Source organism: Choloepus didactylus, chromosome 5 (assembly GCF_015220235.1).
Source record: "Choloepus didactylus isolate mChoDid1 chromosome 5, mChoDid1.pri, whole genome shotgun sequence".
NCBI lineage: Eukaryota > Metazoa > Chordata > Mammalia > Pilosa > Megalonychidae > Choloepus > Choloepus didactylus.
This window is the reverse complement of record NC_051311.1, coordinates 51537267-51681445: the sequence shown is the minus strand read 5'-3', so window position 1 is coordinate 51681445 and position 144179 is coordinate 51537267. Positions and strand designations below refer to the sequence as shown.

The 144179-nt window shown below is 36.3% G+C and overlaps 1 protein-coding gene and 1 pseudogene across 1 annotated transcript; both read left to right on the top strand.

Moving 5' to 3' along the window:
- The first annotated feature begins 30883 nt into the window (after positions 1 to 30883).
- UBN2 (ubinuclein 2) lies at positions 30884 to 129656 on the top strand. The gene is made up of 17 exons (XM_037836060.1): positions 30884 to 31663; positions 36314 to 36406; positions 49440 to 49541; positions 55636 to 55773; positions 56469 to 56572; positions 59754 to 60246; positions 96196 to 96266; positions 98996 to 99125; positions 102006 to 102124; positions 102565 to 102678; positions 103225 to 103368; positions 104581 to 104631; positions 107216 to 107258; positions 110778 to 112325; positions 118285 to 118516; positions 118965 to 119054; positions 124615 to 129656. The coding sequence occupies exons 1-17, from the start codon at positions 31193 to 31195 to the stop codon at positions 124662 to 124664; spliced, it is 3993 nt and encodes a 1330-aa protein (XP_037691988.1). The 5' UTR covers positions 30884 to 31192; the 3' UTR covers positions 124665 to 129656.
- On the top strand, positions 89092 to 90667 carry LOC119534034 (annotated as a pseudogene).
- Positions 129657 to 144179: the final 14523 nt, after the last annotated feature.

The following is a 144179-nucleotide window of genomic DNA, read 5'->3' as shown; positions in this document are numbered from 1 at the left end:
AGAGAGGTTGGAGCACTTTCCCCAGGAACTGGGGAGATCCTGGCCATAATCTGCCCCACCCCCCTCCCCCCCGCTTGGAGAGGGGAGAGACTTTGTCCCAGGGAGACAGAGTCCAGGTGGCACACCAATGCTTGAGGAAGATGGCTGAGAAGAAAGTCGTCTCCCCATTGGGTGGATATGTTGGAGCATTCACCCCAGCATTTGGAGAGAAAAGGGTTTCTGTATCAGCCACAAGAGACACAAAATTTTGAGCAATTAATTAAAGAAGTACAAAACAAATCTCCAAAACAACTTCAATGAGACAGCTAAAGACATAGAGGAAATCAAGACACTACAGGAGTATAAAGAATAATTTAAAAGAGTAAATAAAAAAATGGTAGACCTTGTGGAAATAAAAGACACTTCTGCTCAATTAAAAATATGTTAGAGACACGATAGCAGATTTTAAGAGGCAGAAGAAAGAATAAGAGAACTTGAGGATAGAGTAATTGAATATGAGCACAGAAAATAACAAATGGGAAAAAAATCAAAACATTTGAAATGGATATCAGAGAAATGATGGACAACATGAAGTGAACTAATAGAATCATTGGTGTCACAGAAGGAGAAGAGGAGGGTAAAGAATTATGAAGAGTGTGTCAAGACATAGTTGAGGAAAATTTCCCAAACCTTCTAAATGATATAAATATGCAAATCAAGGATGCCAAATGAACTTTAAATAGAATAAATCCAAATAAACTTACTCTGAGATATATACTGATTAGATTGTCAAATCCTGAAAGCAGGAAAAGAGAAGTGACTCACAACATACAAGGGAAACAACATAAGACTAAGTAGTGACTACTCAGTGGGCACCATGGAGGTGAGAAGGCAGTAGTAAGACTTATTTAAGATTCTGAAATCTAAATATGATAAAAGGCATATATGAAAAACTCACAGGCTGAATAGTACTCAATGGTGAGAGACTGAAAGCTTTCCCTCTAAGATCGGGAACTAGACAAGGATGCCTGTTGTCACCACTATTATTCAACCTTGGTCTAGAGTTCTAGCTAGAGCAATTCAGCAGGAAAAAGAAATAAATGGCATCCAAATTGGAAAGAAAGATGCAAAACTCATTATTTGCACATGATATGATCTTATACTTGGAAAATCCTGAGAAATTGATGACCCACATACTTGAGCTAATACATAAATTTAACAAAGTGTCAGTATATAAGATTAATGCACGTAAGTCAGTAATGTTCCTCTACAGTAGAAATAACATAACTGAAGAGAAGCTCAAGAAATAGATTCCATTCTCAATAGCAACTAAACAAATTTAGTACCTAGGAATAAACTTAACCAAGGATGTAAAAGACCTTTACACAGAAAATTACATAACTCTACTCAAAGAAATAGAAGGTGACCTAAAGAGACAGAGAGAGATTCTGTGTTAATAGATAGGAAGGCTAAATTCTACTGAAACTGATCTACAGATTTAATGCAATTCCCATCAAAATTCCAACAACCTACTTTGCAGTCTTGGAAAAGCCAGTCATCAAATTTATTTGGAAGGGAAAGATGCCTTGAATTGCTAAAAATATTCTAAAAAAGAAAAACAAAGTGGGAGAACTTACACTGCCTGACTTTGAAGCCTACTATAAAGCTACAGTAGTCAAAAGAGTATGGTATTGGCACAAATATAGATATATTGATAAATGGAATTAAATTGAGAATTCAAAAGTAGACCCCCAGATCTATATTCAACTGATTTTTGATAAGGCTCCCAAATCCACTGAATTGGGACATAACAACCTCTTCAACAAATGGGGCTGGAAGAATTGGATATCTATATTTAAAAGAATGAAAGAGGACCCCTACCTCACATCCTACACAAAAATTAATTCAGCATGGATCAAAGATCTCAATATAAGAGACTGCACCATAAAACTCCTAGCAGATAATGTTAGGAAACATCTTCAAGATCTAGCATTGGGAGGTCGCTTCTTAAATATCAAATCTAAAGCATAAGCAATGAAAGAAAAAATAGATAAATGGAAACGCCTCAGAATTAAAAGTTTATGTACATCAAAGGAATTTGTCAAAAAGGTAAAGAAGTAGCCAATGCAATGGGAGAAAGTATTTGGAAACCATGTTTCTGTTAAAATCTTGATATCTTGCATATAAAAAGAAATCCTACAACTCAACCACAATAGTGCAAACAGCCCAATTATAAAATGGGGAAAGATATGAAAAGACATTTCTCCAAAGAGGAAATACAAATGGCTAAAAAAAAAAAAATAACAAATGTTCATCTTCACTTATTAGGGAGATGTAAATCAAGAAGACAATGAGTTATCTCACACTAGTAAGAATGGCTGCCATTAAACAAACAAGAAACTACAAATGCTGGAGAGGATATGGAGAAATTGGAGCTCTTGTTCATTGGTGGTGGGACTATATAATAGTACAGCCACTCTGGAAGGCAGTTTGGCAGTTTCTCAGAAAACTAGATATTGAATTACCCTATGATCTGGCAATTCCACTTCTTGGTATATCCCCAGAAGATTTGAGAGCAGTGACACGAACAGACATTTGTACACTTATGTTCATAGAAGCATTGTTCACAATTGCCAAGAGATGGAAACAATCCAAATGTCCTTCAACAGACGAGTGGAGAAACAAAGTGTGGTACATACATATGATAGAATACTATGCAGAGTCAGAAGCAACAATTTCTTGAAACATATGGCAACATGGATGAGCCTTGAAGATATAATTCTGAGAGTAATAACTCAGACACAAAAGGAGAGATATTGTATGTTACCGCTTCTATGAACTATCTGAACAATGTAAAATCAATGTCTTATAATGTAGAATATTGGGGACCTAGTGATAGACAGTAGCCGGTGAGGGGGAGTGATAATCTAATATGCTCAGATATATTAATGTTGTGGATGGGGAGACAATTGTTTGTTAATGGGATTATAAGTATCAGAGATGTATTTAGGTGAATATGATTGAAAGGGATTGTTTAAAGGCATGTTTCCCACAGATCAGTGTTTGCATGATATATCTCTAAGGCAATGTACTAGCACAGAGAGTTGACAACAGAAGGGTATATGGGGAAAATCTACATATTTAATACGAGGGACTATAATATTACATGACTTCTACGGACAAATAATTGAAGGCTGACAGGAGTTATGAGATGTTTTGGGTCATGAGAATTGTTTAAAATGGAGAATGATGAGGATTGCACAGCTAAGTGATGATAATGTGAGATACGGATGGATTATCATGGACATAACATATGCTATGTGAACTTAGGAACCACCTTCTTTATAAGTCAAGCCCTCTATATTGAGGCTTGCTTGGGTGAAACTTATGGTTGTAAAGGGGAGGAAAAGCCCACCTATAATTATGCCTAGGAGTCATCTCCAGGGTACCTCTTTTGTTGCTCAAATGTGGACTTTCCCTCTCTAAGCCTAACTCTGCAAATAAATTCATCACCTTCCCTCCAACATGGGACAGGACCCCCAAGATGAATAAGCCTTCCTGTCAATGTTAGACATGGATTCCAGGAATAAGCCTACCCCTGGCATTGAGGGATTGAGAGTGCTTTTTGACCAAAAAGGGGGAAAAGAAAGGCAACAAAGTAAGGTTTTAGTGGCTACAAGAGTTCAAATAGAGTCAAGAGACTGTCCTCGGGGTTACTACTATGCAAGCTTCACCTAGATATGCCAAATGACCACAGTATGATAAGCCCAAGTCAGCAGTAGTTCCAAAAACCTTAAAGAATACTCAGATCCCTATCTTGGACTCTATAAAAATTTCACTCCTAAATTTATTCTTCAGTGACTTAAATCCTTTAGAGTGCTCCTATGCCAGCTAAGTCCGAAAACCCAGAGGCAATAGCCTCTTCAATAACATCAACTAGATGTGTCCCTTTGCTCATAAAGTTGACACCTCCTTTCAACATGAACAGGTTAGGGTGGTCACTGCCTAGATATCTTTGAAGATCAGGAAAATGATTAAACTAGAGGAAGGAGTAGCAACAGACAAGATGGAGTTTAACAAAGGATTATGAATACTGAATCATAATATAATTTTCTTTTTCTTAGTTGCTAGGGTTCTAGAACAGCTAGAAGGAAAGAATTGAAATGGTGGAAATGTTATCCATAGCATCCTTTCAAATTTGTTCTATAGCTACTTGTTAAATTGTAATTTGAAAGCCATACCTTTTTGTATATATGTTATATTTCACAATAAGGAAATGACTGAAACTATGGTACTATAACTCATAACAACTTTGGAAATTTCCTATATATCTACTTTTTAAAACTTACTTGGAAAGATATTCCCTTTTTGCATATATGTTTTCTTTCATAATGAAATAACTGAAACTGTAGAACTGTAAGCTATAATATTTCTTGAAATTTGCTATTTGTTGAATTGCACTTGGAAAGTTATCACTTCCATGTATATATGTTATATTCAACAATAAAAAATATGATAAAAAATTGTGAGGAAATAAACTCTTATTTTTAATCCACATAATTGCATGGTATTTGCTTGAGCAGCCCAGGAAACAAAAAGAAGCCCCAAATGGCCAATATAATCTTGAAAAAGAAGAAAATGTTGGAAAATGCACACTACCTGTACCAGTTTGGTTGTGTTGTCCCCCAAAATGCCAAGTACTTTGATGCACTCTTGTGAGGGCAGAGGTATTAGTGTTGATTAGGTTGGAATCCTTTGAGGGAGTGTTTCCATGGAGACATGAGTCAATCAATTGTGAGTAAAATGTCTGATGGGATAATTTCCATGGAGGTGCGGACCCCACCCATTCAGGGTGGGTATTGATTTAATTACTGGGGTCCTATAAAATAGCTTACAAACATAAGGACCTTAGAACAGCTGCAGCACAACAGAGATATTTTGAAGATAGCCATTCAAAGTAGACTTTTGCTACTGCAGAGTTTGCCTGGGAGAAACTAAGAGAATACCCCCAAATGCTAGGGAGAAATATCCTGGGAGAAAGCCAATTTGACACACAACCTGGGAGCAAGCAGGCACCAGCCACATGCCTTCTGGGCTAACAGAGGTTTTCCAGATGCCACTGGCCATCCCTCAGTGAAGATACCCTATTGTTGATACCTACCTTGGACACTTAGTGTCCTTAACACTGTAACATTGTAACCAAATAACCCCCTGTTCTAGTTTGCTAATGCTGCCAGAATGCAAAACACCAGAAATGGATTGGCTTTTTTTTTTTTTCTTTTCTTTTTTTTTTTTAATCATCATTTTATTGAGATATATTCACATACCACGCAGTCATACAAAACAAATTGTACTTTCGATTGTTTACAGTACCATTACATAGTTGTACATTCATCACCTAAATCAATCCCTGACACCTTCATTAGCACACACACAAAAATAACAAGAATAATAATTAGAGTGAAAAAGAGCAATTGAAGTAAAAAAGAACACTGGGTACCTTTGTCTGTTTGTTTCCTTCCCCTATTTTTCTACTCATCCATCCATAAACTAGACAAAGTGGAGTGTGGTCCTTATGGCTTTCCCAATCCCATTGTCACCCCTCATAAGCTACATTTTTATACAACTGTCTTCGAGATTCATGGGTTTTGGGTTGTAGTTTGATAGTTTCAGGTATCCACCACCAGCTACCCCAATTCTTTAGAACCTAAAAAGGGTTGTCTAAAGTGTGCGTAAGAGTGCCCACCAGAGTGTTCTCTCGGCTCGTTTTGGAATCTCTCTGCCACTGAAGCTTATTTCATTTCCTTTCACATCCCCCTTTTGGTCAAGAAGATGTTCTCCGTCCCACGATGCCGGGTCTACATTCCTCCCCGGGAGTCATATTCCACGTTGCCAGGGAGATTCACTCCCCTGGGTGTCTGATCCCATGTAGGGGGCAGGGCAGTGATTTCACCTTTCAAGTTGGCTTAGCCAGAGAGAGAGGGCCACATCTGAGCAACAAAGAGGCATTCAGGAGGAGACTCTTAGGCACAAATAAAGGGAGGCCTAGCCTCTCCTTTGCAGCAACCGTCTTCCCAAGGGTAAAACTTATGGTAGAGGGCTCAACCCATCAAACCACCAGTCCCCTATGTCTGTGGTCATGTTAGCAACCATGGAGGTGGGGTAGGCGAATACCCCTGCATTCTCCACAGGCTCCTCAAGGGGGCACTACATCTTTTTTTTGTTCCTTGTTTTTCTTTTTTTCTTTTTTTTTTAACTTTCCCTTCTTTTTTAAATCAACTGTATGAAAAAAAAAGTTAAAAAGAAAACAAACATACAATAAAAGAACATTTCAAAGAGACCATAACAAGGGAGTAAGAAAAAGACAACTAACCTAAGATAACTGCTTAACTTCCAACATGTTCCTACTTTACCCCAAGAAAGTTACATAATATAGCAACATTTCTGTGAACTTGTTCCTACTATATCCATCAGAAATTAACAGACCATAGTCATTTCTGGGCATCCCCAGAACGTTAAATAGCTTATCTGTTCTTCTTGGATTATTGTTCCCCCCTTCCTTAATTGCTCTCTACTGCTAGTTCCCCTACATTCTACATTATAAACCATTTGTTTTACATTTTTCAAAGTTCACATTAGTGGTAGCATATAATATTTCTCTTTTTGTGCCTGGCTTATTTCGCTCAGCATTATGTCTTCAAGGTTCATCCATGTTGTCATATGTTTCACCAGATCGTTCCTTCTTACTGCCGCGTAGTATTCCATCGTGTGTATATACCACATTTTATTTATCCACTCATCTGTTGAAGGACATTTGGGTTGTTTCCATCTCTTGGCAATTGTGAATAATGCTGCTATGAACATTGGCGTGCAGATATCTGTTCGTGTCACTGCTTTCCGATCTTCCGGGTATATACCGAGAAGTGCAATCGCTGGATCGAATGGTAGCTCTATATCTAGTTTTCTAAGGAACTGCCAGACTGACTTCCAGAGTGGCTGAACCATTATACAGTCCCACCAACAATGAATAAGAGTTCCAATTTCTCCACATCCCCTCCAGCATTTGTAGTTTCCTGTTTGTTTAATGGCAGCCATTCTAACCGGTGTCAGATGGTATCTCATTGTGGTCTTAATTTGCATCTCTCTAATAGCTAGTGAAGCTGAACATTTTTTCATGTGTTTCTTGGCCATTTGTATTTCCTCTTCAGAGAACTGTCTTTTCATATCTTTTGCCCATTTTATAATTGGGCTGTCTGTACTATTGTCATTCAGTTGTAGGATTTCTTTATATATGCAAGATATCATCAGTCTTTTGTCAGATACATGGTTTCCAAAAATTTTTTCCCATTGAGTTGGCTGCCTCTTTACCTTTTTGAGAAATTCTTTTGAGGTGCAGAAACTTCTAAGCTTGAGGAGTTCCCATTTATCTATTTTCTCTTTTGTTGCTTGTGCTTTGGGTGTAAAGTCTAGGAAGTGGCCGCCTAATACAAGGTCTTGAAGATGTTTTCCTACATTATCTTCTAGGAGTTTTATGGTACTTTCTTTTATATTGAGATCTTTGGTCCATTTTGAGTTAATTTTTGTGTAGGGGGTGAGGTAGGGGTCCTCTTTCATTCTTTTGAATATGGATATCCAACTCTCCCAGCCCCATTTGTTGAAAAGACCATTATGGCTCAGTTCAGTGACTTTGGGGGCCTTATCAAAGATCAATCGGCCATAGATCTGAGGGTCTATCTCTGAATTCTCAATTCGATTCCATTGATCTATATGTCTATCTTTGTGCCAGTACCATGCTGTTTTGGCAACTGTGGCTTTATAATAAGCTTCAAAGTCAGGGAGTGTAAGTCCTCCCACTTCGTTTTTCTTTTTTAGAGTGTCTTTAGCAATTCGAGGCATCTTCCCTTTCCAAATAAATTTGATAACTAGCTTTTCCAAGTCTGCAAAGTAGGTTGTTGGAATTTTGATTGGGATTGCATTGAATCTGTAGATGAGTTTGGGTAGAATTGACATCTTAATGACATTTAGCCTTCCTATCCATGAACATGGAATATTTTTCCATCTTTTAAGGTCCCCTTCTATTTCTTTTAGTAGAGTTCTGTAGTTTTCTTTGTATAGGTCTTTTACATCTTTGGTTAAGTTTATTCCTAGGTACTTTATTTTTTTAGTTGCTATTGAAAATGGTATCTTTTTCTTGAGTGTCTCTTCAGTTTGTTCATTTCTAGCATATAGAAACATTACTGACTTATGTGCATTAGTCGTGTATCCCGCTACTTTGCTAAATTTGTTTATTAGCTCTAGAAGCTGTATCGTTGATTTCTCAGGGTTTTCTAGATATAAGATCATATCATCTGCAAACAATGACAGTTTTGCTTCTTCTTTTCCAATTTGGATGCCTTTTATTTCTTTGTCTTGCCGGATTGCCCTGGCTAGCACTTCCAGCACAATGTTGAATAACAGTGGTGACAGCGGGCATCCTTGTCTTGTTCCTGATCTTAGAGGGAAGGCTTTCAGTCTCTCACCATTGAGTACTATGCTGGCTGTGGGTTTTTCATATATGCTCTTTATCATGTTGAGGAAGTTTCCTTCAATTCCTACCTTTTGAAGTGTTTTTATCAAAAAGGGATGTTGGATTTTGTCAAATGCTTTTTCAGCATCTATTGAGATGATCAATTGATTTTTCCCTTTCGAGTTTTTAATGTCTTGTAATACATTGATTGTTTTTCTTATGTTGAACCATCCTTGCATGCCTTGAATGAACCCCACTTGGTCATGGTGTATGATTTTTTTAATGTGTCTTTGGATTCGATTTGCAAGTATTTTGTTGAGGATTTTTGCATCTATATTCATTAGGGAGATTGGCCGGTAGTTTTCCTTTTTTGTAGCATCTTTGCCTGGTTTTGGTATTAGATTGATGATAGCTTCATAAAATGAGTTAGGTAGTGTTCCATTTTCTTCAATGTTTTGAAAGAGTTTGAGTAAGATTGGTGTCAGTTCTTTCTGGAAAGTTTGGTAGAATTCCCCTGTGAAGCCATCTGGCCCTGGGCATTTATTTGTGGGAAGATTTTTGATGACTGATTGGATCTCTTTGCTTGTGATGGGTTGGTTGAGGTCTTCTGTTTCTCCTCTGGTCAGTCTAGGTTGTTTATATGTTTCCAGGAAATTGTCCATTTCTTCTACATTATCCAGTTTGTTGGCATACAGTTGTTCATAATATTCTCTTATAATTTTTTTAATTTCTTCAGGATCTGCAGTTATGTCACCTTTTTCATTCATTATTTTGTTTATATGGGTCTTCTGTCTTTTTGATTTTGTCAGTCTAGCTAGGGGCTTGTCAATCTTGTTGATCTTCTCAAAGAACCAACTTTTGGTGATATTTATCCTCTCTATTGTTTTTTTGTTCTCTATGTCATTTATTTCTGCTTTAATCCTTGTTATTTCTTTTCTTCTACTTGGTTTACGATGGGTTTGCTGTTCATTTTCTAGCTTCTTCAGTTGATCCATTAGTTCTTTGATTTTGGCTCTTTCTTCCTTTTTAATATATGCGTTTAGTGCTATAAATTTCCCCCTTAGCACTGCTTTTGCTGCATCCCATAGGTTTTGGTATGTTGTGTTCTCATTTTCATTTGTCTCTATATATTTAGCAATTTCTCTTGCTATTTCTTCTTTAACCCACTGATTGTTTAGGAGTGTGTTGTTTAACCTCCAGGAATTTGTGAATTCTCTTAGTCTCTGATGGTTATTGACTTCTAATTGTATTCCATTGTGGTCAGAGAATGTGCTTTGAATAATTTCAATCTTTTTAAATTTATTGAGGCTTGTTTTATGTCCCAGCATATGATCTATTCTGGAGAAAGTTCCGTGAGCACTAGAAAAGTATGTGTATCCTGGTGATTTGGGATGTAATGTCCTGTATATGTCTGTTAAATCTAATTCATTTATCAGATTGTTTAGGTTTTCAATTTCCTTATTGGTCTTCTGTCTGGTTGATCTATCTATAGGAGAGAGTGATGTGTTGAAGTCTCCCACAATTATTGTGGAAACATCAATTGCTTCCTTTAGTTTTGCCAGTGTTTCTCTCCTGTATTTTGTGGCACCTTGATTGGGTGCATAGACATTTACAATTGTTATTTCTTCTTGCTGAATTGCCCCTTTTATTAGTACGTAGTGGCCTTCTTTGTCTCTCAAAACATCCCTGCATTTGAAGTCTATTTTATCTGAGATTAATATTGCTACACCTGCTTTCTTTTGGCTGTGGCTTGCATGAAATATTTTTTTCCATCCTTTCACTTTCAGTTTCTTTGTGTCCCTGTGTCTAAGATGAGTCTCTTGTATGCAACATATTGATGGTTCATTTTTTTTGATCCATTCTGCGAATCTATATCTTTTAATTGGGGAGTTTAATCCATTTACATTCAATGTTAAATCCATGAAGGCATTTCTTCAATCGGCCATCTTATCCTTTGGTTTGTTTGTCATATTTTTCCCCTCTGTCTATTAATATCCTTTATTGTACCCATACCGAATCTCTTTAGTACTGAACCTTTCTCCAAGTCTCTCTGTCCTGTCTTTGTTTCTCTGTCTGTAGGGCTCCCTTTAGTACCTCCAGTAGGGCAGGTCTCTTGTTAGGAAATTCTCTCAGCATTTGTTTGTCTATCCCTCAAATTTGAAGGAGAGCTTTGCTGGATAAAGTATTCTTGGCTGGAAATTTTTCTCACTCAGAATTTTAAATATATCGTGCCACTGCCTTCTTGCCTCCATGGTGGCTGCTGAGTAGTCACTACTTAGTCTTATGCTGTTTCCTTTGTATGTGGTGAATTGCTTTTCTCTTGCTGCTTTCAGAACTTGCTCCTTCTCTTCTGTGTTTGACAGTGTGATCAGTATATGTCTCGGAGTGGGTTTATTTGGATTTATTCTATTTGGAGTTTGCTGAGCATTTATGATTTGTGTATTTATGTTGTTTTGAAGATTTGGGAAGTTTTCCCCAACAATTTCTTTGAATACTCTTCCTAGACCTTTACCCTTTTCTTCCCCTTCTGGGACACCAATGAGTCTTATATTTGGACGTTTCATATAATCTATCATATCCCTGAGGTCCATTTCGATTTTTTCAATTTTTTTCCCCATTCTTTCTTTTATACTTTCATTTTCCATTCTGTCATCTTCCAGGTCACTGATTCGTTGTTCAACTTCCTCTAGTCTTGTACTATGAGTGTCCAGAATCTTTTTAATTTGGTCAACAGTTTCTTTAATTTCCATAAGATCATCCATTTTTTATTTAGTCTTGCAATGTCTTCTTTATGCTCTTCTAGAGTCTTCTTGATTTCCTTCATATCCCGTACTATGGTCTCATTGTTCATCTTTAGTTCTTTGAGTAGCTGCTCTAGGTGCTGTGTCTCTTCTGGTCTTTTGATTTGGGTGCTTGGGCTTGGGTTATCCATATTGTCTGGTTTTTTCATATGCTTTATAATTTTCTGTTGTTTTTGGCCTCGTGGCATTTGCTGAACTTGATAGGGTTCTTTTAGGGTTTGTAGACCTATTGAAGTCCTTATCTCTAATTTATCAGATCTACAGCTTCGTGGAGTACACTTTCTCTAACTAACCAGCAGGTGGCGTCCACGAGCCACCTGTTCTCCACAAGCCAGTTCTCCCCTGCTTAGCCTTTTTGGTGAGTGGGAGAGTGAGTCTTGTGGGGCCCAATTGGTGTATGTGTAGCTTGCATGTGTAGTTGGTGTTGCCTGCCCTGTATGTGGGGTGTGTTTCTGGGCAGTCGGTGAGGGGGGGTGGCCCTAACAATCAAATCTCCCTGATGATCCTAGAGTTTTAAAGCTGCTGCAATAGTCTAATCCTTCAGTTCAGTCCTGCCACAGTTTGTCTCTGCCACTGACCCACAAGTCTTTGGTATTGGCGTATGGCTCCTGAGACTTGCAAGTGGGCCCCTCTTCCAGGCTGTGCACCCCGGGTCCTCTGTTGAGGGATGACTGTGCTATGTCACAGGTGAGTACCGTCCCCCCAGGGCAGTTCTGGGCTACTGGGCTGTGTAGGGAGGCTCCCAGTCTGCTCAAATGATGGCTGAATGGGGCTTTGTTAATTCACACTGCTCCACCTTCCCAGCTCTGGGACAATCAGCTGAGGTTGCAGGGAAGGCTAATGTCCATGCCCAGTTTTGTGGTGTGTGCCTGTTATTTGAAGCGCTTCCGTCACACTGGGTTGTCTGGGGCAGCTCTGGGCTATGGGGCTGGCGATGGGCAGGAGTGTTTCCTGTCCACCAGGATGGTGGCTGTGAGCAGACACCCCCCTTTTCTTGGGAAGTTGTGGTGTTTAGTGAATTTTCTCAGCCACTGGATTATTGCCTTTTGTCTCAGAGCTCTCTTAGTTCTGCTCTTGACTTGACGTGCCCAAATTGCAATTCTTTGAAGCTTTCTGTATTGGGCTTCTTAGAGTAATTGTTTTAGAAAAAGAAAAAAGGATTAAAAAAAAAACAAAAAACAAAAAAGGGCCCTCCTCAGAGATCTAATGGGTTATTGAAATGCTAATAGACAAAGCAACCAGGGCCATTAAGGAAAGGTCCACAGGGCAGAGAGATCAGCTTTTCTTCGGGATTTGCATATGCGCCTCAAGGCCTGAGCTCCGCCCTTCCCCTTTCTGTGTTCACCAGAACTCCAAAAATCCTCTGCTTTTATTTTGGAGTTTTTCGTGTTATTTTTTTTTTTTTTTTCTATGCCTGTCTCCTCTCTGCTGGGCTGGCAGCTCTCAGATTCTCTGGTGTCTGGTCTCAGTCTATCTATGGTTGGAGTATGGATCAGTAGAATGAGTTTCCGAGAAGGGCTACCACTGCAGTTCTCCCTTCTCCTTCCCGGAGCTGGCAGCCCCTCCTCCCACGGGACTGACCCTGGCAGGGAGGGGCGCGGGTCCCCTGGCCGCAAAAACTTACAGATTTCGCTGATCTCAGCAGTTCAACATTTTCATGAGTGTTGTATGAAGTATGCCCAAAGACAGATTGCTCTGTGGTGTCCAGTCCACGCAGTTCCTGGCTTTTTACCTACTTTCCTGGAGGAGTAACTAAAACTTACAGCTCACCAGTCTGCCATCTTGCCTGGATTGGCTTTTATAAAAGGAGGTTTATTTGGTTATACAGTTACAGTCTTAAGGCCATAAAGTGTACAAGGTAACACATCAGCAATCAGTTACCTTCACTGGAGGATGGCCAATGGTGTCCAGAAAACCTCTGTTAGCTAGAAAGTCAAGTGGCTGGTGTCTGCTCCAAAGTTCTGGTTTCAAAATGGCTGTCTCCCAGGATGTTCCTTGCTAGGCTGCAGTTCCTCAAAAATGTCACTCTTAGTTGCACTTGGGGTATTTGTCCTCTCTTAGCTTCTCCAGAGCAAGAGTCTGCTTTCAACAGCCATCTTCAAACTGTCTCTCATCTGCAGCTCCTGTACTTTCTTCAAAGTGTCCCTCTTGGCTGTAGCTCCTCTCCAAAACATCACTCACAGCTGCACTGAGTTCCCTCTGCCCGTCAGCTCATTTATATGGCTCCACTGATCAAGGCCCACCCTAAATGGGTGGGGCCATGCCTCCATGGAAATACCTCATCAGAGTTATCACCTACAGTTGGGTGAAGCGTATATCCATGCAAATCTAATCAGCACCAAAACTTCTTCCCCATAAGACTGCATCAAAGAATATGGCTTTTTCTGGGGGACATAATACATTCAAACCAGCACACCCCCCTTATAAATCCAATCCATTTCTGGTATTTTTCAAATGGCAGTATTAGAAAACCAGAACACTACCCAATAGCAAAACTTACTACAAAGCTACAACAATTAAAAAAAAAAAAAACATGATATTAACATAAGAATAAACATATAGACCAATGTAATAGAAGTTCAAGCTCAGAAATAAACCCTCACATCAATGGTTAATTGATTTTTGACAAGGGTACCAAGGCCATTCAATGCAAAAAAGCAGACTCTTCAACAAATGGTGCTGGGAAAACTGAATGTCCATATGTATATGAAATTGAACACTAACCTTACATCATATAAAAACAATTAACTCAAAGTGGATCAATGACCTAAATTTAAGATCTAGTGCTATATAAGCCCTAGAATAAAACATGAGGGAAAATCTTCATGGTGTTGGATTTGACAATGGAGTCTTAAATATGACACCAAAACCACAACAAAAGACAAAAATAGATCATGGACTTCATTAAAATTGAAAACATTTGTGCATCAAATCACACTATGAAGAGAGTGAAAAGACAATCTACAGAAAGAATGAGAGAAAATATTTGGCAATCATATATCTCTTAAGGGTTAATGTCCAGAATACGTAAAGAGCTCCTACAACTCCACAATGAAAAAATAACTCAATTAACAAATAGGCAAAAGAGTTGAATAGACATTTCTCCAAAGGAAACACACTAATGGCAGATAAGCACATGAAATGATGCTCAACATTATTAGTCATTAGGGAAATGCAAACCAAAACTTCAGTGAGATACCACTTCACACCCACTAGGATGGCTATTATTTTCAAAATAGAAAATAGCAAGAGTTGACAAGCATGCAGAGAAATAGGAACCCTTATACATTGTTGGTGTGAATACAGCCACTATGGAAAACAGTGTGACATTTCCTCAGAAAGTTAAACATATAATTACCATCTGACCAGGAAATCCCACTTCTAGGTATATACCAAAGGAACTGAAAGCATGGACTCTAACAGACATTTGTTCACCAATGTTCATAAAGTCATTATTCACAATAGTCAAATGGTGGAAACAACCAAAGTGTCCATCAACAGAGGAATGGATAAACAAAATGTGGTATATCCATAGCATAGAATATTATTCAACTGTAAAAAGGAATTAAGTTCTTTTACATGCTACAACATGGATGAAGATGGAAGATATCATGTAAAATGAAATAAGCCAGACACAAAAGGACAGATACTATATGATTTTATGTATATGAAATAAATAGATTATGCAGATTCATAGAGACAGAAAGTAGATTACAGGTTACCAAGGGCAGGAGTTGGGATGGGGGGATGGACAGTTAAATCTTAAAGGATCCACGTTTTTTTTTGGATTAATGGAAAATTTTGGTGATGAATGGTGATGATGGTAGCACCATATTGTGAATTTAATAAATGCCATTGAATTGTATACTTGAAAGTGTGTAAAATGGGAAATTTTATGTTGTACATGTTACTACAATTAAAAAAAACACATCAGCTTGGCAAAGATAAAAATGTTTGACAATATGTTGCCAAGCGTATTGGCAAACAGAAACACTCATAAATTAGTACTTTCTATGAAGGACAATTTATTGAAGTTAGTGATGCACATATTCCTTGATTCAGCAGCTGAGTCAGGTTAAGCATATTTCATTTGCTTAAGAGATATTTGTATTTCCTTTCCTGTGAACTATCTGTTCATACCCTTTTCTCATATTTCTATTAGGTTATTGTTGTTACTTTTTGATCTGTAGGAGTTATTTATAGATTAGAGACTGTTCTAGTTTGCTAATGCTGCCGGAATGCAAAACACCAGAGATGGATTGACTTTTATAAAAGGGGGTTTATTTGGTTACACAGTTACAGTCTTAAGGCCATAAAGTGCCCATGGTAACACATCAGCAATCAGGTACCTTCACTGGAGGATGGCCAATGGTGTCTGGAAAACCTCTGTTAGCTGGGAAGGTATGTGGCTGGCATCTGCTCCAAGTTCCAGTTTCAAAATGGCTTTCTCCCAGGACGTTCCTCTCTAGGCTTCAGCTCCTCAAAAATGTCACTCTTAGTTGCACTTGGGATATTTGTCCTCTGTCAGCTTCTCCAGAGCAAGAGTCTGCTTTCAACAGCCGTCTTCAAACTGCCTCTCATCTGCAGCTCCTGTGCCTTCTTCAAAGTGTCCCTCTTGGCTGTAGCTCCTCTTCAAAACATCACTCACAGAGTTCCCTCTGTTATGTTAGCTCATTTATATGGCTCCACTGATCAACTTAGACCCACCCCGAATGGGCGGAGCAACACCTCCATGGAAATTATCCAATCAGAGTCATCACCCACAGCTGGGTGGAGTGCATTCCAAAGAAACACTCAAAGAATTATTCTCAAATCAACACTGATAATGTCTGCCCACACAAGATTACATCAAAGATAATGGCATTTGGGGGACACAATATATTCAAACTGGCACAGGGACATTAGCCCTTTGTGAAATATGTTGCCCCTTTTCTTCAAGTCTGTCATTTGTCTTTTGACTAACGCTGTCTTTCTGTCTTGTAGATATTTATTTTAAATAGTGAAATTTTCAATCATGTCTGGAAAGGCCTTTCCTACTCTGAGGTTATTTTTTGTTTGTTTGGTTTTTGTTTTGTTTTGTTTTAAATTCAATAATATTGAGATACATTCACATACCATAATGTCATCCATGGTGTACAATCAATTGTTCACAGTACCATTATATAGTTATGCATTCACCACCACAATCAATTTTTGAACTGAGATTATTTTTAAAAATCTCATCTGGTTTCTTCTAAAATTTTGTATAATTTTGTTTTACACTTAAAACCTTGATTCACTAGAAAATTATCCTTTTGTAAGATGTGAGATATGGTTCCAATTTTATTCTTGTCCAGAATGTTATCTAGTCTGTCTGAAACTATTGAATAATCCATGCTTTCCTCACTGATCTGAAAAGCAACCACTATCATATATTGAGTGTTCATATCTATGGATCTATTTCTATATTCACTGTTCTGTTCCAATGATCACTCTATTTGTGTGCCAGTACAATTTATTCTTCAGCTCACTCCAATATGGCTTCCACTCCCACCTTTACACTGACGTTGCTCCTGTCCAAGGATGCCCTGTCTCACTGCTGTTTAACATAGTACTGGAGTTCCTTGATATGCTGTATAGAAAGAAAAAGAAATGAGATGTGTCAATATTGGAATGCAAGAGATGAAGCTATCATTATTTGCACATGTTAAGATTATGTAAAAAACTAAAGATTTCAACAGAAAAATTATATGAGCTAATAACAACCAAGATTGCCAAATAAAAGATAAATTTACAGAAATCAATAGCATTTCTTTTTTAATGCAGTTTTATTGAGATATATTCACATACCATTCAATCATCCAAATTGTACAGTCAGTTGTTCACAGTATCATCAAATACCTGTGCATTCATCGTGATCAATTTTTTTAACATTTTCATTACTCCAAAAAATAAGAATAAGAATAAAAATTAAAACAAAACTAAAAAAGAACACCCAAAACATCTCATACTCCTTCCCCCACCATTATTCATTTACTTTTTGTCCCCCTTTTTAATACTCATTTGTCCTTACACTGGATATTGGGAGTGTGAGCCACAAGGTTTTCAAAATCACACAGTCACACCATATAAGCTACATAGTTATATGATCATCTTCAAGAATCAAAGATAGTGCATTGCAGTTCAACAGTTTCAAGTATTTCCTTCTAGGTATTCTAGTACACTAAAAACTAAAAAGGGATATCTATATAATGTATAAGAATAACCTCCAGAATGATGTCTCCACTCCATGCGAGATCCGTCATCCACTGAAACTTTATTTTGTTTCATTTCTCATCCCCCTTTTGGTCAAGAAGATTTTCTCAATCACATGATGCTGGGTCCAGACCCATCCCCAGGAGTCATGTCCCATGTTGCCAGGGAGATTTATACCCCTGGGAATCATGTCCCACATAGGGGGGAGGGCAGTGAGTTTACCTGCCAAATGGGCTTAGAGAGACCTCATTTGAGCAACAAAAAGATGTTCTCTCAGTGTGAGTTATAGGCACCATTAGAAGTAGGCTTTCCCTCTCCTTTGCAGTAACAAGCTTCATAAGGGCAAGCCCCGAGATTGAGGACTTGGCCTGCTACAATGGTGTTCTAGTTTGCTAATGCTGCCAGAATGCAAAACACCAGAGATGGCTTGGCTTTGATAAAAAGGGGTTTATTTGGTTACACAGTTACAGTCTTAAGGCCATAAAGTGTCCAAGGTAAACTCATCAGCAATCGGGTACCTTCACTGGAGGATGGCCAATGATGTCTGGAAAACCTCTGTTAGCTGGGAAAGCACGTTGCTGGCATCTGCTCCAAAGTTCTGGTTTCAAAATGGCTTTTTCCCAAAACGTTCCTCTCTAGGCTGCAGTTCCTCAAAAATGTCACTCTTAGTTGCTCTTGGGGTGTTTGTCATCTCTTAGCTTCTCTGGAGCAAGAGTCTGCTTTCAACAACCATCTTCAAACTGTCTCTCATTTGCAGCTACTCTCTCAGCTTCTGTGCATTCTTCAAAGTGTCCTTCTTGGCTGTAGCTCCTCTTCAAAATGTCACTGTCAGCTGCACTCAGCTCCCTCTGTCAGCTCATTTATATGGCTCCAGTGATTCAATTTAAAGCCACCCCAAATGGCTGGGGTAAAATCTCCATGAAAATTATCCAATTAGAGTCATAACCCACAGTTAGGTGGGGCACATTTCCATGCAAACAACCTAATCCAAATCTTCCAACTTAATCCCCACTATTACGTCTGCCCCACAAGACTGCATCAAAGAATATGGCTTTTTCTGGGGGACATAATACATAGTACATAATACCAGCACAAACAGTATTCCCCAATACTTGCAAAAAATATCAGGAATTTTCCAGGTGGGGAAGTTTAATGTTGCCAAATTTTTCGCCAGGCCCTCAAGGAAGCTTTGCAGACACTTTTTATTATCTGCCCAAATTACTCTGGGATGTATCAGGGTTTCATGCTACCTTGTACAAACCAACTAGATCTCTCCCCCTATTCAAGGTTCCATGTAATTATGGTATTTGAATAAACTGAACATACAAGTTAAATTATGTAGCATAGATTTTGCACCAAATAAACATCTCTTCCTTTGGTCTCACACAGAAATTTTAAAATACAGTCAATATCATCCTTTTAGTTTACCTTAGTTTTAATCATGTCCATTTTGTTCATATCTCTAATTGAATTCTGAACTCTTTTTTCAGCTTTTTAAACATTTGCTGTATGGGGTAATGCTAACATTCATAGCTGCAGAACTCTGGCTCTGAGTCTCAGGTGTCACACAGGTACCCGAAGTTACGGGGAATGACCAAGTTATACACAAACAGCTCAGCATCTCAGAATTTAGGGATAACCACTACAACTCATGAAGAGATGTGACTACTGTAAGAATTTACAATCTAGGAAACTTTACCATAAGCCTTCTGATAACCTATACTCTCAGATTCAATTCTCAGATTTTGCACATTATAGTTAGTCCATATTAGTGAGGCGTTACAATGTTTGTCTTTTTAATTCTGGCTTATTTCACTCAACCTACTGTCTCAAAGTCCATTCACCTAGGTGCATACCTCAAAACTTCATTTCTTCTTGCCACTGCTCAGTATTCCATTGTATGTATACACCACAGTTCACCATTTCTTTTATCAGTTGATGAACCGAGGCCACCTCAATCCATTGCGAATTGTATCTGGCTGTCATAAACACCAGTGTGCAATATCCACTTATGTCCCTGCTCTCAGTTCTTCCAAGGATATACCCAATAACAGGGTTGCAGGCAACCCCATAGTTAGCTTCCTGTGGAACCACCACACTGCCTGCCAGCTGGGTTGCACCATTCTACTTCCTTACAAAAAAGAAATAGGTGCATCCCTCCCTCTACATTTTCTCCAGCACTTGTATCCCTCTGATTATTTTTTTAACAGTTTTATTAATACAATCCACCCTAAGTAAACAATCAGTGATTCCCAGTGTGCCAGTTTGGATGTATTATGTCCCCCAAAACATCATGTTCTTTGATGGAATCTTTTGTGGGCAGATGTATTAATGTTGATTAGGTTGGAACCTATTGATTGTTTCCATGGAGATGTGACTCAATCAACTCTGGGCAAGACCTTTCATTGGGCAATTTCCATGGATGTGTTATCCCACCCATTCAGGGTGGGTCTTAATTAAATCACTGGAGCCATGTAAAAGAGCTGTCAAACAGAAGGAACTCAGATCAGCTGCAGCTTAGAGAGACATTTTGAAAGACAGCAGTTGAAAGCTGATGCTGACATTTTGGAGAACACCATTCTGAAATGCAACTTGGGAGCAAGCAGATGTCAGCCATGTGCCTTCCCAGTTAACAGAGGTTTTCCAAATGCCATCAGTGTTCTTCGGTGAAGGTTACCCTACTGTTGATGCCTTTGTTTGGACATTTGCATGGCTATAAGACTGTAACTTTGTAACCAAATGTACCTCCTTTATAAAAGCCAATCCATTTCTGGTATTTTGCATAATGGCAGCATTAGCAAACTGGAAAACCCAGTATAATCACATAATTATGTATTCACCACCACAATCTATATGAGGACTTTTCCATCTCTTCCCTGAAGAAAGAGGAAAAAGAGGGAAAAAATGAAGAATAAAAATACAATAGAAGAAAATAAAAATAAAATACAATGAAAAGTTCAGACATCACCACCATCACCAAGAATCCTATATCACTCCCTTATATCCCCCTGTTATAGACATTTAGCTTTGGTATATTGCCTTTGTTACAATTAATGGAAGCATCTTTTAATGTTACCATTAACTATAGACCCTAGTTTGCATCAACTGTGTTTTTCTCCTATACCATCCAATTTTCAACTCCTTGTAATGTTGACATTCATTTGCACTCCCTCATTTAAAAACGTTCTTATATTTGTACATTTAATCACCATCATTGACCACTCTAGGTTTTGCTAAGTTATACAATCTCAGTCTTTATCTTCTATCTTTCCTTCTGATGTCATACATGCCCCTAGCCTTCCTCTTTCAACCATACTAATACTCATCTTTATTCAGAATGCTTACAATATTGTGCTACCATCACACAGTATTGTTCTATCCATTTCTGGATCTATGCAGCCAATCCTGTTGAACATTCTGTATTCCTTCAGCATCAAATGCCTAGTCTCTAACCTCTTTCTATCTCCAGATAACCTGTGTTCTCAGCTCTCAAATGTACTCATCATTATTAGTCCATATTAGTGAGATTATACAGTATTTGTCCTTTTGTTTCCTGGTAATTTCACTCAACAAAATGTCTACTGTCTACCATTTTGTCTTTGGGATTTTATATGTCATGTCTTACTTATTTTAATTTCTACCCTCTCTCTCTTTTTTAACCCTTACTTATAGTCTTCATTTCTACATTCTTCTCCAAAAGTCTCTCTCCTGTCTTTTCCGATCTGCCTGTAGTGCTCCCTTTAGTATTTCTTGTAGAGCAAGTATCTTTTTCACAAACTCTCTCCATGTCTATTTATCTGAAAATATTTTAAACTCTCCCTCATTTTTGAAGGACAGTTTTGCTGGATATAGAATTCTTCGTTGACAATTTTTCTCTTTTAGTATCTTAAATATAGCATACCATTGCATTCCTGCCTCCATGGTTTCTACTGAGAAATCTGCACATGGTCTTATCAAGCTTCCTTCGTATGTGATGGATCGCTTTTCTCTTGCTGCTTTCAGAATTCTTTGTCTTTGACATTTGATAATCTGATTAAGTGTCTTGGTGTTGGTCTATTCAGATCTATCCTGTTTGGGGTATGCTGTCCTTCTTGTAACTGTAAGTTCATGTCTTTCATAACAGATGGGAAATTTTCAGTGATTATTTCCTCCATTATTCTTTCTGCCCCCTTTCCCTTCTCTTCTCCTTCTGGGACATGCATGACAGGGATATTCATGTGCTTCATGTTGTCATTCAGTTCCCTGAGACACTGCTCATATTTTTCCATTGTTTTCCCTATCTGTTCTTTTGTGTGTAGGATTTCAGATGTCCTGTCCTGCAGTTCATGAATCCTTTCTTCTCCCTTTTCAAATCTGCTGTTTTATGTCTCCATTGTGTTTTTCATCTCTACTATTGTGCCTTTCATTCCCATAATTTCTGCAAATTGTTTTTACAAACTTTTGCATTCTTATGTTTGCCCAATGACTTCTTCATATCCTTCATCTCTTTTGCCATATTTTCCCCCAACTTATTGATTTTTGAATTGATTTAGATTTTTTGATTAATATTGTTTCAATTCCTGTATCTCAGTTGAAGTGTAAGTTTTTTCCTTTGACTGGGCCATATCTTCATTTTTCCTAATGTGATTTGTAATGTTTTGTTGTCTAGGCATCTGGCTTTTGTTCATTACCCCAACCAGATAGTCCAGACCAGACAGGTCCAGGTCTCAGGAGGAGGCTGTATTCAGTATCAGGTTTCCCTAAGGGGGAGACCCAGAACATTGTCCGACTTTACTGTGAGGACCATAAACTCTGTGCTTTTCATATCCTACCCAGCAGGTGGTGCTTTTCTGCCTGCAGCTCCTCACTGGCCTAAATAGATGCAATGTATTTAATTTCAGTGGGCCCTGTCCCATCCAGGGACCAAGAATGTTAGAAGCCAAGCTTAAAATGTTTCTGTTCCCACCACCCCCAGCCCCAGAGTCAGAGTTCTCCAAGGGAGGGCTACCACATGAGCTGGGCCTCGCACCCCTCTTTTCTTAGGGAAGATAAGCCCTTTAGGGAATTGTCTCCTACACTTGAGTTTTTCCTTTGATTCTCTATCTTTTTAAATTCAGTTTTATTGAGATATATTCACATATCATACAACCATCCATGGTGTATAATCAACTGTTCACAGTACCATCATATAGCTGTGCATTTGTCACCCCAAACTATTTTTTGAACATTTTCCTTATACAAGAAAAAGTAAAAATAAAAGTAAAAAAGAACACCTAAATCATCCCCCCACCCTATTTTTCATTTAGTTTTTGTCCCCGTTTTTCTACTTATCTATCCATACACTGGATAAAGGGAGTGTGATCCACAAGGCTTTCACAATCACACTGTCACCCCTTGTAATCCACATTGTTATACAATCGTATTCAAGAGTCAAAGCTACTGGGTTGCAGTTTGATAGTTTCACATATTGTAGCTATTCCAATATCTTAAAACCTAGAGAAAGGGTTATCTATATAGTACATCATAGTGCCCACCAGAGTGACCTCTTGACTCCATTTGAAATCTCTCACCCACTGAAACTTTATTTTGTTTCGTTTTGCATCCTCATTTTGGTCAAGAAGATGTTCTCAATCCCATGATGTCAGGTCCAGATTCATCCTCAAGCGTCATATCCTGCATTGCCAGGGAGATTTACACCCCTGGGAGTCAGGTCCCACTTAGGTGGGGAGGGCAGTAAGTTCACCTGCCAAGTTGGGTTAGTTAGAGAGGGCCACAGTTAAGCCACAAAGAGGTACTCTTTTAGGCACAATTATAAGCAGTTTTAGCCTCTCCCTTGCAGTAACGCGTTCCATAAGGGCAAACGCCAAGATAGAGGGCTTGGTATACAAAACTGTGAGTCCTCAATGTTTGTGAGAACATCAGCAACAACCCAGATGAGGAAGTCGAACACTTCCGTATTTTCCCCCAGCTCCTCAGGGGCCCTGCATATATATTTTTATTGTCTGCCCAAATCAGTTTGGGATGTATCTTTGATTATCTTAACTCCACCCTTGCTGGGTCAGTTCTGACAACTGAAAATGCCTGAGGCTTTCCTTAATGAGCTACTTATAGATAAAGAAAAAGGGAAAAAAGCATGAAGTCACCTTTTCAGAGCCAGTCCCCAGCTTTCCAGTTCACCAGGCAAGTACTGGAATTGGTACCCATTTCTATGTGCCCCTTTCCTTGGGGCACAGCCCTTTTCCAGTATTCTGATCTCAGTGGACTCCAAAAGCCTCTGTTTTTATTTATGTATGATTTTTTCCATCCGCCCTGCCTCCTCTCTGCCAGCATACACCTCTGGGTTCCTCTCCTGCTTGCTCCATGTTTATCTGTGATTGTAGCCTGTATTCAGTAGTCCAAATTTGTTAAATAAAACCACAGTTGGAGCTTGCTTGAGCTACATTCCCTTGCTTCAGGCAGGGACTGCTTCTGTTTTTTTTTTTTATTCTTTTTTTTTTTAATCTTCATTTTATTGAGATATATTCACATACCACGCAGTCATACAAAACAAATCGTACTTTCGATTGTTTACAGTACCATTGCATAGTTGTACATTCATCACCTAAATCAATCCCTGACACCTTCATTAGCACACACACAAAAATAACAAGAATAATAATTAGAGTGAAAAAGAGCAATTGAAGTAAAAAAGAACACTGGGTACCTTTGTCTGTTTGTTTCCTTCCCCTATTTTTCTACTCATCCATCCATAAACTAGACAAAGTGGAGTGTGGTCCTTATGGCTTTCCCAATCCCATTGTCACCCCTCATAAGCTACATTTTTATACAACTGTCTTCGAGATTCATGGGTTTTGGGTTGTAGTTTGATAGTTTCAGGTATCCACCACCAGCTACCCCAATTCTTTAGAACCTAAAAGGGGTTGTCTAAATTGTGCGTAAGAGTGCCCACCAGAGTGACCTCTCGGCTCCTTTTGGAATCTCTCTGCCAATGAAGCTTATTTCATTTCCTTTCACATCCCCCTTTTAGGGACCGCTTCTTTTTCCCACAGTGTTTTGCAACTCAGACTGCCATGCCAGTGGGAGAGGGGGCACCAACTCCACAGTTTGGGGAGCTTTACTTACAGTTCTATGCTGCAATCTCAGCTGTTCCACCCATTCCTTACTGGTGTACAATGTTGTCCAGTCACAGATGTCCCCCCTCAGTTGTTCCAGACTATTTCTATTTGTTCCTGGCTATTTACTAGTTGCTCTAGTGGACTAACTAAATTCCACACCTCCATATGCTGCCATCTTAACACAGTGAGTCTTGGGGTGGATGATGACTGTGATTAATAGTACAAACATAAAAAAAGTTCTTTCATGAAATTGAACAAATGTATGACACTATTACAAGGATTCAATAATAGGGTCATATATGGGGGGAAATGTACTGATTGCAAACTATGAAGAATAGTTAACAGTACTATCTTAACAGTCTTCAATCAACAGTAACAAATGTAGCACATCAATATTAGGGGTCAATAATGGGGGTGGTGGATAAAGGGTATGGATGTTTTGGAATAAGGAAAATGTTCTATAATTGTGTAGAATGCACTACTTTGTAATGATACTGTGAGCCACTGATTGAATACTTTGGATGGATTACATGGTGTGTGAATATATCTCAATAAATTGCATTTAAAAAAAGCCTGGCAAAAATTAAACTGAATTTATTGGTGGCTGTGGGGTGAGAGGCTGGAGATGATATAGGAACCCTCATGCACTGGGATAGCCATTTTAGAGCGCAATCTCTTAATTTTCTCCCATGCCCCAGGACCCTTTGTTTCTCCCCTGGGTAGATTGCCCAAGTAAATTTTTACTCAGATCCAAATTGCACATGAATTAAGGTGCCAATTAGTTTTCTTTGTTTTTCTGTGTCTTTTGCTATCTGTGTCATGACTTGATGTGGATTTGTGTTTGTATAAATTTTATTTGTATGATTTCACATTAAACCTCACATATGCTTCCTTATGTGAGAAAAAAGGAATTAGGGTGGAAGGGTGAGACTGAGGGGTCTTGCACAGACCAATGATGATAATGTGCCACAAAACATGGATTATGATCGATTCAACCTTCTTCATCTGAATTAAAAAAAAACCACAATCATCAAGGTCACCAATAATCTCCATTTTACCAAATCCAGGAATTGTCTCTCTGCCCTCATTTTACTAGACTTCTTGGTACATTTAATACAGTTAGTTGACTACTCCCTCTCTTCTGAAATGCTTTTCTGCTAAGATTACATTACTTGTCTACTTAAAAATTTTCAATGGCTTCTGTTTTTATTTATAATAAAATCCAAATTCCTTAAGCCATGACATGCCCTGGCCCCTACCTCCCTCTCTGATTTCATCTCCTACGTTTCTCTCCACCTTTCTCATTGCACTCTGGTCACTTTGGTCTTTATTGCAATTGACCAAGTTCAGTCCCTCTGCAGACTTTCATACTTGGTGTTCTCTGTACTACACTTCCTTTGGATCTCCACAAGGCATTCTGTTCTTAACTCAAATATGTCTTCCTCAAGTCTTGAACTATGGATTCTTACACCTATTTATGTTGATTCTGTATGTCTTGGTTATTTTCAATTAAGTTTTTCCTATTGTTTTAACTCCAGAGGGCAACTATCTTATCTTACTGTTAAATTCATTGTGTGTGGGTGTATATGTGTGTGTAGCAATAAGGGCAAATCTTGCTGCTCTATAAGATATAGGCATTAAATAGTAGTGCTGGTTTATCCCTCTTCTATAAATACACTTCTCCATGGGTGCAAGATTACCACACCCTGGACTGAATATTACTCCTTGTACCAGTTTGTATGACACCCTGGATTGAATATTACTCCTTGTACCAGTTTGTATGTTATGTCCCCCAGAAAAAGCCATATTCTTTAATGCAATCTTGTGTGGGCAGATGTATTAGTGTTGATTAAGTTGAAACCTTTGGATTAGGTTGTTGCCATGGAGATGTGACCCACCCAACTGTAGGTAATAACTCTGATTAATTTCCATGGAGGTGTGGCCCCACCCATTCAGCGTGGGCCTTGATTGGTTTACTAGAGTCTTATAGAAGCTCAGACATAAGGAGCTCACTGCTGTAGCTGAGACAGATATTTTGAAGATGGCTGTTGGAAGCTGATGCAGACATTTTGGAGAATGCCATTTTGAAATGCAACCTGGGAGCAAACAGAGGTCAGCCATGTGCCTTCTGAGCTAACAGAGGTTTTCTGGATGCCAATGGCCAAATAAACCCCCTTTACAAAAGCCAATCCATTCCTGGTATTTTGCATAACAGCAGCATTAGCCAACTGGAACATTTCTCAACATTAGATTTAAGAGTTAGTGAGACTATCAAACTATCAAAATTAATGATAATTAACCAGATTGGTTGATCTGATTTTGCAGACGGTAATTAATTATTCAAAAGGTATGAGTAGCTTTTATCATGGGAGATACATATACAGTAGCTTTTATTATGGGATATATACACACACACACACACATATAAAAAAAGAAAGTATACCTGATCTTATAGTACTGCAGTTAGACAACACTATTTTAAAATGTTCTGACTTTGCATTCAATAGGAATTGATTTTGACCTCATCTGAGCTTGTTTGAAGGACCCCACTGTTCAATAAAAGCATTAGGACTCTTCCTAAAGAGAGTCTAGCAACAAAGTTACTTTTTCCTCACCTCTCCAGTCTCTAACTGCTAAGGTGGCTATCTATTTCAAATTGGTGATTGTAACCAACTAGAGGATTGTGAAATTAATTTTGAATGTCATAATCAGCATTTTTCAAAAATGAAATAGACAACAATACTACTTAATAGAAAATATCAGAGTATATCACATTTCTCCTTATCCAGACTGCTCACATTTCAACTGATGGTGAAGAGCAGGGTCATGGAGGGAGGAGGAGAGATGACACATGCACTGCTATCTCACTGGAACTCCTGGAGCTTGTTGGAGAGATAACGTTGCACATCTTAACTTTATATTATTACAACTAACTGTGACTTTGCAATGAAGCAGAGAGAGAATTTTTCTTGCTGATAGAAAACCAGAATTTTCAATTGAGTCTAGTGAAGAACTTTAAGTGTGTTTTGGGCAAAAGATGTCAGCAAGTATAATTTGTGTGTGTGACAACTATCATATCTTAAGCAAACTATTACAAATTGCTCTCAGAGAGGTTGTTTTATTACAACAAAAAGTAATAGTAATGTGAAAAATACAGATGAATATTCAAGTTCAGCTGCTGGATCTGGAAGTGTGAATAGTGAAATACTGAAAAAATTGTTCACTCTAAAAAGCAAACATTGATTTTGCATCTCATTCTAAAAAGAAAACTCAAGGAAACTTTTTAATATGATACTTATTTAAAATGCAGTTTTATATATAGCTTTTATTGTATGACCATATGATTGTGAAAACCTTGTGACTGACACTCCCTTTATCCAGTATATGGCAGATGAATAATAAAATAAAGACAAAAAATATATAAATAATGGGGGGGGGATAAAGGGTATGGGATGTTTTGGGTGTTCTTTTTAATTTTTTAATTTATTTTAGAGGAATGAAAATGTTCTAAAATTGATTCTGGTGAGAATGCACAACTACATAATGATACTGTGAGCCACTGATTGTATACTTTGGCAGGATTATATGGTGTGTGAATATATCTCAATAAAATTGTATTTTTCAAAAAAATCAATAAAATGCATTTTATCAAATGTTCAAAACCCATTATAAATGAAAGACCCCAACATATTATTTTAATGATATGCTTGCAAATCAAAGCTTAATACCTTCAAAAGTAAGAGGACATTTGGAAAATATGAGTATGATGAATTTGTCAATAAGCCCTTTGAAGACGTTCTTTTAAAAAACTGTAAAGTTACTGGCACAATTTCTCAGTTGTTCCACAATTGTAATGGGAAAGCCAATCTTTGAATTTAGTTGCCTATTAATGTGTCAAAAGGGAAATGTATCATACTAAATGCTAAGAAACTTCTTCATCCAGTATGCATGGATATGGAGCATACAACTTTTGGTAACAAATCAGCTGGTAACTTAAAAACTGTACTTCTTTGTGATAACACAGTATTAACTCTGTTATCACAAAACATTTAGTAAAAGCCATGATCATTATGCAGTTACAGTCCAACTTTATGAGAATTCTAATATTGCAAGTTGCATAAGACTTTTATGCTAGGTATGTGTAGCAAGACAATTTTATACAGGAGTTATTGTCTATATGGATCAAAATATATATTCAGAATTAGAAAATAGCATTGTAAATTAAACTATACAAATTATAAAGGAATTACAAGTGATGGAACAGCAAATATGACCAGGAAATGGAATATATTTAAAAATTGTTAGAAACTACTAAAACCAGAAGATAATTTGAAACATTAAAAACAACTATATATAAGGTTCATTTTTCAAAACCTTAACTGAATTAAACTTGGTGCTCTATGAATAAAAAAAAAATTAGTGCAGCCTAGTACTTCAGTTATACAATGAAATGATTGCCATGTATGAAATTATTATGTTGGATTAAGATTAAAGAACTTTTTATTACTAAGAAGAAAGTGGACTCACATTATTACTATTCACAACAGATATACATATAGTACATATCAGACATATGTCCATGGTATTATAATTTAATGAATGTGAATTAGCATTTTCAATTTTGACTTCTAAAAATTAAAGATCAGGCTCAATAGTAGATCAGATGCACTTGTAGCATTGTCCTGATACATTCTGGACAGGAACAAATTTATGAATAGGCAAGGACCTCCATGGCATCAAATACATTCTTTCCTAATTTGCTTTTGAATTATTTACATTGAAATTTGTTTCTACATTTTATTATAAAATATGGTTCTATCATATTCATTTTTACTTTATCCTACACAGTAAGATAGGCACAATATAAAATCTATTTCTTACTGCAGGTTATGGTTCAAAAAGTTGGAAAAACACTCAGTGCCTAAGAGGTTAGCAAGGATAACACTGAATAAGTAACAGGTCCGCAGAATGGTTTGATTCACAGACCAACAGTAGTTTGCAGTCTTCGAGCTAAATTGTGGAGGACTTTTTAGAAGTTACTTTGTAGGTAAATTGACAGCTAGGACAGAGAATGATATAACAAAATAGTGTTTTAGAAGCGTTAATATGGCCATATTGCAAGACTGGCAGGAATAAAGACTGAGGGCAGAAAGGTCAATTAAACGGAACTGCGACCATCCAGAAATGAGACCCCAGTGAGGAATTACAAGAGAAGCAATGGAAAAGGAGATGATGGAGGTAAAAGAGTGTGCCAAGGAAAAATAATAGCATTTTAGGGCTGGGAGGGACCTCTGAAACATCAATTCCATCACCATCTTCGTGCAATTAAGTAATACGGGAGCAAAGAAACGAAACCTAGTTGCAATGTCTGTGCCGTCCGCTGACTCAATCGAGGAGTCATCCGTAGGAACATAATTAACCCGGTTAATGTAATTAACCCAAGGCGTGGATTCTCTTCAGGATGAGGACAGCGAGCCCTCAAAATTACTTTCTATTGAATGGATAAAAACGGACGGTAATTCTCATCCTTTTAAATCTTAATGCAAATTAGTTTATCACAGGTGTGCCCTACAAGGCTTGCCTAATTAAGTCTCTTCTCACATCCCGAAATGGATCATTTAGCATTCCACTTTCAGAGTATTTCCCCTAAAATACCATCTACCTCCCTTAAGAGGTTTTCTATTAACTTCAACAGTTTAGGCCTTACAAACGTGTCACACACAATCGCCATCGCTGGGCGAGAAAAACAGGAGTAGGTCTAGGAAGCAGGATGCTGAGGTCCGGAAAGGGAGGACTCTGGGATTCAGCGTTGTACTTTTGGGAAGGGAGCAGCTGAGTCGAGTCTGGTTGGAATTAGCTATTTCCTTTCTTTCTTCGATACGTCGTGCTGTAGTAGCCAGGCTGAGGGGACACTGGGCGGGCAGGTACAGTGGCAGATCCGCGCGTCTCTCTACCCCTCATCCGTATCCACCTTGAATAACCCTATTCCCAACTCTTTTCAGCCGAGAACGGAAGGCAACTGTTTGGCGGAAGCCGGCGCCATGATTAGGTCGGTCCCAGACACATCCCCGACGTTCGCCCTCGGCGAACCACCTGAGCGCCTAAGGTTTCCGGGTGCGAATAGGAAGCTACTCGGAAAACCCCAGGCCCCTCCCTTTTAGGTAGGGCGCAGACAGCGTCTCCGTTTCCAAGGAAACAAGCAGAGCCCTTACGTCATTTCCGCGAATCTGTCTGGACTCTAGGCTGTTGGGAGGAAAAGAGAAAAACTGAGCAACAGCCACGATTGTGGACACGAGCGTCTCTTGTCTGCGCATGCGCCCGCTAAGCGGCCTGCTTCTATTTATGTGGGGGATCCAACATGGCGGTTGCAGCTACCCGGGCGATGGCGGTAGAGCCGATCAGAACATAGTAGCGGGGAAGGGGGAACGGTCTGCACACACGGTGGAGTCGGAAGAGACGGCTGAGCGTGGTGGAGGGAAGAGAAACGACGGAGAGAAAAAGGAAGGACGGGCAGGCAAACAACTCGGTGTAGAACCGAGCGCCGGCTCCATCGAAAGCACAGGGCCAGAACAGTGGGGATGGCGGAGCCGCGCAGAGTAGCGTTTATTAGCCTGTCACCCGTGAGGCGGCGCGAGGTCGACTACCCGATGGCAGAACGCGAACCCGAGTACCCCCGCGAGCCTCCCCGGCTGGAGCCGCAGCCCTACCGCGAGCCGGCCCGGGCGGAGCAGGCAGCCCCGCGGGAGGCCGCCTCCCGGTCGGACGCGCAGCCCCCGGCTCGGGAGAAGCCGCTCTCCCAGCGCGAGGTCAGCCGCGTGGAGCCTCCTATGTCGCTGCAGCGCGAGCCCCCGCGGCCCGAGCCGCCGCCGCCGCCGCTCCCGCAGCTGCACTTGCAGCCGCCCCCGCCGCGGGACTCAGCCTCCCGGGCCGAGCAGCAGCGGAGACCGCCGAGGGAGACAGTGCGCCTGGAGCTGGTGCTCAAGGATCCCACCGACGAAAGCTGTGTGGAGTTCAGTTACCCGGAGCTGCTGCTGTGCGGAGAACAACGGGTACAGAAGACTCCTCTCTCTCATTCCCCGTAGACCCTGGGAACCTCAGGACCCGTCCGCCTCCCCCGAGCTGGTTTGCGCCTTTGGACGCCCAACCTGCGCGTCTCTGGTCGTCCCAGAGGGTGGGGTGGAGGGGGCAGAGAGAGTGGCCGGTACGGTTAGTGCTGCTTCCCTCCTCTCCCCAGTGCTGCCAAGGCTCTCACCCGGCTCACTGACCCACCCCACCCCCCACTCGCTCCACACAATGTTTTTCTCTGTTCCTAGCCTCAGATTTTTCTCCTTGTCTTTCTGTCCCTCACCCAAAATCTTGGGGTCCTGCAAGTTCTGTGGTTGGGTTTTCCTGTGGAACTCCAGCTGTCGTTTCGATAGAAAGGAAGAGAAAACCTTGGGGGACACGCCCCCAAATCTGAAGCGGAGAGATTGTGTAACCCCTTTGGTATCATCCTCATCTTCATCAGTATTTGTTAATGCATGGCGCTGTGGCTACTGAGATGTGCTTGTGTGTATTTTTGTGTGGTATTTCTCTCAATTGAAGGGGATTTAAAGGTAGTCTTTCAGAGACCGAGAATTCCGCTTTAGGAATGAAGGAGGAGTGAGTTATCTGAATATTTTTCTCTTCCGTGTTGTTATTGGTAAATCTTTTTAGCTTTGCTTTCTGTGGCGTTTGTTCATATTGTTTTCGAGTTGGACGGTGTCTCTCCTATCTGTTTTATATGGTGCCTATCATCATATTCTTATTTGATTGTAAATAATTAGTTTATAGCTCCAAGTTGGAGGATATTGCACTTGACAATTGCAGTTTTTGGAGAACGATTTTTTTAAATGTTAGCTTTGACCTTTTAAAAACTTACTGAAACAATATAGCTATGCCTTCCATGGAACTGGTAAACAATGGTGATAGGAAAGGGGTTTGTCAATAATTGTAATTTTTATTGTTGTGGGCTGTTGAGCTATAGAAGTTAGAAAGGGAAACTGTAAAAAGACAACAGTTTTCTCTGTTGTTTAGAGATTATGGCCTTTATTAGATTTTGTTTAGCATAGGTTTAATGGACTCCAGAAGTCACTTGTTTTGTTTTCATCCTCAGTTGTCTTGAGTGTTGAAATGAATGGCTCCTTAGTAAAAAAAAATATATTAGACAATATCACTAGATTTTGACTATTTTATGGCCAACTAATTTTGTGATCATTATTTACAAGTATTGTCTTATCGTTAAATCATTGCTAAATGTTTTCACTCTTAAGTGAATTGTTAAGGGTAGGGATTATTTTGTTCACTTTCACATAGCATTTTGCCCTTAATTTTCAGTTTTAATCTACCTCATGAATTATAGGTTAAAAAATATATTTGGGTAAAAATATATAATACATAATAACATTTATTGACTCCTTACTATGTGTTAGACACAGTTCTAAGCACTGTACATTGCTTACCTAGTTTAATCAGAACTCTTGTGAGGTAAGAACTATTATCCTCATTTTATACATGAGGAGCCTACCCACGGAGTGATTATATATAATTTGTTAGTACTATTTTCTGTAGTAGTGCTAAGTCTGAGTAAAACAAAATGTTTCATAATTAACTTGTGTAGTTTAAATTTAGATGATCCTGCTGAAATGAAGTAGAAGAGTGGTAGTAGAAATACAAAGATCTTTCTTGTGACTCTCTTTGTTGTAATATTCGTGCCATGATAAATTAATAGATATGTATCTTATAATTATAAAAAAGAAGAAAATTTCATTTTGACGCCCTAGCTTTGTTAACCTGATAATATCAGAATCAGTACTTTCAAGTAATAGGAAAAAAAATGAAATTCAGTTTAATTTTTGTGTTCAGTTTATGCTATCAATTTAGGGTCCATTTGGACCAATAATTGATCCAGTTTTCTCATTGTGTATTCAGTCATAAATGATAATTTTGGTGAGAGCCCACATATCATTTGTTATATGTCACTGAACGGAAAATAAGTTGTTTATACAGTATGCTTTTGCAACAAAGACTTGCCAGATTTTCCTATGATTACTCCCAATGAATATATTTCTTACATAGCAAAATGTAGAACATACCCTTACAAATAAAGTAGTCTTGCTTCCATAAAAGGAAATCCTAGGAGGGAAGACCATCAAAAAAGCAAAGTGTGACCATTAGAATTATTCTGGAAAGTGGTGATTCCTGAATTTGGTTTTTCTTCCCCTCTGGGAGTGTCTAGTTATTTTTAGGGATTTGTAATATTTTCTAATTAGATTTAATTTTGAGTTATTTTAATTGGACAGTGTATCACATAGCAGGCTGAGAGTAGAAAGAGAAAAAGAGATCTTTAAAATTGAAAGAAAAGGCTATAAAATTTTTTCTATCACTGAAAAAAGATTTTAGTTTCAGATCCTCAGGTTGATAGGTGTGGGAGTATTAGAAAATGTTTGTTGTTTGTGAATACCATCTATATTGGAGTGTATTTAAATCAGCCCCTTCATAAATACTAAGTGAACAGTCAAACCCTGATTATCTGAAAGGCAATCAGAATTATTCTGTACTCTTTTTATTAACAAGGAAAACCACAATTAACTTAACATGTATTAGAAAATATGAAAAACAGAACCATTTTCCTTGTTAGGACAAAGTTTAGCTAAATCCTTAATTTTGTCAGTCTCTGTACAAGAGATGATTGAGGTTCAAGATGATGAGTGAGGTATTACAATCATGCCTGTCCTGAAAGATTAATTTGGTCACCATTTTTGGGTAAATTGTAATAGTGCACTTTACAAATAAGTTTTGTCAGTGATTGATACGTAAGAAATTCTTTTTTAACTCTTAATAAACCAGAACACCCATATTTGAACATGATTAATTGAGCATATACTGTAAAAGGAAAAATAAGTGATTGTAGTGTTAGTATAACTGTACTATTTGAGAATTCTGTGGTATTTCATTGCTGGTCATATTGCATATTTTGGGTAAGATATATGAAAGCATTCTTTAAAAAATGTTAATTAAGATCAGAGGGCAAAATTATTGCATTAATTTTGCATTGATAATTTTAATATTTTCTAATTTAAGATCTTTTTCTTCACCTGAAAAAACATAAAGAAGTTATGTCTAGATTTGGGGGATGGTGGGCAGGGGAGTGGAGTTCTTTCTTGACTGTGAGAGAAAAATGAGTCAGTTTTCTTAAATTTATTTTCATAAACTGTCAAGAATAAATAGATTTACTTTTTGATACCTTTGTAAAGTCTGTATAAAATATTTTAAAATGGCAAGTAAGGTGATTCTTATTAAAAATATATACCATGTGTTTATATTTGTACTTATAAAATGGGTCAGACCAGTTAGCAAGACTTAGTATTTGGACTTCACAGTGATGTGAAAGAACGATTTATAATGGCAAGAAGTGATGATTTCTCACTGTCCTTAACTTTAGCCTAAAGACATGCCCAGTATTCCTCATTTCATTTTCAGTCTATTCCTGTTAGTTTGTTTCTTTCTGGACAATATTTCTATTTTCCACTAGTAATACTTATTGGAATAAAGGATTCTATATATTTATTACTTTTTACAACAGATAATTTAAAAAATGAGCTCCTTTAAGCTTTAAGGAGTATCCTTTTGTTCTAATGTTCCAGGTATAAGAAATTGGCTTACATTCATTCTATCCATATTTTTCTGTCCCTGTGTACAAATCTTCATTCCTTCTGGAATTTTTTTCATGCCCTTCAGGGTCAGCCAAATCTGACCCTGTTATGTTTCAGCTATAACATACTTTCATTTTTAAATACTTGAAGATGCTATTTCAATAACAATATCTGGCCTTCTTTTTTTTCTTTAAATTTCTAGCCAACTATCCATAATAAGTAACTCCTTGTTTTGGCTTTTTTTTTGGTATATTGAAAAACCATATATATGAAATGTGTCTGCTAAACTGGTAAACTCAGGTAAAGGATGTGATTTCTCTTTGTTCTGGTAAATAGATGGTGAATGTGAGATCCTGGTTCTATGTGTGTCTGTTTTTTGAATCATGTATTATACTGAACTTTAATTCTCTGCCTTGCTAGAAGGAAGCCATGGTAATGTAATCTTTTTTGCAGCTATTTCACGTTTCTTGCTTTGTTTAAAAGTAGTGTGTATTCCCTAGATGGATATCTATTGACAGGATGTAGGTGATATAGAGGGTGTTAACAACTGAGTCTCAGCTACTGATAAACTAGTGGCAATTCAGACAGATGATTAAAAGTTGACTCTAAGTAATGATCTAGAAATTCTTTTAGATGCATTCCCTGACCAAAGCAATTAATCTTTGTTAGGGAAGATAACAAACTAGAGTTATAAGTGGGTTTTTCATTTTTATTTAATTTCCTTGTTTTTCTTTTTTTTTTTTTCCCAACATTATTATTTTGAATGGGCTGACCAGAGGATCATTTTGCAGAGACAATTTAAATAATGTTGAGTTCTTAGCCATCAAAAATCTGTGGAATGTGTGTAAGAGTCCATGAAAACCGAATTTTTTTGCGATGAATCAACATTTCTTTCTAGTTACTTGTAATGTTTCAGACTTGTTTCAAAAAATTGACTTTAATTATTGATTAAATTTAAGAATATATTCAGCTCTGGTTGAGGTAATACTAATACTTCTATTTCTTTTCCTATTCACTTTGAATCAGAAAAAGCCCAGTCATACAGAAGATCCATTTAATGATGAGCATAAGGAGAGGCAAGAAGTGGAGATGTTGGCTAAGAAGTTTGAAATGAAATATGTGAGTATAATAGTGTTCGCTTAGGTAATTTTATCCTATCAGCCTATTTTCTTCCTAGGATTGGTTGGGAAGGATTATTAAATATCCATTGCTCACTTAGCCTTATTTTCACAAATCAAGTGTAAATGAATGGTTAGACAGTCAAAAGAAAATTCTGATAGATTTGTGATGGTTATAGTAGTAGCCATCATTTATTGTTCTCCTTTATGGTCCAGACTGTTTGCTTAGCATATATTGCTTCAATCTTTATAATAAAACTCAAGCTAAGTATTATTTGCTACATTTTATGGATGAAGAAATTGAAACGCTGAGCTCAAGGTTCAGTAAGATCTCACAGTGACCAAAATTAGGCTTTATATCCAGATCTGTCTAGCTCAAACCCTTTCCCCTGGCCCCACTGAGTATGCTATTTTAATTCCTTTAGGCTAGTGGTTTTTAATCCCACTCTGGGATCAGAATCAATCAAAAGCAGCATGAAATTTCTTTGAAAGTGTTCTATTTACCTGAAAAATTCATGTACATTTTATATTCTGTGCTATAATATATTGGTTTTCATTCTAATACAAAATAATTTTTAATTGCCTTTTTAAATTGCTTAACATTTTTCTTCAAATTTTCTGGTAGGACAATTCTTATAGGAGGACCCACTCCCTACCCAGTGTGTATCCTATTGCTTTAAGCACTCTTGGCACTTTACCCTACCATGAAGAATTTTTCATATCAAAGCATAGAGACTTTCTCATTCCTTTTTTTAAGGCTTCTTGATAGTTCTTTATATGGAAATATCACAATTTATTTAACAAGTCCCCAAATGATTTAGGTTGTTTCCAAAAATTTGCTCTTATAAATAGTACAGTAGTAAATAACTTTGTAGCATAGCATTTCGTACATTTTTAAATATATCTCTAGGACAGATTCCTAGAAGTAGAATTTTTAGGTCAACAGCTACATGTATATGTAATTTTGGTATACATTGCTAAATTATCAGTTTCCACTCCCTTCTGCACTGTTGGAGTTCCTATTTTTCCACAGGTCACAAAACTAAGGAGGATTAGAATTGCCTTTTGCAGATGGGAATCTCTGTTATCACCTCAGAGTTAGCATTAAATCTTACTGAGGAGCCCTAGGAAAGTACTTGACATAGAAAAACCAGTGTTCACAAGAAGTTGGTTGACGTGTAAAATTGAGTTCTAAACAACATGGATATATCCAGGCACTAGAATAGAGCATTGATAAAATATTACTCTTGTTGTAATCCAAATTAAGTGTAAATTTTTCTCTAGCGTTTTATTTTGGCCACTCGTTTTCTTATTTCCATTCTAAATGGAGATTTAAAATGTCCTGTATCATGAAGGTTTTATGTGCGTAAACCTAAAAACATGACATGAGTATTATACCTATGAATAATAAACATACTATATATTTATATTAAGTAAAATGAAATCTTTTAAATATTGAATGTGGAATCTTGCAAATTGTTGACTCACTTCAGTTGGTTAATTCTTTGAAACTTAGAAAACAAAAACAAAACTTACGTCCCTAGCTACGTTTTCTTCTTCATACTTTTATTTCATTCATTTTATAATCTATATGTCCTTGTTATTATGAACATACAAAGGGGTATGGCACTTGTCTTCTCCTGGATAAACTTGAAAGATAGTTGGGAAAACAAGACATTTATATGGCACACAAATACAATGCCAAACAGTGCCTATAGAAATGAGTGATTCTCCTTTGGAGGTTTGAAAGTGAATAGAAGTGTCATGTTAGTTGCACTCTTGGAATTGGAAGGAATTTTTTGAGACTCTAGTGCACAGTCATTGAATGGTTATTTCCAGTACCCTGTGGAACCACATTTCTCTGTAATCCCTGGAATAGTTTTCTACCCTTTGTAGGATAGTGGTAGATGAGAAGGAGTAGAGGCAATGAATTATAGTGGATGGAGCACTACATTATGAGTTAGGACAACTAAATGTTGATCTCATTTTTGCCATATTAACTAGCTCTGTGACCTTATTTAAGGCTCTTGGTTTTTTTATGCTTTGGTATCTGTCAGAGGAAAATAATATTTGTCCACCCAACTTCACAGCACAGGGTTTTTGTCAACATGAGATGAAAAATAGATTGTGGTGTTTGAAATATGTAAGGTACTATATAAATGTGTGATACTGTGTCTTTTCTTATTCTGCAACCATTGTGGATACATTTTAACATAAATATCTTGTGGGGTTTTTAACCTCTGTTAACTCACTCTACCCCACTGGTTTTGATCCTTTCGCTCAGGTATTCTTTTCCAAATGGCCTTTTTCTTTGATCCGTGAATCACTTTTTCAGATTTTTCTTAATTAAGTGGTTTTTTTAAAGACCACAACAAATTATTTGAAGTCTTTTAAGAAAATCATAGGCCAAAAGTGACCTTGGAGAGGATACCTCATCCAACTTGAGCCTCTCACACAAGACTACTCTTAACAAATGAAGATCGTTTTTGGTATCCTGTAGTTCAGGTGGAACGAATTCAGATGTCCACAGTCTCCTCATGGAGAATGAGAAGTGTGGGGGAATGTCCCAAACTGGTGATAGCACTTGCACCATCTGAAGGGGGCAGCTGCCATGCGCAACTCCAGTCTGTTATTACTTTGCAAGAACTTGGGCTTAGGGTTGTTGGATCTTTCCATTTCTCAAAAGAAGGCAAAAATCTGGATTTTCCTCTGGCATCTCTTATTTTTAAATGTTGACTTCTACTTAAGCAATTCCAAGTGAACCAAACCAAATACATCCGTGGGTCAAATTCAGCTCTTGAGCCCTAGTTTGGGACTTGTTTCCCTTGTTCCCCCCCTCCCCCCAATATATTTAACTCAAAAATCCATCTACTTTTAAATTTTATCCTTTCTCTTCTGCAAGCAGAGTTGGTGGTGGTGCATGTGGGAGGATATTCCATTTCCATTGTGGAGGGGAGTGTATTTGTAGGAAGTTTCAGATAAATGAGTGAGTTAAATTCATTTGGGGTTTCCAGGTATAGGAAGAAATAAGATACATTGAGATGTGGCTGGGTCTGTGGGTGATGTTAATGATGAATCCTGTGGTTTCTTGGAAGTCCTGAGAGGAGAGTTTATGGGCTTTTGTGGTCTTGCAGTATGTACAGCTATTGCCTGTGCTGGAGAGGAGTTGCATGAAATGGAGTATGCTAGCCACTTGAGGGAGTGAAGAAGGATAAGCATGGAGTGTAGGATGTGTCCTTTCACCACATTTCAGCTACAGTTCGGGTAGTTGAAAAGTGGTGATATCAGAAATTCTAGAGTATAAAATAGTAAAAGGAGCACCCTTATTTATTTATGGGTTTGTTTTCTCTATTCTGTCCTATTTTTACTGCATTTACAGGCATACCTCAAAGATACTGCGGGTTTAGTTCCAGACTTCTGCAGTAAAGTCAATGTCATAATAAAGCAAGTCAAATGAATTTTTTGGTTTTCCAGTGCATTTAACAGCATTATGTCTAAAAAACCAAGGTACATACCTTAATTAAAATGTGACACAGAGGCACAAAGTGGGCGCATGCTGTTTGGAAAATTGGCACTGATAGTCTTGCTCAAAGCAGGGTTGCTACAGACCTTCAATTTGTAAAAAATGCAGTATGTGCTAAGCTTGGTAAAGCAAAGCATAATGAAACAAGGTATGCCTGAATCCTATTTCCTGTTGTGCTACTCTGTGTGCTCTATGTGACAGTGCATATCCAGTATCAATTGCTAAATGTGTGTGTTTTGTTTTTTGATAAAAGGGCATACGTCTATTAAGTGTTTATTTTTACCTGAAGTATGCTTAACTTGTAAATAAATTTTATTAAATAGGTAATTTTTATTACTCTGTAGACTCTGCATTAGTCTTGTTGGTTACTGTAGGAAGAAAGCAGGCTATAGTTTGAAGAGGCCATTGTTCTTTTCCACATTCCCAATTTCAAGATTCCAAATGTTTAAGCTAAATATCTCATTTCCAACTCAGTTTCCAAATGGTTTCTAGGTTGTGTATGCTTTTTCTGAGGCCATGTTATACTCTAGAGTGGGGAATGTGGTTCATTTTGATGGATATAGACTTGTTCTCATAGCCTTCTAGGATAAAGGATAACCTGTGATGACTGGAAGATTTGTGATTTTCCTCACCCTGTTACCCTACCCATCTTGAAAGATACTCTCCTAAAACTGGATATAAATTCAATAACCTAAATGAAAGTGCCTAGCACCAGCAGTATCTGGTGCCTAGCAGGGGCTCAGTTAAGGCTGTTTGAATCTGAATGATTTTCAGAAATGGAAGACATGTATCCTGCCATGCACTTACCAGCATTTATGAAATCACATTATGACTATAAAATCTGTTTACTGTACAGACTTTGAATACTACCTTCGATGGTTAATTCTATATGACTTTGCAGTTTCAGAGATCCAGTAGCTTCTTGCTTATTTTTAAATGGAGGATAAGGATAGATTTGATGGTAAAAATAATTCTTAGCAGTTTTACAAAATGAAGTCCATCAAATGGAGTAATGGTGTTTTACTCAGAAACAAAGTATATTTATAAAATGTCTTGATATTCTTTTGATGTTACTTTTAAAACTGATTTTTGATTTAAAGAATATGTTTTAAAGAATTGCAAGATCTTTAAGAAACTATGATTTCCACTGGGAGATTTCTTCATAGTTAATACTACTCAATTTAATAGAAAATATGTTTTTGTACTTAAAATAATTATGGGTTGTTTTAAAAAAGTGTTCTCAAATACGAGACCAATATACAAAGTGGCTGATAGGAGAGCATTTATACACTCTTTCTGAGAGTTTTTAAATCTGTATCTGTTACTCCTATTATTAATTGTTCATCCACATTTGCTGAGAGATTAGAGCTTACTTGTGGACTTTCTTGGCTAGTTTTCTTCTTTTTGTTTTGACATTATATTAGGTTTGGTGTTTGAGGATCAAGTCAATTGGGCTTTGCGTAAAGGAGTTTGTTTGGGTAAACTTATTAATACCACCACAAAATAAATTCTAGTTACAAAGCATAAATACTGGTGTATTTAAGGTTCTTTAAACCGGTAGTAATAATACAACTACATATGCAGTAGAAACATAAAGTAACCTTTTAAAAACAAACCAAGGTGTGGGGGAGGGGGTGGTTTACATAAAGGGCAAGGAAGAATTCCAGTATAAGTAGTAGTTTCCTTTATTACCATTATCAATTGTAATCACTTGCCATGACATGCCCTTTTAATTCCTTGACCTCTCTGAGCTAAATAAATTCTCCCTTCAGCCTCCCTTTAAGTCCTTTAGGAACAATTGAGAGTAAGCAATTTTAGGGTATTTGGGAGGAAGGTCCTAGATCTGTAAGTGGTGATTATAAAAATCTGTGTCTGCTGTTTCTGTGCTATGAAGTCAGCTCTTGGCTGACTTTCCACTGACTTAAAACTATTCTTCTATTAGTAGTTTGGGGAAATCAGCAGAGATAGAGAAAGATAAGGCTGGGACAGGGCTGGGACAAATAAGGAAGCTTTGAGGCAAGGGATTTTTTAGTCTATAAGACTGAAGTCTTAACAATTAGTATCATGCTCTGTCTACTGTAGGTGATCAATGAATGTTGGTTATTGGTTAGGTTTACTGTTATGTGGAGACAATAGGGGATCCTGTAGTAAGAACATCTTGTTTTCTAGTTCGGTGTTACAGTGTAACTAGACTGCATTGGCTTAAAACAGTGATTATCAGGTTAAGCAGATACTAATGACTCAGTAAGTAATATTATTCTGAGTTATAGTGAGCTAGTACTTTGAGGAATAGATTTCAAGGAATTTCTTCGTTTTAGATGTAACAAAATTAAAAGTTTTTTTTTTGGTTGGAAAATAAATTTTGAATTTTTATAAGATATATTGAATATGTAAACTGTAGTATAAGCAACTGCAAAGACCCAGAGAGTCTGTCACGTTAGACTTTGTACTGCTTGGAGTATTCTTGCTAAGGATGTTGAAAAACCAAGCAGTTCAAAATAGGCCCCGTAGGGAAGACACTGTGATATAATCCTTTGCCAATCTTGAATTCCTTTAGGTGAAATTTTAATAGTTATGGATTAATTTATAAGTGACTTTTTGTCAGCTGCTGAAAATTTGGTTCCAGTTTATTCAGTTTGCACCTCATTGCATCTCAGCATAATTAGGGAACTAGAAAATTGGGGTTGGAGAATGGCAAGGGGAAAATAAGACAGAAGGCAGGCTAAGGGTAGATGTTTTCCCAGTAAGGTCAAAGGGTAAGGAACAGTAAACTGAGGCCAGAAAACTACCCTGTTGGCCTCAGGGAGGAAGAAGGGAACTGGGATGTGCCTTACAGCAAGTGCTTTGCAGAAAGCTGTTAATAGGTAGAACAAAAGCCTGACTATTGGAGAGGGATTTGAGAAATAGCTACTCAGGTATGGATGTGTTTCCCCACAGTGGGCCTGGAAAGCAGAACCTTATAAAAAGGAGTTGAAAAATCTGACAGGTATTTAACATTTGGTGGATCAGAACTAAGAAAGTAAAATTTCTTGAATGGGTAATATATGAAAAGTAAATCTCCCTCCTATGCTTGACTGCCAGCTACACTGTTCCCTGTTGAGAGACAATCACTGAGTTTTATCATCTTTGTATATGTAAAAAGTTACTTTTGTTTGTTTTGTTCACTGTAAAATAATGTGTAAATACAGATTAGCCAAAAGAAAAAAATCATCTAGACATCTGTAAGCCCGCTGCCAGATATAACCACTGTTAATAATTTGATGTATATCTTTTCAGGGCTTTTTAAAATACATGTATACTTCTGTACGTTCTCTTTTGGACTTATTTTTCAAATTTTTAATCATCTGAGTAATATGTGAATACATTTCTTTTATTAAAATTATTTCCAAATAATACATATTAAACCAAAGTCTCCATCACCACCTCTTTAAATTATATTCCTTCCTCCATGGTAATAACCACAGTTATCTGCTTATATATTCTTCCAGCTTTTATATATGTCTGTAAACATGTATTGCTTTATTGTATTTTTCATAAATGAGATCATACTGTGTGTTTAATAGTTGAAAAAGCTGTATCTTGTGATTTTAATGTTGTCTCCTTGATTACCAGTTAGGTTGAGCACCTTTTCAAATGTTTAATGAGCTTACCTTTTCTGTGAATAGCCTGAATTATACATAGCATTTGGTAAATTGCTTTTTTTGCTTTGTATATTAATAAATATTATTCTACCACATTGTTTTAAAACGGCTGTTTCCATTGAATGGATGTGTCATAGTTTACATAATTTATGCCTTTTTCATTGTCGTAATGCTGTAATTGTTACGATGCTTTCTGAAGATTCTATACTTTTAAGATCCTCTTTTGGAAGGCATTTGGTCAGATAAATACTATTATAATCAAGTAAAACTTAAGCCATTTTGTTTATTATGATTGATAAGATTCACATTTACTTATTTAACCAGCACTAACCATTTTACTGCAAGTATTAACAATCATAGTTTCCTGTGGAAACAAGCTGGTCACTTTGATTAGATATTCCTAATTGTCTCTAGTTACCCATAAATTATTTGCACTTCTGTATATGTCTGATGGTACCTGTATTAGGGTTATCCAGAGAAACAGAACTGAGATTTATTATAGAAATCGACTCGTGCCAGTAGGGATTGGCAAGTCCAAATTCCATAGGGCACGCCACAAGTTGGAAACTCAGTGAAGGTAACAGTGTATTCCCTGGGAGAAGCTATCCAGCTGAAGTAGAGATAGAAGTCCTTCTTTTTCTGAATAAAAGAAATCCTTAATTCTGCTTAATCTGCTAATCTGCTAAATTCAGCTGCAATACTTAGTTCTCTCTTTAAGGCCTCCAGCTGATCGGATGAGGAGACTCCGCTCATGGCTGAAGGCAGTCGTCTTTGTAGATTGTAGATCTAATCAGCTATAGATGCAGTCGATATAGATATAAATCCATCTATGAAATATGCTTACATAGGCTGGTGCTTGCTTGACCAAACTGGACACCATAACCTAGCCAAATTGACACATGAAATTAACCATTGCGTTATCCATTACAACAGAACCTATTTGCTTTTTAAATTTTTCCTAGGTAAATCTTGTAGGCAGCTGGTTGTGCTTAGGTAAAAAAATATATTAGAAGAATAGAAAAAGATCACTGTGATTTTAATTAGAAAATTTCACAGAGAAAAGGTTTAAAACCTGGGCTGAGCTGTCAAGGGTAGGATTCAGAGAGAAGAGACTATTCCAAATAATTGGAAAGGATAAGGAAAGATAAACAAGCATGTTTTGGGAAGAGTAGATTGATAGTTTGAATCGATCAAAGTGCTCAACTTAGAAAATTATAAGAGAAATGTTGGAAAGGTAGTTTGAGTCAACTTATCAAAGGCATTTATTAATGCCCTATTAAAGAGTTTTGGTTTTCCTCATAGTAAGTGGGATGCTTCTGAAGCATTTTGAACAGGGGAATGATATGACATCATATAATAGAAATATAATAGATATATAACAGAAACATTAATTAGGTGGTATTATGCAGGATAAATTTGAGGGGAGGAGAGACTAATTAAGGCATTCATTGCATTTAGGTGAAAAACAAGGGGCCCCATTAGAACAGTGGCATTAACATGGAAAGGAGGCAATAGATATAAGCACTTATATGAACAAAGGTTTGAGGGGAGAGAGTTGAAGTAGAAATTATAATGAGGTTTTTTTTTTTTAAATCAGTATTATTGAGATATGTAAATATGGTTCATCCATTTTAAGTATACTGTTTGAAGAATTTTGACAGAAGCATACAGTTGTATAACTGCCACCTCAATCATAATATAGAACATTTCCATCAACCCAAAAAGTTTGCTTTGCACCCCTCTGCAGATAATCCTCTCCCCCTAGCCCTGGCCCCTGTTAAATGCTGATCTGCTTCCTGTCACTACAGTTATTTGTCTTTTCTGGAATTTCCTATAAATGGAATCTTACAGTCTTTATGTGTGGCTTCTTTTACTTAGCATAGTGCTTTTGAAATTCATCCATGTTGGATGTACCACATTTGCTTATCCATATTCACCAGGTGATGGGCATTTGGGTTATTGACAGTTTTTAGCTATTATGAATGAAGCTGCTCTGAATATTTGAGTACAAGTATTTGTGTAAACTTTTGTTTTCATTTTGCTTGGGTAAATATGAGTAGGATTGTTAGGTCATATTATAAGTGTGTGTTTAACTTTATAAAGAGTGCCAAACTATTTTCCAAATTGTCTGTTGTTTTTCATTCCCACCAGTGATGTATAAAAGTTCCAATTACTCCATAGCCTTGTGAATATTTGGTATCATCACTTCTTAAAATTTTAACCAGTAATGAAGTTTTAGGCAGAAAGGTGGTAAGGATGAACAAAATGGGAATATCAAATGGGAGAAGCTAGTTTGGCGAACAGTGGGGACACTGATTTCAGTTTTGGTATATTTAGCTTAAGAGGTCTTTAACCAAAAATGACCCTGTAGATACTATAATGTCTTTTACAGCACTTTTAGAAGGGCCCTTTACAATCAGATGTCATGGGTTTGAAGATTAGCATTACAACTTTTTGACTGTGTGATCTTAGACAAGTTACTTGTCTTATCTAAGCTTCAGTTTTTCCCATTCATCAAATGTGAAATACTAGATGTTGTACTTAGAATAGTATCTAAAACAGAGTTAGCACTTAATGAATAGTAGCTATCATCTTCATCCTAGATACTTAAATATGTCTTTTATGTCCCCAGTAATTGTGACTTTCTTGCAAGTCTCTGCATTATCTTTCTAAATGATTTCCTCCCCAACTGTGTTCATTCTCCATATAAAAGCCAGAGTGATTTTGTTAAACACTAGTCTTTTAGGTTACTTTCCTATTCTAATCCCTTCATTGCTTTGCAAAAGTACTTAACTCCATTTATCCTTGTTTTGGTTTGAATGTTTTAGGGAAACCTTGATAAGGTCCTCTGTTGAAAGCTCTCAGTACAACCTGTATTTTTCCCTTTACCATTTTATCATTGTAATTATTTTTTTAATCTTTCTCCTTTCCATCTGTTTTTGTTTGCTAAAGCTGCCAAAATGCAATATATTAGAAATGGATTGGCTTTTACAATGGAGGTTTATTAGTTCACAAATTTACAGTTCCAAGACCATGAAAATATCCTAATTAAGGCATCAATGAGACAATACCTTCTCTGAAGAAAGGCTGATGGCATCTGGGGTTCCTCTGTCACATGGGAAGGCACCTAGACAGAATCTGCTGGTCCTCTCCTGGGTTTAGCTTCTGGTTTCTGTGGCTTTCTCCAAAATGTCTGTGGACTTCTGTCTTAGCTTCTCTCTTAGCTTCTCCCAGGGGTAAATTCTGGATCACACAACTTAGCTTCTCTTGGCTCTGAGCACCCTTCAAAATATCTCTGCCTTTTATTCTCCCATAGAGGACTCCAGCAAGGGGCTTAAGAGGCACCTTGAATGGGCAGGGTCACATCTCCATGGAAGCAACCTAATCAAAAGGTCTCACCCACAATAGGTCTGCCCCCACAAGATTGGATTAAAAGAAAATGGCTTTCCTGAAGTACGTAACAGATTCAAATCAGCACACCACCATACTATAAAATCCATGAAGGCAGCAACTGTGTCTATATTTATCATTGATTACCTAGTACAAAGCACAAGGTGTGGCTATTAGTTTTTGTCTGTGGGTTTTTATAAACTTCTTGGATTTCTCTCTTTTTTATAGGGTGAAACCACCCCTCATGTACTTACTGCTTGTGTGCATCTTTTTCTCAATGGAATAACTCCTATTCTAGAAATATTTCTTTCCCTCTCCTGACCTCTGATTCTTACTGCAATTTTATAGCCTGGTATAAAGGTCCCAGTTTGCAGACCAGGCAAAATGAGAAAAATAAGAACATATTAGTATGTGTGTTGCGTTCAATATGTGTATATATCTATTATACACATATGTGTGTATGTATGAATGCATATTGTTAAGGTTGCCAACTACTATTTCTTAAGGAGTGTCCTTGTTCTCAAATTAAGCCCTCAGTGCTTTACTTAGCAAACTAAAAGGGTTGCCACCGTTGGTTTTGAAATTTACCTAACTTGTAAAATCCAGAAATATGGGAGCTGCTACTTTATTTCAGGCTATAATGCCGCTGTTAGTGGTGGTGGTATAGTGATAGTGTTTTGTCCACTGAAAAGCATACAGCTTTTGTGGGGGTTAGGTTTTTAACATCAGTATATAAGATAAACATAGCATTTAGTCGAAGTTATCTTTGTAAATTGCTTACAAAGGGATGGCGTCTCTCAGTAAGTCCAGCATTGCCATTTTTTTCCTCTAGCAGTGGAACAGATTAAAATGAGACAGGGTAATTTGCATCCATTTACAGGCCATGTTGCACAAAACATTTTCATCTTTAATCATTAGAATTCAATCACATTTTGCATTGTGAGGTTTGCACTGTGAGAACTGCAACCAAATGAGGTAATAGCAGATTCATATCTTGTGTTTCATGCTCTATGCAGGGATTACTCTGGCTCAGTGGTGGCAGGTTGGTAGACAAAATTTTTAGAACTAATTGTTTTCTTTCCTCTCTCCTCTTTCTGAGTATTGTCCCCATCTCCCTATTCCCACACACATATATGTATATATATATATATATATATGCAGTTGTTAAAAAAGATGCTCAGAAAGTATAGTTGAATTTAAATGAATAAATTTTAGTATCTAAGATGCGTTGAGGAGACTGAGCTAACATTCTTTTATTTTGTAATGTCACAGTATTAGGCTTCCTGTTCATTTAAACTACTTAGAACAAATTTATGCATTGCCTTCAGAATACATGTAACATTTTAAACCTGAGTACAGTGAGTTCTTTACACTTGTAATTATTCAGAGTTGAAAGGCTCTGGAAAGCAAGACCTGACTAATGGAGTCTACACTAACAGATTTGCTTTTGTTTTTGTTTTTACATTTTAAAAACTTTTTATTTAAAAAGAATTATAGACTTACAAGAAGTTGCAAATATAATCCAGAGAAGTCCCTTGTACCCATCATCCTGCTTCTCCCAATGGTAACTTACCATTACGTAACTACCATTACCAAAAATAGGAAATAGACATTGACACAATGCAATTAACTAGATTACAGACCTTATTCAGATTTCACTAGTTTTTGTATGTATTCATCTCTCATTTTTTGTAGGTCTCTGTGGATAGTTCTATGACATTTAAAAAAAATTTTTTAAGAATAGTTTTAATTTTACGGATAAGTCTCAGAGATGATACAGTTTTCCATATAGCCCTCACTCACTTTCTCTTTTTGTTAACATATATTTGCAATATCCCATATGGTTACATTTGTTTAGTACATTTATTATAATTAAAGATCTACATTCTTATTAACTGAACTCCACACATTATGTGAATTTTACTAGGTTCCCCCTAATGATCTTTTTGATTTCTAAATCTACGTTATTATATTTGGACATTATGGCTCATTAGGCTCATCTAGAATGTGACAGCTTTTCAGATTTTTCTTGTTCTTGATCATCTTGACAGTTTTGAGACAGTTTTGATTATTTTGTAGAATGTTCCAGAATTTGGGAATATATGATGTTTTTCTTATGGTTGGATTGGGATTTATGGGTTTTGGGTAGGAAGACCACACAAGTAAAGTGCCATTTAATCACATCATATCAAGTGCATGTGCCGTCAACATGACTTATCACTGTTGATGTTGACATCAGTCATCTGGCTGAGGTTGGTCACATTTTCCACTATAAAGTTACTTTGTCCCCCACTTTCTCTTTTCATGCTCAACTCTTTGGAAGCAAAGCATTAAGTGCAAATTATATACAAGGTGTGGGGGAAATTAACTTCCTGAAGGGGAGGTTTATCAACAAAAATTTGGAATTCTTCTAACAGGTATTTAACTTGATGGAAAGTAGCACAAGTACTGAATCAGTCTAACATATCTGTTCTTTGCAGGGTGGGAAACCCCGTAAACATCGGAAGGATCGCCTGCAAGATTTAATTGACATTGGCTTTGGCTATGATGAGACAGATCCATTTATTGATAACTCAGAGGCTGTAAGTATTTTTAATATAGCAGCAAATTCTTACTTTGTTGGGGATAGTAGATGTCAAGGGTAAAGTAACTGTAGTTCAGTTTTTGCTTTGCTTTTTAAATCCATTTTCAGTGCTTAAAGACTTTGGACTCTTTTTTTTTTAAAAAAAAGAATACTGCATATTTAAAATTTTTTAATGTTTGGTTAGTCCATGATGAGTCATTCTTATGCTATTATACCAGACCAGGATTTGGCCAGCTTGTTCTGTAAAGGGCCAGACTTTGTAGTCCATATAGTTACTGTCACAGCTACTCAACTCTGCTGTTAAAGTTTGAAAGCAGCCATAGACATTCCCTAAACAAATGAGTTAACTGTGTTCCAATTAAACTGTATGTATGGACACTGAAATTTAAATTTCATATAGTTTTCACATGTTGTGAAATTTTGGTCTTTTGATTTTTTCCCCAACCGTTTAAAAATGTAAAAACCATTCTTAGCTCGCAGGCTGTTCAGGAACGAATGGCAGGCTGGATTTGGCCCACACACGATAGTTTGCCAATCCCTGTACTAGACCATTATTTTTAGTATGCTTTGTTCAATTCCAGGATTCTTGAAACAGTCACTAAAGTTTCTTTAATAGTTGCTCGTTTTCAGACATGTATAATTAACATTGATTCCATCATCTCTGCCCCTTGCCCAAACTGATAACAAAAATTAGTTTTGGCTAAAAAGAAAAAGAAAAGAGGAAGTTGTCGCCAAATGCAAAAGAAAACCTTCCATTAGACTAATGGTTCTAAATCAGGGGTGAAAAATGTTGAATCACTTGTCTTAATCCTGACTTATTGGGTTAGAATTTCTGGAGATAAGACATAAACAAGAGGTTTTGTTTTCTTTTTTGTTTCTTTAATTATAAAATCAATTAGTGGTTATGGTAAAACAACAATAAAGTATAAAAAGGATATGAAATAGAAAGTAAAAGTACTCCAAGTTTCCACAACCAAAAAGTAAATACTATTAAGCTTCTTGCCTCATCATCCAGAAATTTCCATGTATAAGCATACATACCTATATATCCTTTAAAAAAATTAACACAAATGAGATCATAGTATATATGATAGTTTTGAAACTTGCTTTTGCATAGTTTTAATGATATTTCCATATTAGCATATAGATAAATTCCTTTTAATAGCTGTTAGAGAGTGTGTATATGTATATATTCCCTAACAATGTGTTTTAATGATATTTTCATATTAGTATATATATAAATTCCTTTTAATAGCTGTTAGGGAATATATATTTTATATATATATTCTCTCTCTTTGTATATACTGGTTATAGATCAATAACCAGTCCCTTATTGATGTACATTTAAAGTGTTTTCAGTTTTACGTGCTTACAAATAATTGAGCATCTGTGTACATTTACTTTTGCCTACTTCAGTAAATATGCAGGATATTTATAGAATGCAAATATATATGCAAGATAAATTTCTAGCAGTGGAATTTATTGGTTAAAGATTATTTACATCTTGAATTTTTATTTATATTTGTAAGCTTGGGCAGGTGTATTCCAGATGAGAACCACACAGTCTTGAATTTTAGTACTGGGTTAAAGTTAATCTAGCAGACATCTTTAAAATGTATTTACTTTTCTATTGCTGCCATGCCTTACTACAGTGTGGTATATGGAATGCCAGCCTTTGTCACCAATCTGTTTTGATCAAGCTTACACCTTTTTTTCATGGAATACTCTTTCTCTTATAAAATTTAGGAGAGCGTTTACGGACTGTAGCAGTCCATTGATCACATGAGAAGTGAATGAGGGCATGTCATGTTTTTGGGTAGATGAGATTTTTAGTTTGCCAGGGCTGTTATAATAAATACCACAAAATTGGTTGGCATAAACCACAGGAATTTATTTCCTCACGGTTTTGGAGGCTAGAAGTCCAACTTCAAAGTAGTGACAGGGCTTTTGCATTCTCCCAGCATCTGTAGTGTTCTGACAAATCCTCCATCATATGACAATCTCTCTCTCCTTGTGTCTGATCCTCTGATTTCCTCTGTCTTCTGACTTCTACTTCCATGTCCAATTTCCTTTGCTTGTAAGGGCTTCAGTTATATTGGATTAAGGCCTGTGCCCTTCAGTTTGGCCACAATTTAACTAACAATAACATCTTCAGAGTTCCTATTTACAAATGAATTCATACCCGCAGGAATGCAAATTAAGACTTGAATGTATCTTTTATGGTGTACATGATTTAATTCCCAACAGTGAGTGTATGTTCTTCCATTCTTCTCAGTTTACTAGAGTAATCTAAACCCTGGGATTACAATATCCTCTGCAGTTTGCAGTGATTACTCAAAATATACAGAAAGTGACGCTAAAGTGACTGTGGTACAACCCACAGATCAGTATGTCTTTTTCCTGTTGCTACAGTGCTTGGTTGTAAAGACAGCAAAGCATATAGTAGTAGGAGAGTAATAGGAAGGACTTCCAACATGAGATATACTGGAAACCTTTTCATATTCCTAAATTATTTCTGGTGTCCTGATATAAACTGGTTTACCGTAATACCAGGCAACCTGATCTGTAGAAGTAAAATGTTGACAATGTCCTTTGGAGTAGAGAGGCCATCCTGTCACCAAAATGGTTGATAACTAATAGGTTAGGGGATAGGATGTTTTCAGTAGTCCTGACCTTAATTTGGAACTCAAGTTGGAATTCATGTCAGAAGACCTAGATCCTAGTCCTAGCTCAGTTTCTAATCCACAATGAGACCTGGAGTAAGTTTATAGCATTACCCAGTTTTATTCTGCTGTGACCTGCTTGCCATACAGAATTGTCCTAAGGCTCCAGAATACCTTATCTGAATAAGATAATGGATGTAAACATGCTTTGAAATGCATAAAGAAGTTATAAAGCATTAGTGTTAGTGTTAACATTGTGTAGAAAGTAGATTCTAGAATTCTAAAAAACCAAAGGGGAACTCAGCTATATATAAGTAGGCATTGCATGTATTCAGGCTTACATAAGTAGTATTTTCAAAATCTTATTTTGTAGCATTGAGAATATTTGAATAAAGTATTTTTCAAAGTGACTGTTACAATCAATACTGGAACATATATCAATTTAGAAGGTGTGACAAGCATTTTTAAAGAAAATGAAATTATGAAACTATCATAGTTCATCATTGGTAGTGAGATTATGTAATTTTGTGTGTGAGTGTGTATGGCCTTGTGCACATGCTGGGTTTTGATGTGTAATGTGTTTTCCATTGTGAGTTGTGGTGAAGAAAAGTTGAAAACTTTGTGTAGGTATGAGTGATTGGGTTATATAATTAGTTTCTGATATTTTTAGGAAAAGATAGGTTTCTGTTTTATAAGAGGAAATTGTACGAAATGTAGGTTGTTTATTGACTTGCAAAATAATTTAATATCATTGCCCTTAACATGTTCTTTGGTTCTTTTTGTGAAATAGTTCAGACGTATAAAACAATTATAATCCAGCAACAAGATTCTCTGTTCTTTTCGTTGCTTGAATTATGAAAATAATATGGTTCTAATTAATTTTCAGAATCATGTGCTATTTATGACTACAAATTCTTTACAATGAATGCTTTTGAAGATTATTTTTAGTTTCACATTTATGCTGCCAAACTTTAAAAGGACTGAAAGAAAATGTTATTAGTAATAAATACTAATACCAGGGACTAGTTATACTTTTATTTAGATTGTCTCTTTTAAATTTCACTAGAATCTTATGAAGTAGGTCATATTGTCCCGTTTTACAATTTCCCAAAATTGAGGATAAGGATTTGCCCTGAATTACAATAGCTGATTATTTCATAGGCTCTAATCCAGGCCTTTTGATTTTTTTTTTTTAAATGAAGATATATTCACATATCATACTATCATCCACTTTCTATGATCAGTTGTTCACAGTACCATCATTTAAATGTGCATTCATCACCATAATCAATTTCTAAACATTTTCATTACTCCAAAAAAACAATAAAAATAAGAATAAGAGTATAAAAGAACACCCAAAACATTCCATCCCCCCACCCCACCCTATTTTTCATTTAATTTTTGTCCCCATTTTTCTACTTATGTGTGTATACATTGGATAAAGAGAGTGTGACCCACAAGGTTTTCGCGATCACAAAGTCACACTGTGTAAGCTACCTAGTTATACATTCATCTTCAAGAATCAGGGTAACTGGGTTGCTGTTCAACAGTTTCAGGTAATATTTACTTCTGGCTATTCTAATATGCTAAAGACTGAAAAAGGATATCTATATAGCGCATAGGAATATCTTCCAGAAGTGACCTCTCCACTCCGTTTGAAATCTCTCAGCCACTGAAACTTTATTTTGTTTCATTTTGCTTCCTTCTTTTGGTTGAGAAGATTTTCTCAATTCCACAATGCCACATCCAGGCTCATCCCCAGGAGTCATGTTCCACTTTGACAGGGAGATTTATACTCCTGGGAGTCATGTCCCATCTAGGGGGTAGGGCAGTGGGTTTACCTGCCAAGTGGGCTTAAAGAGATAGAGCCAGGCCTTTTGATTTTTAAATGCAATACTCCATTGCCTCTTAACACATTTTATGTAAATGGATAAATTAGATATTCATAAAGAGTTTATTCTTTTGAGGAATGTTCCAATAGGGAAAGTTCAGCAGAATAGTATATGAGAAAACAGACTTTGAGTAATCACAGTTTACCTATAATCTGGTGGTAAGTATGCTTCCCAAACGAAGAAGGTACTTCGTTTAGTAGACAGTCTGGGAGTCAGCCAGTGACTCTGCCGTAAACTAAAAATGTTGTTTTGGCAAGATACTTAACCTCTCTGACCCTGGTTTTCACTTATATGATTGGAATGGTATTTATCTTCCTTGCCTCACCAAGGGTATCATGAGAACTAACTGAAATAATTCATATAAAGAAACATTGAACATGATAATGCATTATACAGTTATATATATAAACAAAAAGTACAGTGCATTTATGTTAACACAATTAAACATTTTCAAAAAATTACTACAAAGTCTTTTCACTTTTAATTCTTTACTTACATTATTCTCTTATGGATCTTATCTGTAAATCTTTATGGTAGTGAGAGTGGAGCACTAAGGAAGTAGTATTGTTCATTTCTTTTTTATTCAATATGATTCTTTTTCCATTCTTCATATGGTTAAAATTACAACTTTTGTTTTTATCCTCAATATTCTTACAAAAACTAAGAGGCTATGCCTATTCCTTGCCTATGATAAAGAATCATCCTTAAAAATCTTACTTAAAGACTGATTATATAATGTGAAGAACTCCAGAAGTAAAGTTCTGTGGACTTCAGGTATCAGGTAATTTGATAACACTAGATAAGGTCTTCCAGTTATGAAGACCTTTATATGACTAAGACTGGTCTTCCCATTTAATGTTTGCTTTTTGTCCATCTTTATCAGGTGAGATAATGATAAACCTTAAAATCCTGACTCTGAGGACATAAGCTTTAAATGGTATTCTAAATCAGGCCATTAGTCTAAGGGAGATAATCACTTGCTCTGTGCAAATTGGCCAGCTCATTATAGGCCCACGTTTATGCTTATTAAACTGGGAAAATGTTTTTCTCCTTCCCTTTGAAACATATGTACTATTTCTCTTTTAAATATTGTTTTTAAGATTTCCCCCACTTAAAAGCTTAGACAGAAGAAATAGCATTGTTATGTACTGATGTGGTGGGAAATGAAATTTGCTCCTTGTGGAACATTTAGTCATCTTTAACTTGTTTCAAATTCTCATCAGAACCATTTGTCTTTAGGAATAGTAGCAGCGATCCTTAAAATTTTCTCAGCAGATAATATATTTAGAATTTACTTCATTATTCCAGAAATTCCTTTCTTAATAAATACTTAATGATTGGAGCTAGTTTTTATTCCAAATATTAACTTTTTCTAAACTTATTCTACAAACATCCTCATTGTAGCCAGTTTAACAGAAATTTTCCAGTTGGAAGCTGAGGAAGATGCTGATATGATAAATGGAGTTTCTCTGATATGTTTTTAGAATTAAAGAGAATGGCACATACCTGAAACTTTGTGTTTTTTTTTAAAATCTAGTATGATGAATTAGTTCCTGCTTCTTTAACAACAAAATATGGAGGCTTTTATATCAACACGGGCACTCTACAATTTCGCCAAGCTTCAGATACTGAAGAGGAAGATATTACAGACAACCAGAAGCACAAGCCACCCAAAGTGAGTTTATCCAACATTACAACAGTAATGAAATTTTTCAATTAATAGGATTATTTTTGTATCTTATTTGTGCCACAACTGTGAATGTAAGGAAAAGCAGAATGCTAATCCTTGTTTAATGAATCTCTAGTTAATTATGTGCTTTAAAATAAAATTAAGTAGATACAGGAAATTTTAATATTTGCATCATAGAAGAATTTAGTCTTCTTTTAAAGATTCTTCTCCATATGTCACTAATAATCTTTTGTTTGTAGGAGGTGAAGGCTTGTCATAAAAATTACTAATAGCCCCATTATCTTTCCTAAGATACAATTTGTAAGACAAATTCTATAGAATTTGTATATACTGTATTTGGGAAATGGATAGGTAGTGTCTTAGATAAATGTGTCTTGAAATTGTATTCCAAGCAGTATTGTAGAATCACCAAAATGTTTGTTAAGAATGATGATTATAAGGTCCTGCCCCAGACAACTGAATCAAAACCAGGGGTGATGGTGCTCTTGGACCCCAAGAATCTCAAGTGAATCAAAACCAGGGATGGGGTTGTTTATGGACCTCAAGAATCTTCATTTTTAACAAGCAGTTCTAATGCACACTGAAATTTGAGAAAAACATTTCCCTGAATGTAGGATTACTAATGTCACTGTGAAGCAGTGGTACTTAGATAAGTGATATATTCTTTATTCATTTTTCAGGTTTCCAAAATAAAAGAAGATGATATTGAGATAAAGAAGCGGAAGCGGAAAGAGGAGGGGGAAAAGGAGAAGAAGCCAAGGAAAAAAGTACCTAAACAACTAGGGTAAGTTAAACCAAACGTATAATACGGGAACTATCATCATGGTCTGACTATCTTTCCTTTTAAAAGACAGATTCAGCATTAACTGATTCAACATAACCTGGATCTAATTTAATACAGTGTTTATTAATGACCAATTAGCTTGCATTTATTTATTAATAAGGAGAAGACTTTGTCATCTTAGGGCCTCAGGGGGTTTCAGATCAAATTCAAAGATTGTTTCATTAAATATTTTGCTCATTACAGCTTTTTACCAAAGAAAACCGGTTTGAGAAGATGGTATAAACATCGAACAAATTCTTTTAACCTTGTGGTGCTAAAACTGAGTTTAGAAGCCTAGTGTTGAGGATGGGCAGTATCTTACGTGTGAGCAATTTGTAGTTGTTTAATATAAAAAATTTTCATTGATTTTATTTAGCCATTTTTAACACTTATGATTTAAGTAAAAATATTGCTTCTGAAAACCAAAAGAATTTCTCAGAAAACCAAACAATTTCTCAGAAGCCCAAAGTCAGAGAAGTAAAAATATTTGCACCATGCAGTTGTAAAATTACCAATAGTCCCTATTTGTCTCTTGACTGTTGTTGCAGAACTAAGGAAAAGAAACTTATGAGAGCCTGAATTTTCTTCTCTTCCTTAGAGGGGCAGGGGTGCATCTGAATTTTAGGCTATCAGTATCTAAAAGGTTGATGTAGAGTCATTAAGAAATTATTTTAAAATATATACATGTTACTGATTGTCTTAAATGTTCATTATTTTCAAGTATACTTCTTCAGGAACAAAAGATGTAAGTAATGCCTTTTTATTGAAATTATTGTTTTCTCAACTTTATAACTTCTTCATTCAGCAAATGTTTATTGAGCACCTACTATATATCAAGCACTGTTTTAGGTTTTGAGTGTATAACAATAAATGAAACATGTGCCTGCCTTCAAAGTAATCTTTTAGGTTCTATAGTGCATATAGATGCATCTATGTCTTAGGATTTGGAGAAGCTTTCTTGGTGAAGTGATAGCTAAACTGAGACTATCTTTTCCCCATAGCTCCTGTAGGTGAAACCTCACTGAAAATTACACATACCTGATTGCCTAACACTGGTGTGCCTATTACTGGAATGGAAGGTGAAAAATGATCAGAAGGAAATAGCAGATAGAGTAGGGACCTAGGAAGACATAATGTGATAGATAAAGTTTCACAGATTGATACAGTAGGTTTTATATTTTCTTTGCCAGTTTGACGCACAAACAACTTGGGGTACCACTTTGAAGTTATATGATGTGGGCTTACCTCGTAAGGCAATCCTATTTTCTGCACAAGTACCATTCTTTATTTAGTTAATCATGTATTTTTGGCATTCTTTTTAAATTTTTTTTGGTCAAAATATATAAAACATAAACTTTACTGTTTCATAGCCATTTTAGGTGTATAATTCAGTGATATTAATTATACTCACAATTTTGTCCTACCATCATCACCATCCATTACCAAAACTTTTTCATCACCCAAAACAGAAACTCTATACACATTAAGTAATTACACCTCATTCCCACCACACACCCCCAACCCCTGGTAACCTCTAATCTACTATCTGCATCTATGAATTTGCTTATTCTAGATACGTAAGTAGAATGATACTCTCTTTTTCCTTTGGTGTTTGGCTTCTTTCACAGAGCAGTTTTTGAGGTTCATTCCTGTAGTAGCATGTATTAGAACTTAATTCCTTTTTACAACTGATAAAGATTCTATCTTATGTTTATACCACATGTTGTTTATTCATTCACAGTTGGGGTGCTTTCACATTTAGGCTATTGTGAATAACGCTGCTTTGAACACTGGGGTACAGATATCTGAGTCCCTGTTTTCAATTCTGATTGGTATATATTTAGAAATGGAATTATTGAGTCCTATGGCAATTCTATACTTAACTTTTTGAGGAACCATCAAACTGTTTTCCAAGGCAGCTGAACCATTTTACGTACCCACCACAAATGCACGAGGATTCCAATTCTCTATAGCCTTGCCAACACTTGTTGTTTGCCAGTTTTTTTCTGAAAATAGCCATCCAAGTGGGTGTGAAATAGTATCTTGTGGTTTTGATTTGCATTTCCCTAATTGCTAATAATGTTGAGTATCTTTTCATGTGCTCTTTGGCCATTTGTATATCTTCCATGGAGAAGTATCTATTCAAGCACTTTGCCTGTTTTTAAATTGGGATGTTTGTCTTTTTGTTATTGAGTTGTAAGAGTTCTTCATATATTCTGGATATTAAACCTTTATTGGATATATGATTTGCAACTATTTTCTTCCATTTTTAGGTTGCCTTTTCATTTTCTTGATAATGTCCTTTGAGACACAAAAGTCTTAAATTTTAATGAAGTCTAATTTATCTGTTTTTTTTTTTTACTTTTGTTACTTGTGCAAATCCAAGATCATGAAGATTTCCCCCTATGTTTTCTTCTAAGAGTTTTATGGTTTTAGTTCTTACATTTAGGTTGTTGATTCTTTTAGAGTTAATTTTGGTGTATGGGGTGAGGTAGGGGTCCAACTTCATTATTTTGCATGTGGAAATTCAGTTTTCCCAACACCATTTGTTGAAGAGACTATTTCCCCATTGCATGTACTTGGTACTCTTGTTCAAAGTCAGTTTGTCATAGTTGTGTGGGTTTATTTATGGACTGTTAATTCTATTACTTTTTACGATATGTGTATCCTTATGCGAGTACCACACTGTTTTGATTAGTTTAGACTTGTAGTAAGTCTTGAAATGAGAAAGTATGAGTCCTGCAGTTTTTCTCTTTAGTTAATTCTTTAGGTCACTACTTTATATATAGATATGCTTAATAATGTGAACTTTTTTTAAAAAGTAGTAAATATAATCTAGTATACTTTAATAATCCTGAACTACATTCAGTTTTATTTCTTTCTGTTGACCTTATTCCTTTCATTTTCTTTAGTTTGATGGTTGTTTACCTATCTGCCTTTTGTTGGTGGCTTAATCCATATGATGTTTAAGAAGATTCTATTGTAAAAGTATAATTTAATAAAAAATTAAGGTGAAAACCTGCTCTATCACCTATCAAATGATTATTTTAATTATTATTTTAATTTTCTGCCTACTTGTTTTACATAAGACTTTAACCTTCAAAATCATACATAGCCTAACTAATCATTTTTTTCTTCACAGAGTTGTGGCTCTAAATTCACACAAGTCTGAAAAAAAGAAGAAACGTTATAAAGACTCTCTTTCTCTAGCTGCAATGATCCGAAAATTTCAGAAAGAGAAGGATGCATTAAAGAAGAAGGAGTCAAACCCCAAAGTCCCAGTGACCTTATCAGCTTCCTCTCTGAATAAATGTCCCTCTGCTGCTGTAGCATTTGGAAATGATGTCTCTGACTTAAATCTGAACAGTGCTGATCCAGACCTCCCCATTTTTGTTAGCACAAATGAACATGAACTATTTCAGGAAGCTGAAAATGCCCTAGAGATGCTAGATGACTTTGACTTTGACAGATTATTGGATGCTGCTTCTGATGGTAGCCCCTTGTCTGAGTCAGGGGGAGAAAATGGAAACACTACTCAGCCAACTTACACCTCTCAGATTATCCCCAAGCTGGTACCTATGCTCCCAGAGGGTCTACCTGTACTTCTTGAAAAACGTATCGAAGACCTCCGCATAGTAAGTGTAATATTCTCTTGTTTTTTACTTACCACAAATGTAATTATATGTACATTTTAAAGAAAAAAAAAATAACCCACAATCCCAACACCCTTATAACAACAATTTTTGATTTTCCATATTTCCTTTTTGGCATTGGCTATGTACATAGGCCTTTTTCTTTTAAATAGAAACAACTATAGTTATAACATGGATACAGTTGATTCTTTTGTTGTTTCACTTCACCTTATAAATATTTTTCTATTTATATTTTCATAAATACAACTTTTTTGGGCTCTATAATTATATGGAAAATGGAGAAGGGAGGAACAGATAGTAACATTGAAGAAGTATACTGCAACTTGGTCCAAACTATGCTGATACCTAGTTACTTTTAAATCTGTTTTACCAGCCTATCCCTTCCAGCTGATCAGCAGCTTTAGTAAGCATGCATTCTTTGTTTCCATGAAGACGAACCTAAGAGTCAAGCTTTTGGCATGTCAAAATAGATTCCTCTCCAGATAACTTGCATTCGTAATCTTCAGTGGTTTAACTAGCTGCAATCCAGTTATAATATCACATATCTTCTCCATTTTATGTTAGGGAGATATTGTTTTGATCTAAAGTGCACCAAACCTACCTTAAAATGCACCCCCCCCTTTTTTTTTAACTTTAGCATGTTTATCCAAACCAATGCCACTTACTCGCTTTTTCCCCTCCTAATTACAAAAGTATACAAACCGTATAGAATGTATTTCATGCTTAGGGAAAGATCACCCATAATTTGACATTCCCTACTCCCAGAAGAGATAACCACCATTAACTGTTAATATTTCTGGATTTTAATCCATGTATTTACAAATATATATAATTATTAATATTGTAATATATGGGCTATTACGCCATTTCCTTTTTTTTTTTTTTTTTTTAAATTCAGTTACCATTTGCTTTTTTCTCCTAGGATTACAATAATCCATTTAAATCACATTTTAAATTTTATTATTCATGTTTATGTTATATTTATTTCTCTTGACTCTACAAATTTTAAATACCTATGTAAGAGAGTAAGGCATGTATCTAATTTTTCTAACAACAGGACTTTGGATTTTATTAATCAGTTTTTTTTTTTATGTTCATTAATATTTGTTCTGAGGTCTTGACTTACAAATTAGTTCCTCTATATCCTTACTTATTTTATTTTATCTACTTTATCAGTCCAAGACTTCGAGAAATTTGACAAAGTAGCTCATTGCCAATGTTTCTTTCAGTTATATCTTATGTTCACCATAGATTTTGCTATATTTATTTTTATGCTGTGTTGTTTGACCCATGAGATTCTTTTTCTCTTTTTTCTTTTTTTAATTAGAACAAATCATGCATAATATACAGGTTTCCCATATACTACTCTGTTATTAACACCTGGCATTAGCGCAGTACATTTGTTACAGTTGATGAGAGCACATTTTTATAATTGTACTATTAATTAGAGTACATAGTTAACTCAGGGTTCACTGTTTTTGTTTATAAAGCCCCATGACTTTTTTTTTTTTAGTTTTTGTTCTAGTAACATATATACCAAAAGTTTCCCCTGTAACCATGTTCAAATATTTAATTCAGTGCTATTAATTATGTTCTTAATGTTGTGCTACTGTCACCACCATCCATTACCAAAACTTTTCCATTATCCCAAACAGAAATTCCATACCATTTAAGTATTAACTCACTCTTCTCTACCCTAAATCCATCCTCTGGTAACCAGTAGTCTAGTTCCTGACTCTATGAGTTTGCTTACTCTAATTATTTCATATCAGTGGGCTCATACAATTGTCCTTTTGTGTCTGGCTTATTTCATTTAACATGGTGTCTTCAAGGTTCATCCATGTTGTCGCATGCATCAGAACTTTGATTCCTTTTTACGGCTAAATAATATTCCACTGTGTTTATATACCAAATTTTTTTAGTCTGTTCTTCTGTCGCTGGGCACTTGGGTTACTTTCATTTGGAAGTACATTCCAATTGTGAGGAATACCTTTTGAGTTCCTGCTTTTAATTCTTTTGGGTATATAACTAGAAGTGGGGTTGCTGGATCATATGGTAATTCTGTACTTTCTGAAGAACTACCAAACTCTCTTCCACAGTGGCTGTACCATTTTAGATTCCCATCAACAATGAACAGGTGTTCCTATTTCTACATATCCTCTCTAACACTTGTAATTTTGTGTTATTTTAATGGTAGCCATTCTAGTGAGTGTGAAATGGTATCTCATTTTGGTTCAGATTTGCATTTCCCTCATGGTTAATGATGTTGAACATCTTTTCATGTGTTTATTAGCCATTTGTGTATCTTCTTTGGAGAAATGTCTATTTAAGTCTTTTGCCCATTTTTTGATTGGGTTGTTTGTCTTTTTGTTGTTGAGTTGTAGGATTTCTTTACATATTCTAGATATTAAACCTTTATTGGCTATGTGGTTTCCAAATATTTTCTCCCATTGTGGAGGTTGTCATTTTACTTTCATGATAAAGTCCTTTGATACACAAGTTTTTTTTTTTTCTTTTTAAATCTTCGTTTTATTGAGATATATTCACATACCACGCAGTCATACAAAACAAATCGTACATTCAATTGTTCACAGTACCATTATATAGTTGTACATTCATCACCTAAATCAATCCCTGACACCTTCATTAACACACACACAAAAATAACAAGAATAATAATTAAAGTTAAAAAGAGCAATTGAAGTAAAAAAGAACACTGGGTACCTTTGTCTGTTTGTTTGTTTGTTTCCTTCCCCTATTTTTCTACTCATCCATCCATAAAGTAGACAAAGTGGAGTGAGGTCCTTATGGCTTTCCCAATCCCATTGTCACCCCTCATAAGCTACATTTTTATACAATTGTCTTCGAGATTCATGGGTTCTGGGTTGTAGTATGATAGTTTCAGGTATCCACCACCAGCTACCCCAATTCTTTAGAACTTAAAAAGGGTCGTCTAAATTGTGCATAAGAGTGCCCACCAGAGTGACCTCTTGGCTTCTTTTGGAATCTCTCTGCCACTGAAGCTTATTTCATTTCCTTTCACATCCCCCTTTTGGTCAAGAAGATGTTCTCCATCCCACGATGCCAGGTCTATATTCCTCCCCGGGAGTCATATTCCACGTTGCCAGGGAGATTCACTCCCCTGGGTGTCTTGATTCCACGTAGGAGGGGAGGGCAGTGATTTCACCTTTCAAGTTGGCTTAGCTAGAGAGAGAGGGCCACATCTGAGCAACAAAGAGGCATTCGGGAGGAGGCTCTTAGGCACAACTGTAGGGAGGCCTAGCCTCTCCTTGATGCACAAGTTTTTAATTTGATGAGGTCCCCTTTATCTATTTTTTTCTTTTGTTGCTTTTGCTTTGGGTGTAAGAAACCAGTGCCCAACACAAGGTACTGAAGATGCTTCCCTGTGTTTTCTTCCAGGAGATATATAGTTCTAGCTCTTATATTTAGGACTTTGATCCATTTTGAGTTGATTTTTTATATAGTGTGAGATAGAGTCCATCTTCATTCTTTTGAATGTGGAAATCCAATTTTTCTAGAACTGTTTGTTATTCTTTCCCAATTGAGTGGTTTTTTAAAAGTTTTTGTCCAGTATGTCCACAGTCTTGTCTTCTTCATTGATATTTTCTGGATTTTTAATCTCTTGCTTTGGATGAACCATCATTTATTGTTTCTTTGTTTATCTTGTAATCTTTTGTTACATACTGTACATTTTAATGTTTTAAAATGTTAACTCTGGAAGTTATTCCCTGAGATGTCTGTTTCCTGAGTTTGTATCCAGCTAGTGGTATGACAGATTTTCTTGAGAGTCAGAAACTAACAAAACCTAGCAAACCTAAGCAAAAAACACACTGTTCACAGCCTTTGTTAATTGGCTTTGCATTGGCTGGTGCTCTCCTTCAGAGTTAAGCCTTCCTATCAAGAAGGTCAGCCCATGGCAAATGCAAAGTGCAGGGCCCTCCCTGTCTTTTCTGGGCCTGTTTCTTGTCCTGGGCTTGTGCTTACTTGTGGCGTTAGCAGTTTTACTGTTTACAGGAATTTGAATGTTGCCTCTGTTCTTCAGGAAATAGACCTTCTCCCTCTCCTGAGTGTTCCTCTGCAAGCTGGTAATCCTTTGACTCAATTGTTTCTTACTCTGCTTTGGCTATCTCAAGCTGCTTTTGCCTGGGAGGGCAAATTCTGGAAGAGAGAGTACACTGGAAAGAAGTTTTCTGTGGCAGTCTTTCCCAGCTGAAATAAGGCCAGTGATCCACAAAGGAAAAGCTGATCAGATCTAAATTGCCCTGGGGAGGGGCTAAGGGAGGGACCAGGAAGGGTGCCAGGAATTTCCCTAAGGATCCCCAAAGCTGCGCTTTCTTGTTTCTGCCCCTGCCCATCCAATGCAGCCCATTAACTGTTCTCCACAGCTCTGAGGAAGCATACTGCCCTAAGTCTCCTTCACAGCCTTTGTCTGGGGCCAGTTGGAACAGTGGCTGCCTCAGAGCCCGGCCTCCAGCAATCTGAAGTAGCTAATTAAGAGCAGTGATCAGCACTCAGGCTATATACCTATGGATCTTGGGAAACTGGGTTTTTATGGCCCACCCTGGCATCAACAAGCTGCACCAGTACCTTACTGCTACCTGCTGCAAGGTTAGGGAATGGGCCATGCAGAGAGTGCAGATCACCAGTATTATTGCAATTTACCAGCCTCCTCTTCACACTCTTCCCTGGATGCTGCACAGTGTTCTCCTGGACTCCAGAGTTTGAAAACAGTGGATTCAGATAATTTCTGCCTGTTTAATAGTTGTTCTGGTGGAGGGTCTTATTCTTACTCCTCCTTCATCCTACAATCCTGCCATGAGATTCTTGATGATGGTATGACATTGTGGTGACCCTTTTGTATCTATTAATGCTTTTCACTTTGAGATCAACTTTGTCAGATTTTGCTCTAGTGACTCCTCTCTCTTTATTTTTGCACGGCATAGCTTTACTCATCATTTACTTTGAACAATTTTGAGTTCCCTTATTACTTTTTTAATAGACTATTTTTTAGAGCTATTGTAGGTTTTCAGAAAAATTATGCAGAAAGTACAGAGTTCCCATTTACCCTTTCCCCTTCCTACACAGATACACAGGCAGCTTTCCCTATTATAAAAATTCTGCATTAGTGTAGCACATTTGTTAAAATTGATGAACCAATATTATGAAAATTTTAGTATTAACTAAAGTCCATAGTTTACATTAAGATTCACTCTTTGTGTTGTACAGTTCTATGGATTTATTTTTATTGTGGTAGCATAAACACAAAATTTCCCGTATTAACCACTTTCAAGTATACATTTCAGTGGTATTAATTACATTCACAGTGTTGTGCAATCATTACCACCATCTGCTACCAAAACTTTTCCATCACCCCAAAGTCTATACTCATTAAGTAATAGCTCCTGATTACTCTTCCCCCATTCCTGCCAATAGTAAATTATAACCTACTTTCTGCCTTTGTGAATTTGCATATTTTAGTTATTTCATGTAAGTAAGATCATACAATTTGACCTTTTTTTATCTGCCTTATTTCATTCAACATGATGCCTTCAGGGTTCATCCATGTTGTAGGATGTATCAGAACTTCATTCCTTTTTTACGGAGGAATAATATTTCATTGTATTTATATTCCACATTTTTTTAATTCATTCTTCTGTTGATGGACACATGGATTGTTTCCACCACTTGGCTGTTGTGACTAATGCTGCTCAAAACATTGGTGTACAGAGGCGGGGCAAGATGGCAGACTGGTGAGCTGTATGTTTTAGTTACTCCTCCAGGAAAGTAGGTAAAAAGCCAGGAACTGCGTGGACTGGACACCACAGAGCAATCTGTCTTTGGGCATACTTCATACAACACTCATGAAAACGTGGAACTGCTGAGATCAGCGAGATCTGTAAGTTTTTGCGGCCAGGGGACCTGCGCCCCTCCCTGCCAGGCTCAGTCCCGGGGGAGGAGGGGCTGTCAACTCCAGGAAGGAGAAGGGAGAATTGCAGTGGCTGCTCTTATCGGAAACTCATTCTACTGATTCAAACTCCAACCATAGATAGACTGAGACCAGACACCAGAGACTCTGAGAGCAGCCAGCCCAGCAGAGAGGAGACAGGCATAGAAAAAAAACAACACGAAAAACTCCAAAATAAAAGCAGAGGATTTTTGGAGTTCTGGTGAACACAGAAAGGGGAAGGGCGGAGATCAGGCCTTGAGGCGCATATGCAAATCCCGAAGCAAGGCTGATCTCTCTGCCCTGTGGACCTTTCCTTAATGGCCCTGGTTGCTTTGTCTATTAGCATTTCAATAACCCATTAGATCTCTGAGGAGGGCCGTTTTTTTTTTTTTTTTTTTTGTTTTTTTTTTTTTTAAATCCTTTTTGCTTTTTCTAAAACAATTACTCTAAGAAGCTCAATACAGAAAGCTTCAAAGAATTGAAATTTGGGCACGTCAAGTCAAGAGCAGAACTAAGAGAGCTCTGAGACAAAAGGCAATAATCCAGTGGCTGAGAAAATTCACTAAACAACACAACTTCCCAAGAAAAGGGGGGTGTCCGCTCACAGCCACCATCCTGGTGGACAGGAAACACTCCTGCCCATCGCCAGCCCCATAGCCCAGAGCTGCCCCAGACAACCCAGTGTGACGGAAGTGCTTCAAATAACAGGCACACACCACAAAACTGGGCGTGGACATTAGCCTTCCCTGCAACCTCAGCTGAATGTCCCAGAGCTGGGAAGGGGGAGCAGTGTGAATTAACAGAGCCCCATTCAGCCATCATTTGAGCAGACTGGGAGCCTCCCAACACAGCCCAGCAGCCCAGAACTGCCCTGGGGGGACGGCACTCACCTGTGACATAGCACAGTCATCCCTCAACAGAGGACCCGGGGTGCACAGCCTGGAAGAGGGGCCCACTTGCAAGTCTCAGGAGCCATACGCCAATACCAAAGACTTGTGGGTCAGTGGCAGAGACAAACTGTGGCAGGACTGAACTGAAGGATTAGACTATTGCAGTAGCTTTAAAACTCTAGGATCATCAGGGAGATTTGATTGTTAGGGCCACCCCCCCTCCCCGACTGCCCAGAAACACGCCCCACATACAGGGCAGGCAACACCAACTACACACGCAAGCTTGGGACACCAATTGGGCCCCACAAGACTCACTCCCCCACTCACCAAAAAGGCTAAGCAGGGGAGAACTGGCTTGTGGAGAACAGGTGGCTCGTGGACGCCACCTGCTGGTTAGTTAGAGAAAGTGTACTCCACGAAGCTGTAGATCTGATAAATTAGAGATAAGGACTTCAACTGGTCTACAAACCCTAAAAGAACCCTATCAAGTTCAGCAAATGCCACGAGGCCAAAAACAACAGAAAATTATAAAGCATATGAAAAAACCAGACGATATGGATAACCCAAGCCCAAGCACCCAAATCAAAAGACCAGAAGAGACACACCTAGAGCAGCTACTCAAAGAACTAAAGATGAACAATGAGACCATAGTACGGGATATGAAGGAAATCAAGAAGACCCTAGAAGAGCATAAAGAAGACATTGCAAGACTAAATAAAAAAATGGATGATCTTATGGAAATTAAAGAAACTGTTGACCAAATTAAAAAGATTCTGGACACTCATAGTACAAGACTAGAGGAAGTTGAACAACGAATCAGTGACCTGGAAGATGACAGAATGGAAAATGAAAGCATAAAAGAAAGAATGGGGAAAAAAATTGAAAAACTCGAAATGGACCTCAGGGATATGATAGATAATATGAAACGTCCAAATATAAGACTCATTGGTGTCCCAGAAGGGGAAGAAAAGGGTAAAGGTCTAGGAAGAGTATTCAAAGAAATTGTTGGGGAAAACTTCCCAAATCTTCTAAACAACATAAATACACAAATCATAAATGCTCAGCGAACTCCAAATAGAATAAATCCAAAAAAAACCCACTCCGAGACATATACTGATCACACTGTCAAACATAGAAGAGAAGGAGCAAGTTCTGAAAGCAGCAAGAGAAAAGCAATTCACCACATACAAAGGAAACAGCATAAGACTAAGTAGTGACTACTCAGCAGCCACCATGGAGGCGAGAAGGCAGTGGCACGATATATTTAAAATTCTGAGTGAGAGGAATTTCCAGCCAAGAATACTTTATCCAGCAAAGCTCTCCTTCAAATTTGAGGGAGAGCTTAAATTTTTCACAGACAAAGAAATGCTGAGAGAATTTGCTAACAAGAGACCTGCCCTACTGGAGATACTAAAGGGAGCCCTACAGACAGAGAAACAAAGACAGGACAGAGAGACTTGGAGAAAGGTTCAGTACTAAAGAGATTCGGTATGGGTACAATAAAGGATATTAATAGAGAGAGGGAAAAATATGGCAAACATAATCCAAAGGATAAGATGGCCGATTCAAGAAATGCCTTCACGGTTTTAACGTTGAATGTAAATGGATTAAACTCCCCAATTAAAAGATATAGATTCGCAGAATGGATCAAAAAAAATGAACCATCAATATGTTGCATACAAGAGACTCATCTTAGACACAGGGACACAAAGAAACTGAAAGTGAAAGGATGGAAAAAAATATTTCATGCAAGCTACAGCCAAAAGAAAGCAGGTGTAGCAATATTAATCTCAGATAAAATAGACTTCAAATGCAGGGATGTTTTGAGAGACAAAGAAGGCCACTACATACTAATAAAAGGGGCAATTCAGCAAGAAGAAATAACAATCGTAAATGTCTATGCACCCAATCAAGGTGCCACAAAATACATGAGAGAAACATTGGCAAAACTAAAGGAAGCAATTGATGTTTCCACAATAATTGTGGGAGACTTCAACACATCACTCTCTCCTATAGATAGATCAACTAGACAGAAGACCAATAAGGAAATTGAAAACCTAAACAATCTGATAAATGAATTAGATTTAACAGACATCTACAGGACATTACATCCCAAATCACCAGGATACACATACTTTTCTAGTGCTCACGGAACTTTCTCCAGAATAGATCATATGCTGGGACATAAAACAAGCCTCAATAAATTTAAAAAGATTGAAATTATTCAAAGCACATTCTCTGACCACAATGGAATACAATTAGAAGTCAATAACCATCAGAGACTTAGAAAATTCACAAATACCTGGAGGTTAAACAACACACTCCTAAACAATCAGTGGGTTAAAGAAGAAATAGCAAGAGAAATTGCTAAATATATAGAGACGAATGAAAATGAGAACACAACATACCAAAACCTATGGGATGCAGCAAAAGCAGTGCTAAGGGGGAAATTTATAGCACTAAACGCATATATTAAAAAGGAAGAAAGAGCCAAAATCAAAGAACTAATGGATCAACTGAAGAAGCTAGAAAATGAACAGCAAACCAATCCTAAAACAAGTACAAGAAAAGAAATAACAAAGATTAAAGCAGAAATAAATGACATAGAGAACAAAAAAACAATAGAGAGGATAAATATCACCAAAAGTTGGTTCTTTGAGAAGATCAACAAGATTGACAAGCCCCTAGCTAGACTGACAAAATCAAAAAGAGAGAAGACCCATATAAACAAAATAATGAATGAAAAAGGTGACATAACTGCAGATCCTGAAGAAATTAAAAAAATTATAAGAGGATATTATGAACAACTGTATGGCAACAAACTGGATAATGCAGAAGAAATGGACAATTTCCTGGAAACATATGAACAACCTAGACTGACCAGAGAAGAAATAGAAGACCTCAACCAACCCATCACAAGCAAAGAGATCCAATCAGTCATCAAAAATCTTCCCACAAATAAATGCCCAGGGCCAGATGGCTTCACAGGGGAATTCTACCAAACTTTCCAGAAAGAACTGACACCAATCTTACTCAAACTCTTTCAAAACATTGAAAAAAATGGAACACTACCTAACTCATTTTATGAAGCTAACATCAATCTAATACCAAAACCAGGCAAAGATGCTACAAAAAAGGAAAACTACCGGCCAATCTCCCTAATGAATATAGATGCAAAAATCCTCAACAAAATACTTGCAAATCGAATCCAAAGACACATTAAAAAAATCATACACCATGACCAAGTGGGGTTCATTCCAGGCATGCAAGGATGGTTCAACATAAGAAAAACAATCAATGTATTACAACACATTAAAAACTCGAAAGGGAAAAATCAATTGATCATCTCAATAGATGCTGAAAAAGCATTTGACAAAATCCAACATCCCTTTTTGATAAAAACACTTCAAAAGGTAGGAATTGAAGGAAACTTCCTCAACATGATAAAGAGCATATATGAAAAACCCACAGCCAGCATAGTACTCAATGGTGAGAGACTGAAAGCCTTCCCTCTAAGATCAGGAACAAGACAAGGATGCCCGCTGTCACCACTGTTATTGAACATTGTGCTGGAAGTGCTAGCCAGGGCAATCCGGCAAGACAAAGAAATAAAAGGCATCCAAATTGGAAAAGAAGAAGTAAAACTGTCATTGTTTGCAGATGATATGATCTTATATCTAGAAAACCCTGAGAAATCAACGATACACCTACTAGAACTAATAAACAAATTTAGCAAAGTAGCGGGATACAAGATTAATGCACATAAGTCAGTAATGTTTCTATATGCTAGAAATGAACAAACTGAAGAGACACTCAAGAAAAAGATACCATTTTCAATAGCAACTAAAAAAATCAAGTACCTAGGAATAAACTTAACCAAAGATGTAAAAGACCTATACAAAGAAAACTACATAACTCTACTAAAAGAAATAGAAGGGGACCTTAAAAGATGGAAAAATATTCCATGTTCATGGATAGGAAGGCTAAATGTCATTAAGATGTCAATTCTACCCAAACTCATCTACAGATTCAATGCAATCCCAATCAAAATTCCAACAACCTACTTTGCAGACTTGGAAAAGCTAGTTATCAAATTTATTTGGAAAGGGAAGATGCCTCGAATTGCTAAAGACACTCTAAAAAAGAAAAACGAAGTGGGGAGGACTTACACTCCCTGACTTTGAAGCTTATTATAAAGCCACAGTTGCCAAAACAGCATGGTACTGGCACAAAGATAGACATATAGATCAATGGAATCCAATTGAGAATTCAGAGATAGACCCTCAGATCTATGGCCGACTGATCTTTGATAAGGCCCCCAAAGTCACCGAACTGAGCCATAATGGTCTTTTCAACAAATGGGGCTGGGAGAGTTGGATATCCATATCCAAAAGAATGAAAGAGGACCCCTACCTCACCCCCTACACAAAAATTAACTCAAAATGGACCAAAGATCTCAATATAAAAGAAAGTACCATAAAACTCCTAGAAGATAATGTAGGAAAACATCTTCAAGACCTTGTATTAGGCGGCCACTTCCTAGACTTTACACCCAAAGCACAAGCAACAAAAGAGAAAATAGATAAATGGGAACTCCTCAAGCTTAGAAGTTTCTGCACCTCAAAGGAATTTCTCAAAAAGGTAAAGAGGCAGCCAACTCAATGGGAAAAAATTTTTGGAAACCATGTATCTGACAAAAGACTGATATCTTGCATATACAAAGAAATCCTACAACTCAATGACAATAGTACAGACAGCCCAATTATAAAATGGGCAAAAGATATGAAAAGACAGTTCTCTGAAGAGGAAATACAAATGGCCAAGAAACACATGAAAAAATGTTCAGCTTCACTAGCTATTAGAGAGATGCAAATTAAGACCACAATGAGATACCATCTAACACCGGTTAGAATGGCTGCCATTAAACAAACAGGAAACTACAAATGCTGGAGGGGATGTGGAGAAATTGGAACTCTTATTCATTGTTGGTGGGACTGTATAATGGTTCAGCCACTCTGGAAGTCAGTCTGGCAGTTCCTTAGAAAACTAGATATAGAGCTACCATTCGATCCAGCGATTGCACTTCTCGGTATATACCCAGAAGATCGGAAAGCAGTGACACGAACAGATATCTGCACGCCAATGTTCATAGCAGCATTATTCACAATTGCCAAGAGATGGAAACAACCCAAATGTCCTTCAACAGATGAGTGGATAAATAAAATGTGGTATATACACACGATGGAATACTACGCGGCAGTAAGAAGGAACGATCTGGTGAAACATATGACAACATGGATGAACCTTGAAGACATAATGCTGAGCGAAATAAGCCAGGCACAAAAAGAGAAATATTATATGCTACCACTAATGTGAACTTTGAAAAATGTAAAACAAATGGTTTATAATGTAGAATGTAGGGGAACTAGCAGTAGAGAGCAATTAAGGAAGGGGGAACAATAATCCAAGAAGAACAGATAAGCTATTTAACGTTCTGGGGATGCCCAGAAATGACTATGGTCTGTTAATTTCTGATGGATGTAGTAGGAACAAGTTCACTGAAATGTTGCTATATTATGTAACTTTCTTGGGGTAAAGTAGGAACATGTTGGAAGTTAAGCAGTTATCTTAGGTTAGTTGTCTTTTTCTTAGTCCCTTGCTATGGTCTCTTTGAAATGTTCTTTTATTGTATGTTTGTTTTCTTTTTAACTTTTTTTTTCATACAGTTGATTTGAAAAAAGAAGGGAAAGTTAAAAAAAAAAAAAAGAAAAAAAGAAAAAAGACAAACAAGGAAAAAAAAAAAAAAGATGTAGTGCCCCCTTGAGGAGCCTGTGGAGAATGCAGGGGTATTCGCCTACCCCACCTCCATGGTTGCTAACATGACCACAGACATAGGGGACTGGTGGTTTGATGGGTTGAGCCCTCTACCATAAATTTTACCCTTGGGAAGACGGTTGCTGCAAAGGAGAGGCTAGGCCTCCCTGTATTTGTGCCTAAGAGTCTCCTCCTGAATGCCTCTTTGTTGCTCAGATGTGGCCCTCTCTCTCTGGCTAAGCCAACTTGAAAGGTGAAATCACTGCCCTCCCCCCTACGTGGGATCAGACACCCAGGGAAGTGAATCTCCCTGGCAACGTGGAATATGACTCCCGGGGAGGAATGTAGACCCGGCATCGTGGGATGGAGAACATCTTCTTGACCAAAAGGGGGATGTGAAAGGAAATGAAATAAGCTTCAGTGGCAGAGAGATTCCAAAACGAGCCGAGAGATCACTCTGGTGGGCACTCTTACGCACACTTTAGACAACCTTTTTTAGGTTCTAAAGAATTGGGGTAGCTGGTGGTGGATACCTGAAACTATTAAACTACAACCCAGAACCCATGAATCTCGAAGACAGTTGTATAAAAATGTAGCTTATGAGGGGTGACAGTGGGATTGGGAATGCCATAAGGACCAAACTCCACTATGTTTAGTTTATGGATGGATGTGTAGAAAAGTAGGGGAAGCAAACAAACAGACAAAGGTACCTAGTGTTCTTTTTTACTTCAATTGCTCTTTTTCACTCTAATTATTATTCTTGTTATTTTTGTGTGTGTGCTAATGAAGGTGTCAGGGATTGATTTAGGTGATGAATGTACAACTATGTAATGGTACTGTAAACAATCGAAAGTACAATTTGTTTTGTATGACTGCGTGGTATGTGAATATATCTCAATAAAATGATGATTAAAAAAAAAAAAGAGGCAAAAAAAAAAAAAAAAAAAACATTGGTGTACAAATATCTGTTGTAGTCCCTGCTTTCAGTTCTTTTCAGTTCTTTTGGGTATATACCTAGAAATGGGATTGCTGAGTTATATTGTGATTCTATGCTTAACTTTCTGAGGAATCACCTACTTTTCCACAGCAGCTGCACCCTTTTACATTTCCAGCAACAATGCATGATGGTTCTTATTTTTTTCACATCCCTGCAACACCAATTGTTATTTTCCTTTTTTAAAAAATTATAGCCATTCTGATGGGTGTGAAGTGGTATCTCTGTGGTTTTCACTTGCATTTCCTTTATGGCTATTGATGTTGAGCATCTTTTCATTTGTTTATTGGGCATTTGTTTATCTTCTTTGGAGAAATGTCTATTCCAGTCCTTGGATTATTGTAAAACTGGGTAGTTTGTCTTTTTCATTGATGAGTTATAGTTCTTTAAATATTCTGGATATTCAGCCCTTTATTAGATAGATGATTTCCAAATATTTTCTCCCATTCTATAGGTTATCTTTTCACTTTCCTGATAATGTTCGTTGATGCACAAAAGGTTTTAATTCTCATGAAGTCCAATTTATCTATTTTTTCTTTTGTTGTCTGTGCTTTTAGTGTATATCTATGAATCATTAAAGTTCCTTTATTTTAATTCATTCTTTTATAGATATCATGTAAATGGAAATTTGTCTTTTGACCTCATCTGAATTTTTTCTTCTAACAAATTATTTTATCTTGCCTACATGTGTTATGATATAATTGCTCTTTCCTCTGTTGTTTTTTTGTATTCTATTTTAGCGTTCCCTTTCCCCTCCTTTATTTTCAGTTGTTTGTATTTTCTGTGCTTATTTTTTGAAAGATATACAGTTTATTCATCTATATAATGTATAAACATAGATTTCTTTTTTATTCATCTCAGCAATCCTATGTATGATGTGTAGACATTATTTCCTTTTTATGGTTAAGAAACTGAAGTGGAGGCAAGTTGATTGACTTGTGCAAAGCTACAAAACTATTCAGTGGTGGAGCCAGAATTTAAACACGAGAGGTTCATCACTCGATCATACATGCTTTCTGCTATTCCAGCTTGCCCCATCCCTAAAATCTTTAATTTCTTCTAGGGAGTTTTAAAAAGTGCTAGTAATAATGTTCTAGGTTTTTCAGTTAACTGGTTAATAATAATGGATATTTAGCAAAAACCATACTGTGTATTGGCTGCTATGTCACGCAACTTTACAAGGCACCATTTACCATTCAGGAGACACCAGCCCTTACAGGGCTTAATATACATTATATACTATTTAGTCTAATCCTTTCAACAGTGATGTGAGGTAGGTAGTATTTTTCCATTTAATAGATGAAGAAACTAAGCTTCACAAAGGTCAAGTGACCTTTTAAAGTAACATAGATTTTAAGTAGCTGAGCCAAGATTCAAAGTCAGAATTCAAAGTCCGGACCATCAATCTCTATAGCTTGCACTCTGCCCACTGTGTTGTATGCTATATAGTCTTACTTAATCAAAATTTGTTAGTAATGAGTGGGGTTGAATCTTGTCAGGCTCTGACATATCTCATAAATCAAAAAATTTAATGTATCTCTATATTAGTCATTCTAGGATTAATGCAGCTTCTTCCTAATCTCTTAGTAGGAAATTATCAATAATAAGTTTGTGTTCATTTACTGATATATGTAAACGGCCCATATTTTTCTCTGAAATATGAGATGGTACTTTTTTCTTCAAGAGATGAAAATCCTTTCTCACCTAAAATGCTCGTGTCTATCTAATAAGGAGTTTCTTCTTATTCCTTTTTTTCTTACCTCATGATAGTCTTTCACTGTTTAACCTCTTGACTTTTTTTTAATTCTCTTTCTTGAAATTTAGGTTTCATCTTGACCTTCTTCCTATGTTTCTGCTCCTTACACACCTACCCAATTTTCATCCTTTCTAAGAAGCTTTGAAGTACTTCTCAGAAATTTACCTCTTCTGCTTATAGCATGTAAAATTGTCAAGTAACTCGGTAGATTGAGAGACTCAGCACATATTTGCTCAGGATATTGGATCAGTTTATGTGTTCTGTATCTCAAGAATCTCAAGATTGTATTGAACTGTATCTTTTTGTGATTTACCCAGTAAATTTTGTCCTAAATAATTATGGCAGAGTGTCTTGGTTTACGTAGTTTCTCTGGTCAGCAAGTTAGATGGGAGATAGACAAGTGGAAATATTATCCCTAAACTCATTTAATCTTTTTCCTTATCCCTTGGTAATAGTCTCAGCTAATCTTTTTTTTTTTTTTTTTTTTTTAATCATCATTTTATTGAGATATATTCACATACCACGCAGTCATACAAAACAAATCGTACTTTCGATTGTTTACAGTACCATTACATAGTTGTACATTCATCACCTAAATCAATCCCTGACACCTTCATTAGCACACACACAAAAATAACAAGAATAATAATTAGAGTGAAAAAGAGCAATTGAAGTAAAAAAGAACACTGGGTACCTTTGTCTGTTTGTTTCCTTCCCCTACTTTTCTACACATCCATCCATAAACTAGACAAAGTGGAGTTTGGTCCTTATGGCTTTCCCAATCCCATTGTCACCCCTCATAAGCTACATTTTTATACAACTGTCTTCGAGATTCATGGGTTCTGGGTTGTAGTTTGATAGTTTCAGGTATCCACCACCAGTTACCCCAATTCTTTAGAACCTAAAAAGGGTTGTCTAAAGTGTGCGTAAGAGTGCCCACCAGAGTGATCTCTCGGCTCGTTTTGGAATCTCTCTGCCACTGAAGCTTATTTCATTTCCTTTCACATCCCCCTTTTGGTCAAGAAGATGTTCTCCGTCCCACGATCCCGGGTCTACATTCCTCCCCGGGAGTCATATTCCACGTTGCCAGGGAGATTCACTCCCCTGGGTGTCTGATCCCACGTAGGGGGGAGGGCAGTGATTTCACCTTTCAAGTTGGCTTAGCCAGAGAGAGAGGGCCACATCTGAGCAACAAAGAGGCATTCAGGAGGAGACTCTTAGGCACAAATATAGGGAGGCCTAGCCTCTCCTTTGCAGTAACCGTCTTCCCAAGGGTAAAACTTATGGTAGAGGGCTCAACCCATCAAACCACCAGTCCCCTATGTCTGTGGTCATGTTATCAGCTAATCTTTTTACTGTTAGTAGGTAGCATTAGTTCCAGGTAGAACCCAGTGTGGTAGTGTTGCACAGTTGAAGTCAGAAAGCTTCTACTCTGAATCATGGATACACCACTTACTAGCTTTCTGATTTGGGATGTACTGTGTAACCTCTGTAAGAATTAGGTTCTCGTATGTAAAATAGGAGCTGTAATGCCAACTTCATTGGCCTGTTATGAGGATTAAAGATCATAATGAGTATAAAGTATATAATAATGTCTAACTCATTATTTAAAGAGTCCATAATACCTATAGAAAGTGAGATATCTGTTCTCTGTTACCTTGGAGATCATGGCAAGAATTAATAAACAAACCTTAGGGATAGTCAAAATACAAAAGACACCCGAAGCATTAAAATGTATTGTATCTATAATTTTGTGAATTTAGGAAAAATGAGATAAATTAAATTTCATATAGACATTAATATAAAAGAACAGCATGTATACAAGTTTACTCAACACTTAACACTCCTTAATTGCCTGCTTTCTGCCATGTACTAAGCTGGGTCCTGAGGATGCAAAAGTAAGTCAGTCATAGCTTTACCCTTAAGGAGCTTACTCTTTAGTACATAGCTATGGAGACAAATAATTGCCTTATCTTTTTTTTTTTTTTTTTAATCTTCATTTTATTGAGATATATTCACATACCACGCAGTCATACAAAACAAATTGTACTTTCGATTGTTTACAGTACCATTACATAGTTGTACATTCATCACCTAAATCAATCCCTGACACCTTCATTAGCACACACACAAAAATAACAAGAATAATAATTAGAGTGAAAAAGAGCAATTGAAGTAAAAAAGAACACTGGGTACCTTTGTCTGTTTGTTTCCTTCCCCTACTTTTCTACACATCCATCCATAAACTAGACAAAGTGGAGTTTGGTCCTTATGGCTTTCCCAATCCCATTGTCACCCCTCATAAGCTACATTTTTATACAACTGTCTTCGAGATTCATGGGTTCTGGGTTGTAGTTTGATAGTTTCAGGTATCCACCACCAGCTACCCCAATTCTTTAGAACCTAAAAAGGGTTGTCTAAAGTGTGCGTAAGAGTGCCCACCAGAGTGACCTCTCGGCTCCTTTTGGAATCTCTCTGCCACTGAAGCTTATTTCATTTCCTTTCACATCCCCCTTTTGGTGAAGAAGATATTCTCTGTCCCACGATGCCGGGTCTACATTCCTTCCCGGGAGTCATATTCCACGTTGCCAGGGAGATTCACTCCCCTGGGTGTCTGATCCCACGTAGGGGGGAGGGCAGTGATTTCACCTTTCAAGTTGGCTTAGCCAGAGGGAGAGGGCCACATCTGAACAACAAAGAGGCATTCGGGAGGAGGCTCTTAGGCACAACCATAGGGAGGCCTAGCCTCTCCTTTGCAGTAACCGTCTTCCCAAGGGTAAAACTTATGGTAGAGGGCTCAACCCATCAAACCACCAGTCCCCTATGTCTGTGGTCATGTTAGCAACCATGGAGGTGGGGTAGGCGAATACCCCTGCATTCTCCACAGGCTCCTCAAGGGGGCACTACATCTTTTTTTTCCTTGTTTTTCTTTTTTTTTTTTTAACTTTCCCTTCTTTTTTAAATCAACTGTATGAAAAAAAAAGTTAAAAAGAAAACAAACATACAATAAAAGAACATTTCAAAGAGACCATAACAAGGGAGTAAGAAAAAGACAACTAACCTAAGATAACTGCTTAACTTCCAACATGTTCCTACTTTACCCCAAGAAAGTTACATAATATAGCAACATTTCTGTGAACTTGTTCCTACTATATCCATCAGAAATTAACAGACCATAGTCATTCCTGGGCATCCCCAGAACGTTAAATAGCTTATCTGTTCTTCTTGGATTATTGTTCCCCCTTGCTTAATTGCTCTCTACTGCTAGTTCCCCTACATTCTGCATTATAAACCATTTGTTTTACATTTTTCAAAGTTCACATTAGTGGTAGCATATAATATTTCTTTTTTTGTGCCTGGCTTATTTCGCTCAGCATTATGTCTTCAAGGTTCATCCATGTTGTCATATGTTTCACGAGATCGTTCCTTCTTACTGCCGCGTAGTATTCCATCGTGTGTATATACCACATTTTATTTATCCACTCATCTGTTGAAGGACATTTGGGTTGTTTCCATCTCTTGGCAATTGTGAATAATGCTGCTATGAACATTGGCGTGCAGATATCTGTTCGTGTCACTGCTTTCCGATCTTCCGGGTATATACCGAGAAGTGTAATCGCTGGATCGAATGGTAGCTCTATGTCTGGTTTTCTAAGGAACTGCCAGACTGACTTCCAGAGTGGCTGAACCATTATACAGTCCCACCAACAATGAATAAGAGTCCCAGTTTCTCCACATCCCCTCCAGTATTTGTAGTTTCCTGTTTGTTTAATGGCAGCCATTCTAACCTGTGTTAGATGGTATCTCATTGTGGTCTTAATTTGCATCTCTCTAATAGCTAGTGAAGCTGAACATTTTTTCATGTGTTTCTTGGCCATTTGTATTTCCTCTTCAGAGAACTGTCTTTTCATATCTTTTGCCCATTTTATAATTGGGCTGTCTGTACTATTGTCATTGAGTTGTAGGATTTCTTTGTGTATGCAAGATATCAGTCTTTTGTCAGATACATGGTTTCCAAAAATTTTTTCCCATTGAGTTGGCTGCCTCTTTACCTTTTTGAGAAATTCTTTTGAGGTGCAGAAACTTCTAAGCTTGAGGAGTTCCCATTTGTCTATTTTTTCTTTTGTTGCTTGTGCTTTGGGTGTAAAGTCTAGGAAGTGGCCGCCTAATACAAGGTCTTGAAGATGTTTTCCTACATTATCTTCTAGGAGTTTTATGGTACTTTCTTTTATATTGAGATCTTTGGTCCATTTTGAGTTAATTTTTGTGTAGGGGGTGAGGTAGGGGTCCTCTTTCATTCTTTTGGATATGGATATCCAACTCTCCCAGCCCCATTTGTTGAAAAGACCATTATGACTCAGTTCAGTGATTTTGGGGCCTTATCAAAGAGCAGTCGGCCATAGATCTGAGGGTCTATCTCTGAATTCTCAATTGGATTCCATTGATCTATATGTCTATCTTTGTGCCAGTACCATGCTGTTTTGGCAACTGTGGCTTTATAATAAGCTTCAAAGTCAGGGAGTGTAAGTCCTCCCACTTCGTTTTTCTTTTTTAGAGTGTCTTTAGCAATTCGAGGCATCTTCCCTTTCCAAATAAATTTGATAACTAGCTTTTCCAAGTCTGCAAAGTAGGTTGTTGGAATTTTGATTGGGATTGCATTGAATCTGTAGATGAGTTTGGGTAGAATTGACATCTTAATGACATTTAGCCTTCCTATCCATGAACATGGAATATTTTTCCATCTTTTAAGGTCCCCTTCTATTTCTTTTAGTAGAGTTATGTAGTTTTCTTTGTATAGGTCTTTTACATCTTTGGTTAAGTTTATTCCTAGGTACTTGATTTTTTTAGTTGCTATTGAAAATGGTATCTTTTTCTTGAGTGTCTCTTCAGTTTGTTCATTTCTAGCATATAGAAACATTACTTACTTATGTGCATTAATCTTGTATCCCGCTACTTTGCTAAATTTGTTTATTAGCTCTAGTAGCTGTATCGTTGATTTCTCAGGGTTTTCTAGATATAAGATCATATCATCTGCAAACAATGACAGTTTTACTTCTTCTTTTCCAATTTGGATGCCTTTTATTTCTTCGTCTTGCCAGATTGCCCTGGCTAGCACTTCCAGCACAATGTTGAATAACAGTGGTGACAGCGGGCATCCTTGTCTTGTTCCTGATCTTAAAGGGAAGGCTTTCAGTCTCTCACCATTGAGTACTATGCTGGCTGTGGGTTTTCATATATGCTCTTTATCATGTTGAGGAAGTTTCCTTCAATTCCTACCTTTTGAAGTGTTTTTATCAAAAAGGGATGTTGGATTTTGTCAAATGCTTTTTCAGCATCTATTGAGATGATCAATTGATTTTTCCCTTTTGACTTGTTAATGGGTTGTAATACATTGATTGATTTTCTTATGTTGAACCATCCTTGCATGCCTGGAATAAACCCCACTTGGTCATGGTGTATGATTTTTTTAATGTGTCTTTGGATTCGATTTGCAAGTATTTTGTTGAGGATTTTTGCATCTATATTCATTAGGGAGATTGGCCAGTAGTTTTCCTTTTTTGTAGCATCTTTGCCTGGTTTTGGTATTAGATTGATGTTAGCTTCATAAAATGAGTTAGGTAGTGTTCCATTTTCTTCAATGTTTTGAAAGAGTTTGAGTAAGATTGGTGTCAGTTCTCTCTGGAAAGTTTGGTAGAATTCCCCTGTGAAGCCATCTGGCCCTGGGCATTTATTTATGGGAAGATTTTTGATGACTGATTGGATCTCTTTGCTTGTGATGGGTTGGTTGAGGTCTTCTGTTTCTCCTCTGGTCAGTCTAGGTTGTTCATATGTTTCCAGGAAATTGTCCATTTCTTCTACATTATCCAGTTTGTTGCCATACAGTTGTTCATAATATCCTCTTATAATTTTTTTAATTTCTTCAGGATCTGCAGTTACGTCACCTTTTTCATTCATTATTTTGTTTATATGGGTCTTCTGTCTTTTCAATTTTGTCAGTCTAGCTAGGGGCTTGTCAATCTTGTTGATCTTCTCAAAGAACCAACTTTTGGTGATATTTATCCTCTCTATTGTTTTTTTGTTCTCTATGTCATTTATTTCTGCTTTAATCCTTGTTATTTCTTTTCTTGTACTTGTTTTAGGATTGGTTTGCTGTTCATTTTCTAGCTTCTTCAGTTGATCCATTAGTTCTTTGATTTTGGCTCTTTCTTCCTTTTTAATATATGCGTTTAGTGCTATAAATTTCCCCCTTAGCACTGCTTTTGCTGCATCCCATAGGTTTTGGTATGTTGTGTTCTCATTTTCATTCGTCTCTATATATTTAGCAATTTCTCTTGCTATTTCTTCTTTAACCCACTGATTGTTTAGGAGTGTGTTGTTTAACCTCCAGGTATTTGTGAATTTTCTAAGTCTCTGATGGTTATTGACTTCTAATTGTATTCCATTGTGGTCAGAGAATGTGCTTTGAATAATTTCAATCTTTTTAAATTTATTGAGGCTTGTTTTATGTCCCAGCATATGATCTATTCTGGAGAAAGTTCCATGAGCACTAGAAAAGTATGTGTATCCTGGTGATTTGGGATGTAATGTCCTGTATATGTCTGTTAAATCTAATTCATTTATCAGATTGTTTAGGTTTTCAATTTCCTTATTGGTCTTCTGTCTGGTTGATCTATCTATAGGAGAGAGTGATGTGTTGAAGTCTCCAATTATTGTGGAAACATCAATTGCTTCCTTTAGTTTTGCCAGTGTTTCTCTCATGTATTTTGTGGTATCTTGATTGGGTGCATAGACATTTACGATTGTTATTTCTTCTTGTTGAATTGTCCCTTTTATTAGTATGTAGTGGCCTTCTTTGTGTCTCAAAACATCCCTGCATTTGAAGTCTATTTTATCTGAGATTAATATTGCTACACCTGCTTTCTTTTGGCTGTAGCTTGCATGAAATATTTTTTTCCATCCTTTCACTTTCAGTTTCTTTGTGTCCCTGTGTCTAAGATGAGTCTCTTGTATGCAACATATTGATGGTTCATTTTTTTGATCCATTCTGCGAATCTATATCTTTTAATTGGGGAGTTTAATCCATTTACATTCAACGTTATAACCGTGAAGGCATTTCTTGAATCAGCCATCTTATCCTTTGGTTTATGTTTGTCATATTTTTCCCCTCTGTCTATTAATATCCTTTATTGTACCCATACCGAATCTCTTTAGTACTGAACCTTTCTCCAAGTCTCTCTGTCCTTTCTTTGTTTCTCTGTCTGTAGGGCTCCCTTTAGGATCTCCAGTAGGGCAGGTCTCTTGTTAGCAAATTCTCTCAGCATTTGTTTGTCTGTGAAAAATTTAAGCTCTCCCTCAAATTTGAAGGAGAGCTTTGCTGGATAAAGTATTCTTGGCTGGAAATTTTTGTCACTCAGAATTTTAAGTATATCGTGCGACTGCCTTCTTGCCTCCATGGTGGCTGCTGAGTAGTCACTACTTAGTCTTATGCTGTTTTCTTTGTATGTGGTGAATTGCTTTTCTCTTGCTGCTTTCAGAACTTGCTCCTTCTCTTCTGTGTTTGAGAGTGTGATCAGTATATGTCTCGGAGTGGGTTTATTTGGATTTATTCTATTTGGAGTTCGCTGAGCATTTATGATTTGTGTATTTATGTTGTTTAGAAGATTTGGGAAGTTTTCCCCAGCAATTTCTTTGAATACTTTTCCTAGACCTTTACCCTTTTCTTTCCCTTCTGGGACACCAATGAGTCTTATATTCGGACGTTTCATATTATCTGTCATATCCCAGAGGTCCATTTCGATTTTTTCAATTTTTTTCCCCATTCTTTCTTTTATACTTTCATTTTCCATTCTGTCATCTTCCAGATCACTGATTCGTTGTTCAACTTCCTCTAGTCTTGTACTATGAGTGTGCAGAATCTTTTTAATTTGGTCAACAGTTTCTTTAATTTCCATAAGATCATCCATTTTTTTATTTAGTCTTGCAATGTCTTCTTTATGCTCTTCTAGGGTCTTCTTGATTTCCTTTGTCTCCCGTGCTATGGTCTCATTGTTCATCTTTAGTTCTTTGAGTAGCTGCTCTAGGTGCTGTGTCTCTTCTGGTCTTTTGATTTGGGTGCTTGGGCTTGGGTTATCCATATCGTCTGGTTTTTTCATATGCTTTATAATTTTCTGTTGTTTTTGGCCTCGTGGCATTTGCTGAACTTGATAGGGTTCTTTTAGGATTTGTAGACCAATTGAAGTCCTTATCTCTAATTTATCAGATCTACAGCTTCGTGGAGTACACTTTCTCTAACTAACCAGCAGGTGGCGTCCACGAGCCACCTGTTCTCCACAAGCCAGTTCTCCCCTGCTTCGCCTTTTTGGTGAGTGGGGGAGTGAGTCTTGTGGGGTCCAATTGGTGTACCAAGCTTGCGTGTGTAGTTGGTGTTGCCTGCCCTGTATATGGGGCGTGTTTCTGGGCAGTCAGGGAGGGGCGTTGGCCCTAACAATCAAATCTCCCTGGTAATCCTAGAGTTTTAAAGCTGCTGCAATAGTCTAATCCTTCAGTTCAGTCCTGCCACTGTTTGTCTCTGCCACTGACCCACAAGTCCTTGGCATTGGCGTATGGCTCCTGAGACTTGCAAGTGGGCCCCTCTTCCAGGCTGTGCACCCCGGGTCCTCTGTTGAGGGATGACTGTGCTATGTCACAGGTGAGTGCCGTCCCCCCAGGGCAGTTCTGGGCTGCTGGGCTGTGTAGGGAGGCTCCCAGTCTGCTCAAATGATGGCTGAATGGGGCTTTGTTAATTCACACTGCTCCACCTTCCCAGCTCTGGGGCATTCAGCTGAGGTTGCAGGGAAGGCTAATGTCCACGCCCAGTTTTGTGGTGTGTGCCTGTATTTGAAGCACTTCCGTCACACTGGGTTGTCTGGGGCAGCTCTGGGCTATGGGGCTGGCGATGGGCAGGAGTGTTTCCTGTCCACCAGGATGGTGGCTGTGAGCGGACACCCCCCTTTTCTTGGGAAGTTGTGTTGTTTAGTGAATTTTCTCAGCCACTGGATTATTGCCTTTTGTCTCAGAGCTCTCTTAGTTCTGCTCTTGACTTGACGTGCCCAAATTGCAATTCTTTGAAGCTTTCTGTATTGGGCTTCTTAGAGTAATTGTTTTAGAAAAAGAAAAAAGGATTTAAAAAAAAAAACAAAAAAAAAAAACGGCCCTCCTCAGAGATCTAATGGGTTATTGAAATGCTAATAGACAAAGCAACCAGGGCCATTAAGGAAAGGTCCACAGGGCAGAGAGATCAGCTTTGCTTCGGGATTTGCATATGCACCTCAAGGCCTGAGCTCCGCCCTTCCCCTTTCTGTGTTCACCAGAACTCCAAAAATCCTCTGCTTTTATTTTGGAGTTTTTCGTGTTGTTTTTTTTCTATGCCTGTCTCCTCTCTGCTGGGCTGGCTGCTCTCAGAGTCTCTGGTGTCTGGTCTCAGTCTATCTATGGTTGGAGTTTGAATCAGTAGAATGAGTTTCCGATAAGAGCAGCCACTGCAGTTCTCCCTTCTCCTTCCCGGAGCTGACAGCCCCTCCTCCCCCGGGACTAAGCCTGGCAGGGAGGGGCGCGGGTCCCCTGGCCGCAAAAACTTACAGATTTCGCTGATCTCAGCAGTTCCACGTTTTCATGAGTGTTGTATGAAGTATGCCCAAAGACAGATTGCTCTGTGGTGTCCAGTCCACGCAGTTCCTGGCTTTTTACCTACTTTCCTGGAGGAGTAACTAAAACTTACAGCTCACCAGTCTGCCATCTTGCCCCCGAATTATCTTTTTCCTTGTTTTGTTTTTTACATTTTTTATTGTAAAATTTAACATATATGCAGAAAAGTGATAACTTTTCAAAGTACTGTTTAGTGAGTAGAGAGCAAATTCAAAGAATGTTATGATAGGTTACAGTTCACAATTTCAGTTATTTCCTTATTGTAACAGTTAGCATATATATAGAAAAGTGATAACTTTCGAAGTAGAATTTAACAAGTAGCTATAGAGCAAATTCAAAGCATGTTATGGTGACAGTTCCACCTTGTCAGTTATTTCCTTCTAGCTATTGGAATAATTTCTGTAGATGGCAATTCAGCTATATTTGTCAATCTTTCCCCTTCTATGAATATATCCTAGAACTATAATATTTTGTATTTTTGTGTTTTCTCTTGTTAAGAAAGATTCATTTATTTTATTGGTTTAATTTTTTTCAAAGAACCAGCTCTTTGTCTTATTAATGCTACCTTTTTACTATTTTTAAATTCATTAATTTCAGAGCTTATTACTTTCTGTTTGCACCATCCTTAAATTTATTTTCCTAACTTTCAAAGAATGATGTAACAACTAGTTAGAGAACACATTTCAAAGAAAGTTATGGGTTACGGTTCCACTTCTTCAGTTATTTCCTTATTGTGAAATATAACATATATACAGAAAGATGACAATTTTCAAAGTACAATTTAACAAGTAACTAAAGAGCGAATTTCAAAGAATGTTATGGGTTATAGTTCCACCATTTCTGTTATTTCCTTCTAGCTATTCTAATACCCTAGCATCTAAAAATATATTTATATAAAGATTCAGTATTCATAATCCTTTGTTAAATCCTATCTTTTCTGTTGCTGTCCCTTCCTCTTGTTTAATCACTTTGTTGCTCTTCCGGAATGTCTAGGCAATTACCACTGTAACTTGTTCATATTGAAAAGGGGTGTTGACCTTATGGGGAAGGGAGGGTGCATCTGGCTGATGTTCTTGAAGAGGCTGTTGCTCTGGGTTTTGGGACTTAACTGGCATAGGAACAGTTTGGAGGATTTAAGTTTCTGAAAAATAAACTTAGTGAGTGAAACTTTCATAGAGTCTCAGATAGGGACCTAGGTATTCTTTAGTATTTTGGGTATTTTGTTGATTAAGGCTTGGTATTCTGAGGCCATTTGGAATACTTAGCTGGAGCTTGCAAAAGAGTAACCTCCAAGGATAGCCTCTCGACTCTTATTTGAAATCTTTTAGCCACTGAAACTTCATTTTGTTACCTTTCTTTACCCCTTTTTGGTCAAGAAGGTATTCTTAATCCCTCGATGCCAGGGCCAGGCTCATCTTGGGAGTCGTGTCCCACGTTGCCAGGGAGACTCACTCCCCTAGGAGTCATATTCCATGTAGAGGGGAAGGTAATTAATTTATTTACAGAGTTGGGCTTAGAGAGAGAAAGGGCCATATCTGAGCAACAAAAGAGGTTCTCTGGAAGTGATTCTTAGGAATATTATAGGTAGGCTTAACTTCCTCTTTACAGCAATGTATTTCACATGAGGAAGCCTCAAGATTGAGGGCTTGACTTATTAAGTAGGAGGTTCCTAATTTCACATAGCATATATTCTGTCCAACATAAAAAATCAGCGTCTCACATTATCTTCACTTAGTTGTACAATCACCAGCACTCTCAATTTTAAACAATTATCATAACCCAAAACACACGAAGGCTCTTATCACCTCCTAATTATTTATCCCTTGTATTAGAGTGGTACTGGTGAGGTATTCCTATTAAATATAGGAATTATATTAATATGCAATAGGTAGTTTTTCCCATATGCCACTGTATTGTTCACTCTTTGTACCAGGGTCATGCCTTAGAAGTAGATCATGCAAGCACTTATTTGTATTTGTGTTGCTAATCTGTGGGATACATGACTTTAAACAAACCCTTTCAATCATGTTTACCTTTAGTGCGGTACTGATACTTATAATCCCATTAACAAACTATCATCACTCCTGTCCATTCCCGTACCTTTTAAGTTCACCCTTATTAGCATGTCTGTACGTATTACATAATCATGCCCCCTTCACTAGCTTCTGTCTATCTCTAGGTCCCCTATATTCTACATTATAAGGCACTGATTTTACATTTTTCAGGGGTCATAGTAATGGGAACATATAATATCTCTCCTTTTGTGTCTGACTTATTTCCCTCAGTATTATGTCTTCAAGGTTCATTCAAGTTGTCATGTTTCAGGACCTTATTCCATCTTACTGCTGCATTGTGTTTCATCATATATATATATACCACATTTTGTTTATTCACTCATCTGTTGAGGGACACTTGGATTGTTTCTATCTTAGCAATTCTGAACAATGCCACTGTGAACATCAGTGTGCAAATGTCTGTTTATGTCACTGCTTTCAGATCTTCTGGGTACATACCCAGAAGTGAAATTGCCGGATTGTAGGGTAACTCGATATCCAGTTTTCTGAGGAACCGCCATACTGTCTTTCACAGTGGCTGTACCATTATACATTCCTACCAGCAGTGAATAAGAGTTCCAATTTCTCCACATCCTCCCCAGCATTTGTAGTTTCCTGTATGTTTAATGGCAGCCATTTTTACTGGTGTGAAATGGTAGCTCATTGTGGTTTTGATTTGCATTTCCTTAATAGCTAGGGAAGATAAACATTTTTTCCTGTGTTTTTTAGCCATTTGTATTTCCTTTTCAAAAGAATGTCTTTTTGTATCTTTGGCTCATTTTACACAAAGTGTTGTAGGATTTCTTTATATACGCTGGGTATCAGTCTCTTGTCAGATATATAGTTTCCAAATATTTTTCTCCCATTGAGTTAGCTGACTCTTCACTATTTTGATAAAATCCTTTGAGGTCCAGAAGATTTTGATTTTGAGGAGTTTCATTTATCTATTTTTTTTTTTCATTCCTTGTGCTTTGGGTGTAAGGTCTAAGAAGCTACCTTCTAATACTAAGTCTTGAAGATGTTTCCCTATATTATCTTCCAGGAGTGTTAGGGTACTGTCTCTTATATTGAAGTTTTTGATCTACTTTGAGATAATTTTTGTGAAGAATGAGGTGTAGGGAGCCTCTCTCATTCCTTTGGATACGTATATCCAGTTCTCCCAGCCCCATTTGTTGAACACACTGTTCTGTCCCAGTTCGGTGCATTTGGGGGCTTTATAAAAAATTAGTTGACCATAGAGCTTGGGGTCTATTTCTGAACTCTTGATTCAATTCCGTTGATCAGTGTGTCTATCTCTGTGCCAGTACCATGCTGTTTTGACCACTGTGGCTTTATATTAGGCTTTAAAGTCAGGAAGTGTAGGTCCTCCCACTTCATTTTTCTTTTTTAGAATGTTTTTAGCAACTTGAGGCCCCTTTCCCTTCCAACTATATTTTGATTACTAGCTTTTCCAGGTCTGCACAGTAGGTTGTTGGAATTTTGATTGCAATTGCATTGAATCTGTAGATCAGTTTGGGTAGAATTGACATCTTAACGATGTTTAGCCTTTCTATCCATCCATGAACACAGAATAACTATCCACCTGTTGAGGTCCTGTTTGATTTCTTTTAGTCAAGTTTATAATTTTCTGTGTAGAGGTCTTTTACATCCTTGGTTAAGTTTATTTCTAGGTACTTGATTTTTTTAGTTGCTATTGTTAATGGAATTTTTTTCTTGATTGACTCTTCAGCTAGGTAATCACTAGTGTATAGGAACATTACGGACTTATGTGCATTAATCTTATATTCCGAGACTGGACTGCATATGCTGAGGCACATTTCAGATCTGCTTGGTAAACCTGGTGTAACATCATGCTGGCTGCAAGGTTTATGTGTCTCCAGACACTGCCTTCCATGGTCTTCCATCCAAGCTTTCACTGGGCTTCCCCTGGTCTCAGGAATTCCATCACAAAGAATCAATGGCTCTTAACATCTAGAAGGGAAATGCCAGCAGGACAAGAATTGGGTTCCGGCATGGGGAAACTGGCCAAGAACTCCAAGATGCAGCATTGGAGCCATTGATAGAAAAAATATTTTAAATTGATCATATGGGAAGATGGTTTGTTGCTGGAGGAGCTGCTGCTGGTCTTGAAGCATTGTGCTACTATGGCTTGGGAATGTCTGATGAGATTGGAGCTATTGAAAAGGGTGTAATTTGGCCTCAGTATGTGAAGAATAGAATTCATTCTACCTATAAGTACTTAGCAGGAAGTATTGGTTTAATAGCTTTGTCTGCCTTGGTGGTGAGCAGATCTCCTATCCTCATGAACTTCATGATGAGAGGCTCTTGGGTGACAATCGGTGCAACCTTTGTGACCATGATTGGAACTGGAATGCTGGTACGATCGATACCCTGTGACCAGAGTCCTGGCCCAAAGCATCTTGCTTGGTTGTTACATTCTAGTGTGATGGGTGTAGTGGTGGCTTCTCTGGTGATTCTCTGGGGACCTCTTCTCATCCGAGCTGCTTGGTACACAGCTGGCATTGTGGGCAGCCTCTCCACTGTGGCCATGTGTGCTCCCAGCGAGAAGTTTATGAACATGGGCACACCCCTGGGAGTGGGCCTGGGTCTCGTGTTTGTGTCCTCACTGGGATCTATGTTTCTTCCACCTACCACAGTGGCTGGTTCCACTCTGTATTCAGTGGCGATTTACGGTGGATTGGTTTTCTTCAGCATGTTCCTCCTATATGACACCCGGGAAGTAATCAGGCATGCTGAAGTAGCACCGTTATATGGAAGTCAAAAATACGATCCCATCAATTCAATGATGGCAGTCTACATGGATACTTTGAATATATTTATGCAAGTTTCCATTATGCTAGCAACTGGAGACAACAGAAAGAAATGAAAGGACTTCACTTCTGGCTTATCTAATACATCAGACATCTTGCTTGTTTAATAGGGGCAGATATTCATTAAATAGTTTGCACAGGCAGCTTACACTGAAGTTTAGAAGATAAGAGCATGTCAACATGTTTAAAATATTCCAGTATAATGTGAAGCTTCAGGTCTGCTTTTCTTCTGGAGTAGTTCTCTTCCAAATAAGCACACACATTTCCAGTAATCATGTTTGAGTTATTAAAAATGTTTTAATGAATATGAAAACTAAGGTGGTGTTATCAACATTCAAGTATTTTATCTATTTTTAAGTTTATTTGGTTAAATAAAAATCAGCAAACTTGTGTTAACCTGCCTATTTTTGGATTGCAGAGTAGTATAAGTAATGTCATAAATGACATAGAAGTTTGGTAAAGGGACCAGAAGAGAAGGGTCACTGCAGTTTCTCTTTGAATACTTAGGACTCAGAACTTGTGTAAATGGTGGCTAGCCAGTGAGAGTTATTTGGTTATTTGGAAACAAGCAAGTTATCACCGTTTTCATTCTGCTGAACTTGGCGGCAGCAGAAATCGTAAGACAGAGAGGGTGTTGCAGTCTCCCACACTCCTCGGTGCCCTCTTTACGAGGGAGATGTGGTCAGTCTGGCCTCTTAATTATTGTTACAGGAATCCAGAATGTTAATCATGGAGCACCCCTAATATATATATATATGTAAATTTTTACTTTTGGATTCCTGGAATAAAATATTCTTAAAATTAGCAAGATAATATATGCAAAGCATGAAGTTTGTTGCATATTCAGATATACCATAATGTGTTTATAGTTGTTGGATTTTTTTTGCCTGTTTATTGAAATGTGTAATAGAATACATGCTTACCTCTCTCATCTCTTCAGGGTTGATCACAAAACATTTATCTTAAGCCTTCATTACAAAAGCCTATTGGTGGCTTACACTTGAGAACATGGAAGCAGTTTTTCTTCTAAGACTATTGATTTCTTGGTTTCCTTTCCAATTAAGCATGAAAAAGCAAGGCAAAACGAGTTCTGTCTTTCTAACTCTATCAGTAAAAAATGGAATGGGGAAACTGCTGCCTTAGGGTTTCTCCTAGCAACATTTTCCTTCTGCATAGATCATTATTTAACTTTCTTGTGACATTTGTAAATTTTTTGATACAGAGGAGTTATTTTTGGAAGTCTTTAATGAGTGAAATAAGTCTGTGTGATTGTTGAGATGATTGCTATTTTGACAAATATTTATTACAGTAATCCAGAAATAACTATTCTAACCATCTCAAATTATATAGGATGCTTACTTCTGAAATAAAGTTCTAGCCAGAAAAAAAAAAAATCTTGTATCCTACCACTTTGCTGAATTTGTTTATTAGCAAAAGTAGTTTGTCATCATTTCTCAGGATTTTCCAAATATAAAATCATCATATTATCTACAAATAATGGCAGTTTTACTTCTTCCTTTCTAATTTGGATACCTTTTATTTCTTTGTCTTGAGGAATTCCTCTGGCTGGAACTTGTAGCACAGTGTTGAATAATAGTGGTGATAGTGGGCATCCTTGTCTTGTTCCTGATCTTAGGGGGAAGGCTTTCAGTCTCTCGCTGTAGTGTACTAGGCTGGCTGTGGGTTTTTCAAATATGCCCTTTATCATATTGAGGAAGTTTCCCTTGATTCCTGCCTTTTGAAGTGTTTATATAAAAAAAAAATGTTGCTGAATTTTGTTGAATGCTTTTTCAGTGTCCGTTGGGATGATTATTCGATTTTTCCCTTTTGATTTATTAATGTGTTGTATTACATTGATTTTCTTATGTTGAACCACTCTTGCATGCATACAATGAACCCCACTTGGTTGTGTGTGATTCTTTTAATGTGCCTTTGGATTCGCTTTGGAAGTATTTTGTTGAGAATTGTTGCAACTATATTCATTAGGGAGATAGGCCAGTAGTTTTCTTTCTTGTAGTATCTTTATCTGGTTTTGGTATTAGAGTGATGTTAGCTTTATAAAATGAGTTAGGCAACATTCTGTTTTCTTCAGTTTTTTGAAGGAGTTTGAGCAAGAGTGGGTCAGTTCTTTTTGGAAAGTTTGGTAAAATTCCCTGTGAAGCTTTCTGGCCCTGGGCTTTTATTTGTAGGAAGATTTTTGATGACTGATTGGATCTCCTTACTTGTGATTGGTTTGTTGACGTCTTCTGTTTTTTCTCGGGTCAGTTTAGCTTGTTCTTCTGTTTCCAGGAAATTGTCCATTTCCTCTAAGTTGTCTAATTTGTTGGCATACAGTTGTTCATAGTATCTTCTTGTGATTTTTAAAATTTCTTCGGGATAACAGTAATGTCCTCCCTCTAATTTCTAATTTTGTTTATTTGGGTCTTCTCTCTTTTAGACTTTGTCAGTCTAGCTAAAGGTTTGTCAATCTTGTTGCTCTTCTCAAAGAACCAACTTCTGGTTTTATTTATTCTCTCTTTTGTTTTTTTGTTCTCCAGAGTATTTATTTCTGCTTTAATCTTTCTTTTTTCTTTTCTTCTCCTTGCTTTAGGGAAAGTTTGGTTATCATTCTCTAGCTTCCTCAGTTGTTCAGCTAGGTCTTTGGTTTTAGCTTTCTACTTTTTTAATTTATGTATTTAGAGGTATAAATTTCCCTCTCTGCACTACCTTCACCGCATCCTATAAGTTTTGATATGTTGTGTTCCTCGTTTTCATTCATCTCTAGATATTTACCTATTTCTCTTGCAATTTCTTCTTTGACCCAGTGATTGTTTAGGAGTGTATTGTTTCACCTCCACATATTTGTGAATGTTCTGGTTCTTTGGTGGTTATTGATTTCTAGTTGCATTCCATTATGGTCAGAGAATGTGCTTTGAATAATTTCAGACTTTTTAAATTTATTGAGACTTGTTTCGTGCCCCAGCATATGATTTATCCTGGAGAATGTTCCATGCATGCTAGAGAAGAATGTGTATCCTGATAATTTGGGATGTCACGATCTATATATGTCTGCTATGTCTGATTGATTTATCACATTGTTTAGGTTCTCAGTTTCCTTATTGGTCCTCTGTCTAGTTGTTCTATCTATAGAAGAGAGTGGTCCATTCAAGTTTCTCACTATTATTGTAGGAACATCTTTTGCTCCCTTCAGTTTAGCCAATGTTTGTCTCATGTACTTTGGAACTCCTTGATTGGATAATAACATAATATTATCCATAATAACATTTATGATTGTTATTTCTTCTTTGTGGATTGTCCTTTTTATTAATGTATAGTGTCCTTTGTCTTTTTTGACGTCTTGGCATTTAAAGTCTATTTTTTTCTGCTATTAGTATACTCCCCCTGCTTTCTTTTGGCTGCAGCTTGTGTGGAATATTTTTTCATCCTTTCACTTTCAGTCTCTTTGTGTCACAGGGTCTAAGATGAGTCTTTTGTAAACAGCGTATTGATGGATCATACCTTTTAATCCATTCTGCCAGTCTGTATCTTTTAATTGGGGAATTTAATCCATTCACATTCAAAGTTATTACTGTGAATGAAATTCTTGAATCTATCATCTTATCCTTTGGTTTTTATTTTTCACATCTATTTCCGCCTCATCCTCTTTTTTACCTTTAAGTTACCATTACTAATACTCTTTAGTTCTGTGCCCTTCTCCAAACATTTCTTTCCTTTCTTTTTTTTTCCCAGCCAGTAGAACTCCCTTTAGTTTTTCTTGCTGGACAGGTCTCTTGTTAACAGATTCTCTCAGTATTTGTTTGTGAAAAATTTTAAATCTCCCTCATTTTTGAAGGACAGCGTTACAGTATAAAGAATTCTTGAATGGCAGTTTTCCTCTTTAAGAATCTTAAATATGTTACAACACTGCCTTCTTGCCTCAGTGGTGCCCACTGAGTAGTCAGTACTTACTCTTATGTGGTTTGGTTTCCCTTGTATGTGGTGTATCTCTGCTGTTTTGTTGCTTTCAGAACTTTCTCCTTCTCTTCAGCATTTGACAATCTGATTGATATATGTCTCGGAGTGAGTCTATTTGGATTTATTCTATTTGAAATTCATTAGGCTTCTTTGATTTGCACATTTATGTCTTTATAAGGGGTGGGAAGTTTTTCCCAACTATATCTTCAACTACTCCTCTTCCTAGCCCTTTTCTCTTCTCCTTCTGGGACACCAATGATTCTTATATTGGTGTGCTCCATGTTCTCATTCATTTTCCTAAGTCCATTTCACGGTTTTGGTTTTTCCACCATTTTTTCATTTGTAAGTTCGCGTTCAATTGGTCTGTCCCCTAGTTTACTTATTCTTTCTTCTGCCTCTTCAAATCTGTTGTGTGCCTCCAGAATATTTTTAATTTTATCTACAGTACCTTTTATTTCCATAATATCTGCTATTTTTAAATTTACACTTTCAAATTCTTCTTTATTCTCCTCTAGTGTCTTCTTGATGTCCTTTATGTCTTTAGTCATGCCATCAAAGTTGTTTGGGGGGTTTATATGTACTTCTTTGATAAATTGCTCTAAGTTCTGTGTCTCTTCCATCTGTTTAATTCGGTTTTTGGCTTATCCATATCTTCTTGGATCTTCATATGCTTTGTGATTTTCTGTTGACATTGCAGCATTTGCTTATTTTTTAAGGTTATTTTGGGAAATGCAGGATTATATGACTATTTATATAGAATTTGGCAGAGCCACAGCTTCCTGGAGTGCACTTTTCTTGTCTTCCCAGCAGAAGATGCTTTTGAGCCATCTCTTAATCCTCTAACCAGCTCCCCCACTACGCCTATATGCTGGGCGGGGTTCAAACCTGGTGGAAATCCAATCAGCACACCAGGAGGGGCTCCTGATGCTTCCATGTGGCACCCTCACCTATCCCAACCTCTTGTCTTGTGCACCTCCTGCTTCTGTGGAGGAAGAGTAAATGTGGTCAACATAGGTCCACCGTTTCCCAAGTTGCTTCACAGGTGCTCCTGGTGGCTGGGCTGAGAAGGATTTTATCCCCAGCTGATTGCTGAGATGGGTACCCAGGAGTAGGAGCTGCTCCCTTCCCTGCTTGGTGGCTGGTTCATAGCTGTCAGTCGCTGTTGGAGGTCCCGGCTGAATAAAGTCACCCCATCCTTTCAGAAGCAGTGTCTTCACTTTTTCATCCAAGTCCCCACCATGTATTTTAGAGGTCCCTCTGTGGCTGCTCACACCCTGGATAGAACCACTGTCCTGGGCATTTTCTATCTTTTCTCTAGTTTCTTTCAAGGAGGAGAAGTTTGCTCTGCCTCACCTATTCTGCCATCTTCCTGGAAGTTTGTGAATGTTATATTTTTGTCCCCCCCCCCAAAAAAAAAATTAATAAATAGGTGGAGGGTGCAATTTACAAATGTCATTAAATTAAGGACCTTGAGGTGGGTAGATTATCCTGGATTATCCCATGGATCCTAAATGCAGTTCCTCAGAAGAAGGTGGCAGAGGGAGATTTTACACACACACACTGTGAAAGGCAAAGTTAAGAGGGAACAGAAAGATTTGAAAATGCTGGTCTTGAAGATTGGCGTGTTGCAACCACAAGCCAAGGTATGCTGGTAGCCACCTCCGGAAAAGGCAAGGATTAAATTCTCTCCTGGAGCTTCCAGAGGAAGCACAGTCCTGCTGACACCTTGATTTCAGACCATTGATACTGATCTAGCCTCCAGAACTGAGAGAGTAAATTTCTGTTGTTTAAGACACCAAGCTTGCAGTAATTTGTTACAGCTGCTGCAGGAAACTAATACAGTATCTCTCAAATTGCCTTGTTTGACTTTCGATCACAAGTAATGTCGTATTCTACTGATCTAAAGTACTTTGGTTTTTCTCATAGATTTTCATCTCAAAGTAATTGTTAATTGTGAGTTTTATTAACAGTCTTGCGTTTCTCTAGGCTGCCAAAGTTTTTGATGAAGAAGGAAGGAAAAAATTCTTTACACAGGATATGAATAATATTCTTCTGGAGTAAGTAATTTTCTTCTTTGATTAAAAACCTTAAACATTATTTTGTTTATTTAAAATTATGGTAGGTCTTTGAGCTACAGATGTCAAGTGGTTGCCTAATCTCCTGCATTAGCTCTTCTCTTTCAGCTTGACAGCATGTATGATTAATATTTGTTTATCCACAGAATTAGGCTTCTGCATATCATGGCTCTCAAGTATCACTTAAGATAGTCAAACTTCCTATATTATATCTGCCAGAGCAAGTGGCCACTGTACAGATTGAATATTGATCTAGATTTAAGTATCTTTTATGTTGCCATATGTGAAAATACCTTTCTGGGAGACTCAGCATGTTTATGATGTAATTTTCTATCTACTTTCATTATTCAGGCTGTAAAAAATAATTCCATTGCCATCTAGTGAGGTCAATTATAATTCATACAAATGTTTATAGCCAAATGGAAAGTATGGTGTAGTGAAGATTTATGGTTGCAGGGTGGGATGAGGCAATGTAGAGAAAACAAAAGTTAGATTGGGAAGGAGAGAGTGAAGGTTGATACGTGGTGTACAATTTTGCACTCTTGGTTGTTGTTTCATCCTAATAAAGCTGTGGGTTCTCAGGTTGTGACCAAATAAGCTGTACCTAAACCTCTTGGCTCCAAGATTTTGCCCATTTGTCACAGTAACTGAGAATATAATTGGCTGCAAGCAGAACTGGGCAAAAAAGAAGTGATCTTGGAGAAAGCAGCAAGTTTTATTCCTCTCTGATGAAAATAGCCTATGTATACTCTTGGTGGTTCAGGAGCATCTTATAGAAAGAAACAGGAAAGCAGTATTTCTGGTCCTATGGTCACTGTGGTCACTGTATTTTTTTTTTTTTTTTTTTTGTAATATAATTTTATTGAAATATATTCACATACCATACAATCATCCAAAGTGTACAACAGTTGTTCAGAGTTTCATCATATAGTTGTGCATTCAACACCACAGTCAATTTTTGAACATTTTCATCACTCCAAAAAATAAAAAATGAAAAAAAATAAGAATAAAAATAAAAGAGAAACACTCAAAGCATCCCATACCCCTCCTCCCCCCTCATTTACTTTTTTTTAATTGAAATGTATTCACATATCATACAGTCATCCAGAATGTAAAACAGTTGTTCACAGTATCATATAGTTGTGCATTCTTTGCCATAATTTTTGAACATTTTAATTATTCCAAAAAATAAAAATAAGAATAAAAATAAAAGTTGAAAGAACACTCAAAATGTCCCACACCCCCCTACTCTATATTATTCATTTACTTTTTGTCCCCACTTTTTTACTTTAAAAACATTAAAAAATGTTTTTAGTCCCCGTGGCTATATGAAACATATATCCTAATAAGCTACTAGCAAAGGAGTTTCTTGTTCCTGTTCTTCATTTTAGCCAGGGATTTTCAGATTGATTCTGTCTCTCTGGAAGCAAGGCAGATACTTCCCATCTGTCCCATCTGTTTTTTTTTACCCAGTTCCCTATTAAACTCCATACTCCATAAACATTATAATCATTAGTCATCAGCACTGTCCCAAATTTCATAATCAGGGATCTGAGTAGCTCTTCTTCTGTCCTTTACTGGAATCTCTTAGTTCTTGGAGTTTCTATTTTATTTTCAACCAGCTTTCAATAATAGTGTTAGCTTCTTAGAAGGCCTCCTACCCAGAGTCTAGACTTTTATTAAAGATCTAACCACATACTGTTATCTCACCAAATGTTTTTATGCGGAACCTATGACCATAGTGATTGGTTTTCAAATGAGCCTCTGCATTCAACTTTCTGGTTCTCACAGGTCTTAAATATCTCACCATTTAAAATTTTTCGTTTGGTGTCTGTAACACCAAGAATTTTCTTGCCAATTTGTGAGAGGTATTTAAGTTATCTGCACCTTCTCCTATAATTGAATGTGGTGATTTGAACTCAGGTTTTTGCCAAGTGTCCTAGTTTGGTCTTGGCCTTCTAATGAACATCTCTTCTCATCTTTCTACAGTAGCAGCTGCTAGGTATAATGTCTTCTATCTTGAGAGGAACCTCAGTTATTTATTATTAAGCTAGTCCCGCTGAGAATATAATGGCTGTTAAAACTCGTTTCCTCTTTTTTTAATTGCTATTAGGCTAAATATTTAACAGCTTAAAAGTTTTCTTCCTCAAAACCTAATGTATAAATGGAAATTAGGAACTGCAGAATCTGAATAATTTGAACGAGCTATCAAGTATCTAGTTTGTGCAGTGTAGGTACAGTAAGGGAAACAAGGATGAATAATAGTCTGTGTATGAAGTCAGAGAGCCTTTATCTCTTCTGAAGCTGCAATTTTTTCAGACACCTCTAAGGAAAAAAAAATTTTAAGAATTCTCTGGTCATTTGGGACTGACACCTAATATAGCCATTGCATGGAGTAGGTGGGTATCTTTGAAGAAATTAGCTTTCAGTTAATAATGGGATTCCAGTGCTTTATCCTGTCACCAAAAAATTATTTGGCAGATTGTTTGTAATTGTATAAACTGTACTCTTAAACTAGACTCATAGAATATGTTCCATAGCGTTACTGTTTGTTGCATTTTTTAATTTGTTATTTGTTTTTCATGAAAAACACTGTCGAGGAAACCATGGAATAATAAAATAAGAAAAAAAATCACTGCCTTTGCCTTCTTGCCTATGTGATGCTACCTAAAGGAAATTCTATACTGTTTTTTGTTGTTGTTGTTTGTCAGCATTGAGTTACAGCTACAGGAATTAGGCCCTGTTATGCGTAGTGGTGTCTATTCCCATCTTGAAGCTTTTGTGCCATGTAATAAAGAAACGCTGGTAAAACGTCTAAAGAAGTTACATCTCAATGTCCAGGTAAGAGAAACAATTATAATATCTGCATTTGGGGTTGTATAACCTGTAATGAGACTAGTTTCTGTTTGGGGTCTTCGCACATTTAGTGTTTTATAGTCATAGTATATGTATTTTGTTGTATTGTATGTGTTTAATAAATATTTATGCATTTAATAATTTATCTGTTAAAGGCATGATGGATCCCCTGAAAATAATTACTTTTTCAACAGTTGATAAGTTTAGATGAGAAATAATTTTTCTACAACATAGATCCTTGGACTAGTAAATTAATCTGTTACACAACTGATCAACTTTGCTCCCAGCACATGATTTAATATATTTATAACTCAGTTTTCTTATTCTTGAAATGTATAAACATACCCCATACTTGTTCATATTGACGTTATGAAGACCAGTGGACTCACAGAATTGAATGTAAACTTAAAGATTATTTATCCATATTATACTTGAATTTTCTCTACTACAGTCCCTCTAAGTGATTGTCCAAATTTGAGTGCTTCCATTGGTCAGGAACTTAGTTTGTTACGATACCACGAAGTTCTTCAGTGCATTGAGCCAAAAGATGCAGGTTTTTCCCACTCATTGGTCCTGGTTTCACCTTTGGGTCCATTCCCAAATCTAATCACTTTTCTACTTCATGACTTTTCTTATTTTTGAAAACATTTGTTATGCTCCTGTTTGGCCTTATGTGAAATGGTTTTCAGTGCCATTACTGTCTTGATTACTCTTCTTTTAATGAATCTGTTTGTCAGAACAGTTTTATATTTATATAAAATATATATCTAGCAAGTAATAGAAAATAACTTGAATGCAGTTTAAGGCAAAAAGGGAAAATTTTTCTATGAATGAGGGTATTTCATGGAATTTAAGAGCAAGAATGCAAACAGGAAGGGATGGGAACTGATAATTAGGATTAATTCTCTTTCTGCCTCTTTCCCTGTCTCATTTTATGCATAGAAGATTACTTTATTCCCAAGGTTTTATATCACAGAAAAGACACAGAGAGACTGAATCAGCTCTCCAAATTCTTTGGGGACAGAATCTGATTATGCCATCTTGGGTCAACCCAATCTTTTCTGGCCAGAGGGTAGAGACAGCACAAACATGGCTAAGATCCACCATGGTGGGGATGGGGAAATAAGTGTGGTACCCTGGATCAATATAAATGTAGGTTTGTTGGTTTGAGCTGATAAGCATAGAATCCTTTATTATAGGTATTGTATACTTCTGTTAATAAAATACTTGTTTTGAATTGGGAAGCTATCGTGTCTTAATTCAAAGCAAGTTATGAACAAATGAAATTTACTTGAGGTCTCAGATTTTGTGCCTGTGCCTGGTTCCTTCACACATTGACTTTTGGAGGCTACTGCTGTAAGTTCAAATGACAAAAATGAGGAGCCAATAAAAAAGAACTAGGAGTAAGAAAACTTTTTGCCGATAAAATATTTTCTAAGGAACATTTCAGGTTTAGTGTTTGGAGTTTAGTGTCCCTACTGGCTATGAAGGAAGACATTTAATCTTACTTTTCTTGATATAGTTTTATCACTTATGTTTGTATTTTATCACTTACAGGTACATATATATAAACATTATACTGTTTAGTTTTGCATGTTTTTGAGCTTCATATACACGAAGTCATACTGTCTTTTCTTCTACAGCTTCCTTTTTAACACCAAACATAACATACCTCATATTTAACTGTGTTATTACATGTAGGGGACATCTATTCATTTACTGCTATGTATACAGGTTTCCTGTATGAATATATCTCAATTTATTTATTTATTCTACTGTTGATGCCTGTTTACAGGCAAAAAAGTCTCAGCTGCATATAATTCTTAAAAAGTGATCATCCAGGAATTGTGGTATTAGATGTTCTTCTTTTTTGAAATGAGATCTTATAGCAGACACTGTCATATGTGCTATAATATTTATTAATAGGTATACATGGAGTAGGTTAAAATGCTTATTAGTAATAATATTTAGGTTCTCTTTTTATTAATAAATTTGTAAAACAGACTTGCCGTAGCAAGATTGTTGTATTCTAAAAAACCTCATCTTACCAAAAAACACATTTTAGAAACAATTGTTTCAGTGAAGAAGAGCAAGGTTAGGGATTGGAGAATTTTATACTTGCAATTTTTCTGCACCTATGATAGTAATGAAGGTATGTTTTAAATATATAATATATATATATATATATATATATGTATGTATATATATATATATAGTTATTTGCAACATAACTATTATAAATTGATTGAGTAAAGCTGTCAGAAACAAAGTTATTTGTTTTTCCTTTTGCCCTGAACCCACATGATGGATAAGTCTCCTAGTTTCCTTTTTTACTTTGGCCTTGACCTTGCATTTTTGCTTACAGCATAAGTCACAATTACTAACAGTAAATGAGAAACACACTGTTGGTACTTACCCAAGCTATATTATGTATTCTTGTGTTCCAGAGCAGTATTTCTTGCAGTATTGGCTCCCCATCGTAATGAGAATTAACTAGTAGTAGTCTGCAGAGTGTAGATTTTATTCTCTGTTTAATCATTTTTATTACAATTAGAGTGTCCATATAATTTGTTGATCAAACATGGGACATTTTTAAGAATGTAAAGGGGCACATTAGTAATTATGATTGGGCAACAGGCAAAAACTGAGATTCTCCTTGACTAACTGGAAATATGGTCATACTAATTATATCTAGTTTGCATTATGAAAACTCAGTACTGTAGAGTAAATGTCCATATTTAAATATGCTAGCATTTCAAATATATAATCAGTATCTAAAACTTAAATTTCATCTTTTGAAGATCGGCTTGCAGAATAAATTTTGTAAATATGTTTGAGAAAACTTTTAGTATGTTTTTTTCTCAGGATGATCGTTTGAGAGAACCTCTGCAAAAACTGAAACTGGCTGTTAGCAATGTTATGCCTGAACAACTGTTTAAATACCAGGAGGACTGCCAAGCTCGAAGTCAAGCAAAGTGTGCCAAGTATGTACCTCTTTTATTTGGACTGGCTCTTTCATTTGAGAAATACATTTAGCTGTAAGGGATTGGTCTTAGGTGGCCCTCATCACCAAGTAGAAATCCAGATTCACCACTGAAATGGTATAATTAAATATTTTAAATGACATGTCACTGCCCACTCTGTTGCTTTGGTATCAAAGGTGATAAAAGATGTCTGTTGATTTAATGTATGGCTGTGATCAAAGCAAGAGCTGATCATAGTCAGAAATTTCACATTTTGACCACAGATATTTTCTGAAATAAAAGTGGAGTCTTCATTACAAAATACGATGTGGAAAGGTAGCTTGCCTTATTTTACTCTGTCTTTTGGGTTAACATCTAGTTAAGCAATTCAACAAGTGTTTATGGAGCATATTATAGGCACTGTTGGGTTTTATGCTTCATAAAATGTTTTTCATTTTTAGGTTGCAAACAGATGAAGAACGAGAAAAGAATGGATCTGAGGAAGATGATGATGAAAAACCAGGGAAACGTGTCATAGGACCAAGAAAGAAATTCCACTGGAATGACACCATTAGGTAAGATTTACCTAAGCCTTCACTTAACTAAATAGATAATGCAGAAATAAGATTTCTCATAAAAATAACCTATGGTAAATGGAAGACTTGATTGGAAGCTACCAAAGGTTATTATGATAGAAAAATAAGATTAATTTGACCCTGGAGTGCTTTTTATTTTGATATACTTTTTATAAGCTAATCTTCTAATTACTTATTAAGTCATACTTGTTTCTGAAGATGGAGTAGTGAATGTACTTGTATAATTCAGCCATTTTTCTTACCAGTGTTTCTATACTCCAAGCAGAGTGTATAGTTGTAGGACTTTCAGTGTTTGGTGTCTTGGCTAAATGTATCAGAGGAAATTATTTCATGTTAAGAATTTGACTGTGGTGTAATGAATGATATATGTTAGAATTATTTATCTTCATGTAATTTTCTGAATTCTAAAGATAATATATATTATTGCTGTCAGATGTATGTGCTTTTAAAAATCTATTTAAAACTTAATTTTCTACAATTTTGCAGACCGTATTTATATATAAATATATTTTTAAATCTGTTTAGAACTTTGTTATGCAACCTTGTTGAAATCAAATTGGGATGCTATGAGTTAGAGCCAAATAAAAGCCAGTCTGCTGAGGATTATCTTAAATCCTTTATGGAGACAGAGGTGAAACCATTATGGCCTAAGGGCTGGATGCAGGCAAGGTAAGAAATGTGACATCTTAGATTTTATTTTACTTTCTTATTATTGCTATTATTAAAATATACATTCACACAAGTGTATGTTATATTCATTTTGCTAAGAACTCTTGTTGCAGCCCAAGAGGGTCATGCCAGTCCAGAGGTCAAAGAAGACAATGAGCATTTTCTGACACATGACCTTTTATTCAGGGCTTACTTACAGGGTGAGAAGTTGTGGAGAGATGATGACGACTCTCTCAGGCGGGGCAGGCATCGCATTCCCAGGGAAGACGACCCGAGCGATGCAAAAAGGGCAGAAAGCCTTTTATAAGGGTTTAAGACAAAGGCCCGTCCTAAGGGTGGGGAGAGCATAGATGCAGGAATAGGTCATTCTGACCTGGGGGGTGGTGCAGGAAGGACTAGAATAACACTTGAACAATTAAATTTTGCTCTTTTTGGGAGACTAAGAGCCTCTCACTTCCTGCCTGCTTGCATAAAGTTACATTTTTAAGGTCAATTGACCCTTTTTGTCTTTACTGGCTTAGAAAGACAATAGATGAAACATTTAGCTGCCTAGGTCATGCAGACTGCTGTGCACCAAAGATCTGCAGGTCTGTTTTGCTCAGGCCACGGGTTGCTACAATTCTATGCAGCTATTTCAGATTATTTCTGCTTTGAAAATTTAAGTGCTTAAAAAACAAAACAGTCATGTGGACATAGAAGTATACATAAAGGTGATTTTTACTGACCACCTCTTCTTTTTTCATTCAGAATTTGCTAGTAGAGAAAAAGGGAGAGAGGGAAGAATGTTGTGAACTTTGGGAAGGGAACTTCATATGGGCAACATGAAGATAAGGAACTGAATGTAAGATTGAGAACATAGGAAAAGAGATAAGCCTTAAGTTCCGTTGACAATAGTTAATGTAGAGTGGTATCTCAAAAAACTAAAGTAGCCCTATTTAAAGTCTAGAGTTTTAAGTAAAGAATGTTAAAATTAATAAACTTGGGTTTTTCAGCCTGTCATCTAAAAGTGTTCTGATCACTTTAAAACTTAAACTGTTAAAAGGTTTAAATAAATAGAGATGATATAAAATTCCCCATAAAATAGGGGAATTTACTGTATCATTACTAGTTTTATTTAGTAAATAAGTGAGTAATAGCATATTGAAAATCAAATGATAAAAAATTGTCATAACCATGTTATCTGCCATTAAAATACGTCTTTAATTTTTCTAGAATGCTTTTTAAGGAAAGTCGGAGTGTTCATAATCATCTTACTTCTGCTCTGTGAGTAAATGCAGACTCCAGATTTCTGTATTTGTTTTCATTCATTTTATGTGTTTTTGTAAATAAGATATCATTTGTTAAATGTTGCTTGAAATAAGACTTAAACGTACATTTAGTAGTTTCCATTTTACTGTCATCTTTTGAAAAAATCATTTTGAGTGTTGACTGTTTGATTGTTAGAACACATTAATCTATTGAAGTAGTTCTCACGCTATTCTCCAAAAACCTGTTGAATCCATAATGTGGTACATATTGGCCTAGGATCCTGGCAGTGGGGAGCCGTGTGAACAGGAAGGATCAGGTTGTTTTCCTTTGTTTCTTGTTCTTCTACGCTCCGGTTTTTTGGGTCCTTTCTCTCCACTTCTTTATTTCATTTTATTTATTTTTTAACTATTATTTTGTGTTTTTTCCGTGCCGCTTAATGACTATCTACATAGATGATCTCTAGCCTCCTGCTGCCCTAACCTTTCAAAGAGAGTTCCATATTCTTACCTACCCCACTTTGTCCCCCAAAGTGCTTTTATTCCACAAAAGTACTTTTTATGTCCTTTCTTCTGTTCAAAACTGAATGTTTGCTTAGTGATGTGGTTACTCTTAAGTTCCCGACAGTGAAAAAGGCGAGTTTTTTGGAGGTTGCATTTTTGAGTGAATAATGGTCAATTCCACAAGAGTTTTATTTTAATCTACAAGTTAGGGCTACTTCTGCAGCCCACAAATGAGGTACTAAAGTTTACTAAAATATAAAATTAGCAAGTTACTGAGAATTTACTGAGCACTCTAATTTGGTATTCTACTAAGAGGTCTGGCTAACGTCTGTTTTTACATCATTACAAAATTCCTCTTCTACTTGTATACAGTCATAACAGTTGGAAGTTTTTACAGTGTTTCGGGAAGACACTTTGTTAGAATGTTATCAGGGAGGCATTGAGTTGGTTGTAGTTTTCAGTTCTTGCTATTTTTTTTAATATAAATTTTAGGTATTTTGGCTTTGTACATTATAGGTTTACTGTGCTGCAGGTGGCTTAGTCATTCTTAAAACATATTTATTTGTGTCAATAGTATTCTATCCTATAATTTCCCTATAATTCTAAAACCGTATGTGTTACAATTCGGTTATTAGTAATGCATACCTTTAATTCTGAATCAGATGTACTCTCAATTTTTTTTAACAGCTTCATTATTTTTCTAACTTTGCTTTGTTTTATACCAGAAAGTAGGAATCTATGGGATAGGTGACTCATGTCTTTTGCCCAAGTGACCTTTTTCAAAAAACGTTTGAAAATTACTGCCTTAATGAAGCTATAGATTGGCAGTTTTAATCAAGATACTTGTTAATCTAAGTGAAGACTTTTTAACATAGTGAAGTAGAAATATTTGGTCACTGTGAAGTAGTTTAGGTTGTTGACTCTTCAGTTACTTAAGCAAATATTTACTGATTACTTTCTCCTACTATGGAACCCATTTAATTTTTTAAATCTTCAAATTTTTTCATACCTGTTCCTAAAGATTCCAAGGTTCCGTAGTGTATATATATATTATTATTTTTTGCCTTTTTTCCTGTCATTTTGAGAGTTTTTATTTGATTTTTACATTAAAAAATAATTTTCTTTCTAAAGGGTTTTGTTGTAGTTTGCTAATGCTGGAGAATGCAAAACACCAGAGATGGATAGGCTTTTATAAAACGGGGGTTTATTTCACTACACAGTTACAGTCTTAAGGCCACAAAACGTCCAAGGTAACACATCAGTAATCGGGTACCTTCACTGGAGATGGCCAATGGCGTCCGGAAAACCTCTGTTAGCTGCGAAGACACATGGCTGGCGTCTGCTCCAAAGTTCTGGTTTCAAAATGGCTTTCTCCCGGGATGTTCCTCTCTAGCAAGCTTGCTCCTCTTAAAAACGTCACTCACAGCTGCACTCCCTTCAGTCTCTTTGAGTCAGCATGTTTTATATGGCTCCACTGATCAAGGCCCACCCTGAATGGGTGGGGTCACGCCTCCATGGGAGTATCCCACCAAAGTCACCACCCACAGCTGGGTGGGGCACATTCCAAGCAAATCTAACCAGCACCAAAAGTCTGTCCCACAAGACTACATCAAAGATAATGGCGTTTGGGGGACAAAATACATTCAAACCAGCACAGTTTGTTTTGTTTTTTAAGTGAAACCTCATTCAGAATATACTGGCAGAGTTTAATTCAAACTTGAATTACTTAAAACACTACAAACAGTTTTAAATTCTTACCAGTTCTTTTAAGTGATTCTCCTTAGGTGGCTTTGTTAGCCTGTTTTCAGTTATTTTATGTTTTATGTATTTACATTTAATTTTTTAAAAAAACTTTATCCTCTTCATTTCATATTTTACTGATTTCTTAGCTTTTCTTCCAGTTAATACAAATTGCAGAAGGTGCTGTAGTGTATTCACATATAAATTGAGCAGTTGTATCATAATTTCTTCTCCCAAAGAGTTTTCCAAGTAGTAGAAGAAATTATTTATCCATGTAAAAACAAGGTTATATGTTGTAATTTCTTAATGAGTAATCTAAATGCTACTGAAATGGCCTCATTTTGAATCTTCTATCATAGGGCAAAGAAAAAGGTGATTCCTGCACCTAAACCCAAAGTAAAGGTAAGTAGTGAGCCATATTTTTAATTCATTATAATTGGTGAATGTCAAAATACATTCTTAAGATAAAAATGTTAAATAGTGTTTACCATAGATCACTATACTCTAAGATGGGTGTTTTCAAACTTTTTAAAAATCATAGAACCTATGTATTTGGGAGAATAGATGACTGTGTAGCAGTGGGAAATTTGCATAGAGTAATTAATTGTGAAGCTTAACTTAATACTACTTAGAAATACTAGATAAAATATAACAAATACCTGTAAAAGCATAACTGAGAGTGCTAGAATATAAGAGAAATCCCTAAGGGCCAAACACAGAATGAGCTGCCAGGATGTTAATGTGTCACTGAAATTGTGGTTGCCCTTGGGGCATCTGTGATTTCCATCACCTTACAGTGTGTTTTATTTCTTCTCAGAACACAGTAGACAGGGCCTTCTTGGGTTTATACAGGAATGAGCACCCTGCATTAACCTGGAATCCTCAAAGAATAACATCTTTAATAAAAGAAAGTACTAGAAAAGAAAATCCATCTACTAGCAAAAAGATTAAGAAACCTGTCTATCTTGGGCTACTCTCTGGAATGAGGGAAGGAAGTTCTACCTGAGAATTTTCCCTGGTTTAGGAGTTTGATTTATACTATTTGCAAGATCTGGGTTACAAGCTGAGAAAGTAACTTAAAGTTATTAGGTTAGCAATACCCCAGGACAATTGACAAAAGCAAATTCTCTTTGGTATACTCTTGCCCTCATCCCAGGCTTCTGAGGCTTACTACAGATAAACCATGTCGAGCATGAGTTCACAATCCAAAATTACAGAATACATGAGAAAATAAGTTAAAATGAGTGAGAGTCAGCAGAAACAACAAATAACAGAATTAGATCTCTAAGAACCTTAAGTAGTGGATTTATTAGGCATACAACATAAAATATTTACATTGGAAATACCTAAAGAAGTAGAAAATGGGATAAAATATATCTTATCAAAATAAACAAAGCAAATTTGAATAAGAACCAGGGATAACTTTTAGAAATTAAAAGTATAATCATTTGAAATTAAAATTTTCCTGGAAGCCCAACCCTTAGGTTTTGGACTTTCCCCTAGCCTTCATCTCTGAATAGATGAATTTCTTTGCTAGTGAGGTTATGGCCAGAAGGTCATCATTCGTTTCTCTGCAACATTCTTAACATTTGGTGGTAGGGCCTCTTAGAACATAGAGTAAAAGTCCTCTTTTTCTTAATAATCTACCTTGTGTTCTAATCCCAATAATACTAAATCTTTCACTAAATCTATTGATTTCAGGTATTGTTTTGACACTTAAGTTTATTTATTAAACTCTTAATACTTTCCATAAAGGATTGGTTAAATTTTGACACATCTCTTCGAACATATGATTAATAAAAGAGCTGAGTAGGGAATTTATCAGATTTCTAATAATGGATGTTTTAAGATGATATGGGAGAATTAGTATCAATTTTCTTTGTTTCTCTGTGACTTAATTACTGTTTTCCCCAAAAAGCTATATTGTGAGTTTGTTTTTTTCCCTACCTTCTACTTCCCTCCTCCCCCCAAATACCTTTTCTAATTATAAAGATTATATAAGATAATGCTTAGTATATGTCTCAGGGTGGGTCTATTTGGAATTATTCTATTTGGATTTTGTTGGGCTTCTTTGGTTTGCATTTTTGTTTTTTATAAGGGTTGGTGAAGTTTTCCCCAACTATATGTTCAAATACTCTTCCTAGCCCTTTACTCTTCTCTTTCTGAGACACCAGTGGTTCTTCTATTTGTGAGCTTCATGTTGTCAGTCATTTCCCTGAGATCCATTTCAAATTTTTCAGTTTTTTTCACTTTTTCTTTTGTACATTTGCATTCAATTGGTCTGTCCTCTAGTTCACTTATTCTTCTGCCTCTTCAAATCTGCTGTTGTGTGCCTCTGGTATATTTTTAATTTGATCTACAGTATCTTTCATTTCCATCAGATCTGCTATTTTTCTATTTACTCTTTCAAATTCTTCTTCATTCACTTCTAGTGTCTTCTTGGTGTCCTTTATGTGTTTAGCCAACCCACTGAAGTTGATTTGGAGATCTGTATGTACTACTTTAATTAGTTGTTCCAAGTTCTATGTCTCCTCTGGCTTTTTCATTTGTTTATTGGCTTGTCCATATCTTCTTGGATCTTCATATGCTTTGTGATATTCTGTTGATATTGTGGCATTTGCTTATCTTAATAAGGTTATTTTGGAAGATGCAAGTCTACTTGGACGTCTGTATAAAATTTGGCAGAACCTCTGTTTGCCAGGGTGTACTATCCTTGTCTTCCCAGCAGATAGTGCTCTTGAGTCACCTCTGCCCTTCGAGCCCGCTTTTCCCTGACTGCAGCTGTGCACTGGACTGGGTCCAAGCCAGGTGGCATTCCAGTCAGTGCAGCAGTTCTCCATGCACACTGGAGCCTGCCAGCCCTGGGGGTGGGGGTGGGCACTGTGCAGTTCAGCAGAGAATCAGCTTAAGGGCACAATGGGCCCAGTGATTCCTAGGCCTCTGAGTGGATCAATCTTGAGCTGTAGGGCTGTGAGTTTTACCTTCCCCAGCCTTCAGCCAGCTCAGTGTGTTTGTTTGTTTTTAAGAAACAAAGAAACTTTGAAATGATTTTTTTAATAGCTTTGTTTCTTCTTAATCTTAAAAATGAAGTAAATCAAATACTTTCTCTTAAAAAAAACAGATTCACTTTTAATTCTTTGGCTCTTTAAATATTTTTAACTGTTCTCTAATTATCTTATCTCTTCCTTGAATTTTAAGCTTAGTTGTGAAAATTGACAGTATTCTCTTAGACATTTAGAGTTTTAATATCATTAACTTTGTATCCTTAGCATACTGCCTTGCTCATAGTGGGCACTTAATAAATATATGTTGAATAGATTACAAATGATTTCTGCCATAATGAATAGAAAACATAATTTAAGTTTACTTGGATGGTATCGTCTACCAGGTGTTTCAGTTTTTCTCCATGCAGGCTGTGGGTGGCTGCAGTTCAGAACATACAGAGAGGCAGAAATGCAAGTAATCATAAAGTGCAAGTCAGCATTTTAGCAAACCATACTAGACAAGAGCAGTAGAGTCTTAATGTAAAGGCGAGATTTCTCCTGGATACAAGGAGAATAAAAAGTGAATAGTCTCTGAACAGAAGGATTTGGAGTGGTATCTGAATATCTGGTATAGGTGGACAGGGGTTCATACATAATGCAACCAGTATGTGAATGTTCCCATAACTTGGTTTTAAGCCGTTTTCTTAGAATGATTTACTAAGGTATGGTAGGTGTGTACTATATATACCAGATACTTTGGGCTTGTGGACAGCTCAGTCAGGAGCACTATCCTCAAAAATAATTCTTGATTTGATACTCTCTAAAGACTTCCTGTAGAAGGACAATTTTTATCATGAAAATTTCTTAGTCCTTTAAAAATGGATACTTTGTAACTGTTTATTAATTATTTTTTCCAATATAATGCTGTTTATACTAGGAGTGTAGTCCAAAAAAGGAACAGAAAATTCCTGCATCCTTGGTGGCTTCAGTTGGTGGTCCCTCAACGAGTTCCAACACATCTGCTATTGCCTCAACCAGTTCTAGTTCCACACCAGCCCAAGAAACCATCTGCCTTGATGACTCACTAGATGAAGACCTTTCTTTCCATTCATCTTCACTGGATCTTGTTTCTGAAGCTTTAGCTGTTATCAACAATGGGAACAAAGGCCCCCCAATTGGATCAAGGATAAGCATGCCAACTGCAAAACCTCGTCCAGGACTGAGAGAAGAAAAATTAGCAAGTATTATGAGTAAGCTGCCACTGGCTACTCCCAAAAAACTAGATTCTACTCAGACTGCACATTCATCAAGTCTTATTGCTGGCCACACAGGGCCAGTACCAAAGAAACCGCAGGATTTAGCTCATACTGGCATCTCTTCAGGCCTTATTGCTGGTTCTTCAATTCAGAACCCTAAAGTTTCCTTAGAACCTTTGCCAGCCAGGCTACTTCAGCAAGGACTGCAGAGGTCAAGCCAGATTCATACTTCCTCTTCACAGACCCATGTCTCCTCTTCTTCCCAAGCCCAAGTTGCTGCCTCCTCTCATGCTCTGGGAACATCAGAGACCCAGGATGCTTCTTCGTTAACACAAGTAACAAAGGTGCACCAGCATTCAGCTGTCCAGCAAAACTATGTGTCTCCATTACAGGCAACCATTAGTAAGTCACAGACCAACCCAGTGGTGAAATTAAGTAATAATCCCCAACTTTCCTGTTCATCCCCGCTTATTAAGACTTCAGATAAGCCACTTATGTACCGCCTTCCTTTATCTACTCCCTCATCTGGAAATGGTTCTCAAGGGTCCCATCCCCTGGTTTCTAGGACAGTACCTAGCACCACTACCTCCAGTAACTATTTAGCCAAGGCTATGGTGTCACAAATCTCCACGCAGGGTTTCAAATCTCCTTTCTCAATGGCTGCATCCCCAAAACTTGCCACCTCTCCGAAACCTGCCACATCTCCTAAACCCTTGCCCTCACCTAAGCCTTCTGCCTCACCTAAGCCCTCACTGTCAGCTAAACCTTCAGTATCGACTAAAGTTATTTCTAAATCGAACCCAACCCCCAAGCCCACTGTATCTCCAAATTCTTCCAGTCCAAATGCACTAGTAGCCCAGAGTAGCCACTCCAGTAGTAACAACCCAGTCCATAAACAGTCCAGTGGAATAAACATCAGCAGACAGTCTCCCACCTTGAATTTATTGCCATCTAATCGCACCTCAGGCCTTCCATCTACAAAAAGTCTTCAGGCCTCTTCAAAGCTAACAAACTCATCATCCACTGGAACTGTTGGGAAGAATAGCTTGAGTGGAATTGCAGTGAATGTACCTGCCAGCAGAGGTAGCAACCTTAACTCAAACGGAGCTAATAGGACTAATCTATCTGGGGGATCAGGAAGTGGAACACAGGGTGCTACTAAACCGTTGTCTACTCCACATAGACCATCCTCTGCCTCAGGGTCTTCAGTGGTAACAGCCAGTGTGCAGGTATGTATGTTATCTGTGTTCATTTGATAAAATATAAGATTGTATGGTCTTTCTTCTGAGTCAATTTAATAAGCTCATATATGTATAATATATAATATATAGGGTATATATAATAGGCTTATTGTATTTTATGGCCATAGAATGTTCCTGGTATTAATATCACAGTGATGGAGATACTTTTGGATGAGATTTTTTTGAGAAGTGACTTTTTTTTTTAAGTAAAGTATATTATGTTCACTGTAAAATTTTTTGAAAAGCACAACTAAAATGCGTATTTAAAACTATATCTCTTATCAATAGTAACTTAAAAATATAATATACATTCACTTGTCTCCTCTCTGCCTTGTGATAGTCCCCTTTCACCTACCAACTTTCTTATATTTTATTTCATCAAATTTATGCATTCATGTTAATTTTTTCTTCTATCATTTATCTTTCCAAATACAATTTTTAGTTTCATTAATTTTATAATTGTTTGTATATAATTCACTATGTAAAATTTGAAGGTGGTCCTTTCCTACCACAATTTTCCCATTCATGAGTTTTTAAATTCATGTCTCAGTTATATGAAGGCATCTTTTCAAGAAGGGTAACATGAATGCTATTTTACCTTAACTCTCACATACCTGATAATTTCTTTCTTTGCTCTCACACTTGAGTTTAGGTATAGACTTCTTGGGTCGCTAACAGCACTCCAAACTTGGTAAAATACTGCTCCAGTTACCCTTGCCTAATAATTTTGGAGTGTAGAGAAGTCTGAGGCCATTCTGATATTTTGTTCCTTTTTTTCTTTGAAATTCCACAGATTATGGCTAGGCTTGTCTAGTTTTTCATTAATTTTGTACCTAGAACATAGTAATACCTTTCAGTCTCGACCTGGCTATCTGTTCAAGAAAATTTTTGTCTATTATATGTTTAATTATAGTTTGTGATCCTTTTGTCCTACTTTTTTTTTTGAGTACTCTTATTATTTATATATTTCATATCTCTGTCTTCCATATCATCTTCTCTTTCATTGTTTTCATTCTCTTCCCCTGCTTTTTATTCTGAGATTTTTCTCGGATATATCCTTCACATGATTGATTTTATTTTATTTCAAGGTTTTATTTATATTTTCCTGGAAAGTAATACATGTTCACTGTAGGCAAATTCAGAAAAAAGAAAATAAAAATCACCCATCACCCCACAACTGTTTATATTTTGTTGGTACATTTTTAGAATCTTTTTCCAGCAAGTGTATTTTACATAATCTATTTCATAACTAGCTTTTGAAAAAGCAACACTTTATGACTGGCAAGTTCTTATGTTCTTAAATATTCTATGAAAACATGATTTTTACTGGTTTACTTAATTCTGTTGTCTAAGGAAGTGTTCTATCTTTATGCTCTCTGTTTAAGTGGAATGGAACTTCTAATGAAAAAATTTTTACCCTACTGTTTATAGAAGTTCTCTGCTGTTAAATTACAGACTAAGGGTTGTTATTCAATATTCACTTAAAACACAAATCATTAAGTTAATTCTAGAATTCTAATGGAGAACAAAATTTAAATAACTAGTACTTCATTAACTGAAATTTGGGATTTACTGATATTTTATCTGTATAATTTTACTTTCATTAGAAAATAAGAAATTAACAAAAACAAGCTGGTTTAAGGATTATATGTTAGAATTTAAGTTATAGATAAGATCTGAGAGTTAGTCCACATTCCAGTTTATTTTTATTAAAAAGTTGGCTGTTTTCTTAAAAATTAATCTTTATTTTAATCAAAGGTATATGTAAAAGGACTATGGCATAAATGGCAGTCCCTGCTTCATGTCTTCCTCCCTAGTGTCAACTACTTTAAACTCTCCTAGATTTTTTTCTCTGTATTTTTAAATAATAAGAATGAAGACAAAATCTTTAATTCATCAATTTTTGCATTATCTTTTGACTCCTCATTATGTTAACTAAGGCTTTACCTCTCTCATACTTTTCCCATTCTTCTATAGGAGTAATATCACAATTTTTGGTTAAATCTATGACTATATAAATATTGTCTCTTTTGAGCTAAGTATAGTAAACTTTTCCTTCATTTGCTTTCTTATAACAGGTTTTATTTTTTTCCTGGAGTTAAAAATTGCTTTATTTTTTTTTTCATTTGCTTAGTTTTCTTTGAACTTAAGGTTGTTTTCTCCATTTCCTCTAGAGATCTTCTTATATTTGATCATATGTAGTTTCCCAAAAGAACCCAGATATTATCTAACAAATAATTGGTTTGTTGGGAAGGAGGTAATATGGCAATTTTATGTTTTTGAAAAGTGACCACTCTCTTCTGGTTTTCTTCTTCTCCTATCTGGCTTTATGACTTCGAGACTCCATTGTTCCTTCCTTCATTTCTGATCTATTTTTTTTCTGCCTTATTGGTTTGACTGAAAAATGGTCAGTAACTGAGTAAGGTTATTTTTACCATTTGGTGAACTTAAGCTTCTTTTGTTTTAATGTAGCAGGATTTCACTGAAGTCATGTCAGCTTCCTTTGTAGTCTCTAGATCCTGTCTATATTACACCAACAATAAAAACATATTTCCTATCTATGTCTGCAAAGCATTCAGCTCCCATCCGAAAAGCATCTTCAGCCGTGTACTCGTTTACAGAGTGAAAATGAGAGGTCCTGAGTTTAATAAAAGTTCAGATATTTCAGTTCAGGTTCAGGTTATTAATAGCTCTACCTGCTTTCTATTTGATAACTTTACACTTAGGGTCTCCTGTTCTTTCTTGTCCTTCCAATTAGTGATTTTCTATGAATCCTGTCTTTGCCACTTTATAATTTAAAAAATCATTAATTCATTAAGCGGATGTTTATTGAGTGTTTAATATGTGCCAGGCACTCTTCTAGGTGCTGGGGATATAGGGACAAACAACATACTCAAAATCCCTGCTCTCATAGAGCATATATATTCCAGGAAAAAAAAAGTTTAAGAGAGAGTTGATAAGTGCTATGAAAAAATAAAACAGTATAATATAAAGAGTGATTGCTAACATAGATGGAGGAGTTGGAGAAGACCTTTGAGGAGGTAACATTTGAGCTGAGAATTGAATGTGCTGGAGGAGACAGCCATATGAAGATAAGAGGGAAAAAAACAGGCGAGAGGAAACAGTAGGTGTGAAGACACTGAGATGGGAAAGAGCATGAAAAGAAGGCCTGCATGGCTAGACTGAAGGGAGAGATGGATTGGTGATGAGATTAGAGATGGGCCAGAACCATGGAAGACCTTGTGGGCCATGATCAGGACTTTGAGCTTTATTCTGTGTGCAGTGGGAAGCTATTGGAGGGTCTTAAACTGGGAAGTGGTATGGTCCAAATTACATTTCAAAAGATCATTCTTGGGGGAAAGATAGACTCACCAAAATAGAACAGATGGTTAAAAAAAAAAAAAAAGATTTAATGCCCACCACAGGAAGAACAAGGTTTACATTCATGTTTTCCCTTGGGATGAAAATATGGAGGTCATGGAAAGTATTTTTTGGTCATGGGACATTAGCCCGAGCTATTTGCTTACTTCATGTTGCCAGCTTCTCTTATATGCTCCTGAAAGATCTCAATGGTGGGAAACACCACTTCTGAAAGGTCGCCATCCTCTAGCATAGAAAAATTTATAAATGACTTGTAACTTGATTAAGTAATGTTTCAATTTCATTCTATAAACAAAAATGGATATCAAAATTCTTTAAAGTATAAAATGTTAAGACAGTTATGCCAAGGTATAAATTTTTTTATTCCTAGTACTGAATTATTTAATTTTGGAAGTAGCCCTAATTTTTAGTTTCCGACTATTTTAATATTTTAATTCGCTCCCTCCAGAAAAGTTTAAGAGTTCTCCTGATAAGCAGGATTTAATGTTTCTTACTTGGGGACCCCACTTGGGGCACACAGCCTTGGAGACTCCATTATCATCCTAAGGCTGCAACAGAATTATGATTAAAAGAAGAAATAACTCTTGTGTATTTTTAAATTGATGTGGGATCATTTCTATCCAAGTTGCCTCAGGACATTATTTCTAACTTGTTAATTCTTTTCTAAATGTACCTACTTTGTATGTCATGGTTGGCACAGTAGAGGAAAAGACCGGTAAATAAGAAAACTAGTCGACCCCAAGTATAAAGTGATGAAGACTTGCACTTCAGTGTCTGAGGAGTTGTGGTAGAAAAGAAAGAAAGGCTTTGTGGACTGTGAGCTCATCTTGTCCTTCATTTTGTTGATGTCATTTTGTTACAGACCAGTTTCTATAACCAGAAAGAGTGATTATTGCTGATAGCACATAACACATAAGGTTGGGGCACTGATACGAGGATGATAATTCAATTTTGTACATAACGGGATGATGAGTATTAGATATCCAAAGTGGAATTTTTCACTAAGTTCATAGAAATATAGGATTGGACTTGAGATGAGAGGTCAGAAATGTGGAAATAAATTGGAGAGATAGCAAAGGATGTACGGAAGGAGCGGGGAAGAGCACAGTTTAGAGCTAGTGAAAGAACCAGAATAGGTTTCTTGAGGATGTTCTTCATTTTTTGTTCAGCAGTGGCATAGACCAGTAGTGTATAAATATGTGTAATGTGATATATATGTTTGGGCAGTTTGCCTACATTTTTCTCATACATTAAAAAAAGAAAACAAATAGCATTATATTAATTAATAATGTTTACTGGTAGAAATAATTAACATGCACAATAAAACTGGCAATAGCTAACGTTTATTATCGACTTAAAAACAATTCAAAGAATTCAGTTTTCTTGAACAAATTAAAAAATGTAAAATTTTTAACCAGATATGTTTGAAAAAAGAAAACTCCCAGTGTTAGACACCATAATAGGTAATATCTGCTAAAAGAAAATTTGATTGTATCAAATAAGTGCACATAGAAAAAAAGTCAAAATGAGAAAAATAATTTAATTGCTGTATAGAAAATTGATCAGATAATTAGCTTAATGAGTATGCTTGTTATTTCTCAATGAAAGCTCATCAGTGTTAGTTATATTTCTGACTTCAGTGTTTTATTATAAATATGGCATGAAAATCCAGATAGCAAAGTATCAAAACACTATCTAACTTACCTTAGGGTGTCTAATTTCTAAAAAGAAGTAGAGAAAAACAATTTTAAGGAGTTAGGGAAAGATTAGATCATGTGGAAAATGGAGAGTGTCATCCCTTGATAATAAATAAAAGGATACATGTTGCTAGGGATTGAGGAAAGAGCCGGGAGTAGTATGGTTGTAAAAAGAGATGAGGTCTATGTACGTGAGAAGGCAGAGAAAACATGGAAATGCAACAATAATAAATATTTGTATAAGAAAGTTCTGCAGAGGTGGAATTCGTGGCATAGGTCAAGGGGTTAGCTTTTGGGGAGAGGCAGGTAAGGCTAATGATGAAGAACATCCTGGGTGGCCTCATCTCTTTGAAGTTATGAAGGTAAAGGATGTATTAGGAGGCTCTAAGAGAGTAATACTCAAGCAGCAACTGCAGGGATTATTCCAAGAAAGATTGTAAAACAAATAGTAAAATTACTGACCATTTTCAAAGGTCAAACTGAAATTGTATGGAATTAATTACTGGTGCTGTAGGTCTGTGGGTTAGGAGCAGACATGGAGAAGCAAGAAATCTAAGGTTGGGAATTAGTGAATTAAGAAAGTAAATGGGTGTTAATATAGGCACCATTAAAATAAATATTAAGAAGGAGTCTAAAGTGGTAAAGAGCTGAAAATATTACTATTTCTATGTATAATTTGCATATTTTAATATCAATATTAGTATCTCTGAAATATATTTTTCTTCTCAGTCTTAATTTCTGTCTCACATAGTTTCTGTTAGAACAGATATAAGACACAGTCTTGCATCCATGAGGGTATTAAATAAAATAAATCATTTTAGGTTATATACTTTATTTCTTACAAATTTTGACCCCTGGTTTCTGCACAGTCCACAGCAGGAGCATCATTATTGGCTAATGCCTCACCTCTGACTCTCATGACATCACCTTTGTCTGTAACAAATCAAAATGTGACTCCTTTTGGGATGCTGGGTGGCCTTGTTCCAGTGACCATGCCCTTCCAGTTTCCCTTGGAGCTACTTGGCTTTGGAACGGACACAGCTGGAGTGACAACCACCTCGGGATCTACCTCAGCCGCTTTCCACCATAGCCTAACTCAGAGTAAGTGGGTCTCTTTCGTTTATTTGACTACCTAGTTTGACAGAACAGGAGACCTTGCTACTTTATACGAACTGAGAGTCTGGTTGGAGTTAGTGAATTTTTTAGGTTTTTTTTTTTTTTTTTAAGAAATGCAGGTTATTTTACTTATATAAGTCAAATTTCTGGACTCTGAGATTTTTCTTTACAATTTTTTAATGAACCGTCTATACTACATTTCTATCTTAATGTATTTCATAATAAGAGTAAGACAAATTTACTGCATTATTTGCATACACAGATACATTTATATATGTAAATTTTTGAAAAAATATATTTCCTCTAGGTTTAGAAGGTTTTTGAAGACAGGGGCTCTGCTTGCATTTGATAAATTAAGCTATTTTCATTTCTTATTAAGACAGCTCAAATCTTAATTTTAAGAAGATCACTGACAAATCTGTTTTCCTCCTAGATTTACTAAAGGGTTTACAGCCAGGAGCTCAGCATGCAGCAACACTTTCCCACTCACCACTGCCTACACATTTACAGCAAACATTTAACGGTAAGAGAGCCACCTATTTCTTCATATGTTTGTTATTTATTTATGTTTATAAATAAAAATTATACTTTTCTTCTGAAAAAAAAAAGCTATGAATGAGATGACAAAGGTTGGGAAAAATAAATTTTCATGTGACTGAATCCTCATTAGCAACAGCCTCCTTTTAAGAGAGAAGAAACAGGTCAATAAGATCTTTTGTTATATACGAAGTGCCATTTTGAAGACGTTTATTCCATGGAAATGATGGCTAAAGGGAATTCCTAAGACAATTTACAAAAGTCATATACAACAATTTTAATAGTTTACATTTACTGAAAGCATACTAAGTGACAGATTGCTTGTGACTGCTTATGTGTATTAGCTAATTTAATACTCATAACAAGCCTGCTAAAGACAGATGATTATCCCCATTTTAGAAATAAGAAAATTGAATCAGAGAGGTAAAGAGACTTGCCCAAGATAATATACAAAATATTTGAGCTGGGATACAAACCTAGGAAATATGATGCCATGGACTGTATTCTTAGCCATTAAACTTTTCTGGTTCTTAGTAATAATTAAATTAATATGATCCAAACCGTGTACCTTATATACTCGTACCCCAACTAGATCACTCTGCAATCGGAAGTTAGATATTGGACACTGTACATTGATCTCCACTGTCCTCACTATCACCAGTAGTTGACCTCAAGAGACTGTCCTATTATGAAGGCATTTTAAGGATCTTTTGAGTAGAAATAACTACTCAGTTGCTCTCTTAACCTTAGAAGTTGACTGGGGCCTCACTATGCCTTTTGGCTACTACATGCAAAATTATTTTTGCACCAATTTACAGTTGACCGTGATACAGAAATGGGAACTGTATAGCAATTTTGAGGCAACAGGTTGGCATTAATCCTCTAAAAGACCTGAGTGGTACACTGACCCAGACTCTGTCCTTGAGGGAATGAATATAAAACCACAGTTGTGCAAAATTGCTGACAAAGAGTTGGCATAAATATCAGTGATCCTGACCTTCCTGAACTCCGAGATTACATATAAATGCTTGAGGGTTTTATTTTGTTCAAATTCTTGAATATTTTATCTTGTTAATTATCCTGTGACTAAAGCAGCCTGGATATTAACAACTGCTTGGAATAAGGAGTCCTGCTTAGGGGCTGTATGTTCATGGAGCAGATTCATATGAATGTCCACCTGCAAGGAATGAGACAAAATGGGATTCTTATTGCTCAAAATCACCCCAATGTTCCAGCTTTTTTTTTTTTTAGCTTTTTATTTTGAAATACTTTTAAACTTACAGAGAAGTTGCAAAAATAGCACAATACCCATACAGAGACCTCCAACACCCCTACCCCTGCCAGATACCCAGATCCACCTATCTATCTGTCTAATCCATTTTTTGACCACTTGAGTATAGATTGTATACATGATACTCCTTGAACAGTTAATACCGCCTGGTACATTTCCTAAGAGAAAAGGATATTCACTTATATAACCACCTTAAGTGCAGTTATCAACTTTGAGAAACTTAACATTGTTATAAAGCTTAGGAGACATATTCCAATTTTTTCATATGTCCCTTTGAACCTTTTCTATTCTGGATCCTATCCAGGATCATGTATTGTATTTAATTGTCATTGCCTCCTTAGTGGCAGTTCCTTTTTTTTTTTTTCTCAACCACTCCCAAGCATACCATTCAATGGAATTAATCATGTTCACCATACTGCACTATCTTCACCATATCCATTACTAAAACTTTCCGTCTCCCCAAACATTGGGCATTAATTCCCTATTCCTCTTTGCCCCACCCCTGGCAGCCTGTACTCTAATTTTTGTTTCTATGAACTTGCATACTCTCTGTATTTTCTTTGTAGTTACTGTGGGGCTTAATTTTAATATCCTAAATACCTAACAATCTCATTTTCTTTGATACCAACTTCACTTCAATAGTATATATAAACTATATTCCTATACCCTCTGCCCCGTGCCTTTATTTAGTTCTTGTCTCAAATTACATATGTATACATTGAGTCCAAAACCACCGATTTATCATTACATTTTATGCATTTGTCTTTTAGATCTTGTAGGAAGTAAAAAGTACAGCAGTACTGGCATTTATTTTTACCCATGTTGTTACGCTCACCAGAGATCTTTATTTCTTCATGTGGCTTCAACCTATTGTTCATTGTCCTTTCCTTTCAACCTTCAGAACTCTCTTTCGCATCTCTTTTAGGGCCCATGTAGTGGTGAAAGAGTCCCTCAGCTTTTGTTTATCAGGGAATATCTTAATCGCTCCCTTAATTTTGAAAGACTGTTTTGCCCAATTGAGAATTCTTGGTTGGCAGTTTTTTGCTTTCAGCACTTTAAATGTCTTCCCACTCCCTCTTTCCTCCATGGTTTCCTATGAGAAATCAGTACTCAGTGTTATCGAGGCTCCCTTGTATGTGACACATTGCTTCTCTTGCAGCTTTCAGAATTCTCTTTATCTTTAGTATTCTGCAGTTTGATTATAATATGGTACAACATGGGTCTATTTGGGTTTATCCTGTTTTGAGTTTGTTGAGCATCTTGGATTTGTAATTCATGTCATTCTTTAAATTTGGGAAATCTTCAGACATTATTTCTTTGAATATTCTCTCTGCTCCTTTATCTCTTCTTCTGGGACTCCCACAGTTTGTATATCAGTACGCTTAATAATGTCCCACAGTTTCCTCAGGCTCTGTTCACTTTTATTCATTCTTTCTTCTTTTTTCTCTTCAGATTGGTTGATTTCAGTTGTCTTATCTTCAGGTTCACTGATTCTTTCTTCTGCCAGCTCTAATCTGTTGTTGAACGTCTTTAGGGCATTTTATTTATTTATTTTTAACTTTATTTATTGAAGAATTAAAAAAACAAACATACAACAACAAAAAAACCCCACAACATTTCAAACAAAACAAAACAAAGGATTAAGAAAACCAAATAACCTAAAATAACTACTTATTTTGTTATGACAGCTTTCCTTGAATGACAGGAGCTAACAAAAAAAAAGGGAAGGTAAAAAAAAATACACTTTTTCCAGTCTTTGCAGGGCTTCTCCATACAGTGAGTTTAGAGAATAACTCCTGGCCAAAGCATAGGGGCCTCCCTGATCCTTGGTGCACATGTGTCTTATCTTGGGCATGTGTGTTTGGAATTCTCCCCTTTTCCATACATGGTTCTGAATGCCCTCTTTTCCCTAAGACACGTTTTCCTCACAGTCTCAAATCACTGAACTCTTATGTCCTACATCCAGTAATCCCTTGCCGCAGGCTGCACAGTTTGGCTATTCTCCCACAGCGTTCTGTAGGAGAGCTTGATGAATGGCCTTCTACATGCAGGGCAAGTTCTGGGATGGTGAGTTCCTCTGGCCACAATGAGACAGATTGTGTCTGAAGTACATGCTCCCATTATTTGCATAAGGGATACTGTGCTGTCTCTGGCACCAGGACCTGGGATCCTGGGCTGCTCTGCTCCAAGCCAGAAAGGGGTTGGGGGAGAGCCAGCCAGGATGCCATGAGATTCTACCTCTGCTGTGTAACCTTTTTCTTGACTCAATGCTTACCCTGTTACTGCAGTCCTTTAACTGCAGCTTTGGGAAAGATGTTTCTGTCAGTTTTTGCTGGTTGTTCAAAGCTTTTGTAGGTTCGTGGAGCCCTGAAGCATCCCACTCCACCATCTTGATCAGGGTAGGGGAGTGTTCTATCCTTTATATGAATTACCTTATTGTCTGGACAGTGCTGCTTTTCTAGAGGGACAAAGAAAATATGACTGTCAATATTTTCCAACTGATTGAAATAAAAATGTTAGAAATTTTTCATTTTAAAAACATGTGAAGTATAAGACCCAGAACATAGGGATCAGACTTGGATTTGCGTTCCAGGACTGCCCCTTTGAGCAAGTTTCTTAACTTGTTCAACCATCATTTCTCTTGCTTGTAGATTGGTGACAATAATATGTTTTTAATAGACTTATTATGAAAATTTAATAAAAGTAATTGATTTAAAGCTTTTAGCACAGTACCTGATACACAGTAAGAGCTCAATTAATGCTGATTCTCTTTCCTTATCATCTAAAGGAGGGAATTGTACATTTTTTCTGTAAAGAGCCAAATGGTAAATATTTTAGGCTTTGCAGGCTATATGGTCCCTGTTGCATTTACTCAACTCTTACATTGTAGTGCAAAAACAGCTATAGACAATTTGTTAACAAATGAGTGTGGCTGAGTTCCAATAAAACATCATTTACAAAAACAGGTGGCAGGCCAAATTTGGCCCTTAAGCTGTAGTTTCCCAAACCCTCATCTAAAGAATTTCATAGTTCAGTTAAGATGATATTTTTTGTTTCCTCATTAACTAAAGTTTCTTTAAGCAAAATCTTTTTTAAAAAGCACCTTGCCATTTTATAAATTTAACTATGCCTCAGGTCAGATCATTTTTTTGTATAAACACAGGTGTATAATATCTCATTATAAATGGGAAAGCCAATTTCTTAGATGTCACCAAAGCTATTTTATTAGTATTCTTTTTATACAACTTTTGAAATGATCTTATTTCAATGATTTATCTCTTCTTCAACAGAACGAGTTTCTTTGTTTCCTTCTGTTTATGTTTTGCCAGAAGAATTTAGGTATCAAATGAGCTGACCCAGCAATGTAACTTTTGTGATCTCTTGCAGCCATAAGATTCTGTTGTAATGCAATAATTTGTTCCTTTTCACTTCTGCACTTCTACATTCACTCTTCTTCCCTTAAAAATAAAAGTTTCCTTTCACTACCTTTTTCTCTTAGATCTGGATTGTGTCTGGGGCTTAATTTTCCTTGCTAAGGCAGTCACTTATGAGAGCCTTTCTCTATATTCTCTTGGTTTGTTGGTTCTCAAGGTCATTGAGTTCTACTCTTGCCCAGGTGTCACCTTCTTTTCCTCTCTCCCAGTTTTTGTAGGTAACTTAGCTGAGGCTTAAATGGAGGAATGATTTCTCTATAAACAGTTAAATATCCAAATAAAAAAATAGAAACTGTTGTTCCCGGTAGTAGACCACTCTGTACTTTTAGCTAGATCAGGACCAAAACAAGGACTCAGTGGGATTGTTCATTACCAGTGTGTCCTTTTCATTTACTTAAATAATTGAGAATTAATTATCAATTGCTATATAATGGCAAGAAATTTAATTCCACTCGTGAGAAAATGTAGTTGGCTCTGTCTTCTAAAGGAATTGAAAAATGTGGTAGGTTCCTTGAAGGTGGGAATTATGTGTTCTGGTTCCTTTATATATATGATGTATTTGTTGAAATGGTATTTATAGGACACTGAAAACCAATTGAACGCAGATGTTTGAGATAAGAGGATTGTTCTTGTTGCATTTTTATCTCCTTTGTGTTTTATCAATCTCTGTAATGCTACGTAAGATATCAAAAATTACTTTTTAGCAACACCATCTACATAAAAATTATAATTGTGTGGGTTTTTTTTTTCTTTGTTTTATTTTTCTTACCTATTTTGTATAACATGCCAACCCATACCAATTCAAGCTCTCTTTTTCTTAGATGGAGGCCAAAGTAAAGGGGACACTAAATTACCACGGAAATCTCAGTGACTTCCCAGCAAGCAAAGGAGATGAAACATTTAATTGGTTGATGGAGTCTACCTGATGGGAAAGTACTTATGTGGTCACAGGGCTGCTGTTTCTGTCGATGTTTACATTCTCTCGTCCCAAGCACTGTGGTGAAGAGAAAAAAGAAAAGAAAACATTACTTGATCAAAGCCAGGTGCAGGAGGAAGAAATGCTTTTGTGCAAAGTTAGTGACCTTTGGTCTCTTCTAAAGAAAGACAAAGTTACCATGTTAACTGACTTAAAAGAGACTCAGTTGTCAAACCCACAGAAGTACAAATTTGATTTTTCCCAGGGGAGGGAAAAAGAAGTTGAGAGGATTTGGGTAAACTCCATCCATCCTGGGGGTTGGATCTGAACACTCATAGACATAACTGCATAAAATAAAAGTCAGTATATCTGGAATTAGGCCAGTTTGTCAGGAGTAATAATCATGCCTGTGTATGTGGACTATACAGCAAATAATCAGTTTGCCACAAAAAAAATTAATGACCCTATGTCTGATACAGACAGTATCTGAGTAACTACTGTATCCTCAAAAATCCTGACCAGACTTGAACCTTCTCCAGCATGTAGCAACTTCCCGTGTAGAACAGTGGACTAAAGATGCTGTCAGAAAGTTATTAGCCCAGTGATATATATTATTATATCATCTAGGTTTTTTTTAAAGTCAGGAAGTTGAGGCTGTTGCTCTTAAGAAACAAAATCTAAATGTTCCCTTTTTGTAAAAGGGTCAATTTCATCTTCCATTCAGAAGCAGGTACTTAGCTCTTTTCTTCAGGTGATTTGTGCATCTGGTATTGATTAGATTAATTCTTATTTCCTTTCTTGATGTTTAAATGTGACTGTGTTCACATTTTTTTTCTTGAGAAATGGGGATCCTTTGAGATATGGCTGCTGCTTTGGTGCTCTTAGCCCTTGCAGGCCTACCAACATGAACTGTAGTTTTTCCCTAAATTCACCTCAGTTCACAATTTCTATTCTTTTAGCTAGTGGTATTTCAGGGGATTATTAGCTAATATGAACAGGGAAGTATGTGCACTACATATACTTCTTCACTGGTCATTCTGAATAGCATATATTTTTTTGAATTTTGAAGATGGTATTTTAAAGGAAGAAATTACATTAGGGTCATTAAGTATAAAGGATTGATTTTTTATAACAATCACAGCATAGTATTTTTACTCCCTATATCCAGTGTAGTGAAGTTGATGTGGAGTATTTGGGATCTTAAAGCTTTTCTAATATTTACTCAGAGTGTTGGTATGAGTAAACTTGCAGCCAGTAAGACTCCTTAGTTATTACAGCTCCCTTATGCAAATAGCATATTCAACGAAGGATGTTAAGAGAGAAATTTATGGTTCTGTTTGAATACACTTTGATTTTCTCATCTCATTGTTTTATTCCATCACCTCCCCCACCCCCCCATTTAGACTTTTGAATGTTTTCAAACTGTACCCATAAGAATGGTATAAACTCTTTACTTGTCCGTGTGTAACAGGCTAATCTAAAAAGCAAACAAACAAACAAAAATCTATTCAGCATCAGGTAGTGGGTAGTAGTCTATTACTAGCAGCTAGATTCTCTGCATTTGTTTTCATTACACATCACCCTATACCATTAACTTTATTTAAATTAAAGTATTTAACAGGTCCTTTTCCTTTTATAAACGAAAATCCCCGAAAGCCTATAGGACTGTGAATAAATTACCACAGAGCTGATTCAGATCTGTACACATGTATTTTGCTTTCAGAGCCACATTGGCTTGTTTCAATAGCAAAAAAAGTTAATGAATAACTGAAAATTTTAGTTCCAAGAACTTGTTACAATAAGGGGAAAGGATTACTTCATGAGTCATTAATATAATTTCTTGCTTCTAAGAATTTAGTTTACCAGTAAAACAAACAAGAGTGATGTATCATCCAACTCCAGTGGATAGTTTGGAAGGATATTGGGATGTTTCAGAGGGGTTTGACTTGAGCATGTTTGGTTGAGGTGTTTTTTTTTTTTTTTTTTGGTTTTTTAGTTAGGGAAGCTTACCCAATTCTTGGTTTATTCCAAGGTAGGGGACATCTTGTTTTTAATCTAATTTGTTAAAAACAAAAAGAGAGAAAGGAAAAAAATGTCTGCTAATACTATCTGGTTAAGTGATAGGAGTTTTTCTTTGGGAAGATAACTTGTTTTACTTCCCGTACCAAAAAGGAAGTCAGGTCTTTCAGAGTGCATATTAATGTCTCTTTCTGCTCTTAATTATGCATGTATGCATGTGTGTGCTTATATATACACACACAGACATATATAAAACTTCTTACTGGTTTAAATCAAAGAATAATAATAATTTCTCAAGTCCGTTAATTCTGAATCATGCCATATGAAGATCTCTGATGACTCTTCTTTGTCATCATTAAAAAAGAACAGGATTATGAATTTTTTTTCTCCAGTATCATTTTGTACTAACCAGTAAAAATATCTGAAGACCCTTGGCTCTGGTAAGTCCATATGTTTGGAGACTGTATTTTATTCTCTTCAGTCTTGATTCCTTAAGGACTGTTATCACATCCCCACCTCACTCCCCCCACCCCCACATTTTCACTACCAACTTATATCCATTTCAGTCAAGTCCACCTTTTTATGTTGTACAAATGAGTGAAACATCCTTGTATTTCTGTACAGATAATGTTCAGAGAGTTCCTACATGTAAATACAGACCTATTTCTTTTCTAGATCATAACATTGAAAATGGTGTCCATACTTTATGGTCACCTCTCTATAGTTTTTCTTAGTAAAAAACCAAACATATAAATTGGTTATTTTTAGCATAGAGACTTACTTTTGACTCATACTGTATTTTTGCACTTAATCAAATTATGTTATTTTTTAAAATAATGAGTAATTGGAGAGGATATAGAACAATGTGTATTTCTGAAGAGTGTTAGCAACATCCCAATGCAAAAATAATCAGCACACTTAATTATGTCCCATTCAGCGGGACTCTTGATTCAGGAAGACTAAACTGTTTTCAACTGTCTTATATTTTAAATTGCCTTCACTGATCTATAAGCTGTTACTGTACATACAAGTTACTCCTCAGTATTCACAAGCAATAATGGTCAGCAGAGTTGTCTCCAAAGACAATAGTGCTGAGCCTGCGGTTGGAGACTGTTTGGGAGCAAGGTGTCAAGCTCATTCAGAGCCTCCAAGATAAATGCTAGCAATAATTTCCATTATAAGTCAATTATAATTCTTTTCTCATATGCTTCTGCAATCAGAGGGTTAAAAAAATCATGATTTTTAAATAGCCTGAAGAAAAAAAAGTTTTGGGAAAAGAAGTGAGTTTAATCACAAGTGACAAAATCCTGATCTCATTTTCAGTAAGTCAGAGATTGTGTTAGTACATTCTTTCATGCCCACCACCCCTTTGATGGATGTTGTTAGCCCAAATTACGTTTTTATATCATCAAAGTTGACTAGGGTTTATTGTATCACCAAGGTAAGGGGAAGAACCAGGCACATTGTTTGAATACTGTGGGTTTGACACCTGTTTGGAAACAACTTATTGGAAATGACTTTTAACCCAAGATATGTTTTTTTTCCCAAAGCAGGTCTAAATTGTTTACTACCCAGGGTTGGGAAGGGCAGAGACGTCTAGTCTTTCTCCTCTGGTTCCCTTTAGCGTTCCCCTTTCCACCTCTACTTGGTTCAAGATGTTTTCTGAAAGGAAAATTCTACTGTTATTCAAACTGCCATTGATTGAGAACTCTATATCCCTTGGGATCCTCTTAAAACTCAAATTATCTATCATATTTGCTGCTACGTTTGTAAAAGAACTTTGCCTGTATTGGTCGACTTTAATTTACAGTTCATTTGTAGTGGGAGTTAGCATATAATTTGACCCATGTATAGAATTAGGATACTTTATTTTAGGAGTGTACCATAAAAGCACACTGGTCCCTGTATTGTTTTTATCCTTTAGGTTTTGAATTTGTGTTTGCTTGTTTGTTTGTTTTCGTTTCGTTTTAAAAGTCGGAAATAGAAAAATGAGAAAAACCTATAATCAGGCCAAACTCAAGAACTTTCCATGTGCTTCAGCACTAAATTTCTGCTGACCTTATGTTCTGAAAAGGGGCACTTTTATTTTCTGTTGTGTGTATATGATTGTTTTTTGTTTGTTTTGGGTGGTGGTTTTTATTTTGTGTTGGGGTGTTTTGTTTTTGTAATAAGCAGAAGAAAAATGCAGTAGTAGGTAAATGACTGAATACAAACATGTTATGCAATTTTATTTTATAAAATTTTAAGGGGAAAAGTTTAGCTCTTTGTAAATTATTTCTTAGCTCTGGTAAAATGCTTATATTACTCCTCTAAAACATGCTCTGTTCAGGCCTTTGTCTTTGTTAAGTGCCTTTTTTTTTTTTTTTCTTTTCCCCACTCTTTTGGAACTGTTCTCAGATATTCTAAAGTACAGGCTGATAAGTCAGGGATGCAGGAGGAAGAATCTCAAACTTGCCAAGGTCATGTAATGCTGTAACACTCTTCCTTTTCTTTATATGTGTATGGATATATGTGTAAAATACATACATACATATATATATGTAATATATATAAAAACCTAGTAGCTGCTATACCATGCATCTTTCCAAGCACTCCCTTTCCCTAATGTTTGCAAAACTTCTGCCTTGTTTATTCCATTGCTTTTAGTAGATTAAAATGGGCGGTTGGAAAATCGTCTTTTCACAAGATGCTATCTTCCCCCCTTTGAATATCTGTTGCAGAAGTTGACAAAAATATATAATAAGTTGGCTATTATAAGTAAAATAAATTTAGTAAACTCATGGACTATTCCTGGATGTAACCCACTGCTCTGTGCCCTTCAGACTTCTGATGAAGTAATCCAGGAGAAAGCATTGGAATAACAAGAGTATTTTGTGGTCAGGTTGATAAGGTTCACTATGGCAGGTAAGACTAAAGAGACAGGGGAGGGCTTGAGTTAGAACCATGGTAGCATATCTAAATAATTTTTGAAGGAAATTAGCAACTTTGTCAACATTAAAAATAAATGATATTTTCTTTTGGGAAATGTTTTTGAATAATTCATATAGCTGCCTATCTGTTAAAAAGGTAATAAACTTAGAAAGACTTCAGATACTGAGGAAAACATTTGTATAACCTATAGCTTTCTTGAGAGGTCTTCAGTTTTTATTTGCCTGATAATTATATTTGGCTAAATCTGATTTTACGGTTACTTAGGTTTTTCCCTTAAGCAAAGTAACTTAATTTTCAGAATCTGAAATTCATCTGTTTCTTGTTAAAGACAAATCAATATGACATGTTAAGGGAAACTAAGTTGAATCAATCCTCAAAACCCAGTGCAAATATATTTAATAAGTATCCCCTTTAAAATAAAATTTTAATTGGGAAGAGGAAACTGGTGGCCAAAAAGGAGACTCCTGATAATGTTACCTGCTAGCAAAATTGTTATCAGGTGGCCTGAGTTCAGTCATAAGTGTTATTCTTAAATTACTAGTTGGGGAAATATCATTTAACCTTTGTGCCTCAGATTACCCACTAGAAAATTGGGTATAATAATATTCAGCTACCTCCCAGGGATATCAGAGACTTTACTGTTTCAAAAGTATTTTGAGTTTTTCTAAAAATGTCCTATATAATTAAAGGTAGTATTATCATCTTCCTGCAGAGGCTAAAAATGTTTTCCTTATAATGGATTTTAAAAGCACCATATGATTTTTAAGTTTTAAAAAACTCACAGAAATTCTAATTTAGATACATATTTGTTATTTAAACATAGTTATGGTGGGATGAAATGGTTAGTTTCAGGTGAATTAGGCTGGGGGGAATGACACTAACATTTCTTACTTATAAGTAGATTTTTGAGCCTTTCACGGTGTTACTTGCATGACTTTTGCCAAGGTTTTGGAACTAAAGCTAGGTAAAGTTTGGATGACTGGTTATTGAAGATAAATGATCCTGAAAGTTTTATCTGCCTCACTTTTCCATCTTTTCAATCTCATTTCCTTAGATTACTTGTTTGATGAGGGATAGCTAAGCTTTTAACTAAGAATGAATGGGAGTCTCCTTATTCTTGCATGTCAGAGATTGTGTACTGTTCCTGAAATTCTAGATTTATCCAGCTTTGCACTGAAGGGGCAAGCACTACACACAGCTGTGTGTACTTTTAGCCAGTCTACATTTGTAATTCAAGTTTCTTCAAACCGTGAAAGCATTGGAATCATTAGCTGTTCAGGTTGTAGGAAAATGGGAGAGGAAAAACAGATTCATTTCCTAGCCAAGGCAGGTTTGGGAGGTGGGGGTAGAGTTTCCTCTAACTCCCAGGAGGAAATGAAGATCATTTTATCCCAGCTTCCAGTACTGCATATTAATTAGTGATACATTCAGTTTTCCTTTTATCATTGAAAATAACAGCCACAGGAAGAATGGATGTTGCATTTTTAGTTAGGGTTAAATGCCGAGCAACATTTGTTGGGGTGTGTTTGTAGATTTAAATTGTAGCACGTATTCAGGGTCATGAAAGACAGTGGAGGAGGAAGAGGAACAAATTATCCAGCTGAAGTGAGTCAGTAAAAAGCACCAACCCCAAGCAAACAAAGCATCTGGGTTAATTCCCGGAATTGGCCAAGGCCCAGCTAATATCTAGTGAGATGACATTTTTGTTTTTTAAAATTTTAATTTTGGGGTGTTTGTTTGTTTGTTTGTTTTGCCTTAGTAGCCTCTAAATATCAACTATGCAGATAAACATGCTCTTTATTTCCCATTGTTTTGTCCACTTTTTCCATTCTTCAAATAACAGATGTTCAGACTTCTACCCAAAGAAAAAATGTGTAAGGGTTTTGTTGAATGTGTGTGTTCCTCTAGGGAAAATTAAGAGAAGCATAAAATAGATGTATTTTGTGTGTTTGTCTGTCCTAAAATGTGAACTTTATACTCAAAAACTAGGTACAGATCATTTTACTGTTGCAAAACTAGTTTGTATCATGGAATGTCTTTGGGTTGTGTAATAAAATCATCCCAGTGTTCAATTCTGAGAAAGTTTTAGATTCTGTGGCACAGTGTTCAGGTTTTTAGAGCTGAAAGGTCAGACTCTATTACAAATAGCTTTGAATATTAATGTTGAATTCTTCTTTCCTCAATTCCTTTAGTCTTCATTTTGCTTTCATCTAGTCTGAGCTATTGTTAATCATTTCATCAAGTTTGCCTATTGTTATGAGTCTAGGAAGGAAAAGTTAAACTGTCTTTCACATCCTTTTCTTACTCATTTTGGCAGTCTCTCCTTTGTCTTCATTGAATTCAAAAGTAAAGGCTACAGGCATATTCCAGGAGACTGTTTACACCCTAACAGAGGATGCAGACAAGACCTCTCAGAATTTTTATCAGATTGCCTTTGGATAACTTGACACTAGATTACATTTTTCTTATCTACTCCCAAAGTACTATTTGCTTGAAAGTAGCTATTTGTAATCTTTATTTAATTTCTGCATGTTGTAATACTTCTACTTCTCAATCTTTCCTATGTATTTCCATCTGATAGTAGGTTAGTACTTAAACTTTGGACACTTTTCCAAACTGTTACCCAAACAAGTCAAGAATACTTTTTAGAAGTAGTATAATTAAAGAGGTCTGTGTGTCCAGGACTTAGAGTCACTTGCATCACTGGTGACAGGAAATTTTTTTTCTTCTCTTTTGTATTACAAAATCGATTTCTCTACATGGCTTCCTCTTGGTACTTTGCAAAGTTGTTGTAAATTATTTGAAAGAGAAGCAGAGTTTTGTTAGGGGCTCTTATTTCTCATAATACTCGGCTTTTTCTCATACTTCTGAAATAAATTACTTTACAAAGGTCTGAGTCAAACAGAATATATAAATCCTTAGTACCAATTTTATGTTCTCAGAAACCTCTCATAATTTGCCCCCATTTTGCTAATAATAAAATAATTCTTTTATCGTAAATCTGGTTTTAAAATATTTTATAATAGATCATTAATAGAAACTTAATTGAAATAAAAATGAGATGACTGTTACCGTAGATAACTTGGAAATACTACAGTTTTTGAAGTTAGCAGCTCCATCCACCCTCAAAGCACATTTAGGAGTCAGCAACAATCACGATCAGTCAGTTGGCATGTTTTTCTACATGACAACATGCCCTTAATTTGTCAGATCTTAGCTATCTTGTATTTTCTATCCTTGCAACCATAAATTTTCCTCATTTTTTGCTTATCTCTGCCATTTGCAGGGGTAGTTTGCCCTCTGCCAGCAAATTAGATTTTCTTTCCTATATCTGTAAAATTACCAGAGATTACCCCAATTTTGTCTAGAGGCATTAAAATAGAAATTATTCTCAGTTGACAAAAGTATTACTGTTTTAGATAGAAATTTGAGCAACTTTGACTAATGTTTTAAGGTTGGCTGTGCCTACATAACTAATTATAGGTACCTTCAGAGACCTTCAGAAAAGCAAGGGGTCCTTCGGTAGAGGTAGGTTCCCACCCTTCAAATACTCTCCTCTGAACCATGGCCAGCCTCCACAGAAAAAGATTTAAACTTTGCACTGTAAATTATTTTACTGTAGGAAATATAAAAAATATCAGATTGTTCTTTGAGAAAAGTATATAAATCTGGGGCTTTCCCCTGTGTTTTTCTTGCTAAACATTGTCAAGCTTAAAAGAAGAGGAAAATAAATCTCTGGCTGGTGAATATCTTATGCCCCAAATAATATGTTAAAGTCTACCAAGGTAACTAAATTATGGGTGTTTTCTCTCTTTCATTACAAGCAAGAAATTTAATTTGCAGTTGTAAAGTTATTATGGGACTGCAAACCTATTTGCTGTCCTAGCTGGAAATAATGATTCTGATTTTTAGTCTGGGAAAGCACATATTTCCAAACCTTGCAGTATGAATTTTGATAAGGGAAAGACTTTTTGTGTGGTAACAGAAGGAAAATAGGACTTATTTATACAGTGAATGTTCACTCTATAGAGGAACTTCCCTCCAGTTATACATCTTCCCCTTACTTTAGCCACCTCCACATTTGATAAAGTTGCCAACATGTTTCAAAACCAAACTTGAAGGAAGGGGCCTAATAATGTTGCTCCTGTAAGTGAATGGCACTAATTACTGTATTGCATTTGTTAATAGGGAGGTGCATTTTTGCTAACTTGAAGGGACATGCTGTATTTTAAATAAGTGTGTGACTTAATATTTGGGTTTTTTTTCTCCTTTAAAAACTGGACCTGAACACAAGCTTTGAGTTGATATTTGTAATAATCTCAGGACCTGAAAGATTGTAGCATTTAGTGTGTCTTAAAATTATGTACTGTACCAGCCATGGATTTTTGTAAATATACCTGTCTCCCTTTTTTGTATTATTTTAGTAAAAAATAAATAAATAAATTTAAATAAAAGGGGGGGGTGACAGTATGTGAATGGATGTGGGTATGTGTGTGTATGTGTGTTTGAATAAGGCTCTTTTGAAATGAACTGGTGCTTGTTTAATTTCCAGCTCTAATAGGAGCAGAAATATGGACAAACTGCTGCTACTGAACCCTGCACTGAGCCTAGGTATTTCCATTTAATCTTTTCCAGTGGTTGACTAAATGCTGGCTACCAGGAAATGGCTAAAGTTAAAATTCTTCCCACTGTCATCTTGCCTTTGCATTATCAGTTCCACATGCCCTTTGAATTTTAATCATTAAAAAGTTTCCAAACCCCTCTCGCTCTCTATCTTTTAGAGAACTCTTGTCAGTACTTACTAACAAGAAATGAGGGAAGGTAAAATTTTTAAACCAAAAATTTACACATTTCATAAAACCCTGATGAATTCTGGATATGTGAGAGGTCTTAAACATTCCTAAATACGGATCTGTGACTTTAGTAAATTAACCCCATGGACATACTCCTTCAGTGCAGGGATTTTTCTTCTATTTTTGCAACAGCCTTGCTCATATTCCAGTTATAGCTAGCAAACCCCTGTTCTAAAGCAAGAGCCTTATTTGATTCAGTGTAGATGTTTCCTGTCTATTATTTGTGACAGGGCCTTTTACTAAGTGTTTTTTTTTTTTCTTTTTGTATGTGTTACGTGTTTGTTGTATTAAATAAAGAGGAATGTACATATTATCCCTGAGTCTGTTTTATTATTGGGCTAACTCGGATTTTAATATTCTTTCAGTAGTGGTTTAGTACCTGTTGCCTGTATCCCGTGGGTGCTAGGCACCCACGGGATACCGAAGCAAAGGCACAGTCCCCACCCTCAATATACTCAAACAGTTTGCAGTCACATGACAGGTTAAAAGACAACAGTTCAAAATTGGTCACAAAGGTATGGTCCATTGCCATCTGGCAGCTGAGTTCAGAGGAGAGGAGAATTGAACTGGAGTGATCTGGGAATACTGTGAAGTGGATGGCACTTTAGCTGGGCCTCCAAACATAGGTAGGATTTGGCTAGGAAGAAGGAAAATGAAAATGCCCTGAGCAAAGTCAGGAAGAAGCAAGAAGTAGACCAGTCTGATTGTGGGGTGCACATTTGGAATAGAGGGGGCCAGATTGTGAGAGTCCTTGAATGCGACCTCAATAGATTCTTCCTTTGGATAACAGGGTATTTCTTTGTTTTTAGAAATCATGCTGTTAGTATCAGGGCTTGAAATATAGACATGGAAGTTATCTTCAGAAACAATATTCTTTTAAAGCTTTATGAGTAGAGGACTTCTCGGAAAAGTATTATTAAAAGAGAAAAGCAGAGAAAGAATTCAACCTTAAAAATCTAGATAGAAGGTGGAGAATAGACAAACGAGATAGAAAAAAACTTGCCACAGAGATTGAGCAATTTGTTATTTGTAAGTTAAATGGGTATTTGCTAAAAAAAGAAAAACACAAAGTATATAGAAGGACACATACCCCAAAATATCAGGAGTGGTGGTGTGAATGGCTTTTCTTATTTTTCCTTTCACTCAATGTATTTTCATTGTATTGTCATGAAGGCGAAGAGAATTCAGAATTTCAAAAATGTGATCCTGATATATAGGGGGAGGAGAGTGGGCTACAAATATTTTTACTAAAAAAAAAAACTGAGAACACTTAAGAACAGTTTTACAAAAGGGTGTTCTTGGGAATGATAACCCCTCAAAATGTTTTATTGAAAAAAAGAAATCTGTGGCAAATAATTTGATTACACTTAACTATGTTTTCACAATATTGATGGTGTTTTAAAACTTCAAATTTTGTGTGAGAGCAAAGGAAGAGTGTTTATTTGATGTAAATGTATAACAATTATATATTAAAGGTGCCTTTGGTAATCAAGGTGTTTTTGAACCCATTATTTCCCCAAGCTTATTTGACCATGGAACATTTGTTTCATGTAACTCCAATTAACACTAAATATAAGGCTTGTAAAGCACTTAGCATAATGTTTTACACATGGTAAACACTAGATAAATGTTAACTTTTATTAACATTCTTAGAACTAGTGTTCCACAGCACACACTAGGAAATATAAAGTAGCAGATTATTTTTTCAGGGCAAATAAGAACTGAAGTGTTACATGTCTGATAAAGGCACAGTGGCAAAATAAATACAGATAACTGGTTAATATGTGAAAAGTGTTCAATCTCAATAAAGAATACAAATCATAATATTTTAATACCATCTTTCACAAAAGTGCTGTGAAATGGCTACTGTCGTTTCACATGAAGGCCAATTTGTCATATGTATCCAGAATCTTAAGTATTCTTACCCCATCACATGATTTTTACTTCTGGGGAATTTATTCTAAGATCTATGTACAGAAGTATTCTTGTAGATACTATTTATAGTAGCAAAAAAAAAAAAAGAACAAACTTGTCCAGCTTTAAGAACAACTATATTACAATATCCATATAATGAAATATTTTGCAAGCAATTTTTTTTAAATAGTTACTGACAGGAAGTGCTCTCCATGTGTTAAATTTCAAAAAGGGAGAACAAAAATGTTATTACAGTATTATGCTAATTTTGTTGAATACATACATAAATGTATAAAAGAAACAAAAGGATGTATTTCAAAATAATAGCAGCAATTGTTTTTTATAGTTGAAGTCTACAATAAATGTTAAAAATACAGTCCAGCTAGTTTTGTTTTATTATTTATTATAGTCTGCATTTTAAAAATAACTCAGAATAAGTTTTTAAAATTAGAAGATTTAGCCCAAGGAGTTAAGGATTTGAGAATAAGTTAACAGTTTAGAGACCAAAAAGTAAGCAAGAAAATAAGTAAAACCAGTTATCTAAAGTTGAATTGAATATCTGTCAAGTGTTCAGAAGGTGGGGTTACTCTAGGGTATATAGAAAAAAATATAAAGCAAGAAGCGTGTTGTACGCTTCTCCACTTAAGCAAGAAATATTCTCAGACCTGAGCTTTGGCATAGGAAAGTATCTGTGGCTAGTTAAGAAAAGAATGCATGGAGCAACAAATATAGATGAAGTTGAAAGGCAAATTTAAGAAAATGATGACTAAGCTATTTCACTTTTACAAATCTATTCTAAGGAAATAAAATAGACTTGTACAAAGATTTGTGTACAAGGATGTTCATCATAATGTTCTTGAGAGTAAAAAGTTTGAAACAATGTTAGAGGGAACTAGTTACATAAATCAAAATAATAATATTAAATGACTAAGAGGTCCATATATTCAATGAAAGAGTTTTATCATGCATAAATGTAACTGTATGTATGCATAGAAAATATAGAGAGAGGCATAAATCTCAAAGGGGAGATATGAGTGCTTTTTCTTATTTTTCCTTTTACGTAAATTTATTCAATGGATGTGGGTAATCGGTAAGTTTGTTTTTTGGTTTGTTTTCTTAAGCGTTGGTTGAAGAGAGGGAGGGAAAAATGGGAAGGAGACTCTTCCTGTTTCAGCACTGGGAGAAGGGAAAAGAAAAGAATCTTTACTTCCACTCAGGCTCTATTAAATTCCGAAATTGGATTTGACTTGGAAGGAAGACACAATGAACTGTTTAGCTCCTTTAAGCTTGATTTGAAATAGTAATTTTCAGGTAACTTGGAGAAAGTTTAATCAGGGAAGCTAAGTCAAGAGACTGCTTTCCTTTTCTAATTTAATTGTTAATAAAGAGTTTTTGAAAACTATTGTTGCACTTGGTTAAAAAGATTTTAAAAAATGGTCAAAAACTATAACGATTATTACATTTTCAAAATTCTATCACTATTGCTAGGGATAGAAATATATTAATCATAAACCATTTAAGAAATTGATATATAAGAACATTGTCTTCATTCTTGGCCAAATTGTCTAAAATGTTGACAAAAGGACAGCTCTCCAGGATGGCAGCAGTAGACATATCCATTGTCCAATGCCCCATGACCCTAGTATGGCATTGGTGATACAAAATGAACTGTCCCCTGTCCTTCCATAGTGGAGTGGTATCACAAACAATCCTTCTCTGTGGTTTGTCCTGGACTCCATTTATGCCATCTAACACCCATGACATTTTCTACACCATGTTTCCCAAATTATCATCCAAATTTGTTAACATGATATTCATTCAGTGTTTTCATTTTCTGCATAGGCTAGTACGAGCTGTTTTTTGTTGTTAGCATCCAACATAAAAAGTTTGGTCATATATTCAACAACATTTGATTTTTATCAAAATTTACCCCCTTGGAATATTATGTTTGTATTAACCTCTTTACACTTCACTTGAAAATTAGAATAATGTTGGAGTTTCCAAAAAATCACCCTCTTCAGTGTATTGCTAATGCTTATATTATTTTTGTAAATAAACTGGATAGGTTTGATGCTTCATTTATTGATCTTTTCATTCATGCATTTATAAAGCAAATACTTTGAGAACTTATTACATACCAGGTTTTCTTCTGTGTCTGAGGGTTATAATAATGGTGGTAACCAGTGAACAACCTGAGCCTTGTTCTCAGGAGCATCATTGGAAAGGGATATAATCATTGATGAAAAAAATGCTGAGAAATTCAAAATTTGAGGTTGGAAATATAAGTATATTGCAATAAAGAAGGGCCTTCTCAGAAAAAAAAAAAAGGGGTCAAGTTACATGAGTGTACAGTGGGTGAATCTTCCTACCCATGGTCCCTATTTTCCTTTCCCAGAGCAACCACGGCTACCAATTTCTCTCTGTTAAAAGCTTAAATATATATCTGACTTTTTAAAACATAAATTTAGCATGCCATGTGCACTGTTCTGTACCTAGCATTTTATCACTGACTTCGAAGATTAATCCATATTAATACATAGAGATCTGCCTTGTTCTTTTTAACAGCTGCATAGTATCCATAGTTGTTGTGTCACCGTAATTTACTGTATCCATTCTTTATTGATAGGCATTTAGATTTTCATCACAGGTTAAACAGGTTAAAATCCTTTATGTATTTATACCCCCATGTATGTATATCAAATGGACAGTGAAAAATTTATTCTGGCATGGATATGATCTAACACTATATTTGAAAACCAGTGTCTAAAATCTGTGACATTGCTTCATACACAAAAAAAGTTTTGAAAAATACTTGAGAAAATAAATCTTTTGTTGAAAATTTTTGAAAATTGGAAATAAAAACAGAAGAGCTCATTCTGGGTGCACCAAGGTTTGGTTTGCATTGCAGTTGATATCATGAGCTTTACATAGGACAGTGACAACCTCCTTGATGCAGTTATACTCTGGTATGTCAGAAGAGTTCTCACCTCAAAAACTGCTCTTCCTCATATGTGCCCTGACATGACTTGTTTGGGTTTTTTTGTTTTTTTGTTTTTCCTGTCTCTTTGTGTATATCTACCTCTGTGTCCCTGTGTCTATCCCTTTGTTATTTCCCCATTATCTTTCTTTTTAGTAGGATGGCATAATGTAAAGGAGCACAGGTTGACATCAGACAGACTTGGGTTCTCAAATCCCCACTCTGAAGCTGTGTCACTTTAGAGAAGATGTTTAGCTCCTTTAAGCTTGTTTTCTTGTCTATACAGTGATAATACTCTATGGGGGAATTTGTTGTTTGACTTAGAGACAAAGTATGGACAGCACCTAGCATAGTGCCTAGCACATAATAGGAGCTAATAAATGGTGGCTATTATTATTCTGTCTCTTTTCTGCCTTTTCCCCCCTTTAAATTCATGGTTCCTCTTGTTCCCCTAATTTCCCAAAATATAGAGGTAAAGCCTCCATGTTTTGTTTGGTGTAGTTATTACTTTTTTTTAAAGTTCAGGAGTTGATAATAGTTAAAAGTCTTTTATTACAGGTGCCACACTCCAAAGTGGCTTAAAAAATAAAGGAGATCTTTTGGTTCATATAACTGACTAGTCTAGAGGTAAACCTAGTTTTAGGTGAAGCTTTATCTAGTGATTCAAACACTGTCACCAAAACCCAGCTCTCTGTCTCATGGCTCTGTCATTCAGTGTCAACTTCCACAGGTAGCCCCCTGGCAGCTTCAAGCTCTCCCAGATGACTGCTCCAGGTCCAAACCGTATATGAGTGTGTTGTGTAAAATTATTTTTACTTTATTGCATCTCAAATGCAAAGCAATGCATTAATCATATGCCTCAATTCATAGCACACTGTCATCCTCAGTTCGTCCAAGAACTCCTCATTCCCTCATTTTATTATACACTAGGTTCCTCATTCTTCCCTAATCCTCATTCCTTTTCCTCCCTTAGGCATCCATTCTTATTTGTTTGATACGTGCCTTTGTTATGCATGTATCCTTCTAAAATGAATGATGTTATTTTGTGTGTATGCAATTGTAATTCACACAAATGGTTTTATGCTATAAATTTTGCTGTTTTGCTACTTTTCTCACTTGCCACTTTCTTAGATTTATCCATGTGGCTATATGTACATTTTGTTTGTTGCTTCTTACTGCTTTAAGTATTTCATAGTACACATCCACCACATTATGTCTATGTATTGGTTCTCCTAGTTGTGGATACCTAGATTGACTCCAATTCCTTATTAACACAAACAAGGCTATAGTCAGTCTTCCTTTCTGTGAATTGCCTGTTTATCTCCTTTGCTTGTTAACCAATTGTATTTTCTGTCTTTTTCTTTTTTATTTTAGGAGTTCTTTTTGTGTTACAGATATTAATCTCTTATCAATTTTAGATGTGACAGATAGACTGTTACATCCTTTATTGGACAGAGCGCCTTACTCTTTAATAGTCAAATTTACTTACTTTTCTCTTAATGTTTGTGTTTTCAGGGATTTGTTTATGAAATCTTTCCCTAAACCTAGATCACAAAGATATTCTCCTACATTTCCTTCTGTTATTTTTATAATTTTAAATTTCACTTTTTTTGTTGATAATCCGTTATCCACTTTGTATATTGTATAATGTAGAGTCCAGTTTTATTTTCTTCGTGTAATGAGCCAATTTTCCCATACTGCTTAGTAAATCAATACTTCTTCCATTAATTTATAGTTCTTATCATGTCAAATTCTATGAAGGTCTATTTCAAACTTTATTCCTTTCCGTTGTTCTATTTATTCCTGCATCATACTGTTCTTCATTACTGTGGATTTGTACTATGCCTTAATGTTTAGTGAGGAGAGTCTCCCTCTTTGTTCTTCTATGTTGACTTAGCTAATTATGAGTTTTTGTTCTCCCATATAAATTTTAGAGCATTTTTTCAAGATCCATTAAAAAAATCGAGTTGAAATATTGATTAGGATTGAATTTAATTTGTGGAATAGTTTAGGAAGATTAATAGAATCTTAAAGTAATCCCATTCATTGTATATCTCTTCAGTTATTCAAGTCTTCTTTTATGTCTTTTAATAAAGTTTAGAAATTTTCTCTGTAAAAGTCTTCTTCATATATTGATTTCTAGCTACTTTATAGTTGTTTTGGGGGATGTGTTATTCTCTACTGTATTTTCCAGTTGGTTATTGCTGGTGTCGAATGCTATTGATTTCTTTTAAATATTTATTTTTAGTTGTGGCAAAGTATTTTAACCATTATAAGTGGACAATTCTTTGACATTTGGTACATTAAAAATATTGTGTAAATTCCACCACTAACTATTTCCATACTATTTTCATCAACCCAAACCAAAACTCATACTCACTTGGCAGTAACTCCCCATTCTCTGCTCCCCAACTCCTGGTAACCACTGTTCTGCTTTCTGTCTCTATGAATGAATTTGCTTATTCTAAGTATTTCATAAGAGAAATGATACAGTATTTGTCCTTTTTGGTCCGGCTTATTTCATACAGCATGATATCTTCAACATTCATCCATGTTGTAGCATGTTCTAGCACTTCTTTTTATGGCTGAATAATATTCTGTTTTATGGATATACCACCTTTTGTTTATCCATTCATCTGCTGATGGACAGTTGGCTTTCTTCAACCTTTTGAATATTGTGAATAATACTGTGATGAACACTGATGTACAAGTATCTGTCCAAGTCCCTGCTTTCAGTTCTTTGGGGTATATACCTAGGAGTGGAATTGCCAGGTCATAAGGAAATTCTATGTTATCTTCCTGTGGAATGGCCAAATGGTTTCCCACAGTGGACTTACCGTCTCATATTCCCACAACAGTGTATAAGTGTTCCTGTTTTTCTGCATCTTTGTCAACACTTTGTTTTCAGGTTTTTAAAATAATGGCTGTCTTAGTAGGTGTGAAGTGGTTCCTCACTGTGGTTTTTTGATTTGCATTTCTCTAATGGCTAATGATATTGAGCATTATACTTATTGGCCATTTGGAAATCTACATTGGAGAAATGTCTAATCAAATCCTTGGTCCATTTTTCAGTTGGGTTGTTTGTCTTTTTGTTTTTGAGTTGTAGGAGTTCTTTATATATTCTGGATATTAAACCCTTATCAGATACATGTTTTCCAAATATTTTCTCACATTCTGTAAGTTGTCTTTTCACTTTCTTGATAATCTCCTTTGAGGCACAAGAGTTTTTTTAATTTTAATAGAGTCCATTTTATCTGTTTTTTTTCTTTGGTTGCTCATGCTTTTGGTGTAAATGCTATTGATTTTGAAAATTGATTTCATATCCAGCGACTTTGCCAAACTCTTATTCTAATAACATATCTGATTAATTTATTAGTTTTTCAGTGTAGATGAGCATATAATCTTTAAATATTATCAGTTTTATTTCTTCCCTCCCAATTCTTGTACTTTTTATTTCTTGTCTTATCTTAGAGCATTACCCAGGTCCTTTAGTACTGTGATAAACAGTAGTGGTAAAAATGGCACCTTTGTCCTGTTCCTTATTTTAATGAGAATACACCTAAATTTTTTCCATCTAGTATGGTGTTTATTCTGGGTTTTTTGTATGTGTTTTTTTTGAATGTTAAGAAAGTTCTATTCCTAATTTTCTGGAAATGTTTATCATATATATATATGTGTGTGTTGAACCAGATAAAGTGCTTTTCCTACAACACCTATATATGATCAATAATTGCAGAAAATTTCTCAGACATACTCATTTGCTGTTATTCCTAATATTTTTTATTATAATCTTTATGAGATCTGTACTTGGTTCCCTGTTTTATTTCTGTTTTGTTTATATGCATTTTCTCCCTCTTTTTCTCAGTTGTCTTGCCAGAGGTTTGTCCTTTCTTATTAAGTCCATACATCTTTTTCACTTATTGTTCTTTTACCAATATATAACATCCCTCATTATTCTTTCTGATGTGTTTTATTCCCTGATAATAAATTTGATATGCCGATTATCTTTTGGTTCATATTTGCTTGCCATATTTTCTCCATCTCCATCTTCAAACTTTCCACATCCTTTGTTTTAAGCATTTTTCCAGATCTTGATTTTTTTATTCCATTCTAAGAGTCTGTGTCTTTTGTTTAATAAATCGATTATAATTGCTATTCTATTGTAACTTTATTGTATTTACTGTTATTTGGTCCTCTCAGCCATGTTTTATCATATTTTCTACTTGCCTATTCTTGCCTTCCAATGCATAGCTTGAATTTTCTTTTGCTGAACTTAAGTTATGAACACTTTTTTTATTCTTCTAGTGGCTTACCCTGTCTGGTTAGGGTTCATATTTATGTCCATTTTCCTCTCTGAGTTTCTTTGACTTTATCAACATCTACAACTTCCCTGGAAATAAGAAGCGTCTCTCTAGTCTTTTCCTATTATTTTTCCTTTCGCCCCTGCCATGGCCAAGTTAATACCCTCTGTTTTATTTTTTAATCAATATGGGTATATTTTCTGTATTTTTAATAACAGCTTTATTAGGAGATATAATTTACATACCATAAAGGTCAGCGCTTTTACAGTGTACAACTCAGTGGTTTTTAGAATACAACTATCGAATTTCAGAAAAGTTTCATCATCCCAAAAGGCAGCCTTATACCCATTAGCAGTCACCTCCTATTCCCACTTTCCCCAACCCCTGGCAACCACTAATCTATTTTCTGTCTCCATGGGTTTATCTCTAATGGACGTATCATATACATGGGATCATAGAATATATAAGCTTTTGT

Coding starts and splice junctions, on each gene's coding strand:
- UBN2 (XM_037836060.1), top strand. CDS start 31,193: ATGGCGGAGCCGCGCAGAGTAGCGTTTATTAGCCTGTCACCCGTGAGG. Junction 99,126..102,005: donor AGTTACATCTCAATGTCCAG/GTAAGAGAAACA, acceptor TTTTTTTCTCAG/GATGATCGTTTGAGAGAACC. Junction 102,679..103,224: donor CACTGGAATGACACCATTAG/GTAAGATTTACC, acceptor AAATCTGTTTAG/AACTTTGTTATGCAACCTTG.